At 60.2% G+C, this 134059-nt stretch overlaps 10 protein-coding genes across 16 annotated transcripts; 6 read left to right on the top strand and 4 right to left on the bottom strand.

Annotated features, from left to right (window-relative positions):
- Nucleotides 1-2413: 2413 nt before the first annotated feature.
- Nucleotides 2414-5069, top strand: TRIM35 (tripartite motif containing 35). 2 transcript variants are annotated; one of them, XM_088528557.1, is made up of 6 exons: nt 2414-2878; nt 3256-3387; nt 3456-3686; nt 3776-3798; nt 4256-4377; nt 4504-5069. In XM_088528557.1, the coding sequence occupies exons 1-6, from the start codon at nt 2435-2437 to the stop codon at nt 5067-5069; spliced, it is 1518 nt and encodes a 505-aa protein (XP_088384683.1). In that variant the 5' UTR covers nt 2414-2434. The 2 variants fall into 2 exon arrangements, with proteins under 2 accessions (XP_088384683.1, XP_088384684.1); XM_088528558.1 differs by having other exon boundaries at nt 3292-3387.
- Nucleotides 5070-9385: 4316 nt separating this feature from the next.
- Nucleotides 9386-11474, top strand: STMN4 (stathmin 4). The gene is made up of 5 exons (XM_088528571.1): nt 9386-9467; nt 9842-9937; nt 10014-10219; nt 10402-10593; nt 11341-11474. Exons 1-5 carry the CDS (start codon nt 9386-9388, stop codon nt 11398-11400), a joined length of 636 nt encoding a protein of 211 aa, XP_088384697.1. The 3' UTR covers nt 11401-11474.
- Nucleotides 11475-14009: 2535 nt separating this feature from the next.
- LOC148594006 (angiopoietin-4-like) lies at nt 14010-25177 on the bottom strand. Its single transcript, XM_088528573.1, has 6 exons — nt 24770-25177; nt 20484-20706; nt 17510-17647; nt 15999-16215; nt 14618-14813; nt 14010-14194 (listed from the first exon to the last, which is right to left on the bottom strand). Exons 1-6 carry the CDS (start codon nt 25160-25162, stop codon nt 14048-14050), a joined length of 1314 nt encoding a protein of 437 aa, XP_088384699.1. The 5' UTR covers nt 25163-25177; the 3' UTR covers nt 14010-14047.
- Nucleotides 25178-38461: 13284 nt separating this feature from the next.
- POMC (proopiomelanocortin) lies at nt 38462-39928 on the top strand. Its single transcript, XM_088528569.1, has 2 exons — nt 38462-38587; nt 39350-39928. The coding sequence occupies exons 1-2, from the start codon at nt 38462-38464 to the stop codon at nt 39926-39928; spliced, it is 705 nt and encodes a 234-aa protein (XP_088384695.1).
- A 641-nt stretch (nt 39929-40569) lies between these two features.
- Nucleotides 40570-51541, bottom strand: EFR3B (EFR3 homolog B). Of its 3 annotated transcripts, none has more exons than XM_088528562.1 (23): nt 51477-51541; nt 48906-48982; nt 48565-48692; nt 47936-48086; nt 46849-46970; nt 46180-46329; nt 45951-46085; nt 45677-45755; nt 44968-45103; nt 44651-44812; nt 44282-44393; nt 43911-43962; nt 43611-43783; nt 43172-43247; nt 42696-42857; nt 42231-42362; nt 42078-42145; nt 41863-41990; nt 41688-41779; nt 41211-41259; nt 40967-41070; nt 40829-40878; nt 40570-40699 (listed from the first exon to the last, which is right to left on the bottom strand). In XM_088528562.1, the coding sequence occupies exons 1-23, from the start codon at nt 51481-51483 to the stop codon at nt 40594-40596; spliced, it is 2451 nt and encodes an 816-aa protein (XP_088384688.1). In that variant the 5' UTR covers nt 51484-51541; the 3' UTR covers nt 40570-40593. The 3 variants fall into 3 exon arrangements, with proteins under 3 accessions (XP_088384688.1, XP_088384687.1, XP_088384689.1); XM_088528561.1 differs by having other exon boundaries at nt 40967-41073; XM_088528563.1 differs by lacking the exon at nt 51477-51541 and adding an exon at nt 50605-50676 and having other exon boundaries at nt 40967-41073.
- A 1030-nt stretch (nt 51542-52571) lies between these two features.
- DNAJC27 (DnaJ heat shock protein family (Hsp40) member C27) lies at nt 52572-57483 on the top strand. 2 transcript variants are annotated; one of them, XM_088528574.1, is made up of 7 exons: nt 52572-52704; nt 53618-53700; nt 53809-53878; nt 55066-55230; nt 55560-55682; nt 56225-56385; nt 57304-57483. In XM_088528574.1, exons 1-7 carry the CDS (start codon nt 52618-52620, stop codon nt 57434-57436), a joined length of 822 nt encoding a protein of 273 aa, XP_088384700.1. In that variant the 5' UTR covers nt 52572-52617; the 3' UTR covers nt 57437-57483. The 2 variants fall into 2 exon arrangements, with proteins under 2 accessions (XP_088384700.1, XP_088384701.1); XM_088528575.1 differs by having other exon boundaries at nt 52599-52695.
- A 2950-nt stretch (nt 57484-60433) lies between these two features.
- Nucleotides 60434-70209, top strand: ADCY3 (adenylate cyclase 3). The gene is made up of 19 exons (XM_088528564.1): nt 60434-61120; nt 63257-63406; nt 64878-65008; nt 65092-65203; nt 65404-65531; nt 66052-66210; nt 66281-66614; nt 66703-66845; nt 66938-67099; nt 67186-67273; nt 67465-67581; nt 67813-68066; nt 68144-68225; nt 68376-68534; nt 68884-69030; nt 69216-69329; nt 69400-69526; nt 69813-69937; nt 70027-70209. The coding sequence occupies exons 1-19, from the start codon at nt 60446-60448 to the stop codon at nt 70207-70209; spliced, it is 3390 nt and encodes a 1129-aa protein (XP_088384690.1). The 5' UTR covers nt 60434-60445.
- A 3651-nt stretch (nt 70210-73860) lies between these two features.
- On the bottom strand, nt 73861-76397 carry CENPO (centromere protein O). Its single transcript, XM_088528576.1, has 6 exons — nt 76349-76397; nt 75975-76144; nt 75560-75677; nt 74789-75048; nt 74461-74632; nt 73861-73985 (listed from the first exon to the last, which is right to left on the bottom strand). Exons 1-6 carry the CDS (start codon nt 76377-76379, stop codon nt 73861-73863), a joined length of 876 nt encoding a protein of 291 aa, XP_088384702.1. The 5' UTR covers nt 76380-76397.
- Nucleotides 76398-77000: 603 nt separating this feature from the next.
- PTRHD1 (peptidyl-tRNA hydrolase domain containing 1) lies at nt 77001-78038 on the top strand. Its single transcript, XM_088528577.1, has 2 exons — nt 77001-77216; nt 77868-78038. The coding sequence occupies exons 1-2, from the start codon at nt 77013-77015 to the stop codon at nt 78036-78038; spliced, it is 375 nt and encodes a 124-aa protein (XP_088384703.1). The 5' UTR covers nt 77001-77012.
- Nucleotides 78039-79630: 1592 nt separating this feature from the next.
- Nucleotides 79631-118742, bottom strand: NCOA1 (nuclear receptor coactivator 1). Of its 3 annotated transcripts, XM_088528566.1 has the most exons (20): nt 118635-118742; nt 114445-114611; nt 103058-103152; nt 99342-99519; nt 97296-97475; nt 96409-96504; nt 95892-96032; nt 95169-95316; nt 92978-94301; nt 90934-91105; nt 89279-89405; nt 87589-87757; nt 86612-86938; nt 84026-84127; nt 83127-83526; nt 82826-83000; nt 80887-81070; nt 80690-80779; nt 79907-79968; nt 79673-79804 (listed from the first exon to the last, which is right to left on the bottom strand). In XM_088528566.1, exons 1-19 carry the CDS (start codon nt 118721-118723, stop codon nt 79924-79926), a joined length of 4209 nt encoding a protein of 1402 aa, XP_088384692.1. In that variant the 5' UTR covers nt 118724-118742; the 3' UTR covers nt 79673-79804; nt 79907-79923. The 3 variants fall into 3 exon arrangements, with proteins under 3 accessions (XP_088384691.1, XP_088384692.1, XP_088384693.1); XM_088528565.1 differs by lacking the exon at nt 79907-79968 and having other exon boundaries at nt 79631-79804; XM_088528567.1 differs by having other exon boundaries at nt 79791-79968.
- Between the last annotated feature and the right edge of the window lie 15317 nt (nt 118743-134059).

Below are 134059 nucleotides of genomic sequence, written 5' to 3' on the forward strand. Positions count from 1 at the left end.
CATCCCCCTCCCGCTTCCCACCAGGGCCAGCCTGGAGTCCCCGTGGGAGCTCCTGCTCTCCAGTCACTCCCCGCGCTCAGACTCCTAAGCCCAAAGGCCTTTTAAGGATGGATATGGATTTGGCTCCTTCTCCTGCCCTGCTCTATCCCAGCTTTTCCTCTCCTCCACTTTTCCAGTAACATTTCTGTCATCCGAGCAACTAAAACGCCCGTGGGCAAAGCGTCTCCCGCTTCTTCCCTGATCACGCCATAAACTTGCAAGAATTTCCAAATCGCTCCTATAGGGACAAATTTCTGCACCCTCACAGCTCTCTTCTAGAGGGCACAGGGCATTTTTGGTCCCAATTGTGTTATTTAGATGGTCACCTAGATGAGGGGCCCCTGGCATGATCCACATTCTGCTGCTTCAGTTAAGATTGGTGGCGCTTTGTGTTTTTTAGGCTTTCTATTTGGAATTATCTCACTTCGGCCTTGACTCCTCTCAAAACACTGGTTGTTTCTCACTCCGTGTGCAGCTGCCCGCAGAGCAGAGCAGAAAACACCTTTAATGTGGCTCCGTGCCCTTGAATCCCTGCCATTCCCCTCCTGCTTCCCAGCAGGACCGGCCTGGAGCGGGATTGTTTCCTCCCTGGGTTCCCCCCGGCCTTGGCTGCTCTGCACCCGCTCCCTGCTGGATTCCCATTGGAAAGTGTCCCCTGGAAGCGTGTTCTGAGGGATGTGAGACCCCTTCCCAATGGCCCAGGGTTTGGAGCTGTCCCCACACCCCATTTCTGTGTGATTAAAGCTGGGAAAGTCCCCAGAGGAGAAATGCAAACAAGGAGCAACATGGAGGAGATGGGAAAGGGCAGGTGGGAGACAGAGACAGGGCCCCAGCCTGGAGCAGGTACCACCGGGAGCCAAAAATCCCCAGGGACGAGCAGGGCCCCGGTGCTGACCCGCATCCCACCAGCTCCTCCGGGACCGCTGCACTCCAGGGGCTGGAGATGCCCCTGGATCCCCATTCCCGCCGCAGCACAGATCCAGGGAAAGGGGGCTCTCCTCGTGCAGAGGCAGGTGAGAAGGGGGGACTCGAGCAGCCCCCAGCCTGGGAGGGCATCCGCAGAGACCCCAACCCACCGGCTCCGGCCTGGGGGGTCCCGGCGGGGCCGCAGCCGCGGAAGGGCCGGGGGGTCCCGGGGCAGCGGGTCCCGCTGTCCCCACGTCCCCCGGAGCGGGGGGCGGCCCCGGCTCGGGGCCCTCCCCGTCCGCCCCGCCCCGCTCCGCCCCGCCGGAGCCGCCGCCGGCCCCGCTCGCGCCGCGATGCTGCGGGCGCCCGCGCGAGCCCCGCCGCGGCCGCCGCGCCGGAGGGGCCGCTGCAGGCGCTGCCACCCGCCCGCGTCGCCCCCCGCCGGGTAGGAGACCCCCCGGGGACGGGGGAGCGGGGATGAGCCGGGATCCGGAGCAAGGAGCTGCTCCCGGGTCGGGATCCGGGGAAAAGGGGCTGCCCCGGGATGGGGACACCCGGATCCGGGCCAGGGAGCGCCTCTGGGGTGGGGACACCGGGATCCGGGCCAGGGAGCTGCTCTGGGATGGGGATCCAGGGGAAAAGAGCTGCTCCGGGATCGGGATCGAGGGTAAAGGAGCTGCCCCGGGATGGGGACACCGGCACGCGCGGTAGGGAGCTGCTCCCGGATCGGGATCCGGGGCAGGGAGCTGCTCCGGGATTAGGACACCGGGATCCGGAGCAAGGAGCTGCTCCCGGATCGGGATCCGGGGGGAAGGAGCTGCCCCGGGATTAGGACACCGGGATCCGGAGCAAGGAGCTGCTCCCGGATCGGGATCCGGGGGGAAGGAGCTGCTCCGGGATCGGGATCCGGGGGAAAGGAGCTGCTCCGCGATCGGGACACCGGGACTATGCGGGAGTTCAGGAAATGGGGACTTCGTCGGACTCCGGGACTGCGCCGGGATCCAGGGCTGTTCGGGATCAAGGAAATGGGATTGTACCGAGATCTGGGGAAAGGAGTTGCTCCGAGCACCGAAGCTGTTCCGACACCCAGGAAAGGGGGCTGCACCGGGATCCGGGAGTTGTACCGGGATCCGGGAAAAGGGGATTGCAACAACGTCCGGGAAGAGGGAGCTGCCCCGGGATTGCGACACTGGGGCTGCCCCGATCCCGACACGGGGCTGAGCGGGGACCCGGGCAAAGGGGCTGCCCCGGGACCGGGGGCTGTGCCGGGATCCGGACCTTGGGCCGCGCGGGGGTCCGGGCCGGTGCCGCCGCCGGCCCCGCGCGGCTCCCAGTGGCCAGAGCCGGTGTCACTCAGGGCGCAGCGCGGCCGGGGCGGGAGCCGCGGTGAGTCAGAGCCGCAGGAAGCCGATTGCATCAGGGCAGGGCTGTTTTTCCAGTCGGGGCTCTCCGAAAGCGGCTTCCCTCCCCTCTCCCCAGCAGCAGCGCCATGGAGAAGGGAAGCAGCCCCCCGCCCGGCGGCTCCGCGGCGCTCGCCCCGTCCTCCACGGCCACCTTCAAGGAGGAGCTGCTGTGCCCCATCTGCTACGAGCCCTTCCGCGAGGCCGTCACGCTGGGCTGCGGCCACAACTTCTGCAAGGGCTGCGTGAGCCGCTCCTGGGAGCACCGGCCGCACGTGTGCCCCGTGTGCAAGGAGGCCTCGTCGCTCGACGAGCTCCGCGTCAACCACACGCTCAACAACCTGGTGGAGATGATCCTCAAGGAGGAAGGGCAGCGGCGCGGCCGGGCGGCCGCGCTCTGCGCCCTGCACCGCGAGGAGGCCAAGCTCTTCTGCCTGGACGACAAGGAGCTCGCCTGCTTCGCCTGCCAGAGCGCCAAGCAGCACCAGGGACACAAGATGCGGCCCGTGCCGGAGGCGGCCGCCGATTTCCGGGTGAGCAAGGGATGCCCCGGCCGGAGCGGGAGGCGGACGGGCCGCTCCGAGGCGCCGGGGAGGGCTTTGGAGCGAATCCCGCTTCCCGCCGGAATGCGGCCGCACCGCTGCTGGCAGCAGCGCCGGTTTGGGGGTTGGAAGCAGGCGGGCGGGCACCAAGCCAGGTGCCGCTGCCGTGACTCAGCCTGCGAGACGCGGCCGATTTCAAATGTCGCAAGGGGAGGCCGTCGCGCGGGCCAGGGCTTGACGGTGCCTTGAAAGGACGGGCTGGAATCCAGAGGGGCGGCTCCGGCGCGCGGTGCACGGAGGATCCCGGTTAACCCCGTGCTGCGGGGCTGGGGCTTCTTGTCTTTCCGCATGGGCACCGCCGGGCTCAGGCGCGCGAGGGTCCTGAGGGCGTCTCGTCCCCGCAGGCCAAGCTGAAGAACATGGAGACGTCGCTGCGGGACAAGGTGAAGGACTTCGGCGCCGTGCATCGCTCCTACGAGTTCATCTCCAAGCACAACGAGGTGCGTGGCCGCGGCGCCGGGCGGGCGGGCGGCCGAGGCCCCCGCGGTGACGTCCCCGCGCGGCGCAGGTGGCGGCGGCGCAGCTCGAGGAGCGGGTGCGGAGCGAGTTCGAGAAGCTGCACGAGTTCCTGCGCGCCGAGGAGCAGGCGCTGCTGGCCCGGCTGCAGGAGGAGACGCGCCGCAAGCGGGAGCTCGTGGAGGGCAGCATGAAGCGGCTGGCGGAGGAGAGCCGCGCGCTGCTCGGGGAAGCGCGCCAGCTCCACGCCGACCTGCAGGAGGACGACTACACCTTCCTCATGGTGAGGCCCTCGCCGCGGTCCCGGGCACCGCCACGCGCGAGCCCTGCCCAGCGCCGGGGTTTCACGTGTGGCGTCTCCTTCTCTTTCAGGCCCACAAGAACCGCAAGCGCAGGTAGGTCCCGGCGTCTCCTGGTGGGCCAGGGCACCGAGCCCTGGTGTCCTCTCCTTGGGGATGGACTTGGCTCTTCTACACGGAGCAGCCTGGACTAGGACGCTGGGGTCCCCGGCTCCCTTCCCGTTTGGCCAAGTGGCATCTCTGCCCCAAACGAGGCCCGAGACCCCCACGCATCCCCTCCTGATCCGCCTGCTTGGGTGCTGCTGCTCCTGCAGAACGAGGTGCTGGAGGTGCCCCAGGCTGGTGCTGCACCCATGGGTGGTCCTGGGCACCCCGTCCTGCAAGCTGGAGCTGGCCGGATGCCAGAGCATCCATGGGCTCATGTCACCCTGCTGGGACAAGCCCATTCCAGGGCCCCAGGGGGGGAAGCTGTGATGCCCCTGCCAAAACCTAGTGCCCCGAGGTGCCCCAGATCCCTTCCACGCTCCCTCCATCCGCTGCGGTGCTGCCCTAGGATCGCCTGCACGGCCGAGGAGCCGGAGGCCGTGCCCACGGGGATGCTCATCGACGTCGCCAAGTACCTGGGCTCGCTGCAGTACGACGTCTGGAAGAAGATGCTGGACACCATCACCGTAGGTGAGGAACCGGGCGCCGGTCCCTCGCGGCCGGAGGGCAGAGGGGACGAGCTCCCCTCCGTGCCAGCGGGTGCAACGGGTGCCCCGCGCACGCTCGTCCCCTCTCACGCGCCCGTCCCCACCGCAGTGCCCTTCAGCTTCGACCCCAACTCGGCGGCGGGCTGGCTCTCGGTCTCGGAGGACCTCACCAGCGTCACCAACGGCGGGTACAAGCTGCTGGTGGAGAACCCCGAGCGCTTCACGTCGGCGCCCTGCATCCTGGGCTCGCGCGGCTTCTCCGCCGGCTTCCACACGTGGGAGGTGGAGCTGGGCGGCGTGGCCAACTGGCGCGTGGGGGTGGCCCGCCCGCGCGGCGGCACCCCCTGGACCTTCCACCACGACGCCCGCTCCGGCTTCTGGTACATCTACCGGCTGCCCGGCGCCGACGGCGACATGTGCCGGGCGTCCAACTCGGTGCGCTTGGAGGCGGCGCCGGGCGCGCTGGCGCGCGTGCGCGTGGAGCTGGACTGCGACGAGGGCGAGCTCTCCTTCTACGACGCCGAGCGCCGCAGCCACATCTACACCTTCCACGAGAAGTTCGGCGGCACCGTCTACCCCTACTTCTACGTCGGGGGGGCGCCCGTGGAGGCGCCCGCGGCCGCGCTGCGCATCTGCCCGCTGCGCGTGCGCGTGCACGAGGACGGGCCCGTGTAGCCGCCGCGGGGCACGGGGGGGTCCCAAAATGGGGGGGAAAAAAGAGCTTTTTGTGTGTATTGCTTCGTTTTCTATGGTTAATAAATACTGTGTTGTGCTGAGGGGGTTGTGCGGGTGTGCGTGTGTCCCTGCTCCTCTGCAACACGGAGTAGAGCCCAGGAAGGGCCGGGAGCAGGGATCGCTCTGCAAAGAGGGGGCGTGGATCCCGGGATTTCCCTCCAAGAATGTGCATGGATCCCGGGAGCTGGGATTTTCTTGCGAGGATTTCCATGAATACCAATGGCTGGGATTTCTCTCCAAGGGTATGCATGCATCCTAGGAGCTGGGATTTCCTTGCCAGGGTGTGTATGGATCCCAGGAGTTGGGATTTCCCTCCAAGGGTGTGCATGGATCCTGGGAGCTGGGATTCTCCTCCAACAATGTGCATGGATCCTGGGAGCTGGGATTTCCTTGCAAGGATTTGCATGCATCCCGGGAGCTGGGGTTTCCCAGCCAGGGTGTGCGCTGCCCACTTGGGCACATCCGCAATGCCAGAGCTTCCCTGACGGAGCTCCTTTCTGCTGGAAAAAAAAAAAAAAAAAGGCAGCTTTTCCATGGAAAAAAAAAAAGCAGCTTTGCAGCAAATCCCGGCGCTGTACGAGCCCAGGGCTGCGCGCGAGGCGGAGCGGGGTTGGGCGTTGAGCTCCGCTTCCTCCCCGCATCCCACAGGAAGCGGATCCGGCCATCCCGGCTCCCTGCGGCGCGAGCGGAGCCGGGGGAACCCCCAGGGGTTTTTCCCAGGATGATCCATGGAGCGGATGAGCCCCCGGCAGGATCCGCGGTGCCGGGGATATTTGGGGAGCGCAGGCGGCTCTCCCATTGGGCGCCTGCGGGGTGGTGATGTCATCGGCGGCCAATCCGGGCAGCCGAGCATCCTTCCTGGTGGCTTCTTCCCTCCTTCCTTCCCTTTATCCGGAGCTCAGTTTAATGGCTCTGGCTTTAACCCTGCTGGAGCCGTCCAGGGGGTCCGTGAAGAGACAGAGACTGGATCCTAGGGGAAACTGAGCTGGGATCCTGGGAAAGCAAGGCAGGATCCTAGGGAACCAAGGCAGGATCCTAGGGGAAAACAAGGCAGGATCCTAGGAAACTAAGGCAGGATCCTTGGGGAAAACAAGGCAGGATCCTAGGAAACTAAGGCAGGATCCTTGGGGAAAACAAGGTGGGATCTGGGGGAATCAAGGCAGGATCCTATGGGAAACCAAGCCTTGAGCCCACCCTGAGCCTCCTGGCACCCAGAACAGCTCCAGCAAAGGGGCCTCCAGCATTCCCATCCTCCGGCAGAGCCGCCACTTTGGGAATGGCAGGAGCGGGAGGCAGGCTGGGAAAGGAGGCCCAAGAGGCAAAGCCGAGGCCTCCGGGAGGGCCAAGGCCGCGTGATCCCGGCGCGGCTCCTCCCGGCTCCGCGTCCCCGGCGGCTCCACGCGGTGCCAAGCGCCGCCGCGCACAAGGGCGCCTTGTGCCGCCTCGAGCCGCCCGCGCCCGGCGCATCCCTGCCCGGAGACACCCTCCGGAGCACGGCCGGGATGCAAGGGGCCCTTCCGCGGCGCTGCGGAAAAATCCCGCATCCGACACGCGCTTCCCAGGCGCTGATGCCGCCCCCCAGCCCGTTGCATAACGGAGGACGCCGGCACCTGGATAGACCCATGCGGTCCCCAGAGGGGACGGCTGCAAATAGGACAGGGGGGACAGGAGCCAGGGGAGGCTGGGGACAAGGACAGGGCCAAAATAGACTCTGGATCTGGGACTCGGCCCCGTTCACGGTAGCAGCATGAGGAGGAGGAGGATGGTGAGGGGGCAGCGCTCCGGGCCCCCTGCGTGGGCTGTGCAGCCCCTTCCCGCTACCGGGGCAGCATCGGCCCCCGGGGGGCTCCCTGTCCCACTGCATCAAGGGGTGCTTCCACCTGGGTTGCAAAAACTGGAAAAAAAAAAGGAAAAAAAAAAGGGAAAAAATGGGGGGAAAAAAACACTTTTAAAAAAATAATTGTCCCGTTTTTTCCCCCCATTTTTTCTCCCCAAAATAGCGGTCCCGGCGTGACGTCAGCGGCCCGGTGCCGGTGCCGGCCCGGGCGGGCCCCGCCGCCGCCGCCGCCCGCGCGCGGGCCAATGAGCGTCGCGCCGGGGCTGGGCCAATCAGCGGCCGCGCCGGTGATGTCATGGGGGCCGGGGCGGGGGGCGCCGCTCGCGCGAGCCCCCCGCGTTAAAGCGGCCGGGGCGGGCGGCGGGCGGCAGCGGGCGCCGGGCGGGTGAGTGCGGCGGCCGCGCGGTTACTGGGGCTGATGCTTTGGATTGGGGTGGAGGGGGGTGTTTTTTGGCATTGCAAAAGTTAAGGGTGGGGGCGCCTGTTTTTTTCTTTTTTTTTTTTTTTTTTTGTGCATCGCCGCCGTGCCGGGCGGTGCCCCCCGTCCTGGGGTCTCCGTGCATCCCTTTTCCCCCACCCCGCGTATCCCCCTCCGGTACCGCCTGGCTGCAGGAATCGCCCCCTTCGGACCCCCCCCCTCGGTCCCGCACGTGGAGGGGGGATCGCTCTGACCCTCCTTGCGCCCCCCGCCCCGTCTGGGATCCTCCCCGGCTCCTCTGGAGCTTCCAGCCGGGAGCCCGCCCTGTGCTAGGGCAGGGGTTTGAGCGAGGCGGCAGTTTGGGGACGACAGCGGGGGCCAAGGGGCCCACAGCCACATACGAGACACTGGAGAATCCCAGTCCTGCTCTCCGGGCGGTTGCACCTCGCGGCTCATCCCGGCGTGATGCGGGGGATAACGCCCGTCATGGACTGGCCACGCACAGCCACCCCGGCAGCTTAAACCCCGCTTTTCAAAGGGATTTTCAAAGGGATTTTCCCCCCTTTCCATGGAAACAAGCCCTTTCCACGAGGCCGTCCCCAAAATCCAATTTATCTTTCTGGCAAAACCAGCAGGGGCGTTTCCAGCAGGAACCCCCCACACCGGTGATCCCGGGATGCCCCCATCGGCATCGGAGAGGGTCCCGTGCACAGCCGGGTGCCCCCTCCCCACTCCGGCCAGGGGCCAGCTGAGCACTGGGGCTCTCTAGACACGTGTGAGGGGCCCTGGGCTGCCGCAAAGGGTGTGCGGAGGGTGTGCGAGGGGCGCTCCGCCTGTAGGGGTGTATGCACCGCCTGTAGGGGTGTATGCACCACCGGGGTGTGTGGGGGTGCGCGGGCACAGGCGGCTGCCGAGCGCGGGGGTGCGCAGCCCCCGTGCAGAGAAGGTCGGTGGGAGCCGCGTCTGCCTGTCCTGGTGGGGTGTGTCCGTCACACGGCGCTGGTGGCAGGTCCCTCATCCGCATGTTCATCATCCGCGTGTCCATCCTATTGTGTCCCTCATTCGCGTGTCCCTTGTTCGCGTGTCCATCCTGCATGTACCTCACCTGTGTGTCCATCATCCGCATTTCCATCCTGTGAGTCCCTCATCCGCGTGTCCATCATCTGCTTGTCCATCCTGTTGTGTCCCTCGTCCTCATGTCCATCCTGTGAGTCCCTCATCCACATGTCCATCATCCGCCTGCCCATCCTGTGTGTCCCTCATCCACGTGTCCTCCTCTATCCCACGGCACCGCCCCGCTGTGTTCTCATCACCGGGATGTGCCCGGGCCACCATGGTGTTCTGTGCCCATCGCACCGCACTGCTGGGTGCCCATCACATCCCACCACGTGCCCATCACACCACCTCAGTGCGTGTCCCTCACACCAGTAGGTGCCCATCACACCAGGACATGCCCATCACACCCCACCAATGTGTACCCATGCCATCTCATTGTGTTACTGCATGCCCATCACACCAGGACATGCCCATCACACCCCACCAGTGTGTACCCATGCCATCTCACCGTGTTACTGCATGCCCATCACATCAGGACATGCCCATCACACCCCACCAGTGTGTACCCTTGCCATCTCACCGTGTTACTGCATGCCCATCACACCAGGGCATGCCCATCCCAGCACCCCGGTGTATGTCCATCATGGCAGTAGATACCCATCACACCACGCCACTGCATATGCATCGCACCAAGAGGTGCCCTTTTCACCAGGAGATGCCCATCACACCAGGACGTGCCTATCAGATCACACCAGTGTGTGCCCGTGTCTGCAATGGGTGCCAATCACCCCACTCCGTGCCCATCACATCGCACCATGCGTGTCCATGACACCAGTAGGTGCCCATTGCCCCACACTGGTGCCCGTGCGTTGCTCACAAGAGGGTGGCCCCGGTGGGAGGGCTGGACCAGGCGATGCCCGCGAGCCTCGGCCGCCCCGTGCGCTGATGCCCAATCTCCTTCCTCTCCAGGCCTCCAGGAGCTTAGTGGCTGCAGACGCCCCACAAGGCGACACCATGACTCTGGCTGGTACGGACACCGGCGCGCGGAGGGGACATGGGGACAGTTCGACCGGGTCCTTCCCATCCGCCCATCAGGTCCCATCCAAACTCCCCAGGATGGCCCTTCCCATCCGCCCATCAGGTCCCATCCAAACCCCCCAGGATGGCCCTGACCCATGTCCACTTTGCACCCCTGTGTGTGCACTGGCTCATGCACATGGCTCCAGCTCATTGCATGCCTCAGTTTCCCCCTTTGGAGAGGGCCATTGCCAGCATGGCTCTGCCAGCTGCAACGAGCCCAGATGCAATATTTAGAAGCCCCATCCCACCCATATCCCTGCTCCGAGGTGGCCGCACGTCCCCGACGCCAGCCCACCCGCCCGCCATGTTCTCTCTCTCCAGCTTACAAGGAGAAGATGAAGGAGCTGCCCCTCGTCTCCCTCTTCTGCTCCTGCTTCCTCTCGGACCCCTTGAACAAGCCAGCCTACACGTACGAAGGTAGGAGCGCAGCCACAGAAGGTCTCGGGGTGTCCCCTGTGGCCAAGCCAGCCCTCACCGTCCCCTCTCCTGACAGACACGGTGGACCTCACCTGGTGCGTCATCTCCGACATGGAGGTCATCGAGCTCAACAAGCGCACATCGGGGCAGTCCTTCGAGGTGATCCTCAAGCCCCCCTCCTTCGACGGCATCCCTGAGTTCAACGCGTCCCTGCCGCGGCGCCGCGACCCTTCCCTCGAGGAGATCCAGAAGAAGCTGGAGGCGGCTGAGGAGCGGAGGAAGGTAGATACCATGGTCACCTCCCCACCTGGCCCAGCATATCCAATGGCACAAGCCATGGTGTGGAGAGGGGCCCATTTCTTCATGGCCAGCATCCCCCATGGTGGTTGCATGGGGACAACCCCGCTCCATGGGGTTGGATGCAGGGTGGTGGGTGCCTCATCCCTCCCCGTCTCTGCTCGCAGTACCAGGAGGCCGAGCTCCTGAAGCACCTGGCGGAGAAGCGGGAGCACGAGCGGGAGGTCATGCAGAAGGCCATCGAGGAGAACAATAACTTCATCAAGATGGCCAAGGAGAAGCTGGCGCAGAAGATGGAGTCCAACAAGGAGAACCGCGAGGCCCACCTAGCTGCCATGCTGGAGCGCTTGCAGGAGAAGGTGAGAGCCGATGCATGGAGGGGAGGACAAGCAGCGGGGACAGCGCCCCAGGGGGTCTTGCATGGCTTTGGAGTGGACCTACCCCTTGGGTCGCGTCTCCCTCTCCGGTTGCCCAGCCCCGGGAAGCCTTGATGAGCCTGGCACGTAGCCCCAGTGCTGCATGGTGGCCAACGGTACCTCCCCTGCTCTCCACAGAGAGCCGGGCCCCGTCTCGCGGCCCCACGCGTGCACAGGCGCCGCTGTGAAGCACCTCGCGGCCCTCCTCGCCTCGGTGGAGGCCGGGCTCCGCGGCGGCCGCGCGGGGAGGCGGCGGCGCTCCCCGCCGGCGCGCGCAGACCTCTTCTTTCTCCCCGAGGCAGGTCTGTTCCCAAGCTGCGCACGGAAGGTCCCACCCTCAGCACCTGCAGCTCCCTCCAAAGCATTCCTGCTGCGCGGAGCCCGTCCCGGGCCCTCCGGCGGGCGCCGCCGCCGGCCTCGCCGCGCAGGCCGGGAGCACCAGATAATGACGGAGCGCGCGGGCCGGCCCCGGCTCCCGGGGGGCTCCGGTTGACGTCTACCTCCTAGCATGGGCGAGCACCGTCCGTGCGTCCGTCCCCGAGGGCCCCGGCGCTCCTTCTGCCACCCCAGCGGGCAGAGAGGACGCTCTAGACCCGTCGTCGCGTCCCTCCCGGCGAAGGCTCCCGTCCCGGCGGACCCCTGCGGCCTAACGCGCCCCCCTTCCCCTTCTGCCTCCCCCCCTTCCCGCAGGACAAGCACGCGGAAGAGGTGAGGAAAAACAAGGAGCTCAAGGAAGAGGCCTCGAGGTAAAGAGCCTCCCGCGGGCCACGGCGGATGGGACTGACGGCTCCGGCGAGGCCGCGCGGGCGGCGCGCGCGACGACCAGACCGCTGGAAGGGGGGACGTTCCTCCGCTCGCTGTGTTTGTGGATGTGACGAGTTGCGCTGTGAAGCCATTCGGGGCCGGGGCGGGGAGGGAGGACGAGGAGGATGAGGAAGGGGGGGCCTGCCTCCCCGCGGCCTCCGCAGCCTCCTTGCGCGCGCTCGTCCGGGCGGCCAAGCGCAGGGGGACAGGGATGGGGACGGGGCACGCGGGGAGGGCACAGGGATGGGGGGGACGTGCGTCGTGTGTGTGATTTAATTTGGCGGCCCGTGTCGGGCGGGCGAGCGCGCGCCCGCGGTGTTCGGAAGCGCTCGCTCTAACGGCTGCATCCCGCGAGGGGCCGGTCCGGTCGTGGCGCGAGCTGTCCTTTATTTTTATTTTATTTTATTTTATTTTATTTTTTTGTATACAACGTTGTAAATAAACTGCCTTGGCATTTCTCCTCCGTTTTTCGTGCGTGGCTTCGTGTGGGGGCACCGCAGGCTGCCGGGGCTTGGGGAGATGGAGTCGGGGGAATAGGGGTCTAAGCAAGAAGCTGGGGGCGGGTTTTGGTGGCAGCCTGGAGACAGCTCCCACGAAGGGCCTGTATCACAGGGGTGATATAAATATATAAACAAAATGTAATATATAGACAGATAATATATTTTAAAAGTATAAATAAGCCCCCAGCATGAGTTGGGGCTGAGGGAGGCAGCCAGAGCTGGCAGGGGGAGGCTGAGCAGCCACATCATTCCACCCCAAACAAAATACTTATGTTTCCATATATTTTATTGGCCTAAACACACCCCAAGGGGAATCGATGCATTTGGGACCCCCAGGGTATCTACAGACCCAGCCCTCTGGCCATGTGCAGCTCATGGAGGGTTTCTCGGGAATGGTCATTCCCCAGGAGCCCTTCCCTGATTTTCTCCCAGTTTCCGTTCAGATTACTTTTCCAGTTGCGGGACTGGAGATACATGGAGCATGGTGATGGATGAAGCAGGACTGGAAGCAAGGGGAAAATCTAGTTAGGGTTAGGTAATTCATTTGGAATTTGAGAGAGAGAGGTACAAGTGGAGGAAATGGGTGGATCCAGAAACAGAAAATGGAGAATTGTAATTCGGCGGTAGCTATGAGCAATTCAAGCAATTTAAGAGTGATGCCTTTATTGTGGCATTTAGCAATGTGAAAATCAAAATTGTAGAGTAATAACTATGACGTGATTATTAGTTATTTGGGTTATTGATTATTCAAGTGATTTATTAGTTTCTTAGCAGCACATTGCTTAGCTGATGAACACCAGAGTTTTTCGGATCAGCTGTGTTTCAAGCCTGCAATGTAATGGCAGAGGGTCAAAGTCTGGAGTAGCAGTGTTGTTGCAGACACAGAGCAAGGACCTTCTCCATCCCTCCTCCATCCCACCACCAGCAACGTGGACGTGTCCCGATATACGTTGTAAGCCGTGGGATCGCATCACTGTAGACCAGCCTGTTGCAACACCAGGTCATCATCAAACGCATGTGGGACAGATCCAGGAGGACTGCTGAGGCAAGCCTAGCAAAGGGAAGGATGAATTTTGTTGTTTTATAGCTTGAGATAACAGTTTTTAGGATGTATAGGTGACTTTTCTGCTCGATTTGCCAGTGAAAAATGAAGATACAGGAGAAAGAACATAGTCCAGACCAGAATGAAAGCTACAGAAACCACCAGGGAGCTAACCCAGCACCAAGCGAGAGACAATTAGTTGAGAGGAGCAGTGTTGTGTCTCTAATGCGCCTGCCATTCTTGTTCTCTGAACCTGCTTTGAACTCATCTGCTCCCATGAAACAGGAAAGAGGAAATCTAATCAAATATTCATCACCGAACACGAAAAGGGATGAATCTAAGTCACAGTCTCCATCTCTAGATCCTGCAAGGAGGCAACGCCAGGAGAAAAAGGAGGGGATCTTGCTGCAACTTCAAATGAAAACAAAGAATAAAAGACCACCACCACAAGTCTTGCATCTTCTTTACCCAGAGTAAGGCAGCAAAAACAGACGACTTTTAAAATCATTCATCCATCCATCCCTGCAGACCACTTTTAAGGTAGTTAGAAAATTCATCAGAAATTCTTTGCTCAAGGAGGGATGAAGACATGAAATGGGAATGCAAAGTGGCCGCTTCCAGCATTCTGACTTTTAAATCCTTTTACTTGGAACACAATTATTGCAGGTAGCTAAGGTCCATGGGTGAAACACAAGATCCCAGTGAGAGATGGCGATGGCCACTGCATGGTGTGTCCCGGCTCTCCCTGCCTTCCCCAGGGACCATCTCAACACCTTAGAGCCCTCCTCGCACATCCCTGTGCTTGATTTTGCAAAGGCATCACCTTCCCTAGATGGTCTAGGAGAGCTCTTGCCACCCAACACATGTCAAAGGCCTTGGCGCTCCTGCTGTTTGTCCTTGACACTGATCCAAAAGCAAACGGGCAGCAAGAGGGATGGTGGCTCCATCTCTCAGCGCTCTCCAGCAACAGTTTCTTCTTAAAGAAAACTACTTCCAGCCCTCTGATTCCAGGGTTTGCCACTAGAAGAAACAAAGACCACCCCAGGCTCCTTCACGGAGAGATATGGGGCCGGAAAGTACGTGGTCGAATCATCATGACGACCTTCTTCAGCGAGTAGTAGTCTGTGTCCTTCCACGAGTACCACACGACACCATCCGGCCCCAGGATCTTGCGGTTTTTAATGGAGTATCGGCCACCCTGTGAGGCAGGGAAAGGACAGTCAGGTATGGGAAATGCAAGAAAGTGTCACCCAGATGGGAACTCCTAAAAAATGGGTGCTCCAAAGCATGGGAGCAAAGAGCTTGGAGATGATACAGCAAAAGGAGCACATAAAGCATTTTCTGAATGCTCCCAAGGGAGGTGATGTCCCTCAGTCTCAGGCCACGTGAGTCACCCAAACAAGGAGCTGCCATTGCACAATCCCAAAGCCATTTTTTTGCAAGGGTGTCTCAACACTCATACTTGGCCCACAACACAGAGAAGCTGGGCTGAATTGGTGCCCAGCCTTGGTGTCATTCCCTCCCTGGTCAAGCCAAGGATTGCTGTGACGTGATGACTAATGGTCCCTCCTAGCCTTGGACCTGCCATGGTGACACCTGCGTCCTCCCCCTTCCACCTTACCTTGTAGTACACGCCATTGAGGTTGGAGAAGAAGCACTGATGGTACCACCAGCCTCCATGGGAAATCTCAGCACAGATGTTCCCCGAGTCAGGAGTGCTGAAGCTCCTCTTGTTGTGGTACCAGGCAAAGGAGTCCTCCACCGTCCCGCTGAACCCATCCACGTGCAGGCGGTAATAGTTTGCCTCGTCCTCGATGCTGCAAGCAATAGGAACAGCTCAGACTACTTAGCAACAGCATCTCCGTCTCCTTTCCAGGCTGGATGTTGCATTCTTAGTGTGGACACCCTACAATTACCAAGCTGCTCCAGCCAAGCTCCTTGTAATTATTCATCATCTTTAAATGCAGAAGATGCTGCGTTTCGCCCTTCTGTGGGATGCATGTGCTTTAGTCATGACTCAGGGTACTTGTTGGGAGCCTGGGGTGGGCCGACCGTGGCTCTCAAACCACAATGAAAGACGGCAGCAGCTTTGGCGAGACGGCTCCTCTAATTACACGGTGCTGCCTCCTCTCCACCAAAGAAGCTTCTTGCTCTTCACATGAACTGAGCTAATCAGTAGTTTGCTCCCGGGCCAGGAAAAGCTGAAGGTCACTGCCATTGAGCACGATATCTGATGACAAAAGCCAGGGTAGCTGTTCAGGGCAACCCTCTGCTAGTGCAGAACGCTCCTGGGCACATTCAGTCAACGAGGATTTTGCCCAGCAGCTGCAGCAATCTTTGGGTCTACTCTAAACCCGCCAGCTCCAGATGTCATTAAAGTCGTTAAAGTGCAGTGCTTAAGGACATGTACTCCCTTGCGCATCCTCCCATGACTGGGAATCTTGTAACTACCCACAAGGAGTTTCTGGTGGAGAGAGGGAAGAGGTTCATCTGGGACAGTCTAGGCAGAGCTGGTCACCCCGTTCATAAAAGAATGTGACAGATGCTGAGAAATACCAACACCAGGCAATGTGCAGAGCTGTAGACACTAAAGGATGCTGGCTCAGGAACAGCAGGCAAGAGCCATGAGCACAGAGTAAAAAACAAAATGTGATTCTCAGCCGTCACAGCAGGGAGGTGCTGAAGGACCTGCCCAGCAAGAACAGGGGTGCAGAACTCTGCTTTGGGCATGGAGCTAAGGAAGTTCAGGAGAAACAACAGTCCTAAGCTGTAAGGGATGGTTCCTTGTGGATGTTGGCCATGGCTGAGTAGTTCTGGGCATTCTCTAGCTCACCCTCAGGCTCCAATGTGGGGCCAGAGTTTTCACGGTCAAAGCAGGTGAGGAAGAGAAGACCCAGTCCAAAAAGCTCTCTAAGGAGAGTCACTTTGACTACAACGGGGTCCTCCAGCACTGAACCCAGCTGTGTGTGCCAAGAACCAGGGGGTGTCATCCCACTTTCTACCTGAAGATCTGGTAGAAGGCGTGTTTGTGCTTGTTGTTCCAGTCCTCCAGGTCGATGCGCAGGGAGTAGTCCCCTTGGCTTGTCACCTTGTGGATGTTCTCGTTGCCCAGCCAGAACTCACCGTTGAGATCCCCAAAGCCCTCTTTATAGTCGTTCCAGGTGCGGTTGAAGTCAACTGAGCCGTCCTGACGCTTCTGGATGACTGTCCAGCCCCCACCTGCCAGGAGGGAGATAACATAACACGGGAAACACCAAGGCATGTCCGGGGTCCCAATGCGCACACGTGGGTCAGAGTCCTCACCAGCATCACCAGCTGCAGCTCAGAGGTGTCTTCTTGTCACACCCCCCTCCCACCAACCAGCAAAATACAGTGTTGGTTGCTGCATGGGGACCATCCATGATGAACAGCCTGAGCTCCAAGAAAGGGGCTCTGCTTCTCCCATGTTGGCTCCAAGATGCTATTACCCTGTTGCCTACAAGAGGGTCGTACCAGCTCTAAGGTGGTTTTAAATGAGAAAAAGCTGATTATTTTAGAGGGGAATGTTTTGGGGCTGGAAGGAACTGGAGAGCCTGGAGTTTTGAGATTGCTATGTACTGTTCCTGCAGAACAGCAGAGGTACACGAGCGCTCTCCCAGTATTGTCTCACTGTCTCCATCTGCTCTCCCATCTGTCCAAATCCCTCTCTCCTTTTTTTCCAATACTGTAAGCTTTGAAGGGACAGGGACCGTCTATTTATTTGATGTTTTGACAGACACATTCCCATGTCCAAGATCATGGACATGGTCATACAAATAATAGTAATGATATAATAGCCACCACACTGCATCAACAGCCTATTTTTTAATGATGACTTCTATCCAAAAGCAGCAAGGACCTGTAGGTCCTTCAGACTGGTTTCCTCCAACTGGGAAGGAACTGGTCTGTCCAGCTCCTTTTTTTTTTATCAAAGTGCTAGGCTCAGAAAGAACTAGGAGCTCTGTTCAGATATTTAATCAGCGGCATCTACTGTCCTTTGAGATGTGCTTGGTCTCTGAGACATCTGCACGGGCTAGTAGACAGGCACAAGGTCAATGGTGGTATGGGACACCATCAGCTACAGTTAAGGGTTGCCCACTCATAGCCCTACAGTAGCCAGAGATGCCCCAAGCGCCCACCTGGTGACCTGCCACTATTCCAGAGGGGCTTCTGCTTCCCTGTCTCCCACATCATACGCACTAGCACTTTGCAAGTATCTTGCATGCATAAGGACATCTCAAAGGGCACTCAACACCTGTATTTAGGCATCTGAGCACCAACCAAAGTGCCTGGCTTGAACTATTCAGCTGAAGTCCCTCTTTAGCCAGTGGTCAAGTCCTCTGTCCTTGGAGCATCCCTTGAGGAGATGCTGTTCTCACTGACTGTAATGTTATCTAGAAGCAGCTCAGACAAGACACGACTGTCAAGGAGGACAAATCCCACCCAGAGTGTCCCCAGCTTTGCTGGGAGATGTTGAAGATGCCTCTACCAGTACCTTCAGTGTCCATTTCACACAGCACCTCGATGGGCATCCCTCCAACCGAGGGCATGATGCTGTAGATCCCTGTTCTCCGGAGCCCGTTGTAGTAAACAGAGGCGCAGTCAATGGGGCAGTTCCTTGCATGCTTGACTTCTAAGAAAAAAATAAATACGTAAAGCAGAGAAACACAGTGTTTACATAGTGTTTAGTATTCAGTATGGAGAAGGAGGTCTGCAACCAAGCCCAGCATCATTTTCATGCAATCATAATGTGCAGCCTGACAAAAAGCTATGGAATTCTTCTTCTGGGCAGCAGCAAAAGCTGAAATCTTTGCAGCCATGGGCTGATCCATGACTGCCATGGACTAGCAGTAATAAGGTTCGTTTGTGCATATCTGCACTTAGGTTGCTGGGGCTGAGGGACGGTCCTTATTTCAAGCGGGCTTGTGACAGAGCCTTGCAGCAGCACAGATATGTCGTGCATTTTGCTAGGCTCAAGGTCTGTTAGATTATATTTCACACCAAAAAGGTCCTACACATTGATAGAGATTGCCTGCTTAGCCAGCAGTTGTCAGTGACGCTAACGGTGAAAGGATTTTCTCCTCTTAAACGGCTGCTCTAAAGGTGTTTTCCCTGGCCAGATGTATAAGGAAAAGGATCAGAAGTCTAAAGAGAATCTAAAGATGCTTTTCACTGGGTCATATCAGATGGGATTTACCCTGTCAGGTACCAGCCACCCAATCTTTAGGCAGCTGCTCCCAGGTAGTCTCCTAAAAACGACTTCTGCAGAGGGCAACCTTCCTAGCGTCGCCCAGGAGAGCAGAGCGGAGCTGCTCTCCGTCTCCCTCCATCGGCTCAGTCGAGCTGTCTGCACAGATGTGCACAGTGATTTTTGCAATGCCCTGGGGTACTCGGGCTGCCTTTCAGCTGCGCCTCTCCGGGAGGTCCCGTCCTGCATCTGCCAGGCTCGCGGGGATGTCTCGGATGCAGGAGTGTTGCAGGCAGCACTAGGCGCCCGTATGCAGGTAGCCGAGCTGAACTGCTCTCCTGAGCCCCTTTCCCAGTGTTTGCATGGATATCTCAAGTTCCCAGCTCATGTGGGGACGCACATGTGCAGACACACAAGATTAGACATCGTCTTTTGTGAGCTGAGCCTTGCTGTCGATGGCGACGCTCCAGCGAGATGGAAGGAAAGGCACAAGAGCAGCTCACACAGAAGGCTCCCCTTTCTTTTATTGACACAGTTAGACCAGTTTGGAGCACAGTGCGGCCGTGATGCCTGGCTGGAAGCATGGTGTGGTCTGGGACCCAAGGATGGAAGAGCAAAGAGCACGCACAGGTCATTGCCTTTCCATGAGGCAAGGACCATGGATGAGGCCATGGATCTGGCAAGCAAGGAAAACTCCCTGGGCAGGGTGAAATAAATCTGGGGAGGTCATGGCAGCACCCCAACCCACTGAGGGAGCAATCAGTGTCTGGGAGACTGGTGGCAGGTTGGTGACATCCCTTAGGGGTGGCATAGGCCAGGCCAAGCAGCAGAAACCAATTGTGTGCGACAAGGAGCGGCCAGGGAGAGATCCATGCTCTAGACCCAGCGAGCACCTAGAGTGTCAGGAAGAGCCCAACGCACCCAGCGTTAATCAGCTACAAGAGCCGCTTTCCTTGGCTGCACCCTGGCCGGGGTTTTCCTGGCCTGCACACGGGAGTCGCATCCCGGTTACATAAGGTGACAGGGATTAGCCCCAGCTCTGCCTTGCAGGTGGCCGTCCCGCTGTGCGGGCGCTCCGTCGCGTGCCCATTCACACCTTGCATCTGCTCCAGGTGCTGCTTGATCAGGGCAGTGGAACCAGGTATCAGCAGAGCTATTTATACTCCCTTCACCATGTCATCGATGGCCCAAAGAGCTTTAAGCCCGCGCAATGGAAAAGACTTAGGCTAGTTGGCTCAAGGGAGAAGTGACACGACTTCTCCACCTGACGTCACCCGCTCAAACGAGATCAAGGTTGGTAGGTGAAAGCCGTTAGCGGCTCCGTCGCGTTGAGCTGTGCACGCCGTGTGAGTCATCGGACACAGCCTGCTTCTTGCTGGAGTAAGACACTGTCTCTACGTGTCCCCGAGCCACCGTTCGTGGCAGGTTGGGGGATTATTCCGGAAAAGCATCGCTTCTTCCTTGCCCCTTGCTAAAACTCTTCCTGGGGGTCTGTGGTGGAAGAGACAGGATCTGTGGTCCGCCCTGGCACCCGTTGTCTCCTCAAACACCATCACTCCCTTACTAAACACTCAGAAAATCAAACAGATTGAAAGACCAGCACACTTTCCTTCCCAGCTCCTCAAGGTTGAGTTTTCCAGATCCCGGTTATAGTAGGCTGCGGTCAAAATATTTTCACGGCAATGGATTTTTTTTTTTTTTTTTAGCAGAAAATGGAGTTTTGGTCAAGCTGAATCTTGCACTTTTTTACCTAAAATTGTCATGCTTGCCACTAGAAAAAGGATGACATTCCAGGAATTAACAACCAAACACCAAAATCAGGCGTAAGTTTAAATGTATTCCTTTAAAAAGGGAGTAAGAAATACCAAAAGAAAATATTGGATTTCAAATTTGTTGTGCTTTCTCAAAGCCCTAATATTTGGCCATGAATTTTGGAAACAAAAATGATGTCTTATTCCTTTCCTTTAAGAGAAAAATAGACTTCCTGGTGATGGAAGGCAGGTTCACACAGCCAACTGCAGGTGGAGTAATGGTGGGAGCGTTGCCGTGTGGTGCTCCAGGCTGAAGCTGGTCACCTTGAGGTCACCTGGACCACAAGGAAAGCACCCCAGGATGTGTCTATTCCTCCAAGAAGCTCTCCTGACTCCCTCGGGAATGCCATCTGGGAGAGATGAGACCCCTGGCTAATGCAAAGTGGGATTGAAGTGGTTTTCCCATGTGCTTTTCATACAAGAGTCCTCAAGAGAGGCCTTACGAAGCCACCCCGACCCGTCCCCGTCACCTGGATGGTGCATCTCCTCCTGCAGCCTCATCTCGGCGGGGCCGAGGCAGCCGGGGACGCGCCGGCTCCAGTCGGCCAGCACGGAGATGTTGTTGATCTGCGCCTGCATGTCGTAGAGCAGCGTGGCCTGGATGTGCTGCAGGGTGCTGGCCTCGCTGTAGCGCTGCTCCAGCTCCTGCACGCGCTGCTCCACGGTGCGGTTGTGGCTCGCCGCCTCCTCGTGCTGCAAAACGCAGAGGACATGGGGATCACCAGGTGCTGGTGGCAATGGGACCTTTGCAGGGTGCCCAAGCTGATCCCCATCTATCCAGCAACCCCCTAGCATTGGGTTCTCCTTCCACAAGCCACCCCTTCAAGCCTACAAGCTTCTGACACCCAGTGGCAACTACAAGTTTCTAACACTCACGCATACTGCATGGAGAACCAGCTCCTGCTTTTGAGGTAGACTAGTGTCCTGCAAGCAGAACCACGTCCACTGTGTGTCTCACATGGATGTGATATGGACCCTTCATGGTCCTTCTGTGCCTTGTTTTTGGGATCGTTGGTCTCATACACATGCCCCAGCTCCCTGGAGGTGCCCACAGGTCATGCCAGGGGATGGTTTCAAACCCTACCAACGTGGGCAAAACGCGCTCTAGGTGCAACCTCACTTCAGACTTGCTCACCTCACTTGCTCAGTGTTCCCTGTCCGTTAGATGGCAGGGCAGGCCTTAGACAGCATCTCCGGAAACCCACGGCAGCACCGAACCATCCTCTCCCCTGGCTCAGGCAGCACCTCCACAGAAGGCAACTGCCTTCTGCTCAAGGGAGCCAGGTCTGCTTGGGGGAGCCAGGTCTTCACCCGTGCAGCTCTGTCCTCCTCACCTGTGGTGTCCCCACAACACCGAGTGACCATGTGCATGGCCCTGGGGGTGAAGATGGCCCCGTACTGCAGTTATCGGTGGAGCTCAGGGCACAAGCACCTGCAGCCACCAGTGTCACCAGCACGGTGCCCACCATGCTCCATAACCACGCATGGCTGCCCAGCCTGGGGGCCAGGATGGGACCTGCTGACACCTCCACCGATGGTTTCCAGCCTGCAGCACATCGAATGCCCATGGGGACACAGAGAGCTTGCGCTTCACAGCATCACGTCCTGCAGCACCGCAGCGATGCTGCCGATGCCTGCAACGCTGCAGCTAGAAGTGCTCTGCGCATCCAGCATCCATCTCCTTCCCTTCCAGCCGCTCCACGGGCCTGACTCACACTTAGGTCCCTGCCATGAGACATCTCGGCTTGTTTTTCCCAGGAGGTGCCATATTCGCTGCTGGATTATTCCACCAATAACAAGCAGAAAGGCTGCTTATATCCCCTAAATGCAGAGCAGCTAAATGGGGCAGCAAAGTGGGAATCACGGCGTGCAACAACTCCTTCTCAGGGCTAAGCCATCCCTGGCTGTGCTGTAAATCACCCAACCACCCCACACCTGCTTTGCGAGCCGTGACAGCCACCAGGCGCCTGCTTGCAGCCCCGCTCGCCCACGCAGCAGCTCTCCGAGCAAACCCTGTCGCGCTTGCTCCAGACACTCCCCTCCTCCACGGTTGTTGCTTTCTCTCCTGGCTGCTTGTAAAAAATAACAACCTAAGGCTGCAGGCAAAGCACCGTGTCTGGGCCCGGGTGCTGCCTGGTTCCTTCTCCCTCCTGGGGACATCCCACTGCTGCCCACGCCGGTTGCATCTCTCTGCACAGCACCAACCCCAACAAGGTCCTGGTCTGCTGCAAACAGGGTCTGATAGTGCAACCTGGACTGTGCTGCAAGAATGCAAAGGTGCAGCTCATTGCTCAGCCCAAGGGGTTTCCCTTTGCTCATGGCACTGGGCTGGAAGGAGAGAGGGAGATCCTTCAAACCTGTTGCATTGGCTACTAAGGGGAATCTCAGGATACCTCTGAGGTATCTTTAACCACATCTCAGCAGTTGGAAATGCCCCCAAGAAATGGAAGAGCTCGGTTGTTGCATTCCTTTAACCAGGGGAACTCAGACCCTTAGTAGAGTGAGACCAGGGACCAGCCTTCTACTATGAAGGTGAAGCAAAGCAGAGGAAACGTGGGGACAGGATTTTTCTGGCCCATTCTGTGTCCCTGTTAGTCTGAGAGGAGTCATGACCTGGAAGGACCCGTCAGTCTCAGACAACTCTGAAATGCTCCCGGGATGCTGAGCTCACATAGACATCGCCGCTCGGACAGACAAACCCACGCAGAGCTCCCAGGAAAATATCCATGACAAATCCAAGGGAGACAAACTAGCAGCAGCAAGAGGCTGATTTATGAGAATGGATTAAGGGAGCAACAGCTTCTTAGTGGGAGGAAAGGAGATGGAATTGATGCACAGATGCTGGGAGCTGACACGACAGGGAATTCAGCCGGGTGACTCGCAGGGATGCCGGGAGGTACATGGGATGCAGGGGAAAACCAGCCTCAGGCTGGCACAGGTATTGGGAACTGGCTGGACCAACATAGCTGAAAAACTCCTTATGGGAGCATCCCTAAGAAGACTGCAGGGAGCTGAGGCAACCAACTTAGAAATCAAGGATTTCTGTCCCTGCTTTTACTTATTTGAATACAAAGATCCTGCCCCCATCGGCTGCCAGCTCCCCTCTCCACAGTCAGCTTTGCTTCTTGCTCTTTGCCCACTCCAGGGCTTGGAGGATGGCAGGACACATTCCCTGCTGCCCTCTAAGCTCTCCAGACGTTGTTGTTCTCCTGCTTGTTCTCAGGTCAGCTCTCCCATTCCTTTATCTTTTAGACATTTTGAAAAAATCTGAGGTTGGAAGAAACTGCTGGAGGTCCCTAGTCCAAACCCTTGCAGAAAGCAGAGCTAGGTCAGGCTGCTTGAGGCCTTTTCTACTCAAGTTATGAAACTCCCTATGCTATTAAGGGAGTCCCAGGACCAGCTCTGATAGAGGCTTCTGCATGGCAGGTACTAGAGGTGGATAACAGCGTTCCTTGAAGAAGTAACAAATAGAAAGGAGAGCAATAATAAGCGACACGGAGAAGCACAAAGATTGACATGGCCACAGAGATGATAACAAAGACCAGGGCTCTTTCGCCATTGAAACATGGTCCATTCAAGGAGTCTCTCGGGAACAGCCCTGAAGAGGGTCAGCCTGAGCTTTGCGACAGATCCAAAGGGTGAAACATGATTAGTGTATTAGGAGGTAGGTGCGTGACTGCAAATGTTATTGTGGGCTATCAGAAGGGGCTTCTAGGGTTGTGCAAGACGTGCTGACCTGCCAAGGGGAACAGCAGCAGCCACAGCTGCCAGAGGGGATGGAAGGACCTCAGAGCTCCGAGACCAGCACCCAGGAAGGAGGAACTGCCGTGTTCCCAGCCCATGGGATTCGGCAGTTTTTGTAGCATCCTTAACAAGGAGATGCCCAGGGGTCGCCATGGCCCTGTTAAATGGAGCACAGGGCCAAACCACTACTGCCAAGGAGGGTTCCTTATGCTTCTTGATTTACCACAGCTTAAATATGGGGAAGGAGGGACTGCTCCAATCTAACGCCTTCCACCTGGGCATCAAGCAGCCCTGCAGAGGCAGCCGGCTCAACTCCCTCTGCGTTCAACACCCAGCAACCAGCATCTCCCAAGGGAGATTTGTTTATCTCTGTCCTTCCTCTGACTGTAAAGAGACCCAACAGAACTGCCAGGGAGCAAAAAAACTGCAATTAGATGAGTCATGTCCAAGCCTGCAATGAAGAACAGAAGAAGAGCAACAACACTAAGGGGAAAGTCTTTAGTGCAGTCTCCCCGGCTCTGCACAGGAGAGTTACGTTCCATGCAAGAGCCATAGCTCCAGGTGGAGCAGAAGAATCATTTGGAGTCAAAACAGGGAGCTAGGATGGTGAAGAATAGATAATGATAGCCCTAAGGGACTAGGTGTCACCAGGGGAAGGTGATACAGCAAAAGGTCACCTGTGTAAATCTTTGGGGTCTAGTTTAGGATCCTGCTAGGAGCAATGGGACAGATCAGCCACCCCGGCCCATGTTAGGTGGGTTCAAAGCAGGAGGAGATGCTCTTTCTCCCCTGATAGCGGGTGCCCACATGAATACACAGACAACACACCAAAGTCTAATGCTAGGATGAGCACTGGAAGGCTCCTGAGCCAACCCAACGTGAGCAGCAGGTGTTTTAATGGGTACCTTGGTCCTCAGCCAGAACACCCAATGTTCTCCCAGGCATCCTTCCCCAAGCAGAGCCACAGAAGGGACCAGATGCCCCCACTCACACAAGAAGGGAAAACCTTTACCTGGAGCTCCAGGACCTTGATGCGGTGGCGGTGGTTCCTCAGCTCCTCCTGCAGCTCCGAGATCAGCTCCCGCAGCTCGAGGATCTGCTGCTTGCGCTCCTCATTCTCGTGGAGCCAGTAGGAGACCTCATCGGTGCAGCGAAACATGTCCGGGCACCGCTGCTCATCCAGCTGCGGCAACGTCGCTACGATCTTACAGCGGCCGTCAGGCAGTACCTGGTTGCTGTACTCGCCGCACTGGATGAGGCCGGTGCCCTCCTGGAGCCCCTCATCGTAGCTGTAGCTTTCGGCTGCAGCCAGAGGCTTCTGCAGCGAGGGGCTGTTCAGGAAGGCTGTGAGGAACAGGGACACCAAGGCCAGGCGGGCACAGATGGTGCAAGGACAGGCATCCATGTGGCGGGAGAAGATGGTCCCCAAGGACAACCCTGTGCATCTCATCCTCAAAGGCGGTCCTTTGGAAAGACCCATGTCAGTAGTACTGGCTGTCACCCAAGAGCTACTCGTTGCAGCCACAGCCAGCACGTAGCACAAGGAGGAAAGCTCTATATGGGAGGGAGACGTCAATATGGACCCTGGAGCTCTTGCCAAGAGGGTCACTGCAGGCAAGCGACCTGCCTGCCCCCATAAAGCTTCCTCCCTGCTCCTACTCCGTGACCACCAAGCTGGAACCAGCTCCAGAAGGAGAGTCCCCACTGGCCAAGGAGCTTCTGATCCCGTTGGAGGGCACCGAGGGCTGCCAGGGCTTCAGGCAGGGCTTTCTGCCCATGCAGGACTGCAGGCTTCCCTGGACAGGGCTGGCTGGTGCCGTCAGCACCGGGAGGCATCTGCAAGGGCAGGCAGCATCATGCCCTGTCCGCAGGTGGTTTCATGGGATGAGCCCTTCCTCCTTAAGCCTGGAAACAGAGGGAAAAGAGAAATGGGCTCCTTGTCCACGTCCATCTATTGAAGCAGCTGGGATAGGCAGCTGTTCTATCACTGAACTAGGAACCAGAGCTGTGGTTAGAGGAACCATGGTTTGGTGCAGACGAGGGATGAGCAATCAGCTCACCCCTCGAAGGTCCTGCACGCTGTCTTGTGCACTGCCCTCTCATCTTCACCCCCCCACAAATGAAAAAGTGCCCCCCATTTCCCTGCCCCAAGCATCCCGCTGCTCCCTTGGGCAAGGAGGAGAAGGGACCACCACAACAAGCCACAAAACTCCCCTTCCACCCTGCTCACCCACAGCCAAGCCCACACGCTTAAGCTTCAGGTTTTCATTCACCATCGGCTAGATTCCTGCTTGGGAAATGCTTCTTCAGCCTGTGCTTGCAAGGAGAGAGCAAAGAGGCAATCTGAGGATTCCAGACTCTGTCTGCCTGCACATGAAGTTTTCTTGGAAGATGCAGCTGTAAATGGAGTTGCCGGGTGAATGGTGCCCATCTACATGGGGACACATCCTGACAGGCCGGGCATGGGAAACCTAAACCAAACTATCCCAAGCAGGGGATGGCCCAAGACAGGGCATCACCGGTGCAATTTGGATGAGCCCCAGTCGGGAGGGGAGATCTTTTGCCTGCCCGTGGGTCCAAGTGGATTTAGGTCCGAGTGGGGATGGTGGGGAAGGAGCGTGCAGGAGCGAGGGCTGGAGAAGACCCCAGACACCTAATGCAATCTCCCAGCTGCAGCCTCCCATGATCTCCCCATGAGCTGCGTGTCCCTGGCAGCAGTGCTGAGCTCCCAAGCGACCCTCAGCCCCACATTTGGCTCCAGTATTTGCTGTGTGGTACCCCCAGATTCCCCTTCCTTGCAGTGTCATGGTTCTCCTTGCCATGAGAGCTGCATACCCAACAGCCGGGCTCAGCACCGCGCCATCACAGGGGTCTCTTGCAGAGGTTCGGCCCCACGTACCTCCAAAAAAACTGGCCACACGCTCCCGGTCAGGCTGGTCCCAGCGGAGCGAGGAGACGGCAGCGAGCTCGGAGCGGCCATGGGAAGCAGAGTGTGTTTCAGGGAACACTAAGTGCTTATTCCCCCTGATCCTATCATGGCACTATAAATAGGGCCAAGAGAGCCGCAAGTCTCGGGCAGTTTGTGGAAGGAGGAATCCAGGTCCCAGCGTGACCTTCTTAGCGCGCGGGAGATTAAGGCGGCATCTTGGCATGACTTCTCCTCTCCGAGAAGATCCCCTGGCCCATCCTAAGGCCACAATGCAATAATTCATTCATTGGGGTGCCAGTGGTGAGACCCCCCACCCTTCCCAGCACCTCGGATGGGTCTTGGTTGGGAGGGGAGAGTTTCCCAGCCCAGACATGGCCAGTGTGCCCAGGAGTCTGGGGAGGGAACGACCATAATTTGCCTAATTCACTAGCCCAGAGCTTGCTCTTCTCCTCTACAGTGGATGCTAGAGTAGAAGAGGGTTTCCTGAGCAGTGCCCCTATCCCACTTCCCAGGCTTTCTCCCCAAATTATGCATGAGGCAGCAGTGTGCCCTCGTTGCCAAGAAGGCCAATGGGATCCTGGGGTGCATTAAGAAGAGCGTCTCCAGCAGATCAAGGGATCCTGCCCCTCTACTCAGCCCTGGTGAGGCCACATCTGGAGTATTGTGTCCAGTTCTGGGCTCCACAGGACAAGAGGGATGTGGAGCTGCTGGAGAGAGTCCAGCGCAGGGCTACAAGGATGATCAGGGGCCTGGAACATCTGCCCTATGAGGAGAGGCTGAGGGAGCTGGGCCTGTTCAGCTGGAGAAGAGAAGGCTGAGAGGGGACCTGAGCAGTGTCTAGAAGTACCTCAAGGGAGGCAGTGAGGAGGATGGGGCTGGCCTCTTTTCAGTGGTGGCCACCAACAGAACTAGAGGTAATGGCCGGAAACTGAAGCATCAAAAGTTCCACAGGAACTTAAGGAAAAATTTCTTGCCAGTGAGGGTGCCAGAGCCCTGGAACAGGCTGCCCAGAGAGGTTGTGGAGTCTCCTTCTCTGGAGATCTTCAAACCCGCTTGGATGCAGTCCTGTGCCACGTGCTCTAGGTGACCCTGCGTGTGCAGGGGTTGGACTAGATGATCTCTAGAGGTCCCTTCCAACCCTAAGCATTCTATGATTCTATGATTCGGCATGCAGCAGTGCCGGGAGCATGGATGTATTCCCAAACATATCTTTGGGGGGTAGTGAGTAATTTTGATCTTTCTTCCTCTCATGCTGTCCGTTTCTTGGGAGAATGAAGAGTAATTATCTATCTGGCTATAAATGTTAGCAGGCTTGTTTAATTAAATATGCTCATCATTGCACTGTAGGAATGTGAGCTGAAACAAGGGATTTCCGTATTGGACAAAAGAGCCCTTTTGAGTTTTTTTTTTCACTTTATGAAAAGTTTCCAGACAAAGACCCTGGATTGACATTCAAAATGAAGATGGACATTCAGACAAGCTCAGATGGTCCCCAGAAGATGGGGAACTGCCTGGAGAAGGGTAGATTCATTAAAAAGACTTCTGCTCCAGCAGGTTGGAGAGGTCCAAATTGCGCAGGGCACAGATTGACTAGTCCATCAACAGATATCCCAAGGCCAAGTGACCAGCCATTGGGGGACCTGCCATTCTCCAGAGGATACTTCCAGCCCTGCAGCCAACGCTGCCGAGCCACAGAGGCTGGGAAAATGAGCTGAAAAAGACCAGAAAAATATCAATGAGAGAAAGGGGGTTCCTGAAAGGGAGGTGGAGCTGAACTTAGACTCCTGGGCAACGTGGTCTTATCATAGAGAGGAAGGGAAGCGCGGAGGGAGGCAGCAAAGCAAATAAATCTCTACCACTGGGCCTGGAGAGCAGGTCATATGTGTTCTCCATCCCCATTTCTCCTGTTTGGTTGCTCACGGGTTGGGTACCCAAGGGCCAACCTGAGTTTAGGAGATGGGCTTCGCTGCTGCTCACGCAGCACTGCAGACATGGGGACACCTGTGACCCCTGCTGTCATGGCCATGAAGATGTCTTAGGGCTGGCACTCAACCTCCTTGGCCTTGTATCATCCATTGCATCAGTGAACTCCATGCAGCTACCAAGGAGAGCTCCCTCTGACCCAGCATAACTGTTTCTGCTCCAGGTTCATGAGAGAGCATCTCCATAATCAGATATGATGATGATAGACACCATCATGGGGACAGGAACTGCACCCCATGGCTGGCCACCCGTCGTGGTGGGGAGTCATAGGGAGAAGAGGGCCAAGGAACATGTCTCATCCTCCAATACCAGCCAACAGCTACTCCAGCATGACGAGCTAAAGGCCCTTATTGCGTACGAGTGGATAGGCATTTAACGTTCTTGTCTACAATGAAATCCATTATCCTCATCGCTCGCTGAGGCCCTGCCGCTCTGGTTTCCTTTTCAGGGCCGGAGGTGGCGGGGGAGAAGAGGTGGAGGAGGGATGGAGCTGGAGACAGCCAGGTCCTTTGTGTGGCCACTCAGGAGGCACTTTCTCGATTAATGTTTGGGCTCCTAAATGGATGCGACCTCCCTTCCCCCAGCCCCTTTCCCTTTCATTTCTCGTCCCCATTATGCTCAGAAAACCTCGTCCGTATCATTAGCGTCAGAAGCAGAGACGGGCACTGAGTGCCACGGGGAAGCGGCGAACGTACATTTCGTTCAATGTGCCCTCGAGTGCCTCAAGGCTGCTCCTTCACAAAGCGAGATGTGAAAATGGGCCCCGGGGCGGCAGCGCCATCGGGGCGGCCGGCCGCGCGGGGCCGATTCAGACGGCAGCGTCACCCCTTGAAGGTTAAAAACCGCCGCGTCTCCCACGGAGCCACGTCTGAGCCATCCGGCGAAGAGTGGGCAGAGAAGGGAAGGGGGATGCGTCCAATGAGAGCACTGGGGCTCAGCGTCTCCCAAGGGATGACGGATGCAATGGACCCCGGGTTGAGAACCCCTTCTCCTTCGCCAAGTCCAGGGTGGGCTGGAGGTCCCGTCCTGTCCTCCTCATGATGCAGAGAGTCCTCCGGGCTCTCTTCTTGTAATGCCCCTGGTGCCCTTCCAGTTCGGCCCTTGCCCGGGTGTCCTCCCAGGCTGTGGGGTGACATCCCCAGGCTCCCCGCTGGGGCAGCACAGGACACCCATTCCCCACATGTGTCTTCCACTCTCCCCATTGCATGGAGCGTTCTCCACTTGCCTCCCCTACATGGAGCCTCCTTCCAGGCTGGACACATTGCCTCTCACCGAGCAATCCAGGACTAGTTAAAAACAACACCCAGAATCCCAAGAACTCCTTGGCCAGCTCCTTCCAAGGATGCAGGCTGTGCCATCCTGCTGATGTCCCAGTGCCCAAGTGCGTAGCTGCTGTGCAGCAAGCATCTCCCCAGCTTGCCTTGAGGAAGACAGCCACAAAGCATCATAGTCATCCTCCGTTGGGAACCCACCTTCTGTTTTGCCCCAGTGCAGAGGCAAAACCAGCCCTGATGCATTTCTGCAGGCTCCATGGTCCTCAGTCAGCATCACTCCTAATTTTCCCATGTATCAAACAGGGGTCGTGTCTGTCTGTTTCACAGCTTGGACATATGCTCAGTGTGCAAACAACCCACCAGCTCTCATCTGGGTCATTCTTTGAGGGAGAACAGCTAAAAAGCACAGTATTTCTCCATTCTTAATTCCTACCCATTTGGTATTTGCCCAAAGGAACGAAGAGACCACCCAAGTATCCCCAGATAATTTACCCTCTGATTTAGCATCCCCTGATGCTGCCTTAGCCTCCTGGAGGAAAGGAGAAGTTGATCCAAATCTACACACCCTACGCCTGCCATTTTAGGATTTCGGTGACCCTAATTAGCTGCTGCCATTAATCAGTTTTAAAAGACGTACATCTTTCACAATAAAAATAACCAGCAGCAAAAGATAGTTCAGAGGCTTCTCAAGACCACCAGGGAAACCCTTAAATCAGAGTAAATGTTAATGCTCCTGCATGGCCACCACGCCGGGATTGATGGGCAGGCAGCAGGATTCCCGCCTGCCCGTTGCAATGCTCCACAAATATCAGGGAAAGTCAGAGGCTTCTCCGTAGGGAGGCATGGGCAGATAGGGGCACCTCAAGGTTCCCAAGCCTCAGCTTCTCCATCAGCCTCCAGGTCCTGAGTGCAAACACTCCATGCCTGATCGGAACCACTCCAGGGATGCTGGGTTGGTCCATGCTCCGTTCCTGGAATGTGTTAGGGCCCAGTGCATCAGTTTGGAGCATCCAGCTGGAGCCAGGGCGCTGCTTGCTCTCAGGAAGGGGAAGGAGGAGATGTTGGAAGAGCAGGTCTCGGAGAGCCTGCAGGGATGCGGCTCTGCCCAAGCGCTTTGCTAAGCTCCTTCGCCTTTAATCCCCCACCACCCCGGGGCACATCTCAGTGGGCTGAGCGAGGCCGTTCACTGGCCTGTGTCTCTCTGCAGCCTCCCAAACCCCCTGGACCTGCCATTCCTGTGAATTTCTGCTCCCCACCTTCGTGGTGCAAATTGAGGAGAGCAGGAAAAGAGGGGGTGTCCTGGCCATGCCGGGCTGCTTCCCGTCCACCCGGTGCCATGGGCCCCAGGGCTCTCCTAGCGTGTTGCATCCATCCCCCGTGTCCTCGGATCTGCGGCCAGGTGGGTACGACAGCGGGTACCACCTCTCCATTGTCCCCATGCTGTCCCCTCGCCTATGGCAGTGTCACGGCACTGCTTTCTTAACGCTGGTGCAGAGGAGCATGGTGGCACCCAGCCAAGACCCAAGGGCACATCCGAATATCCCCAAGGCCGGGATCAGGAAAAGCCTTGCAGCCTCCTGTGCTGCCCAGCAAGAGGCTTGGAGCGGGCCAGCATGGCCTGTCCCTGCTGAGCTAAGCCGTGTCCCCTGTGGCATTAAAATCCCCGTGGTCATCAGCTTTGCTGTCAAGCTTGGCACCAGCTTCCACCAGCTGCATCGGGCAACTTCCCAGTGCTCATTCCCACATTCCGGATAGCACCACGCAGGACGGCCTTGGGGAAGGGGCTGGGTGCAGCCCTCCCTCGTCCTAAATGCACAAAGAGCTCGGGGTTGCAGGAGCCCATCCGAAGGCAAGCGCCTCCTCCGAGAGGCTCTAATCCCTCTTAGGGCACGGGCAGTAATCGGGGATTTGGCTCGGGGGGTGTGAGCACGTGTTGCGGGCGGCCCTTGCTCAAGGGTAGCGCCACGCGCGCGTGCGACCGTGCTCATCCACACGCGCATCCCCGCGCTGCAGCCCATCAGCCAGAGGAAAAAGAAAAGGAAAATTGCATGAAAGAGGAAAGAAAATGTTAAATAGGACCAGGGGTAGCCTTGGCCTGCGCTCAGCTCTGCCCAGGGACGGGCTGCACATGCCCGTGGGTACGTCCGTGCGCGGGTGGAGGGGATGATCTGATCTCAGACTTCTTTACAGCCTCCATCACATATAGACAATAGTTACCTCCCCCTTTACCGTCTCCTCCTCCCACTAGACAACCTCAGCTCCCCTTTGCAATTCATGTGTTTTGGCTCTATGACCATCTTGGTGGACATGATCCAGTACACCAGTGTCTTTCTTGGGGTGCCAAAGGGGTGCATTTTTTAGATCCTCTGCTCTTCCAAGAAAAAAATAATCCTTTATATTTCCTCCTCCAGGCACACTTAATAACGGGTGTATAAACAGCAGTGGCAGGGAGGAGATCTGGAGTTTCTGTTTTTTCACCATAGGAAAAATAGAATGGGACACAGAGCGAGTTGCTCGCCCCGGTGAAGGAGATGCCTTGATTGTAGCATCCTGCAGAGGGAATGTTGGCACACACGAGAAGATCAGGTGCCACAAAGGTCACCGTGCTATTTGTCCCTTCACTGGTAACCAAGCAAATTGCAATGAATTGCAAAAACAAAATTTAAAAGAACCAAGAGAATTAAAAAAAAAAAACTCATCTGCCAGAAGAAATGGAGCAGAAAGTGGCTCTGAGCAAGTGTTGGGGATCTCATCAGGTGTTAGTCCTGAGGCTGAGCCTCCTCTGAGCCGGCGCGGGGCCTGCTGGAGAAGGTCATCTCCTCGATCCCTTGCAGGGATCCTAGGAGCAAAGCTTAAACCCCTTGGACAACTCAAGTCAGCTCAGCTGAGACAGCCAAAATGAAGCAGAATCCAACTTTCCAAAGTCATGGAAAAATAGAGCTGCATCCTTGTCATAACGTCAAAAGGCATTGAGACAGAACTGCCCAGGGCTGCCCAGAAAGGATTTGGCCAGGTGCAATAAATTTGCTGCCTGGAAAAAAAACCTGAAGCAAAAGAGATGGGGGAATTCTGGGGATATCAGAACATTTTGACACTTTCAAGTCCAAAATGCTTATTGCAGAAGACCTCATGGCCTACTGGAGGCTGTCCTGAGTTGCTCTTGCTGTGGAATTCAGGAGTCTTAAAATGGGTTGCAAGCGAGTGATGGGCCAAGGAATCAGTGGTGGATACCCAGTCCTTAATGTCAGGCTCACTCTTGCTCCTACACTAAGACCATAGTTGAGTAAAACCCAGCATTTTGCACCCAGAGCCACTTGCATTTCACCACAGGGACCAGTGGCTGTCCCCTCAAGACACAACGCAGACATGGAGGTTTTCAGGGAGCGGGGAACCCTTTCATCAAAGCTGCCTGGAAACCACTGCTCCAGGTGGGCACAGTTGTCATCAGCTCCAGTTCTGCACTGGAAGGGCCTTGATCCCCCCAGTAGCTTCCCAGAATGGTTGAGGTTGGCAGGACCTCAGGAGATCGCCTCATCCAAAGCCCTGCTCAAGCAGAGTCACCTCATGTAGGTTATTCAGTACCCCTATCCAGATCGGGATCCTCCTTGGGATATCTCCAAGATGGAGATTTGCTGCTCCCTGATTCCACGGCTCACATTTACCACCAGCAAGTCTCTCTTCTGGCTATAAAACACAGAAGCAGTGAAACTGCAGAGGTATTTTTGCACTGATGGCCCCATTTTCACTTCACCTGGGTATCTAAGGAGGCTTCCTGTGCCTTAAACTCCGGGCAAACCCTTGGGGCAGCTACTCTGGGGATTCATCCCCGTCCCACATCTCCAAATATGAGATGAAGATGATGTAGACAGCTAAAAGCCCTCAGGTTGTCCGGCTCTGAAACAGTGTCCTTGGGTCACCCAGGTCCTGGAGTTGATTTCCAAATGATGATTTTCCAGCCAGGGATGATTTCCAAAGCAGAAGCTGTTTTGGTGCTGGAAAGCCAGGAGACAAGGCAGCTGCCCCATCTCACCTGGAGGATTTTGCACGAATCTCACAACTTCATGCACAAGTTTTCCGACGTTTTTTTTCTTTTCTCCCTTTCTAACCTCCCTTCTTCTCCAAATATTTTCTACCAGCTCGGCTCCCGAGCTGGGAATCACATCGGCCTGTGCAGAGCGCGCATGGCCTTGGTGCAAGGGCTGCTTTTGTGCCTCGTACAATCGATGGCCCCGGAGACGTCGCACAAAAGGCAGCTTTTAGCACGCATTAGGGAGCCCGCTCACCCAGCCGCTGGAGCTGCTTCCGCCCGGCCCTACGGCTGCATCGGAGCTGGGATCAGAAACAGGGATCCGAAATTGGCCCTCGGTTGCAGCTGCAAAAGGGACAATCGTTTTTAACTGCATTGATTAAAGAAAATAATAATAAAAAAGAAACTATCTGTGAAAAATAGTGCAAACTGGGGGCAGCTGCCACCAGGCAGATGGGAACAAGCGAGAGGCTCCGTTCGCTCGGGAAGGAGCCGTTCTCACCACCCTGGTGCGAAAGGGCAGCGCTGGCCCCCGTGACGCGGCGGGTGACAGCCCCGCTCCCCGGGGACGGCTGCGTCACCGCGGCCTCCGCGTGGGCAGGATTTGAGCACGGCCGCCAGATTCACACCTGGGCCCGGGCTCATTCGCACGGACGTGAGAGATGTTCCCCGGATTAAAGCGGAAAGGCCAAAAATCACATGGCACGTTCGTCCAAAAACAGCTCACCCGCTGCCACGTGCCACTGGGATGGGGCTGCGTGCCCCGAGCGTGTTGCTCTTTGGGGGACGAAGTCATGAGGCTCCTGAGTGTGCTCCATCCCATGGTGCTTTCCCTGGCATCTTGGCTTTATCCGGCTCCCGTTTGCTTGGCACAGGCTGCATCTGGGAAGAGAAAACGGAGAGAGGAGAGGAGAGGAGAGGAGAGGAGAGGAGAGGAGAGGAGAGGAGAGGAGAGGAGAGGAGAGGGGAGGAGAGGGGAGGAGAGGAGAGGAGAGGAGAGGAGAGGAGAGGAGAGGAGAGGAGAGGAGAGGAGAGGAGAGGAGAGGAGAGGAGAGGAGAGGAGAGGAGAGGAGAGGAGAGGAGAGGAGAGGAGAGGAGAGGAGAGAGAGGAGAGGAGAGGATCACCCTCTGTAATAACGTGTGTATCCTGCTGGCATGCCAAGCCACAGGAGCACAGGCCCGTGATGGGCAGGGAAAGTTTATCACGGGGAGCAGTAAGGGGAAGTGGGAGCAGCAGGAACCGCGCCGGGTGGGCTGGTTGTGTCACAGGAAAAGCAGGACACGGCCATCGTGACAGCCAGCCTGGCCACGCAACGGATACATCCCTCTCACGCGGGTGTAGGCAGCAAAATAGGAGCTGAGATCCAACGTGGTCCTTCCAGCTTGATGAAAAGTCAGAGAAACAAAGGAGCGTTGGCACCACGCGCTTATTCCATCCCTGTTGCTGCAGCGGGATCCACCTCCGGAGCGTGGGCTTCCAGCAGGGCAGCGTGGACAGCAGGTCTCCCTCCATCTACCAGGCAAAAACCTTCATGGGAAGCAGATGTCAAATCCGTGGTGGATCAGGCTGATGGTCTATGTGGCAGGAAGAGCAAACCCCATGCATGGGCTGCGAGTTGGTGGCAAAGGCAGCTCCAAGGCTGGAAAACACAGCGGTATCCGGTGCTGCTGGAGCCAGGAATCCTTCATCTGAGCCCTTCACTTGCAAGCCTCTGCTCAATGAGGTTTCAGGCTTTTCATAAATAGATTTCAGGTCTTACTTATAAAAATAAACCGCCCAGATTGGCCTAATGAAGATGAAAGAGCCTTTAAAGCGGGAATCATCGCTCCGTTTGGATCATAAAGCATCTCAGAATAGCTCTCTGTCATGGCAAAGTATTGCAGGGCAGGGGATCCATCAAGGAGAACGGAGGAGCTAACGCTGTTATGGGCACTGCAGTGGGACACGCGCTGCTCGTGGCGCAGGGGGTCCGAGACGTTCTGAGTTGAACCTCCAGCTCTGCAATGCCATGAACGTTCCCTGCCTTCCCTCACTGGGTCTCCTTCCCAATGGCATTTGGGTTGGAAGTGACGTCCAGGCGATTTTGTCTCCAGCAACAGCATTAAGCAGATTCCCGAGGAAGAGGAGAACAGAGAAGTTCACATGATACCTCCACCACCTTAACACACAACTATCTCCAGGTCAGGATATTTGTTGAGCCCCTTGTGCTTTGCCAGCTTGGAATGGGCCCTCTATGGAGCTCTGTGTCCAGGAAACTTGGGTAAATTGGTTTTGCCCTCGGTATCACTCAGCAAGGAGATGCTCTCATCTGCAGCCTGCAGGAAGACAATTCTCCTTTTTGTGTATTTTGAGCCTCCCCAGGCTTCTTCTCCAGCCTCTTGGGAGTGGGAAGGGGATGATTCATCCATCCTAAGAGAGACACCCAAAGAGGCGGATCGGTCACGCTCCGGACGTGTTGCTCTCCCGTTCCGTCACTCATGGGCACACGGCCCTGGTCCTGCCCTCACCCTGGTCCCGTTGGGATCCCTCCTTCCCTTGCACAAGGCCACATCAAGCAAAACATGAGCAGATCTCCAGCCCACCCAGGACACGACCACATGGGTTCCCTCCTGGTGAGATCACAGGCAAAACCTCCCTGGGTGGCTTTGCCATATCCTGCCCTTGGCTTCCGTGTAAACATCGGCTCTGCTCCATGCGGACACACGGGAGCGGCGTGCCCGGCCCTTTGCTACCTCTTGACCGACCAAAGTCAAGACCAACCCAGAGCAGATGAAAATCAAGACCAGACAAAAGCCATTCTGAGGTCCCCAGGGGATGCAGCTCTCCACCCCACCAAGGACCACCCCGGCATTACATCCTGGGAAAGCAAAATCCCAGCTCGGATGTGTTTCTCCAGCTGGAGAAGCCCGAAACAGCAAGGAAAAACAGTGCTTCTGCAGGAGCAGGAGCCCGGAGTCCCCATTCCCGATGTGCGGCCCTCTCATCCCGGGCCGGCAGTGGGAAGCGGCATTGGGAGCAGCGAGCACAAGCCGGGGCCGTCATTGGGGCGCTTGGCACCAGCTCCCCACTTTTGGGGTTGAAAATTCCTCCAGGCACAAGCTAGGCCGGGCCAGCTGGCCCGAGGGCTGGAAAACTGGCCCTGGGCCACCCAACCGGCTTGTGGTGACCAAGTTTCCGCATCCCTACGATCCCCTCCACCCCTAGGCCTGTTTTGGGGCTTGCCCAGCAATTCCACACGTCTCCCAACTCGGCCCCTGGCAGGGGAGGCGGCTCTGGAAAAGCCATCCGTGAGGATGCTCCGCTGCTCCATGACGTGGCGGCCCCGGCCACGCTGCCCCGGTCCCTCTTAGGAGGGCTAGGAAGCAGGTCCGGGCTGCCTCCCTCATCCCAAGGGATCCACTTTGATCCCACTCAGGACCCGGAGCAGGACGTGTCTCCGCCACCGCCGCCAGCTTAATCCTCCCAACAGGATTTGGGATTTGCACCCGGGTGGCAGGCAGCAATTAGCAGGAAAGCGGGACCGGGCTCGCGGGGCGACGTTAATCCCCTCCCGCGCTCCACAGCGCCAGACCCGCTTCCCAGCTTTTGTTCCCTACCTGCAACCAACCCCTTCCGTGCAACCCCCCCCTCGCTGCTTCCCAGCCCCTTTCCAGCTTTTCCAGCGCCGCGTCCGATGCTCAGCCCGGAGAGCCGGAACGCCCCGCGCGCCGTATAAAAAGCACCGGGGCTGCGGCCGAGGCGCAGACGACGCCGGCGGCGGGGAGGCGCGCGAGGAAGAGGAGGGGGCGGAGGAAGGCCGGCAGCCCCAGGTAAGCACCGCTCACAGCGCTTCGGGCAGCCGCTTCGGGCCAAAACGAGCTCTGCTTTTATTTTATTTTTTTTGCATGCAGAATGTTTTTTCCACTACCCTCCTCTTGCAGCGAGTTCAATGCAACTGGTTGGGAAAGCATTATTCTTATTTTATTTTATTTTATTTTATTTTATTTTATTTTTATTTTCATTTTATTTTATTTTATTTCAAATCACAGAATATTCACACAGCCACTTGCATCACTGGCGTTGCCCCTAGAGGAGAATCCAGAGGATTCCCCTTCCCGGCGGGAGCTCGCGCCAAGGGAGCCGCTCAGGCTGCCCAGGACTTGATGCCTCCGGATCTGCCGGTCGCTGCACAAGTTTTTGCAGCCGACCGGGAAGTCATTCGGGGCCTTGAATTTAAAACACTAACCTCTGCCTTTGGGTTCGATTTCAATTTAATTTTAATTAAACCATTTAGTGCTGTTTGCATCCTCCCTTCACCCAATGGGGCAGCGCCAGAGATGCAACCAGAGGCTCTTCAATGGGAGGAGGAGAAGCCGGAGCGGGAGGAGGCGGTGCTGGGGGGGAAAAACTTTGGGAAAAGCGGATGGAAGGAAGCCCGGGTGGGGGAGGGAATGACCAAAACGGGGTTTTTTGCGCGGGTTGTTTGCAGGCCCCGCGCTGCCCCGCGCAGGATGGCGAGCGCGCTCTGGAGCCTGCCCGTGCTGCTGGGGCTGCTGCTGGGCGCCCCCGGCGCCGCCCGCGGGCCCTGCTGGCCCCGCAGCGAGTGCCAGGACGTGGCCGGCGAGGCGGGCGCTCCGGTAAGTGCCATGGGGGCGCAGGGACCCCGCGCGCTGCAGACGTGCGACGGGGCTGTCGCTCGTGGGGTCCCCCCTCTGCAGAGGCTGCGTTTGCAACAGGGGCCTTGTGAACCGGGGGGTTGCTGCAGGGATGCGACTCCCCCAGTGATCCCCAGTGCCCCTGCGATGTCCCCTGGGTGTCACTGCAGCCCCCCGTGGTGCTGCCTCTCTGCAAAGCCACCCAAAGCCCCCCAGGGCGCTGGGGCTGCATCGTGCTGCTGCCCAGGGAGGGTTGGGGCTGGGGGCCTTTGCGACACACGCAATTGAGTTGCAGCTTCTTGGTGCAGGTGCAGCTGGGTTGCGGGACCCGGGTACGCATGCAGTTGGGTTGCAACTCCTGGGCACACATGCAGTTGAGTTGCAACACCTGTGTGCACGTGCAATGGAGTTGCAACTCCCAGGCACGTGTGCAAGGGAGTTGCAAAATCCAGGCGCATATAGGATTGAATTGCAACCTCTTGGTGCATGTGGGATTAAATTGCAACCCGTTGGTGCATGTGCAATTGAACTGCAACCCTCAGGCACACACGCAATTGAATTGCAACCTCCTGGAGCACATGCGATTAAATTGCAACCCATGGGTGCAGATGCAATTGAATTGCAACCTCTGGGCACGTGTGCAATTGACTTGCAACCTCCTGGTGTGCGTGTGATTAAATTGCAACCCCTGAGCGCGTGTGCAATCGTGCTCGGTCCCACGCAGCGTCCCCCCGTGTCACCTAGGTGTGCGCGTCGGCGTGCCGCGCGGCGCTGTCGGCCGAGGCGCCCGTGTACCCGGGCAACGGGCACCTGCAGCCGCTCTCCGAGAGCGTCCGCAAATACGTCATGAGCCACTTCCGCTGGAACAAGTTCGGACGCGGCAGCAGCAACAGCAGCGGCGGCGGCGGGCGCAAGCGGCACGAGCTCCCGGCCGGCGTCCCCGCGTCCCCGGCGCCGCGCGGCGCCGCCGCGGAGGGCGCCGGGATGGAGCGGGAGGCCGCCAAGCGCTCCTACTCCATGGAGCATTTCCGCTGGGGGAAGCCCGTGGGGCGCAAGCGGCGGCCGGTCAAGGTCTACCCCAACGGCGTGGACGAGGAGGCGGCGGGCGAGGGCTTCCCGCTGGAGGTGCGGCGGGAGCTGCGGGCGCACGGCGCCGAGGAGGCGGCGGCGGGCGGCCCGTCCCGCGCGCGGCGCCTCCGCGGGCGGGCGCCGCTCAAGGACAAGCGCTACGGCGGCTTCATGGGCGCCGAGCGCGGCCGCGCCGCGCTGCTCACGCTCTTCAAGAACGCCATGGCCAAGAGCGCCTACAAGAAGGGCCACTAACGGGGCGGCCCCGGCGCCCCGGGACGCTGCGTGACACCGGCGAGGACGGCGGCATGAGAAATACCCCCAAACGCCTTCTTTTGCGGGGGTTTCTTCGCTCCGCTCGCAGCCCCCAAGCCGAAACCCGCGCCGGGGCCGGGCAAGGGGCGTCTGTGGGGCTGGCCGGGACGGGACACGGCTCCACGCGGGAATGACGACGGCGGCGCGCGTGGCCACAGCACTGTTTATTCGCCAAGGGCGCGACGATGGTGCACGATGGGGAGACGCGGCGCGGCGCCGCCGTGCCCGGCCCCCCCGGCTCCGCACCAGCTTCATAGAAATATACCTTAGCCTATGTTATATACACCCACGCATACGTGTATATATATATATATACCCGGGGGGTGGGCACAGCGGGGCACGGGGCCCCGGCCTCGAAACAGCCACGATGGGGGCAAAAGCCCAGGGGACCCCCAGGACATGGGGGAGATGGGGGCGAAGCAGCGAGCGGGTCTCCAGCTGGAACCTCCTTTGCCGGCACCGTCCCGGTCCGAACCCCCCTTGCAACAGGACCGTCCGTGGCCCCTCGAAGGGCCGGAAAGGGGGCTTGGAGGAGGGGGACGGGAGCTGGGCCCTCCTCCCGCGGGGTCCCCTGCGTCCCCGCGCGTCCTCCGGCGCTGCCGTCCTCAGTACACGCAGAGGTCTGGGAACTTCATCTCGTACACGGGGATGGAGTGGTTCTGCGGCTGCCCGTACGCGGCCGTGATGGTGCCGGAGGGGCTCGGCGGCGGCCTGGAGGGGGACGGGAGGACGGGGCGGCTTGCAGGGACGCGGAGCCCAACGCTGGCGCGTGCCATGCACACACAGGGGGAAGACCCATGCCAGGCACCCCGGGGTGGCCCCGTGGGACCCCCCGCTCACCGTATGGTGATCTCGAAGATCTGGTTGAGTTTGCTCTGCAGCAGCGTCGCCTGCAAGGGAGGGAGGGAGGGAGGGCATTGGTGGAGGCGGCCAGCGCAGCGCAGCGGAGCCGGGGGCTGCGCGGGGCGCCCCACTCACCCGGGCGCCGCAGTGCGCCGCGATCTCCTCGAACGGAGCCTTCTGGAACTTCTCCACCACCTGGCGCCGCCGCTCCCGCTCCTGCTCCTCCACGGCCACGCTGTCTGCTGGAGCGCACGGCGGAGGGATGGCGTCCCCGAGGCGCCCCGGCGGCGCCGCGGGCCCCCGCGCGCAAACGGGCGCAGGGCCACCGCGGGCACGGGGACACGCGCCAGCCCCCGGCCCGGCCGCGTGCCTCCCTCACCTATGGCCTTCTTGAGCGTCTCGTAGGTGATCTCCTCCGCTGGCGCTCGCTGGTGGAAGGGGACAAAGCAGCCAAGGTTGGAGGCACAAGCGGGGACGGCAGAGCGGGGTCCCCCGTGGTCGTGGGGGCCGCGGATCGCCCCGGGCCAGCGGCCAGCGCTGCAATCCTGCCCGTCCTTGAGGAGCAGGGATGCCTCTCCTGGCACGCTGGTTTCTGCCCATGTGGTTTTCCAGGCTGGATTACCCTGCTTTCCTCCCCAGACGCTCCCATTGCTGCAAAGCTATTGCTACACACACGGGGAAAATACGGATTTGCCACACGAGTGGCAACGGGAAACCTTCCTCCCGCACTGGGGATGATGATGGGACCAGTCCAGACATGCATGGGGGTATTGGGTCCGTGCAGTCAAGGGGAAAGTTTGAGAAACTGTGAGGGTTTATTCCTGCCAAACGGGGGGCTGCCGCGTCCCCACGGTACCTCCTCACGCTCGGGGCTGTTCCTCGACTCCACCTCGACCTGCAGGGAGATGGTCTCGCCGATGCTCTTCCTCTTGGAGAGGCGATCCTCGTCTGCGGAGGGAGGCGCGGGAGCTGAGCGCGGCCGCCCTGGGACGGCCACCTTGTCCCCACGGCGGCCCCGGGGGGACACGTACCCGTCAGCTGGGGGATGTAGGGCGTGCTGAGGCGGTCCGAGTTGTAGCCACTGCCTCCCAGCACTTCGCTGATCTTGCTCTGCCGGAAAAACACCTCGGGGCCCAGGCGGTCCAGGCTCCGGCTCAGCCTGCGCGCGGAGAAACCCAGCGGAAAATCCCGAATCCGCCCCGAGGCATCGCGACGGAGCCGGGTGGAGCCCGTTGCAGCCTCTCACCTGGGTCTCTCCACAAACACGTCCTCGGGGAGCAGGTACGGAGCCTCCTTCTGCCGCATCTGGATGACCTGGGAGAAGGAAGCGGGGAGCCGAGCTGGTGGCGCGGGCGAGCGGCCGCGTCCGCGGCGCCGGGGCCTGGCGCGGCCCGCGCACCTCGTGGATGTGCTGGCAGAAGGTGGGCACGGTGGTGAGCTGGCTGATGAGGTTCAGGTAGGCGGCGCCGAGCGCGTACAGTGCGCAGCGGTTGTAGGCCGGCAGGTTGTCCTCGTTGATCTGGGCGATCTCCTGCAGTGGTGACACAAGGCCCGTAGGGTGGGCATGGCCAAGGCACCAGGTGGGTTCCCACTGCGGCCTTTCAGAGGCCCCTGAGGTTCACATGGATTCCCAGACTCCAAAACTGGTGTAAAATCCCCACCATGGCTCCAGAACTGGTGCAAAACCTCCCCAAACTGGCCCAGTCCTTGCTGCACGTTGCTGGCCAGGATCACCAGCACGAGGCCACCACAAGGCAAAGCTCTAAGCCCATTTTGCTCACACCCTCCACGAGTCCCTGCAGGACACCCCGGCCATGCCACAGGGCCACCGTGGGGCACGGGCACCCCAGGGCGCTCAGCCTACCTGCACAGCGAGCACAAGGCGGATGAGGTCCACCACGACCTCCTCGTTGGCCAGCTCGATGCTGATGAGCACCAGCATGCTGTAGAGCGCCTCGTAGTGCGCCTGCCCGTTGCTCTCCTCCTTGCACGTCAGGTAGATGTGGCGGTAGAGCTGCTGGGAGTGCTGCGGGGACGGGGACAGGGCGGTCACCCCGCGAGCAGCCGCTCCGAGCACTGCCAGCCTCGCCAGTGTGCCAAGCAGTAGGGAAAGCGGCTGGGCCACGCGACAGGAATGCCCGGGAAAGGAGAATCCCCGTGGAAAAGCTGCTGAGAAGCTGCAGCTCGGAGCGCAGCAGGGAAATGAGCTCCAAGTGTCAGGCACTGATGGAGACGAAATCCCACCGACTTCTCCTATGGATATCCCCAATTTTGGAAGCACCATGAGACTCCTCCCATCCCTCGTCACGAGGACAGCTGGACCCCAGGCCCCAGCCCTACCTTCTTCATGAAGACGGTGTCCTGGCGCGAGCACTTGTCCACCTTCAGCTTCAGCACGGAGATGTCGCTGATGGTGCTGCAAGGAAAGGCCAAGGGAAGCGCGGGCAGCACGGACGCGGGCTCCCCGCCGCTTCCAGAGCTGCCACCCGGGAAGGAGCTGTCCAGGAGGGAGCGAGGCGGGAAGCAAGTGGTGGCTTTTGAAACCTGGCTGAGCGTTTTGGACATCCAGGAGTCCTGAGCCACGTCACCGCAGGGTTTACACACGGAAATGCAAAAAAAACACACAAAATGGACTGGCGAGACCACAGCAAACCCCACGGAGATACCTTCATCTGGGATTACAGTGGCCTTAGGGTGCAGCTTCCTTCTTCTCCAGGACATAAAGTAAAGGCAGCGCGGGCAGCGCCTCTGGGGACGCGACCAACGAAGCCTCCAGTACCTGATGGTGGAGAACTTGTGGCGGTTCCCGTGGCGGTCGATGAAGCTGATGAGGATCTCGAGGACGAAGAGGCGGATCTCGGCATCCTCCATGAGGGCAGCAGAGAGCAGCCTGTCCAGGAAGGAGCTGGGAAGCGCCGTGAGCATGTTGCTGCACTGGAAGCCCAAGGAGACCTGCAGCGTCAGGGAGGAAGGGGGACAAGGTGACACCACCACTTGCGGGGGTTAAAACACACAGGAGAAATGTAGGTGGAGAAGACCAAGTGGTTCAGGCTCCCTGGATGCAGGGATGGTGACGTACCTGGAGGAGGGACTTCAGGAGCATGATCTGCGTCAGGCGATTCCGGTTCTCACTGCGGGGGAGAGAAGAAATGAGTGGTAAAACCCAGGGGAAAAAGAGTGGAAAGAGTGGGAAAGAAGCACCCAAAGAGTGGAAAGGCATTGGAAAGGGCAGGAACAGCCCAAAAATCCTCGTGGCACGTCCTGCCTGGCACACAGCTGGGAGTGGATCCAGGGAATCACCCCATGGCAGAGTGGGATCGCTGCCGGCTCATGGTGCGGCTGCTCCCACGGTTCTCCCACAGATCCGGTGTTTGGGTGGGAGCCTCCGGCTCCCGCTCGGCGCCGACAAAAGCGCCCAAAGGAAGGGAGGGAAAAAGCCTCCGTCCTCACCCGGCTTTGCCGGCCTCGATGGCCTGGTGCAGCGAGGGCAGCGGCACCTTGCTCATGATGAAGAGCATCACCTCGGAGCGCTGGTAGGTGGGCAGCGTGCTGGCGAAGGAGCCTGCGGGGCGAGAGCGCGCGGGCAGCGGCCGGAGCTGCTCCTCTCTCCCCGCTGCCCTTTCCTTCGGATGCTTCAAAGCCCTGGGAAAACCCAGCCAAAAGCAGCCCTGCAAAACGCCTCTTCCTCCTCCCAAATCCACCTGGCTCAGCTCCCACCTGCCCTCTCCTTCCTCCTCCTCCTCCTCCTCTCCCATTTCCCAGGCAAGCAGAGCTGCCGCATGAGGAGGAATCGCAGCGTTTCCCGCGGGAATGCCCCACCTATGGTCTTGATGACGGCCTCCTGGAACATCCTCTCCTCGTGCTCCTTGATGATCTTGGCGCTGACGGCGGCGGCGCCGTCGTAGCTGCCGGTGAGCGCGTAGTCGATGCTGAGGCGCAGCTGGCGCAGCAGCGTGTTGAACACCTCCAGCACCGTGGGGCCTGCGCCGGAGGGAAGCGAGCGCGCCGCGAGCTCAACCCCAGCGGCTCCGCGCGCCGGGAGAGGCGGAAAAGGGGGCTCCGAGGCTCCCCCGGCCGCAGCCGCGTGCGTGGAACAGCACCGGATCGGGGTCGTATCCCCCGCCGGCGCCGCTTACCCACGGAGCCGGAGGCGGCGATGACGGCCGCCTCGGAGAGCACCTCCACGATGCCGGCGCGCACCGTGGCCGCGCTCTTGCTGTTGGCATCCAGGTGTCCCAGGAGCTGCTGGATCACGAGGTGCGAGTGCTGCGGCTGCAGAAGGAGTGACGGCGTCGGGGCCGGGCCGCTGCGGGGCACGGAGCAGCCCGCGGCTGCCTAGCTCCTCCACTGACAAAGTCGGTTTGACACCAAGGAGCAAAGAGCACTTTGTCCTGGAGAAACCATCCTAAGGGGCTGTGTGGATCTACGGATGCAGCAGGTAATCCGGGGGATGCCAGGGTGAAGGGATTTGGGTTTTTCCCAGGTTTCCCCAACGTGTCTCTGCTTCACAAGGGCCCCTGCCGCGCTGCCGCGACCCCCCGCGCGGAAGATGCGTTAACGGGATTTTGCAAAATCCCATCGTGCCGTAAAGGGCTTTAGGCAGTTTACGGGATTAGAAAGACAACGCGAGAGCCGGGGAGGGGGGCAATGCGCCGTTGCTTGGAAGCAGCCCCCGAGCAGATACGCTGGGAAAAGGAGAAGGATCCGTGCGGGAAAAGGGGAAACGGAGCAGGTCGAGGGCTGCTGGCAAGGGGGGAGCACCCCATCTTGGGCATCCCGAACCTGCTGAGGGTCTGGGGGCTTTGGGGACAGGCTGGGGGGCCCATTAACCTGCCGGCCGCCCACCTGGATCGAGTACATGATGATCTTGAAGCAGCGGATGGCGAAGACCTTGGGCTCCCACAGCGTGTGGTTATCCAGGTGGCTGCAGAGAGACGGCATCAGAGAGGGACAGAGCAGGGGACTGGAGGGGCCTCGAACCCCCAGGGGTGGCCCGGAGTGGCAGGGACCAACGGGCTGCCCTGTCCTCCGTGCCTCAGTTTCCCAAAACGAGGGGTGCGGAACTTGCACGGGGATGGTTCTCACACAGGGACAGGACTCCTGTGAGGATGGCACTCACATGAGGACGGGCTTGATGGCGTTCTTGATGTTGCCATAGGCCGCCCGGCCCAGCAGCTCCCGCAGGCAGCGCTCGGCCAGCTCCGTGGGACTCTCCTTCTCCTTCTCGGAGGCTTGCAGCGGCGAGGGCGAGCGGCTGCGGGGCGCGAGGGCAGGGGGTAACGTCCCCATGGGGCCGTCACGGGGTCACCCCGTGCAAGAAGCAGGCGGGTAACGGGGCTCTCTCTCACCTCTCGGCCTCCTCGGCGTGCTGCAGGTTGAAGAGCAGCGAGGGAACGATCTTGTCCATGTGCTGCGGGTCCCAGATGTTGGCTTGGAGCTCGTCGTTCACCGTCTTCCTCACCACCCCTTGCAGGCCTTTGATGCCAGACATCCGGATCCTGTGGGACAGATTGACACAATGATGTTACACATAGATATATATAGCGATAGATATATAAAAAATACATGTTTTATATTTATATACATATGCATATCATGGGTGCAAGTTGAAACATATGAAGTTCCATGTCCATGTGAGGAAGAACTTCCTTGGTGTGAGGGTGCCAGAGCCCTGGCACAGGCTGCCCAGAGAGGCTGTGGAGGCTCCTTCTCTGGAGATGTCCAACCCGCCTGGATGCCCCCTGTGCCCCGTGCTCTGGGTGTCCCTGTTGGAGCAGGGGTTGCACTGGGTGATCCCTAGAGGTCCCTTCCAGCCTCAACCATTCTGGATTCTGTGATGCACACAGAGGCAAGGCTGAAGCTGTGCAAGCAGCCAAGGAAACCTCGATGCCTTTTGCCACCCGGGTCATTTTGGGCTTCGAACGTGCCCAGTCATTGGTAAAGACCTCCCCGTGCAGCGAGAGGTCCCGAGCCCGGCCCCGGACACCCCGCCGGGAGCCGGGCTGTCCCGCGCTCACTTGGTGCGGACGTCCGGGTCGTCGTGGCTGGAGTGGCACATCTCGCTGAAGCGGGACACGAAGAAGTCGTAGCTGCGGTGGTAGGACGGCGTGTCCTCCTCGATGTTGGCAAACTTCACAAACTGGGAAGGAAGGAGAAAGGGAGGGGGTCAGGCCTGCACTGGTTTGTCCCCCACCGCAGCAAGCAAAGAGCCGGGGGGAGATTCCCGTGTCGGCTCCGAGCGGCAGCGCGAGCAGCAACGCGGTGGCTGCGGAGGGAAAACGCGGCCGGCTATAAATACACCAGACACCAACACGTCAGACGGAGGGGGAAGAGCTGCTTAAATTAAAGCCCGGCGTCGATCCGAGGGGAAAATAAAAATAAACCGGGAGAGGCACGGAGCTGGGAAGCCCAAGGAGGGAGGCGCTGCCCAGGCTTTGCATTCCCCAAATTCCCACCTGGGCTTCCCCGGGAGGCGCCGTGCCGAGGCCCCGGCAGGCTGCCAGCTCCGAGCGAGCGGTCGATGCTGCGGATTAATAGCTTTGCCGATGGGCAAAGGGGAGGGAAGCGGGGAGCGAGGCCGGTGCTCCGTGTTGGGTGGCCCGCGGGCTGCGACCACGAGTGTCCCCGAGACCCCGAATCTGAAGGCTGAAATGGCGTTTCCCTGCATTTCCCTGCATTTCCCCCCATTTCCCGGGGTCTCCAGCCACTCCATCCTGCCCAAAGAGGCTCTCAATCCTCGCCGAGTGCCAGGGAGGGATGCTCGGGATGCCCGGCAGCACCCGGCCCGCTTCCAAGTGCATCGAGCCGGCCCATCCAGCATCCCCAGTGCTCCCAGCAAAAAGCCTGGGATCCCCCCGGCTGCAGGACCCCGGCAGGTCGGTGCTCCCCAAACCGCAGGCGCTTTCCCTGCTGCTGCCGAGTGGAAGCCGCCCCTTTCCAGAGCAGCTCCCAAAATTCCCAGGGATCACTTCCTAAATGGCCCTGTTGTCCCCAAAGCGCTGACGGCCCCGAGCTCCTTTGGGACAGGAAAGCCGGAGCAGGAGGAGGAGGCTGCAAAGCCGGGGGGTCCCTGCGCCGCGCGCGCCGGCTCCGCGGGCCGCTCACCGAGTTGGTTCCCAGGATCTGCAGGTTGGGCTTCTCGGACTCGAGCAGCTTGGCCACCATCTTGAGGAAACTCTCCACGAAGAGGTTGATGCTCTGGCAGTGGCAGGCCATGAGGAGCTGGTCCAGCGCCTCCATGGCGATGCAGACATACCTGCGGGATCCGCCGCTGTCACCGGCCCCGGCACCGCGCAAGGCCGCGTTCCCGGCGCTGGGATCCTCTGGGAAGACCCCCCAGCTTCACCCCCCTCCCAAGAAAAGGCTGGTGAAAGGTGGGATGTCAGGGGATTCTCTGGTGTCTCGGAGTATGGTTGAGCTTAGGACCTTGCAGCTCCTTCCGGTACGGCAAAAATAAGCCGGGTTTCTGCATCTCCGAGTCTCCTACCCGCCTGTGAAACTGGGTTAAAACTGGCGCAGAGTGGAGAAAAATGGGGAAAGAGGGTATTGAGAGGTGAATAACAGTCCGCACGGAACATCCCGCTGCTTTTCCTTGGGAAGAAGGCTGGAAGTGGCGCCCATGGCCGTCGTGGCAGCACCGCTTGTCCCTGGGGTGCCTCTGAATGCCGGGAGCAACCGGGTGCCTCTGGAGGAGCCGGCAAAGCCGTGGGGAGCGGGGCGGGAGGCGGCCTTACCCGTAGCGGTGCCGGCTCACGTCCCGGATGAGGCGCTCCGAGAGGTAGGCGCCGATGCGATCCAGCTTCTCCGGGGCGGACAGGGCATAGAAGGTCAGCTTCTCCATGTTGGTCTTCACCAGGCCATCCTGCGAGAGAGCAGGGCATCTGGAGCATCCCGGCGGAGCGGCCAAGCTCCAGGAGCAACGGCAAGGAACGGGGCATTCCGAACATCCCAACGGAGCGGCCAGGCTCCAGGAGCAACGGCAGGGAATGGGGCATCCCGAGCATCCCGGCAGAGCAGCCGGGCTCCGGGAGCAACGGCAGGGAACGGGACATCCCAGCGGAGCGGCCGCGCTCACCTCCGGGTCCTCGGGGAAGATGTTGTCCACGAGCCTCTTGTAGCGGGGCCGCAGGGCGCCACAGCAGCCGCAAACGCCTGCGGGACGAGCGGGATGAGCAGGACGAGCGGGATGAGCGGGATGAGCGGCCCTGCCGCAGCCCCATGGCCCACCTCCCAGCCCTCCAAACTCAACATCCCATTTGGGATTTTGGGGAGTTTTAGGGATGCGGAAGGGATGCTCAGATCACCACGCCCTTCCCAGCACCTTGGCCAGGCCCTGTGGAATGGCATTCCTGGCTCTTGGACCAGGAGAAAGCGGCGCTGCCGGGCCCCGCGCCAGCCCCGCATGAGGAATTGCACAAAAAAAAAGGGGGAATAAGCAAAGGGAGCGACACAAAGGGGCTCCCACGCTCGGCACGGCGGGAGCAGCCGCTTAAATAAACGGGGGGAGTTTTTGGTGGCGGCTGCTGAGTCACGGAGCGGCCGGCGGCGATGCCAACACACCGGCCGCTTCGCTCCCTGCTCCCGCAATCCCGAAACACGGAGCGGGTCGGAGCATCGCCTGGAAACAGGGCATCCCGGGCGGGAAACCGGCCCGGAAGGGCCCCATCCACTGCGCCGGGAACTGGCCGCAACCCAAGCGGGTGCTGCTGGCATCCGCATCCATGCGCATTCCTCATTAATCCCAAATTTAGGTTGCAAATCTTCATTACACAGCGCTCCAAACTCTCGTTTAACCTCCCAGATCCGTCCTTCCCGCTGCCTGCTCCGATGGCAGCCGGATTAATTAATGTTTCACAGCGGTGATTAGACTTGGGCGTAAAACCCGTGCGGACGTGGAGCGGCCCCGTCGGGAAGGATTCGGATGGGGAATGGGGGGATAAATCACAGTGCTGCAGTGCCCAGAGCAGGGCAAAACCCTGCGCTCCCGCGGGGACGGATGGGGCAACGGGAGCTCCCTCCGGGCAGAGGGAAGTTCAGAGGTTTGTTTTGAACCTGAATTGTCACCACCGGAAAAAAGGGGGGGAAAAAAAGGGGAAAAGAATGAAGAGAGTGCACGGGAGCATCCCCACGAGCGCCACTTCTTGCACAATCCCCCATTGCACAAGTGACTGCTGGGCTTGACGGGCTCCGGATGGAGCAGACGCAGCGGGTGACGGGCGACTCCGGATCCGCCGCGGAAGGAGAGCAGCGGAGGCGCGACGCCTCCAAGGACACCGCGTTATTTTGGAAAAAATATGAGAGAAAGGGGAACAAAAGCCCCAAACTGCATCTCCCGCCAATGCAGCGCCCGGGTAATCTGGCCCACGGGCCGGGAGACGGTTCAAAGGAGAGATTAAAAAGATACCGATAATCCCGGCCCTGCCTAATGCACCGCTCATCCCGAGGAGCCCCCGGAGCTCGGCGGCTCCGGGACGTTTTGCAGGCGCCGGCGCAGGAAGGGCCCCGATGCCGGTCCCGGGAAGGGCCCGGTGGTGACCAGGGACATCAAGGGCGTCCTGGTGTCCCCAGGTCCCTGTCACCCCCTGCGCCAGCCCCAGCGCACGGAGGGGCCGGATCCCCCTGCGGATGCAGGTGCCGAGGAGCGTTCCGCGCTCCGGGGGCTGGATACCGCTGGCAGCTCCCCGCAAATTCCCGCTTTGCGGGCGGCCCAAATGGCCCGAGGAAAGCAAATAAATAAATAAAATAGGCGGAGAAATAAATAAACGGGAGCCAACCTGGACGTGACTCGGACTCGCAGCGCCGGCTCCGGACGCGCGCGCGGACGGGCTCCGGGAACGGGGCGAGGACGCGCCGGTGCCGGCGGCTCCCCCTTCCCGGCGTCCGGATGCCCCCCGCGAAGGGCGCTGCGCGTCGTCGCTGTCCCCCCTCCCTGCCCTCCCCGTTGCGTTTTGCGGGTGGAAAAATACCAGCCGGGAGACCTGGATGACTCAACAGCGGGAGGAAGAGGAGAGCGGAGGAAGCCGGTGCCCTGCAGCCCCCCGCGCCGAAGCCGCCGTCGCCCCGCGCTCACCTGGATCCCGGTGCTCGCGGCACCGGCGCGGGGACCCCCGGCCGGGCTGGGGGGCATCCGCAGGGAAGGATGCTGGGGCGGCGGGGATTTATTACCGTCCCCCCGCCTTTCGGTACCCGGATCCTTCCGGGAATAATGAAAAATAAGCTCGGAGCGGCTTAGCGCGACCCGCTGCCCCGCGCCGGGGGGGCCGGGGGCCCAGCTGTGCCCGCCAGATGTTGCCCATTAGGCGCAGGGTGCCCGCACCCATGGGGGGGGCACGATGCCACCGGGGTGTCCCTTATCCCGGGGGACAAGGTGACACCCCCAAAGCCATGGGGCGGGGGGGGCACGGTGACATCCAGGACCTGGATGAGGGGGGGGAAATGGAAAACGCGAGGGGGGGCAATGGGCAGAGCGAGGGGGCCGGGAGAGGCGCAAGGGTCCAGCGGGCTGGGGGGGCCATACAGGGCCCCCCACCCCGGGGGGATGCTCGGCCGCGGTGCGGGGGGTCCCGTCCGGGCCGGCCCGGGTTGCGCCGGTACCCGCCTGGCTCCCGGTGCCCTGCGGGTGCCCGCTCCGGCCGCGGCCACTCACCGTACATGGCCCCGCTTCGGCCCGGCCCCGCTCCGGCCCCGGTTCGGCCCGGCCCGGCTCTGCCCCCCGCGCCGGCCGGGGGCGGCTCCGCAGCGGCGGCTCCTCCCGGCCCGCAGCGCCCGCCCCGCCCCGGCGCGACGCGACGCGGAGCCGCCCCGCGGCCACCGGCACCGGGAGCCTCCCCCGCTCCGGGACCGCGAACGGGGCGAGCGGGGCCGGCGCCGACACCGGCCACGCGGGGCGGGGACGCGGAGGTGGCTCCGCGTGACCCGGGCACGACATGGCGCGACGCGTGGGTGGCGCCAGGGGCCCCCTGCCCATCCCCGGGGCGCTCCGTGCCCCGCCGTTTCCGTGGGAGCCGCGGGAAGACCCACGGGCTCCCACGCAAGGGGGGACACGACGGAGGGTTAACGGCCCCGGTTTGGGCGGGCGAGCGGACAACGGGGCGGCGGAGAGCGGGGAACAAAGCGACGCGGGGAAGGACGGGGCTGGAGGTGGGAAACACCCCGCTGGGGAAGGGGAACACGCGGAGACGTGGGAATTCCGCGCAGGTTTGTGGCACGCGGGGACACGACGTCCCCGCTCCGGGTTGTGACTCTGCCGTGGAGGAAGGAGCCTCGAGGCGCCTTTCCCTGGAAGGGCTCCGGCATTCCCGGCTCCGCATGGGGCTTCCTGTCACCGGCCGCCCGCATCCCGGCTGGAAAGCGAGTGTCCAGGGAAGGGCTCCGAGCACGTGCGAGCGGAGCGGGACACCGCAATGCGTTTGGTGGCCCTTGTGGCCACCACCGAGGGGACGACGGGGCCCCGGGCTCGAGGAGGCGCCTCCCGGGCAGAGGGGACAGGACAGGGCCCTTCCAGCCGCCACGGGGAACCTCATGGCGCCCGGGGGGCCCCGGCGTCCGGGCCTCGGCTCTACCGCCCCGCCCCCGCGTAACCGTTAGCGCCGTTGGCCCCGCCCCCCTCCGCCGCGCAACCGTTAGCGCCGCTGGCCCCGCCCCCCGCGCTGGCCCCGCCCCTCCCGTCAGGGGGAGGCGGGCGCGGGCGGCGGGCGAGGTCTCGCGAGGCTGCGGGGCCCTCGCGCGGGCGGCGCGGCGGCGGCACCGGGCGGGCCGCGGCGGCGGCACCGGGCGGCGGGGCCGCCATGGAGGCGAGCGCGGCCAAGCGCAAGGAGCCGCGCAAGTCGCTGCGCATCAAAGTCATCTCCATGGGCAACGCGGAGGTGGGCAAGGTGAGCCGCGCGGGGATTGGCGGGCGGGCGGTGACGGGCAGCGCCGCGGAGCAATGGCGGGGCGCGGCAGCCAGTGGCCCGCGGCAGCGGGCGCGCCCATTGGCCGCGGCGCACGGGACTGCGGCGGCGCGGCAGCCAATGGGCTTCGCGCGCGGGGCTCGGGAGCCGTGAGGCGAAGAGGGAGGGAGGGCGGTGGCGTGATTGACAGCGCGGGGGGCGGGGCTCGCCCCCGGCAGCGCGCTCTGATTGGACGGCAGGCGGGGAGGGGGCGGGGCGCCGCGGCCTGTGTCATGGCGGGCGGCAGCGGCTCCGTTTTGTCCCCCCGGCAACCAGGAGACGGGAGACGAGGCGGGACGGGCTGGGGCGGCCTCGCGGGCGCCCTCCGGGCCGCCAGGACGGTCCTAGAGCTCGCCCAGGTGCCGCCGAGACCCAGGGCTCTCGGCGCCGGTGATGGCCCGGGACGAGCTTTAAAACCTGGTGTCTCCCGTGTGGGAGCGCGTGAGGTGAGAAACGCCCGGGCCTCGCCCGAGGGCCTGTGAGGTGTCTGTGCCGTGCCCGTGGCGCTGCGTGTGGCCTCATTCCTCATTCCGCTTGTCCTCGTCCCAGCCCCGGTGTCCCCCCATGGCGGGTACTTGAGCACAGTCCTCAGCCCTTCACCAGGGTTTGCCCCGCGGCCCAGGCCCCAAGCACAGGGGAGCAACAAACACTCAGGCAGGGCCTGGGATCCTGATTTTTCTCTGTCGGGAGAGAAACTTCCCAGTAGAGCTGGACAGGTTGATTGGTTGGCTTAAGGAACAAGGGCATAGTTAGTATTTCTGTAGCTTTCCAGCCAGCTAGGGGCTGGTGGCAGATTGACGTGCAGCCCAGCCCCACGCTGCAGTACCCTCCTGTCCAAACTCTCCGTCTCTTCCAGAGCTGCATTATAAAGCGCTACTGTGAGAAGAGGTTCGTTCCCAAATACCTGGCGACCATCGGCATCGACTACGGCGTCACGAAGTGAGTCCCGCTGTGGCAGGGAGCCATGTGGCCGCAGGAACAGGACGGCCCCGCGGGGTGGAGGGCGGACGTGCAGCACCCTGGAGCCTTTCCCACTTCTCCTTTCAGGGTGCAGATCAGGGACCGGGAGATCAAAGTGAACATCTTCGACATGGCCGGGCACCCGTTCTTCTACGAGGTGAGGCAGACTCGGCCCTTGGCAGCCTCTGGGGAGGATGAAGGTGCTTTAGTGGGAAATATGTATGTAAAAACAGTGCAGATCCCTTCAGTAGTTGGGCTTGAGGTTAGGAATCCCAGGAGCTGGCCTGGGATCCTTGATCCCAGAGCTGCTGGCACCTGGACACATGAGCCCTGAGGTTGGCAGCCAACTCCAGCTGCTGTCCCGTAAACACCCTGCGCACGCACGGACAGACACGCTGCGGATCCCTGCAGGTACAAAGAGATACACAAGGAGACAGGGCAGGCTGTGCCTGGCTGGACAAGTGTGTGACCTGCCCCTTTTCTCCCCTTATCCTGCTGTTTTCTCACGCTTGAAAACGCCTTGGTTCCACCCTTCCCTGCCTTTATTGCCTCTCCTTAGTGTCTCAGGAGTCTTGTACAGTGCCAAAGCGTGATCCCCTGCATCCCATAACGAATCCCATAGCGAATGAGGAAAGAGTGAGCGAGTGGGGCCTGTTGAGCCTGGAGAGGAGAAGGCTGAGAGGGATCTGAGCAACATGGACAAGTACCTGAGGGGAGAATGTAGGGAGGATGGGGCCAGGCTCTGCTCGGTGGTGGCCAGTGACAGGACAAGGGGTAACGGGGACAAGCTGAACCCCAGGCAGCTCCATGTCCATGTGAGGAAGAACTTCCTTGGTGTGAGGGTGCCCGAGCCCTGGCACAGGCTGCCCAGAGAGGCTGTGGAGGCTCCTTCTCTGGAGATGTCCAACCCGCCTGGGTGCCCCCCTGTGCCCTGTGCCCTGGGTGTCCCTGCTGGAGCAGGGGTTGCTCTGGATGATCCCTAGAGGTCCCATCCGACCTCAACCGTTCTGGGATTCTGTGAATCCCATAGCCCTGGCAGCCACCCCCTTCAGCCTGTGAGTGGATCAGGGAGAGACCTTTTCCCCTAGTGGGTGTCAGGGTGTCACTGCTGGCCATTGGGATGGCCCTGGGGGGACCAGGCTGGGAGCTCTTTCTGTGCGCTCTTGGGCTTTCCTGTGTTGTTTTGTGTGGTGGGAGACTGTTTTTTATCACAGATGCCATGTAATAAGGATCACCCACCTCTGTGCCTCATCCGTTACGTGCCAGTGTCCGGGCTCTCGTGCTAGGCTCCCTGCTCTCAGCCTGTCTCTCACTGGTGCCACCACCCTCCGTTTGTCCTGGCAGGTGAGGAACGAGTTCTACAAGGACACGCAGGGGGTCATCCTGGTCTACGACGTGGGACAGAAGGATTCCTTCGACGCGCTGGATGCGTGGCTGGCCGAGATGAAGCAGGAGCTGGGGCCCCACGGGAACATGGAGAACGTCGTCTTCGTCGTCTGTGCCAACAAGGTGGGCCGTGCCCAGGAGCTTGGCTCTCAGTAACCCCCTATGCTCATGCTGTGCCCAAGCTATTGAGCTGCAATGAAAGAAGGTGGCAAGGGAGGTTCCTAAGAGCCACATCTGTGTTTGAGGAGGCCTTGGAGACCACATCTCAGCAGGATTTTGAGAACACTGTAGTCATGCAGGAATGGGAACAGGAATCCAAGAGATCCACCAAAGCTACCCCTGGACTAGAGGGGCTTTCCAAGGGCTTTTTGCCTGTATCTTCTGTGCTTTCACTCCATGCTCCTGGCCCTGCAGCCCTGGCTGTGCTCTCACCTCTGTTTTATTCCGTCCAGATCGACTGCACCAAGCACCGCAGCGTGGACGAGAGCGAGGGGCGGCTCTGGGCGGAAAGCCGGGGCTTTCTGTACTTTGAGACTTCGGCACAGACGGGAGAAGGGATCAACGAGATGTTCCAGGTAACTAGGAATTAAGGGGATGAGGGAACAGACATGGTGCTGAGCATGGGTTTGATGGTAGAACATCCTCTGAACTAACTGCATCCCACAAATTGGTCTCAAAGGTGCCTTCGCAATGAAACAGCACCCTGAGACAGCGCAATTTTTTAGCTCAAGGTTAGTGCTAGTCCCCCCAGTCGCGAGGTGGCCCTGGTATCATGTGATTCCTGATGATCCCTCCCGCTCCGCTGGGAATGCAGTGCAGAGATGCCCACCCCACCCCTTCAGGTCCAGCCCTGAGCTGGAGGGGATGTGAGACGAGCACAGAGCCGCTTGGGGCTGGTCTGGCTTCTTCCTCAGCCTGTCCTGTGGTCCCAGCATGGACCAGAGCTCCCCTTTCCCTGGGTGTCCCACACCCCATGGCCCCACGTGCCAGGGAACGGCCGTGCAGCACTTGTGCAAACGCTCCCTCTTGTGTCCCACGAGGAGCCAGCAGTCAGGGCCTCGGGGCACCCTCTCTGCTTTTGTGCTGCCTCCTCCTCCATCCTCCCCTGCATCCACAGACCTTCTACTCGGCCATCGTGGACCTGTGCGACAACGGCGGGAAGCGGCCGCCGTCCAGCGTCGGCGTTGGCTTCACCAAGGAGCAGGCGGACGCCATCCGCAGGATCCGCAACAGCAAGGACAGCTGGGACATGCTGGGCGTCAAACCCGGAGCCACAAGGTGAGGGGGTCTGCAGCGTTCGCCCCGGTATCCAGAAACTCTCTGCTCCTGCAGCCGCGGGCCGGTTGCAGCTGGGATTTTTCAGCACGCTGAGAAAGACGCCTTGGTTTATCCCTCAGCCAGGCACAAGCTGTTTGTACCTAACCACAAAGCTGAGGCAATTCGAAAGAAACCCTCTGTCCAGAGCACCATGTTTCCCCTTTTAGCAGAGCTGCCAGATTTAGGGCAAGGGGGAAGTGAGGAGCTTGAGATTTTCCGCCTTGCCAGCTGCCCAGCTTCGTGCCTCTCCTCCAGGCTGAGCCACCCCTGCTCCCTCTCTGCCAGATGTGCTGAGAGCAGCTCTGTCCTCCTTGTCTCGCATCTGGAGAAGCTTTTAGGCTGCTGCCCACGATGCCCAGAATGGATTGGCATTACAGTTCTTCCACTTGGAAACAGTATTCCCACAAGAGGAGCTTTCCCTTGGCTTCCTCAGAGGGCCGTTAGCCAGGTGGAATTGGTCATTGCCTGGGTAAGAGGTTGGGATCTCCCAGTTCTGCTGCGTGACTTGGGCAGCTGAAACAACCCCCCAAAGTTTTACCCCTCTTTGGAGCCTCTGAAACACGAGGACCAGATCTTTGGGTAAGCCACATGGTTCAGGATTCGCGCATCCGTCCTTGCAGGCGGAGCAGTCGGGGTGCGGGTGCCCCCCCTGCCACCACCTTCCTCCTCTGCCAGCGCCGGGGACGCTGCACGCAGAGCAAGTGTCACCAGCACGTGACACCCTCGGTGCCTCCCCGTGCGCGGCGCTTCCGCTCTTTCTCCAAAAGCCCCAGCGAGGGAATGGCTCAAAAGCACCAGCACGAGTTCCTGGCCCCGCTCTGCTCTCGCAGGCAGGACGAGCCTGGCCTGCGTGGGTGTCACTGTCCCCTTGTCTCCTAGGGACGAAGTGAACAAAGCCTACAGGAAGCTGGCCGTGCTGCTGCACCCCGACAAGTGCGTGGCGCCGGGCAGCGAGGACGCCTTCAAAGCGGTGGTGAACGCCCGCACCGCGCTCCTCAAGAACATCAAGTAGGGGATTGGAGCTGCCTGGAGCCCGACGCCTTCCCCTCCTCCCCACCAGCTCCCTCCTCCTCCGCGCTCCTGCTGCCACGGACGTGGCTGCTCCGAGCGCCGGCCCTGCCGCGTGAGCCGCATCCGAGCCCAGGGCGCTTGGGATGTGGCCAGAGAGCATGAGGAGGGGAGAGGGAGCTCGGGTCGCGCTTAGCGGAAGCAGCGCTGGACGCAGCGGGTTTCCTGCCTTCCCGGCCACCTTTTCCTTCCTGGGATCCGCATGGCTGGAGCGAGAGCCACCTGCAACGGCAAGGAAGGGCAGAGCCGGTCTGGTTGCGTGCGTTGGGGATGAATGAGGGGACATGGGCCAAACCTCAGCCCAGGGCTGAGCGTCCCATTCCTCTCTGGCCTGTCCCCTTTCTCCTTGGGCTGTCGTGCTGAGAACGGTCCCTTCGGCCCAGCTTTGGCCACAGCCACCTCCCGATCCCAGCATGGAGCCTCTTCCCAACGCTCCCTCCTGTCTCCATGTCAAGCTCGGCACGGCGGGTGCTGGAGGCTGCTCTCCCTCTCCCCTGGGTATCACCCTGCCCCGCAGGGAGGATCCGTTTCTGCCTCGTGAATCAGTGTTTCCTCCTGTGCTCAGTGCGATTTTCTTTCACTTCCAGGCAGCTTTTCTGTGTGGCCTTTTCCAAACTTATTAGGAATCAATACTCCATCCCCCCTTTTTGGCAGCAAGTGCCAAACAACAACTTGGAAGGTGGCATCATTTGCTCTGTCCCAGGTGCCAGGTTCCTGGGAGGCAGGAATAAGCTGTCCAGCTGGGAAGCGCTTCTTGCCCCTCCACCAGAGAAATATCCAAGGGGAGACGTTGCTCCAAAAGGTTAATGTTTAAAATAGCTTTATTTATTATGTTTTAAAAGCTGGGCCGGGGGACGTGAGCAGACATGGGAGCTGCAGGGTGTTGCGCTGACGGGGGACCTGCAGCGCTCCAGCGTTCGCTCGTCCAGCGAAGGAAACCACTCGCTCCTGGCTCCAAAGCCCTTTTTCTGCACTTTGTTTTTCCGCTGAGGAGGGTAAATAATCCCGCTGCTGAATGGTGCACTTTACTTGGAGGGAGAGGCCTCCGTTTTAAGGCCTCCTCGGTTCCTGTTGGCTCTCCAGGACGCCTGGGCCCCGCCTGGCCTCTCCTTGCAGAAAAGCTGTTTGCTCCTCAGGTGGCTCCGCATGTCGGACCTTTCTCCTTTCCCTTTACAGAGCTGCCCGGATGCGCGGAGTGGCCGCACACGCATGTCCCATCCAGCAGTTGTGTTATTTTTATAAATTAAACCCCCTTCGGAACAGAGGGAGCCCTGCGAGCCGGCCTCCCGCTGTTAATGTTTAATTGCCCTTTGACTCATTTCTCCTCCCCAGCTGGGGCTGGTTGAGGCTGGTGGGGAAGAGCCGCCCTCGAGGTGACGGTGGCGGCGGATGAGCGAGGATGAGGGGAGGAAGCAGCTGGGGAGGTGATGGAGGCAGCGGGGATCGTGGGTCGGGTGCTTCCTCCGTCCTCCCCGCATCCCGGCCCTGGAATGCGGCTCCCTGCTCTTCCCGGCTGGAGCTGCTGTCACCCACCGAGGGTCTTTGCGTGAAGAGCGAGTCCTGCTGCTGCCGTGTGCGTCCTGCCACGGGGGCTCCGGGATGCAGATCCCAAGCAGGTTGCAGATCCCAACCGGAGCGGCAGTTTGCATCCCGAGCCGCAGTTCGGAGCCACCTCCGAAGGTCTCCAGGATGGGAAGGCCTTGGAGTCCACATGGAGACACTAGACGCATCACGTGCCTGTCCCAGCACTCGTTGGAGCTGCCAGGGGACGTGTGGTGGGACGAGTTGTCCAAGCTGCGTGTGACCATGCCCACGCTGCCACCCGAGGCTGCTACCTGCAGGGCACCAGGCCCTGCCCGAGGAGCCAACCCACCTCCAAGGTGAGCGGGCACAACCATAGGTCACCAACCGGACCCATCTTGTGCCACCAAAGTGCCCTGGGGCTGGTAAAGCCCCGGTCTGCAGCTGGGCACAGTGTCTGGGCCACCTCAGTGGGTGTCCCAGGTGTCACCTCCTGGGTGCTGGTGCTGGTGGGGTCAGCATGGACATGGGCAGGGTAGACGTGGAGCTTCATGGCCCGTGCGCCGCAGCCCAGCTCACTCACTGGGGTATTAATTACTGCACTCGAGCAATTACCTCCCTGCGGAAGCAGCTGAGGTTGCCCTGGGCCTCCCAGACAACGGTGCCGGGGACATCGGAGCAGCTGGCCCGGGACAAAGCGTTTTGGGCGACTCCATGCGCCCTCCGCTCCAAGGGCTGAACCCAGCGGGTCCCGGCACCCAAGCGGGCTTTGGCATCACGGGACCCCCGGAGCACCCGTGTCCCTACGGCTCCCGCGGGGACACGTGCGGGGACAGCAGACACGTCCTCCCTCCCCGCGTGCCCCGAGGTGGCCCGGGACCCCCTCGAGCGGGACCGGCGCCTCCCGCAGCAGCGCGGCCCGTCCCCGTCCCCGCGCGCGCGCCCCGGCGCCGCAAGGGTTACGCGCGCGCGGGAGGCGGGGACGCACCGGGGCGCAGCGGCCCCGCGGCAGCGGCGGCGGCGCCGGGGGTCCCGCAGCCGCCTCGCCCGGCCGGGGGCTCCCCCGCGCCGCGCCGGCCTTGGCTTTTTTATATCTTCCCCCCCGCATTATTTTTCCCGTTTTTATCGTTCTTGCGGAGCGGAGGGCACCGCGCAGGAGGGCGCAGCGGCGGCACCGGGGAGGGGACGCGGCCCCCCGGGTCCCGCCGAGCAGGAGTGACGAGGCGGCGGCACCGGCTCGGCTTTCGCCTTCCCCTCGGTGCGGTGGCAGCGCGCGGGGACCGGGGCGGGCGCCGCGCGGGAGCGCTGGGCACCGCGGCGCTCCATCCGCCGCCCGCGCCGCCGGCTCCGCGCGCTCCTGCGTCCCTGATGCTCCGCTGAGCCTCCGCGCGCGCCGGCCTCGCTCCCGCATCCTCCCGGAGAGGCCGCCGAGATGCCGCGCGCCAGGGATTTCGCCGAGCCCGAGTACTCGGCCGACTACTCGGCCGACTACTCGGTGAGCCTGCCGTCGGACGCGGAGCGCGCCGTGGGCCGCACGCACGAGGTGACGGTGCGCAGCTCGGGGCCCTGCCTCTGCCTGCCCCGCTTCATGCGCCTCACCTTCGCGCCCGACTCCCTGGAGACCCTCTACCAGACCTACTTCCGCCGGCAACGCCACGAAACGCTGCTGGTGCTCGTGGTCTTCGCTGCCCTCTTCGACGTCTACGTGCTGGCCACATGCGCGGCGGTGGCGGCGGCCGAGCGGCTGGCCCCGGCGCTGGCCGCCGCCACCGGGCTGGCCGCCCAGGCGCTGCTCTTCGGCCTCTGCAAGTCCGGGCTGCTGCCCGAGCACGCGGCGCGCCGCTTCCTGCCCTACGTGCTGTGGGCGCTCATCCTGGCGCAGATCTTCTGCTACCTGGGCCTCGACTTCGGGCGCCGCCACGAGGCCAGCGACACGGTGGGCTGGCAGGCCTTCTTCGTCTTCTCCTTCTTCCTCACGCTGCCGCTGCGCCTGGCGCCCATCGTGCTCCTCACCGCCGTCTCCTGCGGCGTCCACACGCTCGTGCTCGGCGTCGCCGTGGCCCAGCAGCACCAGGACGCCCTGGACCAGGGCGCCCTGCTGCGACAGGTACGGGGGCGCGTGGGGCGCTGCGGGCGGATGGTCTTGGCGGGCACCTGCTTCTGTGCTGCACCCTGGGGTGCATCCTGGGCCAGGAGTGGTCCTTCCTCCCAGGGCCTTCTCCCATGGTCTTCCTTGGGGTCCATCCTGCATCAGGAATGGTCCTTCTCCCCTTGCCCTTCTCCTGTGCTCCTCTGTGGGGTCCATCCTAAACGAGGGTTGGTCCTTTTCCCCATGGATTTCTCCTCCATGGGGTCCAGTCTAAACCAGGGTGGTCCTTCTCCCTTTGGTCCTTGGCCTTTAGTCCTCCATGGGGTCCGTTCTACACCAGGAATGGTCCTTCTCCCCTTGGCCTTCTCCCATGGCTCATCCTACATCAGGACTGGTCCTTCTCCCCATGGACTTCTTCTCCATGGGGTCCGCCCTGAACCAGGGCTGGTCCTTCCCCCCTTTGTCCTTCTCCTGTGGTCCTCCATGGGTCCATCCCAAAGCAGGAACTGTCCTTTTCCCCATGTCCTTCTCCCATGGTCTTCCTTGGGGCCCACCCTAAACCAGGGCTGGTCCCTCAGCCCGTAACCTTCTCCCGTGCTGCCCCGTGGGGTCCATCCCCATCTCCTAAGCCCTTGCACACGTTGCACGGGTGAGTAGCAGGGGCTGCTCTCTGGGGACACCCCGCCAGGTGCGTCCTTAGTGCTGGTGTCCCCCCACATTCCCTGAACGTCCCTATTCAGCAGCAGGAGCCTGGATCAGACCTTCTTTTGGCCTCACAAAGAGGCCTTTCCTGGGAGGAAAGGAGCAACTGGGACGCAGAGTCCTCGCACGGGGCAGGAGGCTAGTGCAGTTTGGGGCAGTTTGAGTGTTTTTTTGCTTTGTTTTTTTTTGCGAAAACGGGCAGCAAACAACCCAAAAAGAGGGGGTCTGGGGAGATTCTGGCATGCCAGGCATCCAACATTGCTTTTCCCTTGGGAACTTGGTGATGTTCCAGTCCAGATCCCGGCTGCAAGGGAGAAGCAGCCGCATCCCCGGCTTTGCTCCCGAGCCAGGATGCAAACGTTGCCCCCGTCCATCCGGCAGACATGGGAAAAGCTCCGGGATGCCAGCGGCATCGGAGCTCCTCTGGGCTCCGGGGAGCTGTGGCGGATGCGGCGGGCAGAGCCGAGGCCGCGTCAAGCGTTTTTCCGCGGCACGGCGAGCGCGGAGCCGGGAAAAACCTTGGCAACGCGGCGCCTCCGTCGCCGCCTGCGCCCGGGAGGAACATGACGTCCCGAAATAAACCCCGGGCGCTCCGGGCGCGCAGGCGGCCGATCGGGAACGGCTATTAATAGGTCGAGCGGGTCCGGGCCGCTCCTCGTTAGGGAGAAATGCCAATATCCGGCATCCTGCCTGTTGCCGTGACAACCCGGCGGCTGTTGGGCTACAGCGAGCGGCCGGTTGTTGTTGGGGGGGAGTCACTGCCATGTCCTCCTCGTCACCCTGCTGGGGAGCAGCTCTGGGCTCCCCAGGACAAGAGGGACGTGGAGCTGCTAGAGAGGGGCCAGCGCAGGGCCACGAAGGTGATGGAGGGACTGGAGCAGCCGTCGTGTGAGGAAAGAGTGAGCGAGCGGGGCCTGTTGAGCCTGGAGAAGAGAAGGCTGAGAGGGATGTGAGCAACATGGACAAGTAGCTGAGGGGAGAATGTAGGGAGGATGGGGCCAGGCTCTGCTCGGTGGTGGCCGGTGACAGGACAAGGGGTAACGGGGACAAGCTGAACCCCAGGCAGCTCCATGTCCATGTGAGGAAGAACTTCCTTGGTGTGAGGGTGCCCGAGCCCTGGCACAGGCTGCCCAGAGAGGCTGTGGAGGCTCCTTCTCTGGAGATGTCCAACCCACCTGGATGCCCCCCTGTGCCCCGTGCTCTGGGTGTCCCTGCTGGAGCAGGGGTTGCACTGGGTGATCCCTAGAGGTCCCTTCCAACCTCAGCCCTTCTGGGATTCTGGGATCCTTGCCCAAGGCTGGGTCATACAGTGTGTCCCAAGGGCGTTCCCAGACGTTGCAACCAGTGTCGGGAGACATGGAGGGACAAACTCACATTTTTGGCTTTGGGCAGGGCCGGTCTTGCTGCTTTTCTCTGTCTTTTCCCCCACCCTCAGCGCTCTTCCCCCCGCAGCTCCTGTCCAACGTTGCCATCTACCTGTGCGCCATCACCGTGGGCACCATGTCCTACTACATGGCGGACCGCAAGCACCGCAAGGCCTTCCTGGAGGCGCGCCAGTCGCTCGAGGTCAAGCTCAACCTGGAGGAGCAGAGCCAGCAGCAGGTAGGGCCGGCAGCGCCGCGGGGGGCTGCAGATCCCCCCGGGAGCCCCGCTGGAAACCGCGTTCGCCGCTTCGCCCCCACATCCCGCTGCCGTCCCGATGCACATGCCGTGAATTCAATGCAAAAGGGCGTTTAGAATCTCACTCGTTTGCACCTGGGTTATGAGGCCCGGGTTAATTTTAGTGCCTTATCTGGGGCCTCTCGGCCTGGCTCTTATCTGTTCGCCCGCTCCGTTGCCGCCGGGCAATTTGCTCCCAGTGGCAACGGGGCCACGTGCCCGGCCAGGCTCGTGCGGCTGCCGCCTTCCCGCAGCCCTCGCTGCATCGGGGGGGTTTGCTGCAGCTGGATGGTAAAAAAAAACAGGCACTCAAAGGGGGAAAGAGTTGGGATTATTGTTTTTTTTTTTTTCCCAGTGATTTGGATTTATAAATATCGCTGTCCCACAGGCAGGGCGAGGGGGAGCTCCGGGCGGGAGCTGCTCTGCAGAAGGGAATTTGGCAGCGCTTCTGCCGCCCCACGGGCACCTCCAATGGGGGGCGATCCCCCCCGCTCCTGCTTGCAAAAAAATAAACCCGGGAATCGCCTGGGAAAAGAGGGGAAAGCGGCGCCGGAGGCAGTGCCGGCCGCGAGCATCACCGGCAGGGCCCCGGGTTGCCATGGCAGCCCCAGCCGACATCCCGCGCCGCCGCCGGGAGACGGATGCCGGCGACTTTTCCAAGCGTTTCCTGCCGAGGCCGGGGGCAGGATGGGGCTGGTGGTGCCGGCCTGCACCCGCTGCAGCCCTCGGGCACCCCGTGATGCGTCCGGCTGTGCCCGAGCGGGTGCATTTGCTGCAATGAAAACATTCGGCTCCTGCTGGAAAATGCAGCAAAGACCCGGCGCATTCGTGACGCGAGTGCCCATGGCAGCAGATCGGGCTCGGTCTGCGCTCCCTGTTGTGGTTACAAGTGATGCCCGAGGGGCAGCCGAGCGCCGCTGGGACCCACGTGTGTGAGCGATGCCCGTCGAGACGCGCTCCCGTCCCGCTGCTCCTTCGCCGCATCCTGAACCTCTGCCCGCACCCTGGGATCCTGGCAGCGAGGATCTGGGAGCTTGGGAATGTCGTTCGGCCTCTCCCCTTCCTCAAGGAGAGGGAAGCACCATCTGCACCGTGCACCTACACCGTGCATTTACACCTGTGTTTGCACCGTGCACTTGCACCTTGCATTAACATCAGGCGTTTGCACCACGCATTTACACCGTGAATTTGCTCCACGTGTTTGCACCATGCACTAACACCCTGCGTTTACACCCTGTGTTTTTGTGCCACACGCTGGCCCCACGCACTTACTCTGGACACTCACCCCCACGGCCCTGCACCGCTCCTGCTTCCTCTCTGCTTGCAGTGGGTGGTGCAGAATGGCGCAAAACACCCCAAAAAGGGGCTCCGGGAAGGCGGCGGTGCAGACAGTGGCACCAAGTTGTCCCCGCAGGAGCGCCTGATGCTCTCCATCCTGCCCAAGCACGTGGCCGACGAGATGCTCAAGGACATGAAGAAGGACCCCAGCCAGAAGGAGCTGCAGCAGTTCAACACCATGTACATGTATCGGCACGAGAACGTCAGGTAGGGACGTGGCGGGATGGAGGGGACCACAGGGTGACGCGGGGGCCCGGGCGGCGGCGGGCGCTGACGGCGGCTCCCCGCAGCATCCTCTTCGCCGACATCGTGGGCTTCACGCAGCTCTCGTCGTCCTGCAGCGCCCAGGAGCTGGTGAAGCTGCTCAACGAGCTCTTCGCCCGCTTCGACAAGCTGGCGGCGGTGAGTGCCACGAGCGGCGCAGGGCTCAGCCCCGGCCTCGAGCCGGGGGGGACGCGGGACGGGGTTGAACTATTTGGCGAGCCGAGGATGCTCCGGCTTCTCCTGCTTGCAAAGCGCCGCGTGGAAAGGGGTGATGCTGGAAAGCTGCAGTCGTGAGAGGGGAATGGAGAAACGAGGTTGGTTGTGTCCGCCCGTTGCAGAAGCACCACCAGCTGCGCATCAAGATCCTCGGCGACTGCTACTACTGCATCTGCGGGCTGCCCGACTACCGGGAGGACCACGCCGTGTGCTCCATCATGATGGGGCTGGCCATGGTGGAGGCCATCTCGTAAGGGCACCTCGCTGGGGTCCCCCAGGCCGTGCGGCGCCAGTGGGTTCGGTGGGATGCCGGAACGCGGCTCTCCCGTTCTGGGGGGACGCGGGGCCTCACAGCGGGAACTTTGAGGGAGCTGGGCCTGTTCAGCCTGGAGAAGAGAAGGCTGAGAGGGGACCTAATCAGTGTATATAAGAAGTACCTCAAGGGAGGCAGTGAGGAGGATGGTGCTGGTCTCTTTTCACTGGTGGCCACCGACAGAACTAGAGGAAATGGCCGGAAACTGAAGCACCAAAAGTTCCACAGGAACTTAAGGAAAAATTTCTTAACAATGAGGGTGCCAGAGCACTGGAACAGGCTGCCCAGAGAGGTTGTGGAGTCTCCTTCTCTGGAGATCTTCAAACCCCCTTGGACGCAGTCCTGTGCCACGTGCTCTAGGTGACCCTGCGTGTGCAGGGGGTTGGACTAGATGATCTCTAGAGGTCCCTTCCATCCTTCAGCATTCTGTGATTCTATGATTCTATGAACCCCGCAGCTCGGTGCGGGAGAAGACGCGCACGGCGGTGGACATGCGCGTGGGCGTGCACAGCGGCACCGTGCTGGGCGGCGTGCTGGGCCAGAAGCGCTGGCAGTACGACGTGTGGTCCACCGACGTCACCGTGGCCAACAAGATGGAGGCGGGCGGCATCCCGGGGTGAGCGGCCGCTCGGAGGGGCCGCGGCGGCGGCGCGGAGCGGCCCGGCGCTCAGCGCCGCGTCCCGCAGGCGCGTGCACATCTCCCAGAGCACCATGGACTGCCTGCGGGGCGAGTTCGAGGTGGAGCCGGGCGAGGGCGGCTCGCGCTGCGACTACCTCAAGGAGAAGGGCATCGCCACCTACCTCGTGGTGGTGCCCAAGGCGCCGCTGCGCAACGGCATCAACGGCGTGGTGAGTGCGGGGCGCCGCGCGGGGCCCGCCGGCCGCCCCCGCGGCCCCACCGCCCCCTCGGCCTCCCCGCAGAAGCTGTCGCTGCCGCCGTCGCGCGGCGCCTCCCCGACGCTGCCCGACGCCGCCGACGAGCCCGACGGCGCCCCGGAGGGCGCCGAGGAGGACGGCGAGGTGAGGACGGCGGGCGGCTTCGCGCGTGTTCCTCCCCTTCGCCACCGCGCCAATGCTCTTCCTCCTCCTCCTCCTCCCGCGCGGGCAGGCGGCGAAGCCCTCCTTCCCCAACCCGCGGCGGCGGCTGCGCCTGCGCGACCTGGCCGAGCGCGTCATCGACGCGTCGCAGAACGAGCAGGAGCTCAACAAGCTGCTCAACGAGGCGCTGCTGGAGCGCGAGTCCCTCCAGGCGTGAGTGCTCCCCTCCCGGCGCCGCGCGCGCCCCTCCGTGCGTCCCTCCGTGCGTCCCCGCGGGCGGTGGGCGCTGACGGAGCGGGCGGCAGGTTGAAGGGGAAGAGCACCTTCCGCCTCTCCATGCGCTTCATGGACCCCGAGATGGAGACGCGCTACTCGGTGGAGAAGGAGAAGCAGAGCGGCGCGGCCTTCAGCTGCTCCTGCGTCGTCCTCTTCTTCACGGCGCTGGTGGAGATCTGCATCGACCCCTGGTAAGGCGGGCAGGGCGAGGGGGTCCGGCCGGGTCCCCTCGGGGCCTTGGTGCATGTCCCCACCTCTCCTCGTGCGCTCTCCACAGGCTGGTGGCCAACTACGTGACCTTCGTGGTGGGGGAGATCCTGCTGCTCATCCTGACCGTCTGCTCCCTGGCTGCCGTTTTCCCCAGGGTAAGAGGCCACCGGGATGCATCCCGGACGGCACCGTCCCCTTCCCCTTCATGGCTCCATGCTGGAGATCGTGGGTGCTGTCTCCATTGTCCGCAAGAGGACACTGCAGTTTTCTGCATGGCCGGGCATCCACATGCCTTGAATCAGTCCATATCCTACTCAGATAAAGGTTCTCTCTCCTCTCCCTGTAGGTCTTTCCCAAGAAGCTCGTGGCCTTTTCCACGTGGATCGACCGGACCCGCTGGGCGCGCAACACCTGGGCCATGGCGGCCATCGTCATCGTCACCATGGCTGACATCGTGGACATGGTGAGGCGCGGAGGGGCCTCCATCCTCATCCTGCAGCAAGGGGGCACAGAATCGTTAAGGTTGGAAGGGACCTCTAGGGATCATCTAGTCCGACCCCCAAACATGGCACCTCCTCGGGTTCCACCACACGCCCTGGTGCCTGACGCCTGCGGGGAGACCCGTGACCGTGTCCAGCTGCATGCGTGGCCCATGACGCGGTGCCCCCCGCTCACCCTGCCATCGTATCCCCAGCTCAGCTGCCGGCAGGACTACGTGGGGCTCGGCAACGGCACGGCGCCGCGCGCGGGCGGCTGCGGCGAGCACCCCAAGTACTACAGCTACATCGCCCTGCTGGCCCTGGTGGCCACCATCATGCTGGTGCAGGTCAGCCACATGGTCAAGCTGACCCTCATGGTGCTCATCACCGGGGCGGCCGGCGCCGTCAACATCTACGCCTGGGAGCACCTCTTCGACCAGTACGACCGGCGGCGGGGCCAGCACAGCGCGTAAGGGCACGGGGAGGACGCACCATGGGGCCGGGCGCCGGGCAGAGCTGGTGGCCCACGTGTCCCTCGCCTCGCAGGGCCACGCTGGTGCCCTCCAAGTACTCCATGACGGCCATGATCTTCGTGGTCATGCTCAGCTTCTACTACTTCTCCCGTCACGTGAGTGCTGCATCGGGATTGCCCCGTCCCGCGGGAGCCTTCCCGACCGCGGTCCCGGCATGAGCCACCCGCCCTGCAGCGCCTGTCTGCACCGGTGCCGCACGGGATGCTCCCGGTGCGCCGCGGCACCCCTGTCCCTCCCGCCCGCAGGTGGAGAAGTTGGCCAGGACCCTCTTCCTCTGGAAGATCGATGTCCATGACCAGAAGGAGCGGGTCTATGAGATGAGGCGCTGGAACGAGGCGCTCGTCACCAACATGCTGCCCGAGCACGTGGCCCGGCACTTCCTGGGCTCCAAGAAGCGGGACGAGGTGAGCGGAGCGGGTGGGAGTGGACACCGGCTGCTCCCGTAGCCGCAGGTACCCAGGGTGATGCAGCCTGGTCCCACGAGCTGGGGACAGCTCTGGTGTCCCTCTGTGTCATGGTAGAACTTGGTGATCTGGCCTCATTCTTGGTGAGTGACCTCCAGATCCGGCCAGGTCTGCTGGATTTATGTAGCGGTCTAAGCGGGCGTCGCTGGTGGGAGGAAGGTGACGTCTTTGCCAGGGCTCCTTCAGGGCCTCCTCATTTTTTCCGTGAGCCGGTGGCCAGGGCTGACGCTGGCGGATTGGGGTTGCTGGCGGTGCCGGTTTCACGCCCCCGGCCGCGTGCCGCCCGCAGGAGCTGTACAGCCAGTCCTACGACGAGATCGGCGTCATGTTCGCCTCCTTGCCCAACTTCGCCGACTTCTACACGGAGGAGAGCATCAACAACGGGGGCATCGAGTGTCTGCGCTTCCTCAACGAGATCATCTCCGACTTCGACGCGGTGAGTCCGGCTGGAGCCGCGCGGCTGTCGTGAGCCAACAACCTCTACCGGGTGTTTCTGGGCATCTCCTACCACCCTGTCCCGCTTGTCCCGTCCTCCATTCCGGGGCAGGGGAACCCGCTGCTCCCACCCCATGGTCCCCGGCCCTCCATGTGGGTGCCTGAGGGTTGGTCTCCGTGGCCCAGCTCCTGGACGAGCCCCAGTTCAGGTGCATCACCAAGATCAAAACCATCGGCAGCACCTACATGGCGGCTTCCGGAGTGACGCCTGATGTCAACGCCAATGGCTACAACACCAAGGTAGGGGGGGGTCCAGGGGGGCCGGCAGGGATGAGGAGGGAGGGCATGGCTGAGCCCACCGCCCTTGCAGAAGGAGACCCTCTCGGATAAGGAGCGCTGGCAGCACTTAGCCGATCTGGCCGACTTTGCCTTAGCCATGAAGGTGACGCTGATGAACATCAACTACCAGTCCTTCAACAACTTCATGCTCCGCATAGGCAAGTCCGCCCATGGGGAAGGCTTGGGAGGTTCCAGGTAGCTCCTCGGGAGGGCAGGACCTTCCTCTGCATCCCCATCCCTCCATCCTTGGTCTTCCTCCAAGCAGAGGGACGTGTGGCAGCAGGTGTAACGTAGAGACTTGGTTGTACCTGTAGGCATTAGGCTGACACTTCTGTCTGAATCCATCCCAGGCAGGGCGGGTGTAACAGACCCTGCTGGGGCTTCCTGGCTCACGCAGGGACATCCCATCCATGCATGGGGTGACATCCAGCTGTCCCCACGCAGGCATGAACAAGGGGGCCGTGCTGGCGGGGGTGATCGGCGCCCGCAAACCGCACTACGACATCTGGGGCAACACGGTCAACGTGGCCAGCAGGATGGAGTCCACGGGCGTCATGGGGAACATACAGGTGGGTGAGAAACCCTGCGCCGCAGCCCGGGTCGAGGCGGGCTGGGTTCGGATGCCCTCCTCCCCGGTGGCGTCCGCTCGTCCCCGCAGGTGGTGGAGGAGACCCACCTCATCCTCAAGGAGTACGGCTTCCGCTTCGTGCGCCGCGGGGCCATCTACGTCAAGGGCAAAGGGGAGCTGCTCACCTTCTTCCTCAAGGGCCGCGAGAAGCAGGGCTCCTTCCTCAACGGCTCCTCGGTCACCCTGCCCCACCAGGTGGTGGACAGCTCGTGAGGGCCCCTGCGTGGGGAGCACGGCCAGTGCCCGCCCGGCGCCGGGGACAGGGCCCCGCGCGCCCGCCGCGCGCCGCCCGCGTTGGAAACCCGGCTCGAGAAACCGCCCCCGCCTCCCCGCCATCCTTTCCCATCCCGAGTTTCCGGGAAGGGCATTGGCTCCGTTCCACGCGCGAGCAGGAAGGGGAGGCGGTGGCCGCAGCGTCGCAGAGCGCCCGGCACGAGGAGAGCCAAACTCAGGGCCCGCGGGGGAGCCAGCGCGTGTCCGCGGCGGGCCGGGGGCCATAGTCGCCAAGCGGGAGCGTTCGGGGTTCGCTGTTAGTTCACGCAAAGTTCATCCTCGCCACAAGCCGCTGCAGCTAGGAGGGCAGGGAGCGCGTTGCCTCCGAGGAGGAGGAAACAATATTGTGTATTTCAGACATAGAAATATATATATTATATATATAAAAGAATAGATTGGCACTTATATTTTTAACCCCCGCGGCGGGGCTCTCTCGCGCACGCGCTGCTGTCACGTTGCTGTTGCTTGCTGGAAGGGAGGCCGGGGCCCGGCCTCAACGAGGCCCGTTGTGTTGACGAGCGCCTTCGCTCCCACCGCGGTCAGGGCCGCAGCGGGACGGGGGACGCACAGAGTGTAATTACGCCACTCGGTTCTTGAATAGAAGCGGTTGAATTTCAAAGCCCGACTCCGCGTGTGCTTCGTTGCGGGGTGAGGATATGGGGAAAAGTGTTTGCCAGCGGTTGGAGGGGATGGCAGAGGAGGACCAGAAGGGGGTAGGTCGATACTCATCTCAATATGGCTGCCCTGTCACTGCTGCTTTTGGCAGGTGCCAGGGTCGCATCCTGCTCCACAGCTGGAGATTTTTACGGCTCTTTGGGGCCAGGAGTGCCCCTACTCCAGCCCACACGATAGCCCTCTGCCATGGGATGACTGGCAGGATGGACGATGGGATGTTGTCCACCTTGACAACAAGCAAGGCTTTCAGCACCATCTCGTATAACATCCTCATGGGGAAGCTCAGGAAGTGTGCGTTAGCAGAGTGGACAGTGGGGTGGATTGAGAACTGGCTGGATGGCAGAGCTCAGAGGGTTGTGATAAATGGGACCGAGTCTAGTTATAGAATCACAGAACCATTAACAGTTGGAAGGACCGTGTAGAGGCCCTCTAGTCCAAAACCCCTGCACACACATGGTCACCTAGAGCACGTGGCACAGGACTGCGTCCAAGCGGGTTTGAAGATCTCCAGAGAAGGAGACTCCACAACCTCTCTGGGCAGCCTGTTCCAGTGCTCTGGCACTCTCACTGCTAAGAAATTTTTCCTTAAGTTCCTGTGGAACTTTTGGTGCTTCAGTTTCCGGCCATTACCTCTAGTTGTGTCGGTGGCCACCACTGAAAAGAGGCCAGCACCATCCTCCTCACTGCCTCCCTTGAGGTACTTCTAGACACTGCTCAGGTCCCCTCTCAGCCTTCTCTTCTCCAGGCTGAACAGGCCCAGCTCCCTCAGCCTCTCCTCATAGGGCAGATGTTCCAGGCCCCTGATCATCCTCGTAGCCCTGCGCTGGACTCTCTCCAGCAGCTCCACATCCCTCTTGTCCTGTGGAGCCCAGAACTGGACACAATACTCCAGATGTGGCCTCAGCAGGGCTGAGTAGAGGGGCAGGATCCCCTCCCTCGACCTGCTGGAGACGCTCTTCTTAATGCAGCCCAGGATCCCATTGGCCTTCTTGGCCACAAGGACACACTGCTGCCTCATGGTCAACTTGTCGTCCACCATGACACCCAGGTCTTTCTCCACAGAGCTGCTCTCCAGAAGGTCGGCCCCCAGCCTGTACTGGTGTCTGGGGTTATTCCTGCCCAGGTGCAGGACCTTGCACTTGGCCTTGTTGAATTGCATGAGGTTTTTCACCGCCCAGTTGTCCAGTCTGTCCAGGTCCCTCTGGATGGCAGCGCAGCCCTCAGGGGTATCAGGAGGGCCTGATAGTTGGAGGCCTGTGGCCAGTGGTGTCCCCCAGCAATTAGTACTGGGCCCGGTGCTCTTCAACTCATTCATCGATGACTTGGAGGGCACAGAGGGCACCCTCAGCAAGCTGACCTGCTGGAAAGCAGCTCCATGGAGAGGGATTTGGGAGTCCTGGGTGTCACCAAGTTGCCCATGAGGCAGCAACGTGCCCTGGTGGCCAAGAAGGCCAATGGGCTCCTGGCTGCAGCAGGAGGAGCGTTGGCAGCAGGGCCAGGGAGGGGATCCTGCCCCTCTGCTCAGCCCTGGGGAGGCACCTGGAGCCCTGGGGGCAGCTCTGGGCTCCCCAGGACAAGAGGGACGTGGAGCTGCTAGAGAGGGGCCAGCGCAGGGCCACGAAGGTGATGGAGGGACTGGAGCAGCCACCGTGTGAGGAAAGAGTGAGCGAGCGGGGCCTGTTGAGCCTGGAGAAGAGAAGGCTGAGAGGGACCTGAGCAACATGGACAAGTAGCTGAGGGGAGAATGTAGGGAGGATGAGGCCAGGCTCTGCTCGGTGGTGGCCAGTGACAGGACAAGGGGTAACGGGGACAAGCTGAACCCCAGGCAGCTCCATGTCCATGTGAGGAAGAACTTCCTTGGTGTGAGGGTGCCCGAGCCCTGGCACAGGCTGCCCAGAGAGGCTGTGGAGGCTCCTTCTCTGGAGATGTCCAACCCGCCTGGATGCCCCCTGTGCCCCGTGCTCTGGGTGTCCCTGCTGGAGCAGGGGTTGCACTGGGTGATCCCTAGAGGTCCCTTCCAACCTCAACAGCAGGATGAGGCTCAGGGCACATTTAAATAAAAAAATCATAATCCACTTGGTGTCACACACCATAGCACATAGGGGACTGGCTTAAAAATGAGACAGGAGAAGAAACTACCGTCTAAACCACACATTAAAAGGTTAAAAGAAATGAACAAAATGAGATTTTTTAAAGATTATGGTTTCCGTAACACAAGTTAAAAAAGCTAAAAAGGGATTTGTGTACTGCAGTTTCCATAACAGTATTTTTATTAACAAGCTAAAACAAATACAAAACATGTCCTGTTACAAAACAGCAAGTTTTTAAAGATCCTGCTCCAAATTTGGACGAGAAATGAAGCCAAGACACTGGGAAAGTGGCCCTGTGCCCAGGGAGAAGGAAACAGCACATCCCAAGCCGCTGCGGAAGCGCGTGCAGAGGTCCCTGTTGTGCTCCGGGGTTTGGCTCTGGCTCCGCAGGGTGCACAGGGTGCTGCTGGCAGCCCCCCAACCTCATGGGTGCCCCAAACCAGCCCTGTGGCCTCCGCGTTGTCCCCTGAGCTCGGGTCTGACACGATGCCCCTTCCTGGCCAACGTAAGCAGGGGGCAGATCAGCCGCCTGCTGTGAGGATAAGCGGTCACCGTGTTGCCCCCGAAGCCCTACGAAATCAGCATTTTAATATAATTTCGCATTGCGACAGCGAGATCTTTGCTGTGGCCACCGAGTCCCGCGGGGCTACGGGCCCAACCGCAGGGAAGCTCCGCGAGCGGCTCTGGAACAGCAGGGAGGAAGCTCTGAGGCCGGGTGACCTGCAGGAGCCCCTGGCAGCGCCCAGGGAACGTCGCTCTCGGCGCTCAGCCGTCTCCATCCGCGCCGCGGCCGCCCCAGGAAACGCTCTCCGGTGGGAGCCGGCGCTCACGGTGCTTCCTGCAGGCTTTCCTGGGGGCTGCTGAGCGCCTCGAGGGCTCTGTGCAGCGGCAGGCGGCGAAAGGCGTCCGAGTGAGCGGCCGTCCTCTCCGCCAGCGACGCGGCGGCGCCCGCTGCGGGAGAAGCCACCGCGTCGGCGGGGAACGGGGCGCACAACCAGCCCAGCTCTTTGGGTCTGGTTCTTTTTTCTACTCCGCCATCAAATTGTTCTTTTCTCATAACCCTTCTCCGCTTCCCAGCACTCCGCGTCCGCCCGCGGGGATCCAAAGCGCGCGTGGAAACCCCCGCTGCCCGAGAGGATTTTGTGAGAGGATGGAAATGCGGGAATGCTGCGGCTTGGAGCGTCGTCGCACATGGGCCCCATCATCCCTCCCATTGCATCGGAGGAGGGAAATCCCTGGAAACGGCATCCCCATCCTGCTGGGACTCTTCCAGCACCTGAAGTGCACTCGGGCCCTCCCAAAACCCTTTCCCACGCAGGGATGAGAGGGTTTGTTCCTCCTTGCTCGCTGGACAGAAACCCCGTCCACCCGCAGAGCGACTGGGCAACGAGCTGCCCGTCCAACCAAGGCCGGCGCCGCCACTTACACGCGCACGAAACGACGGCCTCGGTGGGGAGGCTGCGGCAGGGATCTCCGTAGAGCAGCCTCGCGCTGAACGGGAAGGTCTCCTCCTGCCCTGACGTGTTGTACCTGAAGACCAGCACGTTGCACAGGGAGTTTCTCTGCAGGGCTCCTTCCAGGTGGCCTGAGAAACGCTCCTGGAGGGATGAGAAGGGCCTCTAGCACCGAGGGGAGGTGCCACGGGGTGGCTGCACCCTGAGCAAGGCTGCTATAACCGTGACAAGGGAAAAGGAGAGGGGACCTATAGGGAAAAAGACTATAGGGAAAAGGAGAGGGGACGGCACTGCCGGTACCTGCAGCTGGTCGGCCTGGTACCTCCTGCCCACGTAGGCGTTGAGGTGGTCGGAGAGCGCGGAGAGGAAGCGCCTGATGTCCGTCTGCAGGTGCTTCCTGGCCAGCTGCTCCAGCGGGATGAAGACGGGCACGGAGTGGCGCCGGATCTGCACCCGCGGCTTGGTGGCCAGGTCCAGGTGGAAGGAGTCCAGGTAGGTGCCCTCGAAGGCGGTGCTGATGCAGAAGCACACGCCGTGCTTGGTCCGCTTCCCGCTGAGCCCTTGGGCCCGGAGAGAGGGGTTCTTAGGGGCACTGCAGCTCCCTGCCCCACGGGAGCTCTGCTGGGGCCCCACGAGTGAAACACGTCTCAGCTGAGAGCTCAGGGAGGTCTCCAGGAGGATTAAAGACTCGGAAGAGTTTAGGGAGATAAAGGCAACTTTCTGATGAGGGGCTCCTAACAAATTAGGGACTGGCAGCTTCGATTCCCAGTAAGCGAGTTACGCTGCCCTGGTGCTGTAGGACTAAAGCAGTTTTACACTTTGCAGAATCCAGATCGTAGAGTGAAGGCGACAGCTCAGGAAAATGGAGTCTCTGCAGCAGCCTGGAGGCCGTTTGTGCAGGACAGGGTGTCACACACAGCGCGATCCCTCTGCCAGCACCTTCAGCACTAAAGGCTTCAAGCACAGCAGGAGCAAACTGAGGGGAAAATCACATTTCACCCCAAGTTCTTCCTTTGGAATCAGCCAAAACGGCGGCCGCTGGCCGGGTGCGAGCGGCTCTTGGGCCGGTACCTGTGAGGTAGAAGAGCTGCAGCAGGTCCTGGACACTTCTCATCTTCCGCTCCAGAACGGCCTGATCACCGGGCTGGGCTGCATCACCGCTTGTTGCCACCTCTTCGTTCCCAAGGAGCTGGAAATGCCGGGAAACGGGAAGCGCAGCTCAGGATGACGGACACAACACATGTGTCCCTAGGGACTGCGGTCAGGCTTTGGGGACACAATCAGGCTCCGAGACAAACAGAGGGCGTTTTGAGAACAGGGGGGGAAATAGTTTGGAAATAGGCGCACAACCTCTAAGCCAAGGGATCCTGGACACCGGCGGGAAAGCCGGGGCAGCAGGACTTGCTTAAAAAGGGAAAATAAAAACAGTAGCCGGGTATATTGCACAAACAGCCTCGCTGCAGGAACGGGAGGCGCCCGAGCTCACCCTGCGCTGCTGCAGCTCCACCCTGGCGCGCAGCTCGTCCCGCCGCAGCCGCAGCTCCCGCGCTCGGGCCCGCAGCGCCGCCAGCCGCTCCGCTCGCTGCTCCGCCGCCTGCTCCCGCAGCGCCCGCGCGCGGGCTCGCGCCTCCAGCAGCTCCAGGTGGGACAGCACCCCTGCGAGGACGCGGCCGCACGCTCGGGGACGCGGCCTCCAGCCCCAGGCCCCGCAGCCGGGACACGGAGCGGCTAGGAGAGCGCTCGGAAGGCCCCTAAGACCAGCTGGCATCACCTGGCAAGCCAGGAGCCCGCTGGTTTTATGGGAATGCCGTGCAGGAGGCCGCGGCTCTGGGACACCGAACGCCTTAGAGGGCGGCTCACCATCTTGTGCAGGCGCTCTCCCTGCTTCCATGCTCCGTCGCCGCTTCCCAGCGAGCAGGACACGGGATCAGGCGGGTTCCCAGGAGCGAGAGCGTCGTCCCGCAGGATCTCCCCTCTCCCGGTGCTGCGTGGGGAAAGGCCTGGGGGACGACAGCCAAAGCAGCTCATTAGAAACCTCCGTTTTACCATGCGTCCTTTCAGCCTGCCCCCCAAGACACTATAAGGGAACGGGGGCTGAAGGGCAGCGCGGACACCCGGGGCTCCTCTCAAATAGGATGTTGGGGGGTGGGATACGTCAGCCGGACGCCTGGGTCCCTCCGGTTGTGGGGCGGGAATAGCCTGGACGACCCCCCGGCCCCACCGCGAGAGACCAGGACCTAGTGGGGAGAATAGGGCGACCCAAACGGGGACACAGGGAGACCCAAAGGGGGAAGGGACCCACCCGGACGCCTGGACCCCGCCGCAAGCCCCGCGCTTACCGGGCCAACGGCCGTTCAAACGGCGCGCGCCGGAAACGCCGCCGCCGCGCGCGTCACTTCCCCCTTCCACTCCGTACAGCAAGATGGCGGCGCCCACAGCGCTCGGCCTCCCCGCAGGCCCCGCGCGGGGCGGGGCCAGCGCCGGGCGCTCCCGGCAGGCCCCGCGCGCCGTACGGCAGGGCGCGATGGCGGCGCCCGGCGAGGCGGCGCTCGTGCAGTACGTGGTGCTGCGCGGGGACCTGCGGCGCGCGCCGCTCTCGTGGCCGCTGGGCGCGCTCGTGGCGCAGGGCTGCCACGCGGCGCTCGCCGCCGCGCACGCGCACCGCGACCACCCGGACACGCGCGCCTACCTGGAGGAGGGCGGGGCCATGCGCACCGTGGTGCTCGAGGTGGGCGGGGCCTGGGGCGGGGGTGGTGCTGAGGGGGCGGGGCGTGGAGGGGGCGGGGCCGAGAGGGCGGGGCTAGGGGCGGGGCCTGGTGCGGGGGCGGGGCCGAGTGGGATAGGGCTTGGTGGGTGGTGCCGAGGGGCGGGGCCTGGCGGAGGCGAGAGGGCGGGGTCTGGTGGGTGGGCGGTGACGGCGGGCGGGGCCTGGCGGGGGAGCTGCCGAGGGGGCGCGGCCTGGTGCGGAGGCGGGGCCTGGTGCGGAGGCGGGGCCGAGTGGGATCGGGCTTGGTGAGCGGTGCCGAGGGGCGGGGCCTGGCGGGGGCGAGAGGGCGGGGTCTGGTGGGTGGGCGGTGACGGCAGGCGGGGCTTGGGGGCGGGGCCCGGCGGGGGGCGGTGACGGGTGGGCGGGGCCTGGCGGCGGGGCGGTGACGGGGAGAGCCTGGCAGGTGGGCGGGGCCGAGGGGGGCGGGGCCTGGATGGGGCGGAGCGACGGCGGGGAGGGGCGGGGCCTTGTGTGAGGTGAGCGGGGGAGGAGCGAGGCGTGAGGTAAATGGGGGAGGGGCTCCCGCCTCCCCCCTGCCATGTCCCCCTTCCGTGTCCCACCCGTGTCCCACCCGTGTCCCCCTCGTGTCCCCCTCGTGTCCCCCGGCACCAGGCGGAGGACGAGGCGGCGCTGCGGGCGCTGTCGGAGACGCTGCGGGCGCGCGGGCTGGACCACGCGCTGTGGACGGAGCAGCCCGAGGCGCAGGCCACGTGCCTGGCGCTGCGGCCCTACCCGCGCCACGAGGTGCGCCCGCTGCTGCGCGCCCTCCCGCTGCTGCGCTGAGCGCGACGACGACGATGACATCCCACGACAACGTCAACGACAGCCCGCGGCGCCACCGCCATCCCGCGTCCCGCAGCGCCGCCGCGGGCAAAAAACACGTGAGGAAAAACCCGCCGGCTCCGCTCGCCTCCACCCGCAGCACAAAGCCGCCCGCGCTCCTTCCTCCCATCTTTAGTTTTCCATTTAGTTTTCCGTTTTTTCCCAGTCTCTCAGCAAGGTCTGCTCACAAAATCCACGTGTTTTCCACACCCCGTCGCGATTTCGAAGCAGGAGGGAAAAACACCCTCTGCCATCTCCCTCCCCGCCACTAAAAACACCAAAGCAAGCATGAAAAGCGGCCCAAAAAGAGGAGAAAACGCCTCAATCCCACGATCAGAGCTGCGGGCAATGCGCGGGCTGGAGCGGGAAACACAAAAATCAATAAAATAAAATGAAAAAGCTATCTCCCAGTAGAGGATTCAATTATTATTATTATTTTATTATCATTGTTATCTTAAATAGTTTAGGCTACCTCAGCTGTTAAACACGATCGAAGCAGAAAGAACCAACTGCTTAATTTTATTTAATATTTAATCAGAAAATTTTATCTACAGGAATTGACAGGACCCCTCCCCCCCGTCCTTCCCCCCCTAAAAATTATTGCAGTTTTTTTTCCCAAAAAAACTGTTCCTCTTTTCTGTTGTCTTGTTGTTTGCTTTATCCCCTCCGTTTGCCATATACACGTTGCTGCCTCCGTTTTCACCCGGAGGCTTTAAACCAGCATAAAACATGGAGAAAAAAAAAAGTGGGTCAAAATACTCTTTTTTGTCTTTTTTTTTTTTTTGCATTTTTTTACTTTAAAACCGACAAAACTCACGATTGCTAAAAAAGCTGATTGTACGCACAAGCAGGGCGGAAGGGGGGAGAAGCTGATGGTTTTTTGTCGCTGTTGTTTCATTTAAGCGTGAATTCATCTTTTTTTCTCTTAAAAAAAAAAAGGCTTTTCGCGCAGAAATCCGGCGGCGTCGGACCCTCCCCGTGTCCCCCTGCGCCGAGCCGGGATCAGTGCCAGATCCAGCTGAAACTGAGGTCGATCTTCCTCCTCCTCCTCCTCCTCGTCGTCGTCTTCCTCCCGACGCGGCCCTTCTCCCCGCACCGTATTTTATTCCCCCCTTGCCCCGAGAAACCTTCGTCCACGTTAAGAAGCCAGCGGCTGATTTACAAAAATAAGGATCATCTGTAATTTTGGCTCCAGAAAACCTTCCCCCGTCGCTTCGCCGGCATCCGACGCTTTTATTAAAAAAAAAAAAAAAAAATGGGGAGGGGGGGAAAAAAGCGAAAAAAAAGAAGAAAAAACAAAAATTACCCCCCAAACAAAACTGCCCCCCCGCCCCTTTTTCTTTTTTTTTTTTTCTTTTCCGCTCCAAAACGCTATGGCCTGAAGAAGAATCCGCTGCGAGGGTCTTGAGATATCAAAAATCTCAGAAAAATATATAATATATATATATATTTATATAATCTCTGTACGTCTCATTATTTAAATTTCACATTCCTCTTGAAAAACAAAACAAAAAAAAATCAGGGGGGAAAAAAATCCGCCGGGAGCAGCGGGGTCATTCGGTCAGTAGCTGCTGCAGGAGGCTCTTCTGCTGCGCGGGCGGCGCGGGCGGCCCCGGGGCGGCCTTGGCGGCGCCGAGCGGCGGCGGCGGCGGCGGCGCGTTCAGGTACGGGTCGCCCACCAGGTTGACCGTGCACTGGACGTCGGCGAAGACCTGGACCTGCTGCACCTGGCGGGACACAAGGGGAGAGCAGAGGGGGAGAGCGGTGAGCGGCGCGGGGGGCACGGGCGGGCGGCGGAGCGGGACGCGCGCGCGCGGTGGGAAACTCACTAGAGAGTTCAACTCCTCTAGTCGGGAGCCACCCCAGAGAAGAACTCTTCGGTCTTCTTGTCCTACAAAAAGAAAACCGCTTGCACTCAGTCGGCTCCCGGCTCCGGCGCCCGCGGGGAGGAAGAAAAGAAATTAGAAGGGGTCGGGGAGGGGGGGTGGAAAAATAATAGTTTGCAGCAGGGGCGAAGGGGGGGGTGAATAAAGCGGCCGCCGAGGAGGAGGAGCGGCCCGCGAGGAAGGCCCTGGCGAGGCAACGTGGCGGCGGCAGGTCCGAAGCGGCGTTTGGAGGCGCTGGGGCGGTTGGGATGCAGAGGGAAGAAAAACAACCCCGAGGGCGTCAGCGCCGGACAATGAATTTTTTCCTTGTTTATTTTTATTTTTATTTTTCTCCTTTCCCGGGCTTTTCCACCGATCGGCTCTGAGCGGCACCAGGTGTCCGTCCGTCCGTGCGCCCGTCCGCGGGTGGCGCTGCAGGCAGGACACGGAGCGCGGCCGCGCGAGGAGCTGCCCTCGCTCCGCTCGGCGTTCCCGCGGGACCGCCGCGAGCCCTCCGGGGAGACACCGGCTTAGGAAGGAAATCCCGCTCGCTCGCTGCCGGACCGGAGCTTTTAGCACCTCGTCCATCCACGATTTTATCGCCCCGGTCCCAGCGCGTTAGCGCTCCGTGGGCGCCGGAGGGCCGGACGAGCCCGCAGCGATGCCGCGAGCGGCGCTCGCATCCCGCCGGGCGCCGAGCGGAGCCCGCTCGGATCCCGGAGCCGCGCTTGGAGCGTTCCTACTGACCTGCGCCCCGTCCGCTTCCGTCTTCAGCAGGTCCGAGGAGGAAAGCTGGTTGCAGTAAAGGCCCGCGGGTCTCAGCGCCGGGTCGCTGACCTGGGGGGAAGCAGGAGCGCGGCTCAGCCGGCGGGACCGGCTCTCATCCCGCCGCCGGGCCGCTGCGGGGAGGAGGCGGCGAGCGCGGCGCGGCCGGGAGCACTGACCTGCTCCGAGCACATGGAGTTCATCGCGGGCATCTGCAGCGAGTTCATCTGCATCTGCGCCGTCATGGGGTTCATGCTCTGCACGCCGCCGCTGCCGCCCGCCATGGACACGGTGATGCTCATGTTGTTGTACATGCCCTGCTGCGCCGGCGCCGCCTGGCTCTGCCCAGCCTGGCCGAACACGCTGCCGGGCGGGAGGGAAAGCCGGGATTACGCGCGGCAAAGCGGGAGGAAACGCACGTCCCGCGGCCAGGGACGGTGGCCGGCGGCCTCGCTGCCCGCGGGACGGGCCGTGTCCCCCCCGCCAAAGCGCCCAGCGTGTGCAAGGGAGACGCTTTCCACCAAGGATTTACCCCACCGGGTGGAAATTCATTCCCAGGGGACAAACGGACCCTTATTGCGGCATCCGTGTGGTCCTACAACGCCCTGCTCCGGCTCCGCGGCCAGCAGGGGCACACGGAGATCACGGGCACGGGGCCACGCTGGACGCGACGCGGCCTCCTGCTCCCAAGGTCTCCTCCACGCTGCCTTCCCGAGCATCCTCCTGACCTTCCCGTGTCCGTTGGGAGCGGGTGCCCCTGCTCCCACACATCCCGCCCGGCACGCGAGCTCGTGGTGGTGCGACAACAGGGAGGCCTTGGGGGCCTCCTCCCGTTTCAGGCTCTAACGTGAGCCCACGTGGCCAGGGCAAGGTGACTCTGCCCATTTGCTTGTCCCTGCTCAAGGGACCTACTCGGGCCACCGGTCTGAGAACCAGAGCTCAGCACAGCTTCACCCCGTCCACCCGACGTGCGGGAGCTTCGGGATGTCACCAATGGGAAGAGGGTTGGGGACCAGCACAGGACCTAACATGGGACCCCACCAAAAACCCAGGAGGTGACGAGCGCCATGGGTCACCTTCGCTCTCTCAGCTCTCTGCACATGCGTGAGCGTGTGTGGAACTGCATGGCCATGCGTGGTCCTGCATGAGTGTGCGGGTCCTGCACCACTGAGCGGTCCTACACAGGCGTGCACGCTCCTGCGTGAGTGTGTGTGCTCCTATATGACCATGCATATTCCTGCATGAATGTGTAGGATCCTGCATGCCCATGCGTGGTCCTGCATGACCATGCATGGTTCTACACAACTGTGCATGTTCCTGCACGAGCGTGCGTGGTCCTACATTAGTGTGTCTGATCCTGCATGACCATGCGTGGTCCTGCATAAGTATACATGGTTGTGCATGGCCCTGCATGACGGCGCGTGGTCCTGCAAGAGCATGTGTGATCCTGCATGATGATGTATGGTCTTCCACGAGCATGCATGGTCCTACATGAGTGTGTGTGATCCTGCATGACCACGCGTGGTCCTGCACAAGTATGTGTGGTCTTGCATGACTGTGCGTGGTCTGATGTGTGTGCTCCTACATGCATGTGCGTGGATCTGCAGGACCGTGTGTGCTCCTGCACGCGTGTGCATGGATCTGCATGACTGTGTGTGCTCCTGCACAAGTGTGCATGGATCTGCATAACCGTGTCTGCTCCTGCACGCATGTGCATGGATCTGCATAGCTGTGTGTGCTCCTACACGGGTCTGCATGGATGTGTATAACTGTGTGTGCTCCTTACACGTGTGCATGGATCTGCATAATCTGCGTGCTCCTGCACATGTGTGCATGGATCTGCACCACATGTGCTCCTTACACGTGTGCACGGATCTGCATGACCGTGTGTGCTCCTGCACGCGTGTGCATGGATCTGCACCATGTGTGCTCCTTACATGTGTGCATGGATCTGCATGACCGTGTGTGCTCCTGCATGCGTGTGCATGGATCTGCACCATGTGTGCTCCTGCACGCGTGTGCATGGATGTGCACGACTGTCTGTGCTGCCGCATGATCGGACGCGGTCCTGCACGAGTGCCTGAGCCCCCGCTCCCCGCACGGCTCGCGCCATCTCACCTGTTGTTGCCCATGGCTCCTTGCTGCCAGCTCTTCATGTCGGGCGACTGGTAGCCCGGGGCGGGCGCGGGCGGCTGCAGCATGGGGCTCTGCGACGGGGGAAGCTGCGGCGACATCAGGGGGCTGCTGGGGCTGAGCGACGGCGCGAAGGCGGCTTCGCTTTGCTGGCCCATGCCTGGGGAGGAGGCACCGCGTCAGCGGGCGACCGAAGGGGCTGAGCGCCCGCTGCCATCCCTCCTCCTCCTCCTCCTCCTCTCAGCATCGCCCGTGCCCGCGCACCGCCCGCTCCGCCGGCACCCACCTGATCCCGAGTACTGGAAGAGGTTCTGCTGCATCGGCGGGGTGATGCCGGCGCCGAACTGCCCGCCCACGGCGCCCATCATGCCGCGGTTGACCATGGCGCCGCGCGTGGCCAGCGCCGCCTCGGGGCCGGCCGCCAGCTGCGAGAAGGGGCTGGTGGAGGCGGGCGGGTTGCCGGCGCTCGTACCGTAGCCGGGCGGGTAGGGGAACTGCTGCGGGGGCGCCTGGGCCAGGCGGGCGGCCCCCATCTGCACGGGCAGCGCCGGCGCCGCGGGCAGGCTGCCGCCGAAGCTCTGCTGCCGCATGAGGAGGGCCCGTTGCTGCATGAGCTGCCGCTGCCGGTGCTGCTGGCTGTAGAGCTCCCGCTGGCGCTGCGCCAGCATCTGGGCGTTGAGCGGCGGCTGCGGGGAAGCAGGTCCGTGTGGCCGGGGCCGCCGCGGGGCTGCCCGCCCTCTCCGTGCCCCGCGCCCGCCCGGATCGGGGTGCCGAGCCGCGCTCGGGCAAGGGAACCCGCGGGACCGCGCGGCGCTCGGCAAAGGCTTCATGGAGGAACGGGATGAGGCCGGCAGCGCTCAGCTCTGCTCTCCAGCCTGCTGCCGAGCAGAGGGTTTCTCAGCAAAGCAGATCTCTAGGGCCGGGGGATCGGTGGGATCATCGGAATATCCACCACAGACACCAACACCAGGAGGGTGGCATCTGTTTTCCAAAGAGGCCTCTCAGAGAACCCCCTTGGCGCCTTCACCTCCCCACAAGAACGTCGCATTTGCACCTTCTCGAGGTGGAGATGCTGGGATAACCCGGCAGCTTTGGAGGAGCCTGCGGCTCCCGGCGCAGGGCGACGCTCCGCTCTGTTACGGAGAGGTCGGAGCTTCCCGGCTGCGCGGCGCGCAGGGCCCTTACCTGGGGCGTCATCTGCTGCTGCATCCCGGCCCGCATGTTGATGCCCACCGGCGAGTTGGCCGCAAACTGGTTGAGGATGGCCTGCCGGTTCTGGTGGATCAGCTGACGCGCAGGAACGGGAGGAAAAAATCGGGAAGAAGTTACCACACGTTGGCTCCGTGCAGCTCGGGCGCCGCAGGGGGGTTCTCCCTTGCTTGTCTGAGGGTTTCCCAACCACAAGTGATCCCAATGCTGCAACCGCGCAGCGCGGCACCGGGCCACGGCAGGGTGGCGGATCCCTCCATGCCCACGTTCTAGGATCAGCTGGGACGGCTCAGCCCTCCATGCCCACATCCTAGGAACACCCAGGATCCCTCATCCCTCCATGCCCACATCCTAGGAACACCCAGGATCCCTCATCGCTCCATGCCCACGTCCTAGGAACATGCAGGACGGCTCATCCCTCCATGCCCACATCACAGGGCTATACAGGAAGGTTCATCTCTCCATGCCCACATCCTAGAACCATTCAGGATGGCTCATTCCTCTGGGCCAACATCTCAGATCCAGCTGAGATGGCTCGTCCCTCCATCTCCATATCCTAGAACCATCCGGGATGGCTCATTCCTCCATGCCCACATCCTAGGGCTACACAGGACATCTAACCCCTCTATGCCCATCTCCCAAGACCATTCAGAACGCATGACCCCTCCGTGCCCATATCCCAGGAGCATCCTGGACATCTAATCTCTCCATGGCCTCATCCCAGGATATCTAATCCCTCCATGCCCATGACCCAGGACCACCCAGGACACCTAACTCCTCCATGCCCACATCCCAGGAGCATCCAGGACATCTAATCCCTCCATGTCCACATCCCAGGACCATTCAGGACACCTAATCCCTCCATTCCCATGTCCCGCGACCATCTGGGACACCTAATTCCTCCATGTCCAGGTCCCAGGAGCATCCTAGACATCTAATCCCTTCATGCCCTCATCCCAGGACATCTAATCCCTCCATGACCATGTCCCAGGACCACCCGAGACACACAACCCCTCCGTGCCCCTGTCCCAGGAGCATCCTGGACATCTAATCCCTCCATGCCCTCATCCTAGGACATCTAATCCCTCCATGCCCACATCCCAGGACCACCCGGGACACCTAACCCCTCCGTGCCCAGGTCCCAGAAGCATCCTGGACATCTAATCTCTCCATGCCCTCATCCTAGGACATCTAATCCCTCCATGCCCAATCTCAGGACCACCCAGGACACCTAACCCCTCTGTGCCCACGTCCCAGGAGCATCCTGGACATCTAATCCCTCCATGCCCTCATCTCAGGACATCTAATCCCTCCATGTCCACATCCCAGGACCACCTGGGACACCTAACCCCTCTGTGCCCACGTCCCAGGAGCATCCTGGACATCTAATCCCTCCATGCCCATGTTCCAGGACCATTCAGGACACCTAACCCCTCTATGCCCACGTCCCAGAAGCATCCTGGATATCTAATCCCTCCATGCCCTCATCTCAGGACATCTAATCCCTCCATGTCCACATCCCAGGACCATTCGGGACACCTAACCCCTCCGTGCCCAGGTCCCAGAGGCATCCTGGACATCTGATCCCTCCATGCCCATGTTCCAGGACCATTCAGGACACCTAACCCCTCTATGCCCACGTCCCAGGAGCATCCTGGACATCTAATCCCTCCATGCCCTCATCCCAGGCCATCTAATCCCTCCATGCCCACGTCCCAGGACCACCTAGGACACCTAATCCCTCCATGCCCATGTCCCAGGAGCATCCTGGACATCTAATCCCTCCATGCCCTCATCCCAGGCCATCTAATCCCTCCATGCCCACGTCCCAGGACCACCTAGGACACCTAATCCCTCCATGCCCATGTCCCAGGAGCATCCTGGACATCTAATCCCTCCATGTCCACATCCCAGGACCGTTCGAGACACCTAACCCCTCCATGCCCAGGTCCCAGAGGCATCCTGGACATCTAATCCCTCCATGCCCATGTTCCAGGACCATTCAGGACACCTAACCCCTCTATGCCCACGTCCCAGGAGCATCCTGGATATCTAATGCCTCCATGCCCCCATCCCAGGACCTCTAATCCCTCTATGCCCATGTCCTAGGACCACCCGGGACACCTAACCCTCCCCCGTGCCCACCTCCCAGGAGCATCCTGGACATCTAATCCCTCCATGCCCTCATCTCAGGACCGTCTGGGACACCTAATTCCTCCATGTCCATGTCCCAGGAGCATCCTGGACATCTAATCCCTCCATGCCCTCATCACAGGCCATCTAATCCCTCCATGCCCATGTCCCAGGACCATTCAGGACACCTAACCCCTCCGTGCCCACCTCCCAGGAGCATCCTGGACATCTAATCCCTCCATGCCCTCATCACAGGCCATCTAATCCCTCCATGCCCATGTTCCAGGACCATTCAGGACACCTAACCCCTCCGTGCCCACCTCCCAGGAGCATCCTGGACATCTAATCCCTCCATGCCCACGCCCCAGGACCACCCGGGACACCCAACCCGTCGGTGCCCTCGCGCCAGGCCCGCGCGGGCCGCGTTACCTGCTGCTGCCCCTGGAGCCGCTGCTGCAGCTGCAGGCGCAGCTGGTTGGGCGCCGTCGGGGGCCGGCTCAGCGGCTGCCGCGGCTGCATGGCCATGCTGGTGGGGAAGGCGCCGCGCGGCGGCGGCGGCGGCCCCTGCGCGCCCGCGGGCCCGAACGCCGCCTTCTGGCGCGCCATGGCGGGGAAGGCGCCGGGCAGGCCGCCCGCGGGCGCCGCCGCCGCCGCGTAGGGCTGCGGGTACGCGCCGGCCTTGGGCTCCAGCAGCAGCGGCGCGGCCGCCGCCGCCGGCGCCGGGAACCTCTCGGTGAGCGCCTCCAGCCCGCCGCCCTGCGCGGACACAGAGGGAGAGGAGGCTCCAGGAGGGCTCCCTGCGCCCGGCGATGCCCCCCGACGCTGCCCGGTGGCGCGCCGAGCGCCGGGCCCCTCCGAGGCATCCGCACGGGGGGCCGCACCGGAGCCCGGGGGAAAATTCCGGCCCGTTGCCCACGCGAGGGCCACAGGGATGTGAAAGCATCGTTTTGCTAAGGTTGCAGGAGACACAGGTCTCTCCTGGCAGAGAGCCAGGGCCGAGGGCTTTCACCCCACCAGGTGTATGACCAGCTGTGGTGGCAAAGGTCCCTGCGAGGACCACCCGGCCAGCCACCTCTTAGAATGGCAGAATCATCATGGTTGGAGAAGACCTTCAAGATCATCGAGTCCAACCATAAGCCCTCCAGACCCAGGTCCCCACGCGCCCCCTTGGCATGTTTTTGAGCACTGCCAGGGACGGGGACTCCACCACCTCCCCAGGCAGCCTTGTCCAAGGCTGGACTACTCTTTCCATGCAGGAATTCTCCTAAGATCTAACCTGAACCTCCCCTGGCGCCACTTGAGGCCATTTCCTCTGGTTCCATCTGTAATTATTCTACCTGTAATTATTACCCCCACCTCACTGCAACCTCGTTTCAGGTGGCTGCGCAGAGCGGAGCGGGAGGTACCTGCACGAGCTTGTCGATGCCGAGCGCCCGGTCGAGCTCGGCCAGCTCCGTCTCGTCCTTGCCGCTGAGGAAGGACACGAGCTGCTCCAGCAGGGCCTTCTCGTCGTTGCGGCCCTCCGGGGTGGTCGGCGGGCACAGCAGCTCGTCCAGCTGCGACGTGATGCACTGGCTGCGGGGGCAAGGGGACAACGTGAGCGCCGGCGCGGGGAGCGACGGGCCCGGCCTTTTGGGGCAGGACGGTGGCAGGAGGCAGAGGGGGGCTGGACGGTGCTGGAGGGCACAGAGGGACGGACGTGTCAGCAGTTCCCCCATCCTCCTCACTTCCAATGAGGAGCGGATGGAGGGCAGGGAGCCCAAGGCAACCTGAGCGGCGAGGTGGCCACCAACACGTGCTGGGATTGCTGAGGTCACAGGACAAGGGTAACGGGTACAGGCTGAACCCCAGGAAGCTCCATGTCCATGTGAGGAAGAACTTCCTTGGTGTGAGGGTGCCCGAGCCCTGGCACAGGCTGCCCAGAGAGGCTGTGGAGGCTCCTTCTCTGGAGATGTCCAACCCGCCTGGATGCCCCCTGTGCCCCGTGCTCTGGGTGTCCCTGCTGGAGCAGGGGTTGCACTGGGTGATCCCTAGAGGTCCCTTCCAGCCTCAGCCATCCTGAGTCTGTGATTCTGTGTCACAGAGAGGAGGAGACAGGAGGAGACCCGGGGCTGCTCTTGGGCTGCGCTCGCAGCCTGGCCTTGTCACTTGTGAACGGAGCTTTTCGGTGTCAAGGCCAAAGAAGGGAGTTTGCTGCAGCCACACATCGCCCTGGTGACGGGAAGGTGGAAAAACTCCCCGTTCAGGCGCAGAATAAAAATCCGCCCTGCATTAAGGTGCAGCAAGAGGATAAATTTGGGTTGATGTCACCCTCTGTGCTGAAGACAGCAAAGGGACTGGGGACAACGTGAGTCTCATGGAGCAAAGAAACTTGCGGCGGGTCCTTCGCCGCTGTCCCCTCCTGCGGGACCACGCAGAGCGCGGCGGGTGCTGGAGCAGATGTCCTGGCAACCCGGGGCATCTGGGGGGCTCCGGGCAACTGCATCGCCCCGGGGTGGCACGTTTGACCTGGGCGTCTCGGAGCAAAGGAGCGACGGGAGCGACGCAGCACGTGGGCTTCCCCGAGCTCCGAGGGGGCCACCAAGGAGAGAAGGGGCAAGAGGCGACGCCGGTGCCATCCCAGCCTCGCTGGGGGGTCTCGGTGGGTTTTGCAGCGTGGGGACCGCTGGGACCAGGGCAGCTTCCCTGGCTCAGCGCTTGCAGCATGAGGGAAGGTCGTTTTCCCCCCTCCAGCAGCATTTGGGGAGCACTTGCAGCTCAAAAGGGCCATTGGCTTTTCTCCCGTTGCCGCGTGTGACCCACGGAGCTGATCCCAGCTTTGTGCTCATCCTGTGGGAGCAGCCCGGGCCCAGGAGGACGTCCCCTCCTCGCGAGGAAGCGGGAGGGCTCCACAGGATCCCTGCAATCCCACTGCAGCCGGAACCCCAGGCCAGCGGGAGCCACCACCTTTTGGAATCTCCACCCGGAAAACGGCCGGGAAGCCGCTTGCTGCTTCCTACTAGCCCGTCACATCCAAGCGACGACGGTGCCCATCGGATGGGCGTCAGGGCTGCTCTGGGGACAGGCAGCCGGGGTGACGGCGCCGGCTGTACTTACTCCTCGGGCTTGCTCAGGGCGCCGCGGCTCATGGAGGCCACGCTGTTATCCGACCACGGCATCTGCTCCCCCATTCCCGGCTGTCCGTACTGGTGCTCCGGCACCCCCATCTCCAGCTCGGCCATTCCTGATGGAAAAAGGGCGGGAGAGAAAGCGTCAGCGCGGCGGGGAAACCACGGCAGGTACCGGACACCCTTGGGAAAACCAACACATTCCTGGGAATAGCCCCTCCAATCAGCGGACCCCCCGGCCGGCCGCCTTCCCGGGGATAAACCATGGGAAGGGGAAAAGAGCACTTGAAGATTTAAAATAACAAAAAATCATGAGTTTTTGGAGAACAAGCTCACCCAGCTTGCACGAGGCAGCAAAACTACAGGCAGGAGTTTCTGGGAGAAAACACACGCGGAAACCCCACGGATGCAGGGGCGATCGGAACGCCGATCCCATCGCTGCTGCTCTTTTCTTCCTAACTTTTCTAGCAGCGTTTTCAAAATCCAGCCAAGTTTGGGGGTTTGTTCTGAACGGCCGGTTGTGACTACTGGAGATTTTGGCTTAAAAACCAGCCCGCGCCCACCGGTCTCTTCTGACTCCATCCCGGAGAAAAGTTAATTTGTGCGGGGAGAAGAGCCAATGCAATTAAATTAAGTTCAGCAGAACTCGGAGCCCGAGCCCAGGACAGGGAGCCAGGGACTTTACATCATCCAAGTTGGAAAAGGACTTGGGATTTAGGATCCAATGGCATTTTGGCTCCAGCAAGCCCCGGAGATGCCCATGGATGGAGACCTGCGGGCCGAGCTCCTGCACGGGGCTTAGCAGGACAGCTGAAAATTCCAATTTTTTCTCTTCCGAGCTTCCTCCATGGGAGCGGGTGGGTTTAGACCTGGCATTACGGTGCCAGCTGCTGGCATTTCCTTTGGATGCCCTCGCCTTGGAGGCTGTTTTACACAGAGTCACGCTCTGCTGCAGAGCAACCATGTGCCTACGGGGCCCGTATCCCCCTCCTATAGGTTTTGCAATCACTATAGGGGCCTGCAGGACCTATAGGGTCTGCATCACCCTCCTATGGGATTCATCCTAAAGGGTCTGTATCCCTGTCCTATAGGAGGTGCATCCCTGTCCTGCAGGTCTGCATCCCTGTCCTACAGAGTCCATATTCCTCTTCTACGGGTTCAGTATCCCTGTCCTATAGGGTCTGTATCCTTCTCTCATAGGGTCTACATCCCTATCCTACAGGACAGGTATCCTACACGGACTGTATCCCTGTCCTATGGGGTCTGCATCTCTGCCCTATAGTGCCCGCATCCCTCTCCCATCAGGTCTGCATCCCTATCCCACAGGGATGTCCAACAGGGTCCCTATTCCTGTCCCATGGGGCACATATCCCTGTCCTCCCTCATGTCCCGGCTCTTTGCAATGCCAGCGTGGGGGACATGGAAAATCCCGGTGCCCGAAGCATCGCCGTGGGCCACAGCCAGGCCTGGGAATGGAGAGAGGGACCCTGCGGGCACCGGCATGGGGACAGACAGAGGGACCCCATGGGCACCAGCACGGGGACGGATAGGGGGACCCTGTGGGCACCCGCATGGGGACAGACAGAGGGACCCCGTGGGCACCGGCACGGGTGGCAGCGCGGGCGGGCGGCGACGGGCACCTACGGTTGAGTCCGGCGGGGGCCCTGTTGGCGGCGGCGGGCGGCAGCGGCGCCGCCAGCATCTCGGGCTTGACGGCGACGGCGTCGGCGCGCTCGGGCCCGCAGAGCCCGCCCAGCGGCGCCGCCTTCTCCAGCGCCGGCAGCAGCTGGTCCAGCTGCTCCAGCTCGGCGGCGAACTGCGGAAGGAGACGGAGACGGAGGGTCGGGCACCGGCCGCGGCGGCGCCGGTGCCCCCCGGGCTCTGCTACCGATGGGGGTTTTGCTCCAGGAAAGCCCCATTCCTTTGCCAGGGTTTGCTCCGGATTGGAGAGGGAAAGGGAGAGCCGTGCAGAACGCCTGGATTTTTGCAAAATGAAAGGAGGGCGAGCGGCTGCCTCCATCCCAGCAAGGGAAAGCTGCTAGCGCGGATAGCGCGGTTGGGTTTCCGCACGGATCCAAGGACTCCGGGCAGGATCCGAGCAGGAACGTGCTGGGGCGGATCCCGCATGTCGAACGCCGCGACGCTATCGTGGGCGTCGCGGGATCCGCGTGTGCGGCAGAGCCCCAGCGGTTCCCATGAAGATCTCGCACTTCCATCGCTCCCTGCTTTCCCTCCCGAGGGAAGGGCTCTGTCCTGCTGCCGAAAGCGGAAGCGTAAAGATACCGAAAACCCCCAAACCCGGGATCTTACGAGGCAACGTGGCCTGCAGGGAGGTTTCCTCCTGCTCTAGCTGGGCTTCAGCTCGGCCTTGAAGCAGAAGGACCAAGAGCCCTTCCACAACCCTCCTTCACGTTCATATATGTATTCTTAACTCTCGCAAATCCTATTCGCAAAATCCAGCTCTTTTCCAAGTCCTATCCGAGCATTTCTTGAGGGACAGGAGCCTCCGGGAGGCTCCGGGTTCCGAGCGAGCTCGAGGCATCGCCGCAAGATGGACCCGGTGGGGCGACGATGCCGCGGCTGAGCCGTGACGCTGCTCCCGCTCCGCGATCCCACGACTGGCAACTGCCCTGGATCTCACTGGGAAGGGCAGCCCTCCCAACAGAAACCACGTGGATGCGGAGCAGGAGCTCACTCCGAGCGTGCCTGATGGATGCTCCAAGCTGCTTCCAGCCTCTGGTAACTCTTTGGAAGCGCTCCGGACCGGGAGCGATGCTCGGAAAAGCGGAGCTCCCGATGAGCCGAAAGCGGCTCCTGAAGGGGCGAGGGGCTTATGAACAGCCCCGGGCTCCGAGGCTGGCTCGCTTCCCTGCCGGACAATGCGGCCAGTCGATGTTGGGATAACGGCATTTTTGGAGCCTTCTTGGAAAAATAACAAATAAAGGGGGAAGGGGGACTGCGAGCTCCAACGCTCCTCCCCAGACAGCCCCGGCTTGGCCAGTGTCCTCCTCATCCGGTGGCAATTCCCAACATCCCAGACAGCAGATCTCCAATGGGGATGATGCTGGGGAAAGGACTCCCCAACGCATCTAGCGAGCAGATCCCGCTGGGAAAGCAGAGCCCATTGTGGAAAAAGGGAGCGGGTTGGACTCCCGCTCTCCCACAGGACCGGCCGGGATGTGCAGGGAATGGAGCCCTTATTCCCACCCTCCCTGTGCATCCGCCGTGCGAGCGCTCCGCTGTTATCCCGTATCTCAGCCCGGCAGCAGCGGCTCCACACGGGCTATCGGGCCCGCTCCCGTGTCAGCCCCGCTGGCCTGTTTGCTTAGGAGGGATTAGGCTGCCTTATTCCCGCTGCCATCGCGTCCGGCTTTCAAAAAGAAGGAATCTCTCCCGTCGGGGCCGCGCGGCATGCATATTTATACGCCCCAATCTCCCCGGCAGAGATCTGTTGCTGGATTATTCCGTTTAATAACACCGCTGGGACGACTAAAAGCCTCGTACGACTGCTAAGCTCGGCTGATGGGAGGGCAACGGCGTGAAAATACCCGAGGCCGCGAGCCCCCGAGGTGGCCAAATTAAGGGCTTGCAAGGGGCAAGGCGCTCTCCTCCGGCTTCCTCCACCTCCTACCTCTGCACGTGGAGCGGAGGGAGCAGCGGGAGCCACCTCGGCACCGGGGCCGCTCACCTGGCCCTGCGACTCCAGCTTGACGTCCTCGGCGGCGGGCGGCTTGGCCAGCGGCGCCGGGGCCGTGTTGCACGCGTCCATCTGCTCCGTCTTCTCCACCTTCACCTTGACGTCGTCCAGGCTGAGGGCCGGCGCCGCGGCCAGCTCCTTCTCGTCCTTGTCCAGCAGGTAGCGCAGGAGCTGGTGATCCTTGACGTCCTTCTTCTTCAAGGCGTCGGGCTCCAGCTTGACGTCCGGCGCGGCGGGCGGCGGGGCGGCGGCGGCGGCGGCGCTGGGGGCCGCGTCCTTCTTGTCGTGCTCCATGGCCAACGTGGTGATGTCCGAGGGGCTGCCCTCCTGCAGGAGCCGGTGCAGGATCTTGTGGCGCTCGGTGAGCGAGCTGTGCGACGAGGGGCAGGTGCCGCTCGGGGCGCTGGCGCCGGTGCCGGCGCACACCAGCGAGTCCTTGCAGCTGGTGTCGGCGTCGGCGTGCCGCAGCTGCTGCTCCGCCGTGCTGGCCAGCAGCTGCACCAGCTTGTGGCTGGGGCCCTGCGCGCACTTGCCCTCGCCCTCGGCGAGCCGCTCGCCGCCGTGCAGCAGCCCCGAGTCCAGCGCTTTGCCGTCGCCCGACGCGCCGCCGCCGCCGCCGTCCGCCTGGATCATCTCGCTGAGGATGGAGGCGATCTCCTTGCTGTCCTTGGCCTCGGCCTTGGGCGGCTGCGCGCCCAGGCGGCCCGGCGAGCCCTGCGCGCTGAGCTGCCGCAGCGGCGGCGGCGGCGGCGTCGCGTAGCCCACGGGCGCCCCGGGGCCCTCGCCCAGCCCCGCCATGGCGGCGAGCGGCGCGCCGGAGAAGGGCCGCCCGCCGCAGCCGCCGCCGCCGCCGGCCATCCCCACCGGGGAGTGCATGGCGGGCACGCCGGGGGAGAAGGGGTTGTTGCCGGGTCCTCGCGGCCTCGCTGCCAGGCCCGGGCTCACGCGGTGCCTCGGGGACATGAACTGCGGCGGGGTGATGCCCGGGCTGCTCATGGGGGAGCTGTTGAGGTTCAACGTGTGGTTACTGTTCTGGGGACCGGCTTGTCCCTGGCTTAAGGCAACGTTGGCTCCCATCTGGTTCCCGGGCGAGCAGCCGAAGGGCGTCTGGCCGGCGCCGGAGCTGCTGCCGTGGAGGCCGGGGGCCGGCGGCTGCGCGACGTTGCTCGCCATCATGCTGCCGTTGGACGGCGGGAGGGAGGGCGGCAGGGCCAGGCCCTGGCCCGGGGAGACGCTGGCGTTCAGCGAGGGGCTCACGCGCGGCAGCGGCAGCCCCGAGTTGCTGTTCTCCTGCGGGGACAGCATGCCGTGATCCCTGCGGGAAACAGCGGCGAAGGAGAGGTCACGCGGAGCCTTGTCCAAGCCCTCGGCTGCTCCTGCCCTCTCTGCATCTCCATGAAGCCTGGAGAGCAGGAGCTTGCAGGCACTGCTGCAGTCAGATATCCCCCTTCCAGCCCTTCTTTCGGAGGCTGCTCCTGCCCTCTCTGCATCTCTTTTCAGTGGTGGCCACTGATAGGACTAGAGGAAATGGCCGGAAACTGAAACACCAAAAATTCCATAGGAACTTAAGGCAAATTTTCTTAACAGTGGGGGTGACAGAGCCCTGGAACAGGCTGCCCAGAGAGGTTGTGGAGTCTCCTTCTCTGGAGATCTTCAAACCCGCTTGGACGCAGTCCTGTGCCACGTGCTCTAGGTGACCCTGCGTGTGCAGGGGGGTTGGACTAGACGATCTCTAGAGGTCCCTTCCAACCCTAAGCATTCTATGATTCTATGATTCTATGATCTCCATGAAGCCTGGAGGGCAGGAGCTTGCAGGCACCGCTGCGGTCAGACATCCCCCTTCCAGCCCTTCTTTCTGATCCAATTCTGGAGCTTGGAGGGGAGAGGCAGCCCCAAAGCCTCCCCAGAACCATAACCCAACTCAGGAGCACGGCAGCTCACCGGCTGCATCCCGGCAACGTCACCGACGCTCCAGCAGGAAGACCATGCCGCGAGCGCTCCCCTCCAACCCAGCCTCCCCAACGCAGTCCAGCTCCACGGACTCGGCTCGCCCGGTTCTACCTGTTCTCCAGAGCCTCTCCCTCCTGAAATATTTTGAGGAGGTTCTCCAGGGCAAGGCACGCGGCCGCAGCACGCCGTGCCAAGGGGGGCCTGCCTTGGCCTGCCGCCGCCCGGGGCTCACCTGTCGATGACGTGGATGCCCATGATGAAGGGCTGCATCTCCGGGCTGGACGGGTAGCAGAGCTTGCACTTGGTGTGGGCGCTGAGGACCGTTCCGTCGCTCAGGGTGAAGCGGTACGAGGGGCTGAAGGCCGTGCCACGCGTCATCACTGGGGGACAAAAGCAGAAATCCGCCCCCGTTAGCGATTCGGAGGGAGGCTGTGACGGCCCGCAAGCGTCGGGAGGAGGATGGAAAGGGCAAAACGGGCCCCAAAGGCAGAAGAGACCCTGAGCTCTGCTTGGAGCAGCACTGGGGCAAGACAGCAGCACCCTGACAGGCACAGCTGTATCCTGGGCATGTTGACCAACCCCTTGGATTCAGCCTTGGATATTTTGCAGCTCTGCAGGGTTCACACTCCAGGGATGGAGTTTGGATAAGACAAGGGAAGGAAAAAAAAATAAACAGTGCGTTCAGCTCAGTGCAATGCCCAAGCTTGGCCTGCAGGAGTTTGTCTTGGTCCTGCCTTCCCCGGAGGGCGCAGAGAAACCTCTCGGCTGGCACGAGGGCAGCGGCAGATCCGCAGGCTCCTCTCCAGCCCGAGCAGCTCTTTCCGTGTTACCCGGCCATTTCACTCCTGCCTCTGGCACTTTGCCATGATTATTGTGGCCTTTGGGGTGTTTTGTCCTCCCGGGAAGCGCTCGGGCAGGGGTGAGGACGGCATTCCCGAGCGGAGGAGCCCGTTACCTTCTTGGAAGAGCTGCTTGGCGTAGGACGGCTCCCTGCCCTGCGGCTGGAAGAAGGCGTAGATGCACTTGCGCACCAGGTCTTCCCAGCCCGTCCTGCCGGCCGCTCGCAGGGAGCTGGTGTCGATGGAGATGATTTTACCTGGATGAGGAGAGAGGAGCCGCGTTAGCCCCGCGCGAGGAGGCCACACGGCACAACCAGGCCTGCAAAAACGGGCACGGGAAGAGCTGGAGCTCGGGGGACCAGGGTGCAATCCTCGTGGGTAACGCTGTTGTTTCCAGGGGACAGACAGCCCTCGCATCCATACACAGCTCCAAGCCTGACACAAACCACCCGCCACCCCCGTTGACAGCGGCCACGGCAGGGGATGGACGGACGCACGGCCCGCGAGCGGCCGGCGCGCGCTGGCGCTCTTCCAGCTCGCCGAACCCAGCATTCCGCAGCCCCCGGGATCCGCGATGCCGACGGGAGCGCGATGCGGCCGGGACCCTCGGGCTGAGCCCCGCCACCACCTTACCTGTGGTGTCCTGCTTGGTCACGAAGGACTCGGAGGGGGCGACGGCGGCGGGCCGAGGCAACCTCCTCGCGATGCAGATCAGGCAGGACTGGAAATCTGCCAAAAGCAAGCGAGGAGGAACAGCAGAGTTAGATGTTACAGCTACCGCTCGCAGGTCAAAATTTTAATTAAAATAACGCCGCCGTGCTCGAGTGCCACGTCCCGCCCTGGAAGGGTTTACCCCGAGCAACCGCCCGGGCCTTCAAAGCAAGCAGGCTGGCTCGAAACCCGGGGTTTGCTGCAAGAGAGACGTTTCCAGCGCCGGGAGAAATTAATTGCAAAGGCTTTTCGGCTCTGGCAGCGTCGCACAATAAAAGTCAGCGCTAAAAGCCAGCGACTGTCAGCTTCAGGCAAAGAATTTGGTCGTAAAATACCGTAATTTATTCCTTCCAGTCATGATCTCTCGTGTAAACCGCAGTGGATTAATTCAGCTAATGCACTGGAAAATAATAGCTGGTATCCAGAGCTGGGAGCAAGGGCGCTTGTGGGAGAGCGTCCGCGCTCTCCTGTGCGGAGGTCCCACGTGCTGAGGAAGCCCTGCCTATCCCAAGCCCCCAATTTGAGCACCAAGGAGAAGTTTCCATATGGAATGACATTTGGGGATGCTCAAATGGAGAGCAGGCACAGGCGCCTGGAGCAGGATCGTGCTCGGTGGCAAAGCCGTGGCCAGCGCCAGCCTTTTGGTGACGGCAAAATCCCCATCCCGCTCCCCACGGTGGCTTTTCCCATCTCGGAGCCCATCCCAGCATTTTGCTTTGAGCGAGGCCGTGGGGAAGCCGGCGGGATCGCGGCGGGATCGCGGCCGGACGCCGCGCGCGCCGGGCGGGACGCGGCGGCGGCCGCCCTACCTTCGCCTTCCTCCTTGAAGGACTTGGGCTGGGACACGGTGAAGCACTGCATGACCTCGTAGCGCTGCCGAGCCTCCTGGTTCTCCGCGCCCGCCTCGTCCGGCGGCCGGATCAGCATCCGGCAGCTGAACGTGTGGCTGTTGCGTCTCGTCGCTTCCTGGGGCCACGGCACTCCGTTCACTGCGCGGGAATGCGGAAAGGAGGGTTAGGGGCTGCCACCGAGCGCGCGCGGACGGATTTCCCGGAGACCCGGGGACGCCTCTGGGAAAGGGATGGGGGAAAAGAAGGAAGGAGCCCCGAGCACGTTGCCTCCTCTCATTTCCGCAGCCGAGGGGAAGGTCCCTGCGGAGCAGCAAGACCTCGAGGTGCCCGTGCGAGCACCCACGTCACGTGTGGGGAGGGCAACGTGGCCCTAAAACAGCGCTCGACTTTCAGACCCGGCGTTGGAGCTCACACCCCAGAGCGAGGGGAAAAACAGCGGCAACCGAAACAATCTGCGGAGTTTGTCTGGCTGCTCCGGAATTGCAGAACTCTGGAATTCAAACCACTTTTTTTTTTTTTGGCGAGGCTTGCAGAATTGGCTTTGATTTTTCCATATAACTTTGTCTTCTCCATAATTTCCCTTGCACCAATTTAAAGGCAGATCGTGCTGACGCTCTAGCAAATCTCTTCGGGGATGTCTGTATTCACACCCAGTGATTTTGCCACCAGCAGGCTATGAAGCTTTCAAATAAACTGACCTACCAGAAGAGCTGAGGGACTCAAGACATCCAAGTGAAGGCAAAAACCAGCTGTTCACAACCTCAGCCTGGGTAACCACAGGGCTCAGACCAAACCAGGCTCAACGTAACGAGCGCCTGTGAATCTGGGGGCTGAGGCTCAAGACATCCTCATCTTCTGCAACTCGTTCTTCTGCATGAATTTGTTTTCTGCACTGCAGGATCCTCTTTTGAGTCCACCAAGGATCCCCACATCGAGTCCAGGAGGAAAAGCTTGGGCTTTGGTGGCCTCCAGCACCACAGATGTGCCTCCACCTCGGTGTACATCCCGCATCACTGCTCTCCGTGTCTTGTGGTCACACTGATTGGTGTCTTCTGCTGGCAGGGCCACCATGTGGGCTCGATGTCACCCACAGGTCCTGCTGTCACCCTGTTGACTCTAACCTACCTGGGGAAGAAGCTGCTCTGTCCTGCTGACACCTCCACCAGTGCTGCAGCTGGAGCTCCCCTGCGTGAGCTGGGACCTGCATTGAACCCTGATCCAAGCCAACGCCTCAAAACCCTCCTTAGGAAAAGCCCGAGGACTCCGAGGAGTTTTTCCCGGAGCAGACGGGCAGCTCTGCGGCTCCAAGGTCGGTGCTCTGGGAAATCCGCAGCGTCTTGGCTCACGAAGCCTGGAGGACGTCGCGCCGGAGTCGAGGCTCCGGAACACGCGTGTTTCCCAAAACGCCCGGGTTTTGGGGCTGCGGAGCCAGGGCAGCTTCCTGTCGGGAGCTGAACCCCGGTGCCGTGGAGCAAGGACGGGGATGTGAGAAAGGAGCGCGAACGCTCACGAAGCGACAGGCAAACGCTCCCTTGGGGTGAACGATGACGCCGAGTCCTCCAGTGCTGTCCACTGGCTTCCCAGCTACTGCAGCCGCTATTTCCTCACAAACTAGTATCAGTTTTCTCCTTAGGGGCTGTTTCTAACTTGGGAAAGGTTTATGGATCATCCTCTGGGTTGTACTTGCAGCCATCGCAAACCATGCAAACCCGCCCATCGCTGCAACGCTGCCCTCGCTGGGGCAGGAACAGCCTCCAGAAATCCATCGAGCAACAAATTCCCGACTCCCGCCTGCTGCTCCCAGGACACCATCCCCAGACCAACGCGCACGGGCCCTCGAACCCTACGAACGCGCCGGAGCTTCCCAGTGCCGGAGCCGAGCGCTTCCAAGAGCCAACCCCCCGGGAGCTCAACCTTCAGCACACTGGGAAAACCCAAAGGCGCAAGCGGAGCCAAAGCATCTCCCCCGGATGGGGACAGGAGGATGCGGGAGCGTGTCCTTACCGAGGGACTTGGGCAGCAGGTTCTTGACGAACTCGGCGTGGTCGCCCACGTGCAGGATGCTGTAGACGCTGGTGTTCATGAGCTCCTCCTGGTTGTAGCCCAGGTAGCCGGTGACGTTCTCGGAGACGAAGACGATGCGGCCCTCGCGGTTCACCACGAAGAAGAAGCCGTCCAGGGCCTGCAAGAAGGGGGCAGAGCGGTGAGGGCGCCGGGGCCCTGCTCCCGAGCGGGATCCCGCACCCGCTCCGGCCGGAGGAACCTGCAAAGCGCAAGGGGGGAAACCACCAAACTTCTAAAAAATGGGATTTTGCTGCAGAGCGACATGAAGTGCGAGAAACAGGAAGCGTTTGAAAAATAAATAAAAGGGGGTGAAAAAGAGGAGAAATCCTTTGTGGAAACGGTTCTGGCAGATCCGCTGCAATTTGCCGTGTTCGCCGCTGTTGCCAAGACGACGGCGCGTGGCGCTCCGGGCGCCCGGAACGGAGCCGGGCTCCTGCGGCGCCGCTGCCGCTTCCCCCGTTCCCCCCACGGCCCCCCAGGCCCCTCTCAGCAAAGGTGACCCCGTGAATTGGAGTATTTCAGCGAGGAAAAAGAGCTCAGGTGCAAATCCTTGTGCCAGGGTGCAAACCCCTGTGGTGCCAGGGTGCAAACCCTTGTGCCAGGGTGCAAATCCTTGTGTCAGGGTGCAAACCCTTGTGCTTGAGTGCAAACCCTTTTGCCAAGGTGCAAACCCATGCAGTGCTCAGGTGCAAACCCTCCTGTGTGGGTGCAAACCTCTGTGGTGCCAGGGTGCAAACCCTTGTGCTTGGGTGCAAACCCTTTTGCCAAGGTGCAAACCCATGCAGTGCTCAGGTGCAAATGCTTGTGCCAGGGTGCAAATCCTTGTGCCAGGGTGCAAACTCCTGGGGTGCCAGGGTGCAAACCCTTCTGCTTAGGTGCAAACCCTTGTGTCAGGGTGCAAACCCCTTGCAATGCTCAGGTGCAAACCCTCACGTGTGGGTGCAAACCCTGGTAGTGCCAGGGTGCAAACCCATGCAGTGCTCAGGTGCAAATCCTTGTGCCAGGGTGCAAATCCCTGTGGTGCCAGGGTGCAAACCCTTGTGCCAAGGTGCAAACCCCTGTGGTGCCAGGGTGCAAACCCTTGTGCCAGGGTGCAAATCCTTGTGTCAGGGTGCAAACTCCTGTGGTGCCAGGGTGCAAACCCTTCTGCTTAGGTGCAAACCCTTGTGGTGCCAGGGTGCAAACCCCTTGCAATGCTCAGGTGCAAACCCTCACGTGTGGGTGCAAACCCTTGTGGTGCCAGGGTGCAAACCCCTTGCAATGCTCAGGTGCAAACCCTTGCGCTTGGGTGCAAACCCTTGTGCCAAGGTGCAAACCCCTGTGGTGCCAGGGTGCAAATCCTTGTGCTTTGGGTGCAAACCCTCGTGTCAGGGTGCAAATCCTGTGTCAGGGTGCAAACTCTTGTGTCAGGGTGCAAACCCCTTGCAATGCTCAGGTGCAAACCCTGACATGTGGGTGCAAACCCTTGTGTCAGGGTGCACACCCCTTGAAATGCTCAGGTACAAACCCTTGTGCCCAGGTGCAAACCTCTGTGGTACCTGGGTGCAAATCCTTGTGCCTGGGTGAAAACCCTTGTGACCGGGTGGAAACCACTGTGGTACCTGGGTGGAAATCCTTGTGCTCAGGTGCAAATCCTGTGTCAGGGTGCAAACCCCTTGCAGTGCTCAGGTACAAACCCTTGTGCCCAGGTGCAAACCCCTGTGGTACCTGGGTGCAAATCCTTGTGCCCAGGTGCAAATCCTGTGTCAGGGTGCAAACCCCTTGCAGTGCTCAGGGGCAAACCCTCATGTGTGGGTGCAAACCCTTGTGGTGCCAGGGTGCAAATCCTTGTTGCTTGGGTGCAAACCCTTGTGCCAGGGTGCAAACCCTTACAGTGCTTGGGTGCAAACCCGTCCAGGGCTCAGCTGCAAACCCTCGTGCCTGGGTACAAACTCCTGTGGTACCAGGGTGCAAACCCTCGTGCCCAGGTGCAAACTCCTGTGGTGCCAGGGCGTAAATCCTTGTGCCCAGGGTGCAAACTCTTGCACTGCTCAGGTGCAAATCCTCATTCTGAGGTGCAAACCCCTGTGGTAGCAGGGTGTAAACCCTTGTGCCCGGGTGCAAACCCTTGCAGTGCTCAGGTGCCAGCTCTTGGGTGCAAACCCTCAGGGTGCCTGCGTACAACAGCTCATGCGTGGGTGCAAACCCTCGTGGCTGGATGCAAATCCTCGCTGCGCCCGGGTGCAACATCCTCTGAGCAACCCTCACCTGCAGCTCGGTTTGGGGAGGACGGATGGGGCAATGGGAAGGGGGTGTTCGGAGGCAAATCCAAGCAGGAATAGGGTGAATTTGCAAGCATGACTCTGTGCACGTAATGCCCCGAGCTGCCTGGGGACGGGCTCTGCCCCAGCACCCGGGCAGGAAAATGCCACACCAGCAGCAACGTTGCTCTGCATTAAGCGCCCCTCTGCAGTTTAAAACACTTAAAATTACTTTCTTTGTGCTGTTCATGGATGTCCCAACCAAGACGAAAGGTCAAGAGGCAGAAAACTTCCCTGAAAATAAACGCTGGGCTCTTCAGAGAACCAGGGCTTCACCGGCGCCTTCCCAAGATTCCGCCCCAACTCCAACACCTTGCTCCATGCTGCAGCTGCTCTTTAGATAGATATGCAAAATGATGCATCTATATAATGCAGGAAACTTCTCCCAAATGGGGAAAATATTCCTGCAGAGAAGGCCGAAGTTTCCTTGTGGGTCAAACCAAGTTGGAGCAAGGTGGTTTTGGCACAACCGGCACCTCCGGCGCCGCCTCCTGCACTGCTGCCAGGAGGAGGCCCATTACCAGATCAGCCCTTGGTGGGTATAAATAACAGCTTTTCAGGATGATTTATAGGTGTAAATAATAATTGGGATCTAAAGGCGTATTTCAATCAGCTGGAGTGCTTATTTGCAAAGCAGCCTTTGCAGAACAGCAGCGCCCTTGTGCTCTTCCCTGCCGAGCCGACGCGCCGGCACCCGGCAATCCAGCCCCGGCGCTTGCTTATTCCACCCGTTTCCTCCTCTCCGTAACGACCACAAGGTTTTTGGGTGCCGTTTGCCATCGCCGGGTCGGCCCGGGTGCTCTCCGAAGCATCCAGCCCCTGCTCTGCGCCTTGGCCAAAGGCTCCAGCAGCGCCGTCGCATCCGGATCCTGCATCTTCCCACGTTGCGCCGCACGCTGCGGATCGGGCACCTTTGAGGACACGACTCTGGCTGGGTGTTTGGGCCCTGCTCCTCAGCCCTGCTGCTTCCAGGCCTCGCTCCCGGGACAATTTTGGCTGTTTGGCATCACCAAACGCAGCCTCCGACTCCTTCTCCCAAAAAACCCCACGCTGCTTTTCACCTCCCGGTTATTTACTGGGCTCCGAGTGGAAATGGCAGGGTAAATCTATGGGCTGTTATATGCCAGCAATTATGCTATTAGAGGTAATTACGTGAAACGGATTATTAGCCCGTGCTCTTTTGGTCTCCAAACCTGCAATTTTATAAAGCGCTCGAAAGCAAGCGAGGTCCCGCTGGGAAGGTCCCGCCGAACGCTGCCGGATTTATCAAGCCCCTTTGCAGCTTGGTGCAAATAATATATATAAAATATGATAGAAAAATGAAATAATCTGCTTAAGCAGCGGCCAAGCACCTACCTCCAGCAGCAGCGGCCCCAGCGACTCCTTCTCGATCACTCCTTGGCTGCTGGATGAGATGTCCGACTTCTGCACCTCGTCGTCGGCCGCTTTCTCTGCAGCAAAGGAAAAGGCAGGTTTGAGGCCGGGGAACCGGCTCTTCCCATGGGATCGCCACTGGGAGCTGGCAAAAATATTGGGACCAAACTGGCTTTTCCCAATGTCGAGTTGCTCCGAGGACACGAGTCCGAGAGGCTTCTGCGGTTTCCTTTAATCCCCTGGCCTAGGGAGGGGGAAAGAAGCTGGGAGAAAGAGTTAATGTCATTTTTAATCACAGAAAAATGTAGGTTTTGGTGATTCAATGAGCTGGGGCCACCATGAAGGCAGTCAGACACCGAAGCTGCAAAAATCATGGCAAAAGGGTGCCCTGGTTTTCCAACACCCAGCAGGATTTACAGGTGCCTCCAAAGTCTAAGGCAGTTGTGGTCCCTGGCAGGCCGAAAAATCACATCACTGATGTGAAAAATGCCCAGAAAATTAAGTTTCTTATCAAATAGTCCCCAAATCAGGACTGTTATTTGCATTTCCTCACTGCAAAGGTTGTTAAGGTATTTCATCGTGCAGCGACCTTAGACCACTGCCAAAGGCTGTTTTAATCCCCAATTCTAGGAGAAATGTTTGCTTTTCATGTCAGAAGACTGAAAATCCCTTGAGTTTTCCAAGAAAAAAAAAAAAGGAGGAAAAAAGAGAAGAGAAATGAACAACCTGAAGGAAACAGTGTCCCCGCAGCAGGACCTTGCCTGGATCTGAGCTGGGCGCTGGGACACTGAGTTAATTGAAAGGGGAGGTGATTTTGTGAAGACCCAGGTCATCAACCGTCCCTGTAGCTGTGTCACCTGCAGGAGCCATGCAGGGAATTTAAAGAAAAAAAAAACATGGAAAAAAGCAATCTGGAAAAGAAAATGGAAAAAAAAGCACCCGCAAAGAGTTGCTTGCTGTCGCGCGGAGCCTCCCTGGAAGCTGCGGATTTAATCACGGCCCAAAGCACCGCGCTCAGAAACACGGAATCCGCCCGGCCGAGAACACGCAAAGCCGTGTTCATCCATCAACGCGATTCCCAGGTGGAACACCGGGCACGCATCAAGGTTAAAATTGTGATTTCAAGGTACCTTTCAACCGTACCAGCTAAAGATACAAGAGACCAGCGTTTGTGTTAACAGAATCGGGTTGATTTTTCCCTTCCGCTTCCCCGGAAAGGCCTTCCAAGCGAATATTCCCAAACCAGGACAACGTCCCACCGTGTTTCAGTGCAATCCACCAAGCGGAGGTGACGGCAGCAAGACGGTTCCTACCAGCACGAGGGCTGGAGCCTCCGACCCCGACAAGCCAACGCTTGGGAACGGCCATGTCGGGCTGGTAACGACCTGGCTCTGCGGTAGGTCCTCAATCTGGCGATGGAAACCACCTCTGGCAACACCACCCAAGTGTCTACATTGACAACAGCGTTGTATCAACAGTTATATCAACAGTTATCAACAGACAACAGTCATAGCTCCTAACAGTTCTCCAGGGTGGGACGGTCCAGCGAGGACTTCTTGTTTTCTAGTGGTTACTGTTCTCCGGAGCTGCTCTCCTCAATCTGCAGGAGGATCCCGTGAGGTTATCAGAGCGACCCGTGACTCAACCTCATGTCCCAAGTCCCTGGAAATCACCCTGCTCCGATGATGTTTGCCTGGGTGGAAACAGCCTCATAAATGTGAGCTTGGATCATATCCATCATTTTAGCTTGCCTTTGTCAAGAACTTGTGCCTTTCTACCTCTCTGGAGAAAAATGAACTTGGGAAAGGAACTAATCGATGAAGAGCAGAGCTAACCAGGTCTGGGTGTCTTCTAGACTACGTGTTTCATCTCCTGCTCTCTGCCCATTACCTTGCTGAAGACTTTCTCCATGCACTGACCAGCCACAGACCTCCTGGCAAACACAACATATGACCAAACAGTCATTAATTCTTTAAGAATAGGTCATCAGCAAACACAAAATGCCCAGAGATGGTGCAGATTTCCTCCTGCACGCCGCTGCACCATCATGTTTTGGTTGCTCTCCTTCTCCATGGAGAGAATACGACTCTTACAGGCAATAAGTCCATTATTTTTGTCGTGTACCTACACATTAACGGGCACAACCACTTCGTTCCTTCGGCCTACACAATGCAACTGCATGGAGACAGACCAGTTTAATGCATCTGACTCTTTCTGCAAACAACACAAAACCAACACGTTGGAGCCCTGCGTTCCCCCTAACCGACGGCTACGCGCTCGAGTAAGTGGCCATCTATGACCTCCTTCCAGCCGAGGAGCTCGGGGAGGCCGCCCCGTCGCTTCCCTGGAAAAAGCCGGAGGCAGAAATCACCATTAAAGCTGCTATTTGACAGCTGCAGAGCGGAGGCGGAACCTGCTCGGCTTTTCCAGGCCTTGCTGGAGCACGTGAGTTCGTTACCAGCCTCTCGGTAATGAGAAGCTCTAACACCTACAGCTTGGGCCCAAGGCAGCAACCTCTGCTCCGACCCATTCCTTGGCCAGCTCCGTGTGGAAAAACCTGGATTTTTACTTGCCCAACACGCCAGCAGCAAAGGAGAGCCCGCTGCCCTCAAAACAGACGGAAAAGGTGCTTCTTTCTGCCTTCACACCTCTCGGAGTTAAACATTAATGGAGGGTAGATGTCTTAAGCGAAAAAGGCTGCTTGTCTGAACAATGTCAGGAAAAATTATACGGTGCCGACCGAATGCAAAATTAATGAGCGCTGAACGCTGACAGGAGGACAGGACGGAGGAGCTCCGAGATCCAGCGGGTGGAAGGGAATAAAGGAATAAAGGGAGGAGAAAAACTTTCATCTCCAGCTGCAGGATTTAATGAGTTCCCCCCAAAACGGTGTCAGGGCGGATCTGCGGAGAGGAGAGCGCAGGCGGCTCCCCCTCGGCGCTGGCGTAGCCTCCGTTCTCCTCCTGCAGGCACAAACTGCGTTACAACACGGCTTTAATGAGCCGATTTAATTAATTTTGCAAAGAATTAGACCGACTGTCTGTTCCCGGATCCCGAAGCTGCATCCCGCACGCTGGAGCCCACCAGAAGTTGCTATGAAAAATGCAGCGGTGCCAAGCGCCGGGCGCGTCGCGGGGAGCCGGTGCTTCCCGGTGGCTCCCGAAGCGCCGGCTCCTCTCCCCAGGCACTATCCCTGTGCCTCCCGTCTGTCCCTGCTCGCTTGCAAATGGAAAAACTGGCAACCTGGAAGCACGGAGGGGATGGGGCGCCGCACGGAGAGCAGCGCTCGCTCGGTCCGTGGATGCAACCGCGGCTCCAGGCAATGGGATGGCCCTGCGGGGCCAGGGACAACCTGGGGACCGGGATGATGCTGCTTTTTTTGGTAGATCTGCCCAGATCCTGCTCAGTTTCAGCCTCTCAAAGGAGCTTTGAATCTTTGTGTGCAACCCCTACGCCAACCTCAACCCCCTGGAGCTTCCCAGCTCTCAGGGCCCGGGGGGCAAAGGGCTAAGAGGCCACTTGGCTCAAACCTCAATCATCTTGAGGGTCTTTTCCAACCATAATGACCCTAAGATCCGTTTTGGTGCCCATCCCCAGGAAAGGGCCCGGGGACGCGCGATGCCGGGGGACGCGCGGCGGGCGAGCTCCGCTCCCGGCGTTCCCCTTCCAGCGCCGCTCTCCGTAGCGCGGACTCCGTGATTTAGAAGGCAGTTAGCCGAGGCTGGCAGCTCAATTAATTACGGCACGCACGTCCTGGGATGCAGGCGGGAAGCTGCCCAAACTGCAAGGGCAGAAAGAGGAGCTCCAACATCACCTCCAGGCTCCCGGCGGCGCCCGCGGCTTGGCCGCGCTCCAGGCCCAGCGCTCCGTCCTCCGGCTCCGGCTCCTCTCTCAGCGCTGCAAAACGCCCCGGGATGAAACGGGGCCGCCCGGAGGTGCCCGCGCTCCAGCTCTGCTGCTTCCAGGGATTCATCCAGCCCCTCCGAGGGCGAGGGGGAAGCGCTTCCCTATGGATGAGCCTCGCTCCTTGGGAACACTTAGATCATTGCCATTGCCTAGGGCAGGCAAACCTGCAAACATCCCTCTCCAGAAAGGACAAGGTGGCCCAGGAAAAAGGACATTCCGGGAAGGGGGTTTTTCCCCCTCATTTTCTGCCCTTCTTAAAAACGAGGCAGAATCAAGCAAAAAAAGAGGAGCTAATGCACCACAGCAGAAGGCAGGAGGAGGAGTCTTTTCTACAGGTGGTTTATGAGTCTCTGCATGATCCACACGCCTGTTACGTCCTATCAGATCCTTTTCTTACAGCTAGGTGCTAAAGGATTTATTAGTTCTTGACAGTGTGAGATGCTTAAAAGCTTGAGGATATAATAGCCAAATGTTCACTCGTTAAAATAAAGGCAACGTTTGGAGAGGCCTGTGCAATTCTTAGCAGCCTCCCCCTTCCCTTTGTGCTATATTTAACCTGCCAACTCGATTAAAACTGTCAGGAGAGGAATGAGAATTTTATTGACAGGCTTCGTAGGTGGCAGGGCTCTCTAAAATAAACATATCCAGAGGATGCTCCCTGGCGTCGCCGTGCAGGCAGCGATGTTTGCAGCGCTGACCTGGGGGAGTTTGTATCCGAAATCAATCCCTGATAGCGAGCGGATTCCCGGGGATCTAGGGAGACGGGCTTCCCGACGGGATACGCAGCCTTCTGTGCCTTTCCCATCGAAACGCCTGGAGGAGAAGAGAGGCAGGGCGTGAAACTCCCGGATTCGGCTCCGAGGGGCTCTTCACGTGCCCCATCCGCGCTGGAATTGGGGCTGGGAGAGCATCACCTAAACCCACGCAACAATTCCCGCCTCCGCTTGCCGCTCCGCGTGGATCCGACGCGTTCCCCGCGCGCAGGACGCGGGAAGCAGGATCTCCACGGTGAAGATTCACCAGGTTGGAGGCCAGGGGAGCTCCTCGGAGGAGCCCATCTAACTTCCTTTTGGACACGCTGCAGAGCTCTCCAGCTTTCCAAACCACGAGACGTTTTCTCCAGCCCTTGAATGACGTTTGTGGCTCTCCTCTCCACCTTCTCTACACTCTCCCATCTCCTTTTTCTCCAGCACAGCCACCAGATCTTCCTTGTGCATTCCAGTTTTGTCCCCCCAACATCACACACGGGGTAACGATACCCAAGGGACCATTTCAGACCTCTTGGTCTTGGTCATCAGTCACGAGGACTTTCTGCTCTCCTAGGATCTCCAGATGGCTTCCAAGAGCACCATTTACCAGGGAATGGCCCATCCAGCCTTCCGGTCTATAGATGTATAACCCTGTTTGTGGCCAAACTGTGCTCTTGCGTTTCACTCATCAACCAAGAAGATCAACTTTTGGCAAAACTCGGGGACGCTTCACCTAGAGGTGACAGAGGCGATGACAACGCTCAGCCACAACCTTGGGCCACAGCGAAGACCGGCTGGGGCGTCTGGCACAACCTAGAAGACCTCGTAAGACCTCATTTGAGGAATAGTGACAGTCTGGGCCACTAAACACCAGAAAAACGGACTTAAATTGGAAGAAGGAGAGAAAAGAGGAGGAATCGCTTGAGTCTGAACCCAAGGCTGATGTGGCCAACAGTTTGGGGGTCAAGACGGAGCTCTTCTCCCAACCAACGTGGGTCATGCCGACCCCGGGGCAGAGCAACGCGGTGGCCACGGAGGAGCCCTGGGAAGACAAAGCCCAACTCCCCTTTCTGACCTCCCTTCAAGCACACAAAAGCAGGACGGCTCCAATAAAGTCGATGCGTTTGCAGCGGAGACCGCCGAGCCCGGCTGACAGCTGTAGCCTGAAGAGATTGCCATCTAATTTTAGAGTTGACACCAACCTTAATGTGGTTTTAATTAATTAATTAAAAATCCTTTAATTAATGTAAACCCCTTAAAGCGGTTTTAATTTACTCCACATCCAGGAGACATTTCCCCTTGCTCTGCTCCTCGGATGCCATTTGGCTGCTTGCTTTTGTTCTTCAACGAAACCCCAGATGTTAGACCTCAACTTCGGTTGTGCTAGACCTCAACCTTGGTTGTGTTAGACCTCAGCTTTGGTTGTGTTAGACCTCAACCTTGGTTGTGTTAGACCTCAGCTTTGGTTGTGCTAGACCTCAACCTTGGTTGTGTTAGACCTCAACCTTGGTTGTGTTAGACCTCAGCTTTGGTTAAGGTTAGACCTCAGCTTTTGTTTGTAGTGCAGGTACCGAGCAGTCTCGAGGACATAAAATCCCTTTTTTTTGGAGATCTTCCATCTTCTGACTTTGGCTTCTGCCCCCTTATGCTTCCTACCGGCCTCACGAATCTTAGTTTCTCCTGCATCCAGCCACACTTTGCACTTAAACTTCACATCCCAACTTCTCCTTCTATCCTTTGGCCCATTCCCTTTTGCACTCCTCATCTCCAGCTGAGCTTCCACTTGAGGGTCACTTCTAAGGTCCTGGGAGATTCGTTGAACTACCAAAAGTTGCACTCAAATGCCTCGAATTGAGCATCTCCCACTTACCTCCAAATTCCTTTGGAAGTGGAGGGAGAAGAGCTGTCACCTGCAGGCACCCGCCCTGGGCAGGCTTTGAAGGAAGGGGCTGAGGGGGGACACGTGAGAGCAGCAGCACCGTCCCCAGTGTCACGTCCTCCTGGGATCACTCTTCACCATTGGCCCTTCTGGACAACCCATGTCCTGTAGAGTGGCCGTCGGCTCCTGTCTTCAACCTGCTCCGCTCATCCGACCGGCTCTTACGTTCCGCCTCCAGAGCTGGGTCACCCTCATGCAACCTCTTAATAAAGGAAGGTGAGAACTTATTTCCCCAGCGAAAAATTGGGAAATATCCCCCTGTTTGGGGTTAAAGCAGCAGCGAGGATCCCGATCCGCGCTCTCCCGTGCCCCCCGCCGCGCTCCTGACCGCGGCCCAGCTCCGAGGAACGCGGCGCTGACAGGCTTCATCCGCAGCCACAGAGTTCCTAACCCAGCTGGAATCCCCTAATCTCTCCAATTTGCAGGAACCGAGGCGAGGCGGGAGGGAAAGCAGCTGATCCCGCGGGTTTCGCCGCTCCTGCCCATTTCCTGGTCCCGGCGCTGCCTCCTCTAGGACACGGCACCAGATGGGACAACCCTTATGGATCACGGATGCCTCCCAAGCGACACAGGGATCCTCAGCAACGGGGGAAAACGCTGCCCTTGGTCCCGAGACTCGCGTTTGGCCCAACGTTTTCACCAGTGATCTTTGAACAAAATCTATGAATGCTTTAAAATAAACCTCCTGCTGACGCAAAGTCAAAGGAGGAGGGTGGGATTACGCCACGGGGAGAGAGAAGAGCTGGAGTGAAGACGAGTTCAAAATAGAAAATGCAAGAACGTGCAGTTAGAGAGAGGGGGATGTTCTGACGGGAGCTGGGAACTCAACGGTGGGAATTAGCAATGGGGACCAGGAGCCGGGGAGCAGGAACCCGGGAAGTCGGACACCAGGGTCACCACCGGCGACCAGGAGCTTCTCACGGAACCACAGCAAGAAGGGATCAAGTGCAGGGCCTTTCTGGTAGCTACGGGGACGTGGCCCTGCCTTTGCTCGAGGGACCTGAGAAGGTTAATCAGAACCTGGAAATATTCCTTAAAACCCACGCACCGTGCAGGAACGTGAATTCATACAGCATCTTTCTTCACGTCACTGCGGCTTCGCCTTCACAAACCCAAGACGAAACTCAGGGCCCTACAGAAGAGGCTTCTGGCTGTCCCACCAAGGAGCTCTGAGCGCTAGAAGCTGCACAAGTTTATAATAAAATAATTCCAGGGCCAAATCCAACCATATGACAAGACAGCAGGGAAACATAATTAAAGGAAAGCCACTGACAGCCCAATGATCGCATGCAACAGAGCAGCCAAAGTCAATAATGACTTCATATACTACACTTAATTAACCTCCTATATTTACCCAAAAGGAAAATTATTTCCTCAAGTAGGTTAAAATACAAATCGGGGTAGGAGTGAATTAAGGGCTCGCTGCAACGGGGGTTGAAGCAGGGACAGGTGACAGAGAGCCCTGGTGTGCCCAAGGTCACCCGTGTTTGAGCAAGACCCCAGGTTCTGCAGAGGTGAAACCTCTGAAGAACCCCCGCGTTTATCCGAAAGGAAAAGGAGCTTCCTGCCCTCCCGCGGCAGCGTTGACGACCGGGTGTCGTCTTCTTTGCAGGTTAATGCAGTCATGTCTAGAAGCGAAGAAAAAAGCTAATTCGTCATCTACTGCCCTTCGGAAACGTCCTCTAATCAGGTCAACCCTCCGTAACGTCGCTACACGACTCAGCTGCATTGTCTGAAGATCTGGACTCTGCTTTTCCAGGTACCTGTGGGATAAATCCAGCAGCGTCACCGCTGGAAGGGGCCGTCTGGCGCTCGCGATTCCCGGCGTTGCCGTGAAAACCCTTCCACGGAGGCGACACGCGGCCCAGCAGCCCCCGAGCCCATCCTTGCTTTTGGCAGCTCCGGAGCGGATCTCCTGGGGCTTTTGGACCTGAGAGGGACAGAAACTAATAACCCGCACGCCGAGGGTCCTGGCCGGGACGAGCGATGCGCCGGCTTCCAGCTCCCTCGCGGCTCTCGGCCCCGAGTTCCCGCGGAAAAGCAACATCCTGCAGCACAGCGGGAGCAGCCGGCGGCAGCGGGCGGACACGGGAAGGACGGGGGGAAGCGGGTCCCGCCGCGGCCCGCGCTCGCTTGCAGCACGCGACGAGGTGTTTCAAGGACAACCCTCCGCGGCGGCGTGAGCTCGCGGGCAGCGTCACGAGCAGCTCGATGCTATTTGATTTATTCTATGAAGATGCTGCGTTTGCCCTCCTGCTTCGGGAGGAAATTAAGCGCCCTCTGAGCCGGGAGGGCTTTGGAGAGGAGACGGAGGGACCTCCCAAGGTTGGCGGGTCCACAGGAAGATGAGGTGTCCCCCGGCAAAGGCGGATTATGGAGGGTCTCCTTGTGCTGAAGGCACTTCCAACGCCAGGATGCTGGTGCAGCACACACCGTGCGGAGGTGCTGAAGATCAGTGCGGGTCTGATACCCACCAGAGAGCGTCGGGGGTCCCGCAAGGGGCTGGGAGCTTGGAGAGCAGCGGCACAAAGAGCAGGGTACAAAGTTCAGGCTGCAGCCCGGTCATGCTGCCTCCGCCTCTCCGATCTCCACCTGTTCTGTTTCCAGCACCCTCCAATCTCCATCTGATCCATCTCCATCATCCTCCAATCTCCATCTCCACCATTTCTCCAACCTCCATCAACATCATTCTCCAATCTCCATCTACCCCACCTCTACCATTTCTCCAGTCTCCATCTCCACCATCTCCACGATCTCCACCATCTCCACGATCTCCACCATCTCCATCTATTCTATCTCCATCACTCTCCAACCTCCATCTACCCCACCTCTACCACCTCTCCAATCTCCATCTATTCTATCATCTCCATCACTCTCCAGACTCCATCTACTCCGTCTCCACCATCTCTCCAACTTCCATCTATCCCATCTCCATCACTCTCCAACCTCCATCTGCCTCAGCTCCACCATCTCTCCAGTCTCCATCTCCATCACCTCCACGATCTCTCCAATCTCCATCTATCCCATCTCCATCACTCTCCAGACTCCATCTACCCCAGCTCCACCATCTCTCCAGTCTCCATCTCCACGATCTCTCCAATCTCCATCTATCCCATCTCCATCACTCTCCAGACTCCACCTGCTCCATCTCCACCATCTCTCCAACCTCCACCTCCACCATCTCCACAGTCTCCATCATCCTCCAGCTCCTCCTGCATCTCCAAAGCACCCCAGCCTGGGTTTGGGAGCTCCATGAGAACCAACCTGGGTCCCGCAGAAGCAGCCAGCCCGCTCCAAGGCTGTTATTTAGCAGCACATTTGGAGCTCTCTTCCCTTTGCCGAGCACCCCAGGCCCAGCTGCTTCAGCCGCCCTTTCTCCTCCTTTCCCCCGTAGGGACCGGGCTGCGACGCGGCCCGGAAAGCGGCGCGGCCCAAACCACGCGCCTCTAAATCTCCCAACTTTTGCGGGACAGATGAACGCTGAAAAATTAACTGCCTGGCCCCTTCCTCTGCTGCATTTATTGCTGTCTTGGCAGATGAATTTCAGGTTGCTGCCACAGCCGCAAACTGCTTGTTCTGCCAACTGTACATTACTAACATTGGAAGGTGGCCAAACCTAGGAATCTTTTCTAAAAGCATTTGCTTCATACTTTAAATAGCAGCCCGGCGCGCAGGGGGAGGGCTCCGCTGCTGCATGCGAGCCGTTCCCGAGCCTGCTGCTCTCCTCCGGCCTCCTCCAGCTGAAATCCAAGGGAGCTTTTGTAGGGAAAGGTGGAAAGGGAGGTGTGGAGGGGCAGCCGGGCCCCTCGAGGGAGGCGGGGGGCTGTTGTGCAGCCGGGAAACGGAGAGGATGAGGAGGAGAAGCAGAAGGACGCGGGGAGGGCAGCGCTTCTCTGCATAGTAACTGATGTAAGAGCTAACACAGAAAATTGTCTCTGCCCGCAGGACAAATGTTCCCGTGTTCAGACACATTTCTCCGACCTCCTCATGTAAAATCTGCTGCGGGAACACTGGGAAGAACTGCTGTAGGTGCAGCTCCTTCTCCGATAATTTGGTGCAGCGCCCGATCCGCCTGCGCTACGGAGCAGAGCTCTGGGAACAGCATTTTTAAGCAGTGCTCATCCCTGTTAATGTTCAGCCCCACTGTGCAGCGTCAAGAAAACGAATGAATCCCCAAACTAACGAATCCCCAAAGCGTCGCCCCGACCTGCAGGACGGCCGGGCTGAACCGGCCTCCGCTCGGGTATCCGTGTCCCGGCTCCATGGGGCTTACGGATCCTCCGGCATCCGCTCGCGCTGGATGCTCCGGCAAAGGCAACACGTGGCTGTTCGCGCTGGCCCCCGCGCCGTGCACGCGCCAGCCTCCGAGACGATGCTCAGGGGATGTTCTAACCTTCACGGGGCTCCTCGAGCATCCTTCTCGCTCACACAACTCCAGGGACCCGAACCTGAAGGTTTCAAAGGCATTTCCCTGCGTTGTCACCTACGGAACAACTTTGGGAGGAACGAGGAGCACCGAGCCCGGTGACGTGCCCTCCGGCACGCGTTTGTGCTGCTGGATGGGTGGCCCCAGGAACACGGGTGCCCTTTCCAAGCGCAAGCACAAAGTCACCTTTTTACATCGGCGCTTTAGCAGAAGCAGGGACAGAAAAGTGGAACAAACGGAGCTGTCCCCAAGCCATGTTTTTCATCGCAATTCAGTGCCCGAAACCACCAGGAGGGGATTTGCACTCTAAAGCTTCCAGACAATGAAAGTCGGGAGGCTGCAGCTTTACCTTGTTCCAACCTCTTCATCTGCTGGATCTGATCAACCGTCTTCTTCAGGATCTTGCATTTGTCGGGTTTGACACTCAGGGTGTCGATGTCCCCGATGTTTGCAGACAGCAGCTCCGCCAGCTCCTCTAAATATTTGTTCTCCTGTTCCCGTCGCCGCTTTTCATTGCTGTTAGAGACAAAAAAAAGGAGAATTAAAAGGCATGGTAATGATTTTTCCTTTGCTCAGCTCAACCTCACCTCTGCACAGGTCCTGGCTAGAGCCACCACCATGCTGTCACCTGAACACCTTTGAATCACTGGGGAATTACTCCAAGCTTTTCTCTATATTCATACATATGAAAATAAAGAAAATAATGCCAAGGAAGATGCACACGACAAGCCAAGCGCTCCCATATTCCCTTAACAAAACCAGACCTGGATGCCTCTGTCTTCCTCTCAAAAACAGTTAGAAAGCTGCACATCTTTCCCAAAGACTTCAGCCATCACGGAATTATAGCCCAAGTTGGTGTAACGAGGCTCAAAAATGTGCTAGAATCCACCAAAGTGACTCAGAATCAACAGCGACAGGGCTAAGAGGGAAAACATCCACGGGCTCAGCTTCTTCCCACCAAAAAGAGCTTTTGCTTTAGCTCCAAGTCAATTCCAGAAGGCCTAACTCCATCCCACCAACTATTCCAAAATTCTGGGAATTGAAATACAATTATTTAGGTGTTATAACACGGCTATCATGAAGGCCACTCTGGACACTGGAACATGCACTTCTGCCAAAGGTAAAGCACCAGACCCCCTCCAAAAACCTTGCCTGTCACATGAGAGAAACAAATACAATTTCCCTAACGTGCCTCCCACTAGAGCAACTACAGGATGAGATGAGAAGGGCTCAAAATGTCCACAGATGTCCACGTCACTGAATGGACTATACGTTTTCATCGTTGATAACTCACATCATTTTTCTTGCAGCCCCTGCAGCTCACTATTTTATAAAGGCCTAAAAATGCCTAAAATTTACCAGGCACCAAGAAGCTAATGAGACGCGTGTGATACGATGATGGCCTGGAAGATGTGCATCATTTCCTGGGCGTTTTATAGCATGCAAATATCTAGCAAGCATGGGGATTCCTCAAAGGACACCCAACTCATGGTGGATGATAAGTTGCCCATGAGGCAGCAGTGTGTCCTCGTGGCCAAGAAGGCCAACGGGATCCTGGGGTGCGTTAAGAAGAGCGTCTCCAGCAGGTCGAGGGATCCTGCCCTTCTACTCAGCCCTGGTGAGGCCACATCTGGAGTATTGTGTCCAGTTCTGGGCTCCACAGGACAAGAGGGATGTGGAGCTGCTGGAGAGAGTCCAGCGCAGGGCCACAAGGATGATCAGGGGCCTGGAACATCTGCCCTATGAGAGGCTGAGGGAGCTGGGCCTGTTCAGCTGGAGAAGAGAAGGCTGAGAGGGGACCTGAGCAGTGTCTAGAAGTACCTCAAGGGAGGCAGTGAGGAGGATGGTGCTGGCCTCTTTTCACTGGGGGCCACTGACAGAACTAGAGGAAACGGCCACAAACTGAAGCACCAAAAGTTCCCCAGGAACTTAAGGAAAAATTTCTTGCCAGTGAGGGTGCCAGAGCCCTGGAACAGGCTGCCCAGAGAGGTTGTGGAGTCTCCTTCTCTGGAGATCTTCAAACCCGCTTGGACGCAGTCCTGTGCCACGTGCTCTAGGTGACCCTGCGTGTGCAGGGGGCTGGACTAGATGATCTCTAGAGGTCCCTTCCAACCCTGAGCATTCTGTGATTCTGTGATTCTATGAACTCCATACCCGTGTTGAGTGTTTCGTTGTCTGGCTCATACAGGCTTCATTAAAGCAAATTCCACCCTGCTCCTCCACCTCGATTCTCCTCTTTCATGGTTTCTGCATGCAGAAACACCACGAAAACTCTACCTTGTACCCAAATACACTGCCCCGAGGGACCTACTGCACTCGGCAGGGACTGGATTATACACAAAAGAGGGAAATCTACCCCAAAAAGTGCCACCTTCCTCCCTCCCACCGTCATGTCGGGTGACGTGTTCCCATTAACACCCTGCAGCCACTCAAATGAACAAGCTGTCAGGAGACCAGCGATTTATATTTTGGATGGATTACCCCAACGAGAAGGGAGGCGAGGTGCCAAAGAACTAGGAATTCATAAGCTAAAGTGCTAGAAGTGAATTAAAAAGAACCGCAAGGAAAGTGACTGCCCAACAGTCCCCGAATCAAAGAGTGCTCAAGGTTGGGAGGGACCTCTGGGGATGATCTAATGCCACCTCCTTGCTCAAGCAGGGTCACCTAGAGCTCCTCGCACAGGAGCACGGCCAGGTTGGGAATATCTCTGCTCCGGCAAAGAGGTCCCAGCCAGGGAAGTCCAAGGGGCAGCCAAGTGCTCATCCGAGGACCGTTCTGGTTAAGGTCAAGCCCGTTCGTAGCTCCCTTTGTGAAGCAGAAAGAGCATGGAAAGAAAAAAAAAAAAGACTCTGTTGTGGGTGAGCTCATTTTATGAAGAAAAACTTAATGTCGCTGTTGCTGTGGCAACTTTCAAATTGTAGGAGGGAGAATTGGCCAATTTTCCTTACATAAAAGCATCATGAGAATATTACGGCAGTGGGCTGTTCTTCATGACTCCAAAGTAGCATCAAAAGCTCTACCTAAACCTTCCCGTTTTTAACAAAGGAGTTTGGAAATTCGTTTCGCTCCGGCCGACGTCGGAGCGGACGCTCGAGGAGGAGGAAGAGGTCCCTTCCCAGCGCTGGGAAGGCAGGAGAGCTCAGGTGCCCAGGAAAAGGGAATGCAGCACGGGAAGGAGCTGGCCACCGCCGTGGCTCCGTGGCACCGTTCCGCGTTGAGTGGCCACCCCTGCCTGCATCAGCACTCCTAAAAACACTTTTTTGGGGCTTTGCATGTGTTAAAATGTAGCTGCGTGTGGGTGAGTGATGACACTTCCCTCATCCAGAAGCTTTAGGGGGTCTGCGACCAGCTTGTCCCTTACTGTGCCACCAAGCAGAGCTCCTACATGTGCAGCCCTAAGCTTTATCGGGCCGGGAAACGAAGCGGGGGAAATTTTCCCTTCCAAAGGCAGAGAGGACACGAGGCCTCTGTCTGCACCAGGGGTGACTCGAGGGGTCCCTAATTCACCTGAGCACGGAAGGATTTGCTGGAGAGCGTCTGCAAGGAGCCCCGTGAGCCCTGCAGCTAATTCACTGCGCTCAGGAGAGAGGCGACCACCGAGAACGGCAATAAATAGAAAATCTTAAGCAAGCACTTAATGCCTCTCCCCTTACGCTCTTAGCACGCTGTAGCCTTTATACTGACGGTCGGGAATGTCGGATACAGGCTATAATTAACAAAAAGCACAAGTGGAGCTTGCTTAATGCATCGATATTCTGCAGCCACAAGCCGAACAGCTTCCCATGGAGGAGATGCACAGAGTCAGCAGCGCTGCTGCAAAAAAGCCTTCGTGCTAACAGGCTGCAGCGCAAGGGAAAAAAAGACCCAGCTGATTCACAGGGTGCCAGGAGAAGCCTGTGAACAGCAGATCACAGTCGTCCGTATCTAGGACTTCTGATTCTAAATCTGCTGGCACCGCAGCCAGGCCTTGCAGGTTGGGGCGTCAGCGAGCGCTGCGTTTCTGCAGCGAGCGGAGCTTCAAAAGCCTCTGGAATCAAAGGGTTTCGGGCACACGGCGTTTCGCCGCGGCGCCCCGGAGCAAGAGGGGCTCCGCAGGGGGTTCGGAGCGCTACAGAAGTGTTTTTTGCCCAGAAAACCGGCACGAGGAGGCAGAAGGCCCGGGAGGCGCCGCACACCTCGCCCTGCTGCCCTTCACAGAAGTGCCTGTCCCAGATTTACTCGGAGAAAACTTTCCTAACGCTCGGCTGCGTGACGAAGCGCTCTCCATTTCCAAAATCAATACATTAGCTTCGATAACGAGCCTCTAATCATCGTTTGCCACCTCCAAACAAGCGGAGCAGATGGGGAGCTGCATTTCCATCGCGTTCCATCTTCCACCGCAGCCACCGATAAAAGCAAAGCGAAGTTCTGGTGGGAAGTGTGAACGTTTCTGAGCGGCTGCAACCCTGCTCCATCTGCTCGAGCAGACGGGCCGGAGCGATGCCGTCGGAATGCCAAAGCGGCCGCGGCGGGGGAGCGGCCTCGGCGCCGCACACGTACCTCTGGGCCAGCGTGTCGCACGGCGAGCCCTTCCTCTTCCTCGAGTCGGGGTTGCCGGGGTCCGTGGAGCTGTCCCCGAGGCCGCTCATGGTGACCTACTTTGCACCTGCAAAGAGAGCCAGAGTTGAGCGGGGGCTCCCGAGCGCCGGGAGCCGCAGCGCGGAGGAGGCGGCCGACCCGGCGCGGTCACCCCCGTCCCTTGAGAGCTTCCTCCAGGTCTCAGCCGAACGCGGGCGCTTGGGCTGCAGCAGTTTAGGAAGGACAAGGTGCAAGGAGAAGACAGCAAGTCATCGTGTCACCCTCCCAGGGGAGCTGGGGGACACCCGCAAGCCCCCGGCACCCTCAATTGGGCTTAGCCCAACGGCACCACCAGTGCCAGCCCTAGCCCCCCGCTGGCCCCACAGCCCGAGCGGGGCCAACCCCCTTAGACAGGGGGCCAAGGGAGCCCCCAGTGCGTGGAGCTGGAAGCGGCGCTCGCGTTGCTAAAGCCACGTGGTGACCAGTGGGGACCGTGACGCCGCCGTCGTGCAAACGCCACCTCCGAAGCCCGTATCTGCTTCAGGCTCTTCGGCAGGAGCTGGGACACCAAGGCAGGGGACAGGGCCCAGCTCCCCTCCCGCTCGCCCCCCGGCCCATCCGCCGGCCCCAGCGGGAGCGGGAAGGAGGAGACGGGAAGGGGAGAAGCCGCCGGCGCCGCTGCGGGCGCCCGTGTCCGGCCAAAAACAGGAGGGGAGGCGGCGGCGCGGCCTGGGAGCCGGCATGGGGCCATTCCGGCCACCAGCCGCGCGTCCGGGATCCTCAGCTCCAGCCCCGTCTCCAAACACCAAAACACCAAAACACCAAAATTTCCATAGGAACTTAAGGAAAAATTTCTTGCCAGTGAGGGTGCCAGAGCACTGGAACAGGCTGCCCAGAGAGGTTGTGGAGTCTCCTTCTCTGGAGATCTTCAAACCCGCTTGGACGCAGTCCTGTGCCACGTGCTCTAGGTGACCCTGCGTGTGCAGGGGGGTTGGACTAGATGATCTCTAGAGGTCCCTTCCAACCCTAAGCATTCTATGATTCTATGATTCTATGATTCTTTGGAAGGCTATGGAAGGTGACACCCCCAGGTGGGTTCCTTAGGGAGGAGAGCGTGGGATAACTCCGTGTTGGCTCAAGCCACGCTCAGCAAGTCCCTGTTAGGTGCCGGGTTGCTAGAAAATGCCAAAAGGGAAGGAAAGAGCCCCCGGGTCATCGTCCTGCAGGCTGGCACCATCCCTCAAGCTGCAACGGTCCAAAGACCTTGGGGACACCCGACCTTGAACACATCAAGCCCCTGTATGGAGCTCCAGCCTGGGGATAATTCCAGCAGCCCCTTGGCTTTACGGATAACGGGGAAAACGTGGGAAAGGCTCTGCCTCCGGAATAACGGGAATAACCCAGCTGTGGGAAATCCCGAGCTGATGCCCAAGGAGCCTGCTGCAACTCGCAGCACCCTCCGTGCTGCTCCCCAAGGATGGATCCCTCCAAGGATGCCACCTCCAAACCCAAGGTGCCAATCCGCTCCGGAGCACACGGAGAACGCCACGGATTTCCAGGCCACCGGTCCTCGCAACGCGCTTCCTGCAGCGTCGCGTTCCATTTTTTGGCCCTCAAAAACTTTCAGTTTTCGTCCTTTCAGTTTTTGAGGGCCAAAAACTTAGGCAGGACGAATCTAATGACTAATCTTGTAGCCACGCTTTGAAGAAAGCTCAAAGAGGGCTACTACCCGACCGAGGCTCCAGCCAGGCTTTTGCCTTCTTCCCCTTCCCCTTTTCTTCTGCTCTTGCTTCATTCGTTTCCTCCCGTTTCCCCGAGTTTCAGCCCAACGCCCTGGAGCACTTCTCCTTTCTCCGCAGGTTCCCAGGATTCAAGGCCAAGGAGCCCCATGCAATGGGTCGAGCAGCCTTCTCCTACCACCACCCGAGACCCCATTTCCCTTCTCCATCTCCCATCTCATCCAACGGCAAGAACGTGAGTCCTAACAAGAGGCAGCAGCAAGTTCCTGAAGAAGAGTTGCAATGGGCACTCAGATGTCTCAAATGCCATTTTCCAATGGGGTTCAACGCAAAGAAATTCACCTATTTGATGCTAAATTTGATTTGATGCTCAATTCTTCACCGATACCTCCAGTTCGAAAGACGTAGGCTGAGCCCGTCGTCCCAAAAAGAGGCTGGTGGCTCCAGCTGGGACAGCGGCGGTGCCACAAAGCCAAACGAGGTCCAAAAGCGCTTGCGCACACACACATAATGTAAAGGAATATATTTATTATTTATTGTTCAACCTCCTCATCACTGCCCTTTTGAGGAACTGCAACTCGAGGGCCGGAGCTCTCGTTATCTGCGGACACACACGAGCAGGGATATTATCTTCCCCTGCCTTAACCACTTGTGGTTAGTGGTGGCCATCACTAGGATTTCTTAAAAGCAGAAGAAACCCTTGGTTTCTTTCTTCCTTTAAAGCACAGATTTTCTATTTTGGAGCTCTGGGTCTTCCCTCCAAGGAGGGGCTGGAAAAACGGCTGGAAAAGCTAGTGGAGGCAACAGCATCGGGCTCCAACGCCACCACCAACAGGTCTACCCCACGCAGGGGCACCACGAGGATTTGCTCCTTGGTGTTTTATGCCCAAGCATTAATTTAATTCATTTATTTTTATTTTGAAAGGAGGCAGAAGGAAATATATAAAAAAAAAAACCCACACACACAGAGACACAGCTCGAAGAACAGAACCTTTCCAAAAGGAAGTCCAGCTCTTAGGAAATTCAGAGAAGATGTGGGCATAGCAATGCCTCGACGACCGAATTATTGGTGTTAGGGAAACATTCCCGAGACGCCGACAGCTCCGTTCTCACTATCATATCCCCAAGCACAAGCGACGCAGTGCAGGTGATTTTCCCAGATTTTCAAGCTCCCGAAGAGCATTCCCGACCAGGCGCCTTCCCTACCCAAGCCGGAGGACTCCAGCGGCCCGGGAAGCGCCGCTCCCGCCGGAGCCGGAGCGCAGCGTTCCCGCTGACCGCGCGCCCAGCTATTTTTAGACGGCGGGATGACACGTGCCATCCTTCTCCCAGCAAGGAGGAAGGAAGCCTCTGCTCCGGATAACGCAGCGCCTCGGATCTAACAGCCTAACCGGGGCTCCGCGCGCTAACGGGGATGTGCGGCCAAGCCCAGATCCGAAGGACGGGATGCGACCGCCGCTGAGAACAAAATCCCGGTTAGGAAGCACCCCGGGGATTTCAAAAATTCGGGAAATTGGAACTCAGTTCAGCACCAGCCTAATAGAAAGCCACGGCAGCGGGGGAATAAGGATGCATGGAGAAATGGTGCAGTTTAGCGGTGCGGGGTGTTATTTTATATATATATCTTTAACAGCAGTCAGAACCAGTTGTGATATCGAGCGAGATGCTGGACGTGAGCGAATGCAAAAGAGTGTCCTGAGACAGCAGCGTTCATGGCTGCTTGAACAGGGGCAGCAGAGCGTGCGGAATGAAGGGCTCAGGTTGGAGCCGGCATCAGTAGCTCTCCACGCGTAATTAGCAATCCAAACAGGGAATTAGGCACAGCCGAGCTCACCTGCTCCGCGCGCGGACGGCAACACGTGGCCGCGGACGCGCGCCCACGCGGCGGGAGGGATCTGCAAGGGAAGGATTAGCGCAACGGGAGCGGCGGGATCTGCCGAGCAGGAGAAGCAGCTCGAGCGCAACAGGCTGGGGAATGTGCAGAGAGGGGCGGGTTTTGCAGCCCGTCCCGGGAATCGGGAGCGGAGCGGATGGGCAAGGAGATTCCCGGGGAGCCCGGAGAAGGGGCGCGCGGATCGGTGAGGCCCAATGAGCTCCCGCTTTGCCAGGAGGGATGAAGGAGATGGGCAAAAGGCTGGTTTTCCTCTGCGCCAGCACCTGCCATCAGCCGGCGGCAGGATCCACGGGCCGCTCGGAAGGCTCCGCGCTGCTCCGGCACGTCCAACCCCGCCGCGCCGCGTGTGCCGTGTCGGGACAAGCCGGGACCCGGGGGGACCTTCGAGGAGAGGCGCCGCGTTCCGGCTCAGGCTGCTGCTGTCCTCCAAGGACGAGGCGCTGCGTCCCCGGGGAGCCCCCACGCACCGGCTGCGCCCTGGAGCAGCGGCCTCTTCTCCGCAGAGCCATCCCGGGTGTTTTCCCGCTCTGCGTCTGGAAGCTGGAAGTTTTGGAGGGGAAGAGCTACCCCAAGGGCCAGGAACGATGGGCCCGGGTCGGGCAGGAGCAGAGGGCAGAGCGAGGAGCGGTGGGACACGGGATGGGAGACCTGATCCAGGAGGAGCAGAAGTCGCTTCTGGAGTGAGCGCTGCTCTGGAAACGGCTTCTCTGTCCCATCTCCTCCTTTGGAGGTTCTCCGTATCCGTAGCGGCCGGAGGGAAGGGCAGGAAGACACAACTAAGTTGCCACTTTTGCAAATCCCACAGCCGCCGCGCTCGGAATCACAACCGACGCAGCCCAAGCTGGGCAAAACCACAGCCTGGAGGCCCCGCGAGCCGCAGATTTCGGGACACTTGGACCATCTCCGCAAGTTGTCGTCCCCCCGTTGCACCTCCCGGACCAAGCGGGCAGCTCCAAGGCACAGAATCCTTCCCGCTGCTCCGTCTCACCTGCCCGGCTCCCAGGGTTCTGGTGCAGAAGGATCTTCCCGCTCTGCCCTTTCCAAAGGGTTTGCCCTTTGGCACGGCCTCGCCACCCGCACTCCAGCTGGGAGATATTTCACCCGTTGCAGCAATGGGCACAAGCTGCCAGCGCCGCCTCTACAAGGGCCCCCACAGCCCAGGGATCACCCGGGCCATTTTCCTGTGTCCGGAGCAGCTCCTTCCCGCGGGAATTGCACGCTCGGCTCTGCCCGTGCTGGCACGGGAGCACACGCAGGTTGTCACTGCTTTCACCAACACCATTCACCTGCACAACCCGCTCTGCGTGCAGGACCGGGGTTCCCAACTGGCCTCTTTCCACCATTTTTCCCCCCGTTTTGGCCAGCAAGGAGCTGTCCGTCTCCCGCAGTAACTCCTCTCCCAATCTGCTCCCGTAGCTCCGGCACGGCGCACGGACGCTCCGAAGCGGGGAAGAGTTCCCTCCTTGCGCAAGGCTCCGCCACGGAGACGCCGATCCCCCCCCGGCCGGCGCGGGAAATCATTAACTTCCCCGGCCGCTTTTCCTTCTCCCGGCAATGATTAATGCGCGCGATGCGCCGGGCGCTTTTTCCCCCGCGCCGGGGCGGGCGCTGGCGCGTTCCCGGCTCGCGCCCCGGCTCCCGCGAGCGGCCGCGCCGCTTCCCAAGGTCACCGCCGGCAGAGCGCGCGGAACGGCGCGCGGAGCCGTCCTGGCGATCCCCGCGCCGCTTAACCGCAGCCTGGGAATGACGGCAGGGCTCGGCAACGCTCCCCGCGGCGTCCCGGCGCGTCTCCGTCCGGAACGCGGCCCCTCTCCCCGCCGTGCCGCTCACCTGCGCGCGCTCCGGGCGGGAAGCGGGCGGGAAGGTCCCCGGGCGGACGGGGCGGCAGCAGCGCCGCTCCGGCGCCCGCTCCGATCCGCTCCGGCGCCGCCACCGCCGCGCGCCGGGGAGGGAGGGAAGGGAAAGGGGAGGAGGGGGAAGCGCGGAGGGGATGCTGGAGACGGAGCATTCCCTCGCGTGCGGGAAGGGGAAACGGGAGCTCCCGCTGGGTTCGGAGCCCTCCGCGCTGCCCTGGTGCCCCGGGAGAGCGGGAATGAAGCGCGTGCCGAGGGGCCGGGCTCTGGAATGGCCCCTTTGGATCCAAACGCCCGTGTTGCGCTCTGTCCGTGGAGGAAGGGCGCAGGGTCCCCGTTCTCCCCATGGAATCCCAGCTCCCCCTTCCCACCCCAGGACTCGCCCAGCAGGGCCATGGCCAGCAAGGCGCGGGAGGAAGAGCTCCCAAAGCCCTGCGGGAAGGAGGCGCGGGCGGAAACGCGGCCTCGGCGCGGCCGGAGCGCGCGGAGCTTCCGAAGGGCTGCGCCGGGAGCGGGGGCAATGGGGGAACGCTTGGACCCACCTCGGGCACCACCAAGGAAGGAGGGTCTGGGGACACGTCTTGGAGACTCGTAGACTCAGGACAATGTGGCACCGCACGACCTTCCATTGGAGCAAAGCGGAGCGAAGGAGACCGGGGGCGCCACAAGGGATCGGGGATGTGACAACGTCGGCGCGAGCGACGCGAGCAAGGAGACACGACACGATGGGGAGCTGGGCAACGCGCGTGACCCAACCGAGGTCCTCGTGGGGCTGCAACTGCGGGGAGAGGGCGCCGGGAAGCGGAAAAACGGAGCGAAACTCCCCAAAACCCCAACCTCAACCCGCTGTGCCCTGCACATCTGTGCTCCAAACAGCCTCAGGGACTACACCGGATCCCCTGCTCAACAAACATGTTCCCGACCCAAGGATTCCCAAGGGCGGCTCCTTTCGGAGGGGACGTGCCAGGCTTTTGGTCTGGGAGCCTCTTCGGATGCCGCTCAACTCTCCGGGCTGCGTTTCCCAGAAAATCCCCGTTGCCGCAGAGGGACGGAGAGGGGCACGATGCAGCTCCAAAGCGAGAGGAACGCGCCGAGTTCCAAGAGCCTCCAACAAATCGCAGCCCTTCAGCTGTTCAATCCTTTTTTATGACTTCAGCAGAAAAAAAAAGAAAAGAAAAAAGATCCCCTTGCTGGAATGGCCCGGCTCCAGCACTGAATCTGATTACAGCTGCTGTGCTAAATGCATGATTAATAGCCGGCTTTGTCGCGGCGGCATCTGCGTCGCCGCGACGCTGCCCGAGCATCCCCTTGGTCCCTGCTCAACGCGGTGCCTGGTGGGTCTATTCCAAGGAAGGAATCGGATGGGAAGGAACCAACGGAATATCTCCGCAAAAGGGGGAACGGGCTCCGTAGGGCAGAGTTAACGATGGCAAAAGATGCTGAGGATGAGGAACTTAAGGAAAAATTTCTTCCCAGTGAGGGTGCCAGAGCACTGGAACAGGCTGCCCAGAGAGGTTGTGGAGTCTCCTTCTCTGGAGATCTTCCAAACCCGCTTGGACGCAGCCCTGTGCCACGTGCTCTAGGTGACCCTGCGTGTGCAGGGGGTTGGACTAGATGATCTCTAGAGGTCCCTTCCAACCTTGAGCATTCTGTGATTCTATGATTCTATGATTCTATGAACCCGCGGGAGCCACGGAGGTGTCGCGAGGAGCCCCGGCTTCGCTGCCCTCCCTCGTCCTCCTGAGCATGGGGATTAATGACGAAGCCTGCGGAAAACAGGCGCACGGAGGGGAGCGAATTCCCTGCCGGCAGCCCCAGCACGTCGAGGCGGCAGCTCCGGCTCTAAAACTGGCACCTCCGGCTGGAAAATCCAGCCGGGAACGGCACCGACCTTCAGCCATTCCCACCAGGAGGACTCCGCAAGCGCGGCCTGACCTACTTACAAATATCCGTCTGGTCCTGCAGAAGACTTGCTAATTGACACTGGAAACGAGAACCTTTCTGTGTTGAAAAAATAAAAGTGAAAAGTGAAAATTATCCCCCCAAACTCCAGCGTGCGGGATTCGGGGACGGCTCTCCGGTGACGCGCTCGCACCAACGCCGGCTCCCGAAGCCAGCACAGCCTGGAGCTCCCCACGGGTTATCCAGGGAAATCACCCCCCGCTCACCGCACGTTTTAGCTCTACGGATCTCTGGTTGCCTTTGAGCGAGGGCAGCGCACGCGATGCCAAGAGCCCCAGGGCTGGGTTTCCTGCTCCTCTCACCAGCGATGGAATCTCATCCAGAGGCAGGACAGGGCCCAGCGGGGTCCTCATGGGACCCCCTGGGTCGACGGCACCAGCACAGAGGGGTCTCCCCGAAGCTCTCACAGATCCAACCTTCAAGCAACGGTAGATCTAGACGCCAACGAAGAGGCAGGGGCCTCCAGCGTGATGCTCCCAACCATGTTTGAATCCCATGGGAACACCTCGCTCCTGCACGGCTGTGGGCAGGCGCCAACACATCTGGATGCGCCCCTGGCAGCAGCAGCAACACCCTTGCCCTTCCCTTGGGCAAAACCCACTTGAATCTACTCGTTATTTAGGGAGACAAACAGTTCGCCAAAAGATTCGTCTTCCCTGAGCCTTGGGCAGCGTTCGGGGAGCTCCAGTTTGACGCGCGCTCGTGGGGCCGCCCTGCCAAGGCCACGCGGTGACGGTGACCCCCGCCACCAGCCACCGCCGCTCACTGGGGACGGAGAACGGAGGCAACGCCAAGAACGGGGTCGGCTCCGCGTGCCGCCACCCAAAGTGGGCGAATTACGCAACTTGCCGGCCGGTTTCGTAACCCCAAGTTACCAACTCTTCTGCCCTTGAGGAATACCCTGAATCGGGACCTTTTCCTGCAGCTTCACATTGGGTTTCAGCCAGGACGCTGAGGAGGGAGAGTTTCCATCACTTTCCAGAGGGTTCTCCCAAAGTCTGGAGCGACTCGTCCGAACAGGATTGTCCGCGCGGTGCCGAGCGGCGGGATAAGGGCACGCGGACGCCCCCGTTACATGGGAACGTGCAACCTGCGGGATCTTCCCGGCTGGAAAACGCGCCCCGCGCTGCGAAGCCTTCGCTGGCGCCGGGGAAGGCAAGGGTGAATTTTGCTGTTGAAACTGAAACTCAGCCCGGAATTGCTAAGCGACAAAAACAAAAGATGTTCTCCCGAACGGATGGTGTGTGTTAGGAACTCAGCACTGCTGCAGCCCTGACATTCAGCTGCAAGAAGAAAGAGGCACAAACTCGGGGGGGAGAAAAGAAAAACCCCGAGGCAGGTTTCCACCCTCCAAATCCCTGCAGTGCCCATGGCCGAACTGCGAGCAAGGAATGCAAACACCACCGTGGAAAAAAACAAGGGAAAAAACATGGGAACTGCTTCTCCGGGAGGAAGAGCTCCTGGGGATCCATGCGGGATGGGCAGCACCCCGATGGGATGGGGGACGCGGTATCACTGCGGCCTATGAATAAATGGAGACGTTTATTGAGTTGGTAGCAAGATCTGCCGAAATACAGAAAATGTGTTTATGCATATATATGCAAAAAAAATTTATATATATATATATGCATGTAGAAATATATATATGAAAACAACAGTTCCTGCCCTCGTGCCTCCTCGAGCACCACTCTGTCAACCTGCAACCAGGCCGAGGCCGCCGCTGCGGGGGGAGGAACGACCCGCCGCGGCGCTAATGGGATCCGCGCTCGGATTGCGGTCCCGCATCCCTCGGGAATCAATCAAACGCCCCGTTAACCTCTGCTCGCCCGGCTGCAGCACAGGGCACCGCGGGGAGCGGGATCTGGTCCCAAGGCGTTTCCCAAACCCTCCTGGTGCAAAAAAACGGGGGTCGAGAGCGCCTCGCGCGGCCTCTTCTATCTGCAGCGCCTCGACCGAGGCTCCGCAAGAGGAGCAATTATAAAGTAGCTGTGGAAACAACTCGTCACCCGTGGAGGGGAGACGTCCTGGGGGTTCAATTACGTGACAGGAGCAAACCCCGAGGAGTCGCCCCGGGACGGGGCTTTGCTCTTCGTTAGCCTCCCCTAATTGCGGCGGCTGCGGGGAGCGCGTTTAATTGCCAGCCAGTTGCGCCCGTCAACAAGAGCTCCGGGAATCGCAAAGGGTCCCCGCTGGGGCCGGGACGGACCTCTCGGGCACTCACCTCTTCTCTCCCCTCTCCATCCTGCACGCCGGGATGCCCAATGGAAGAGAGGAAGCCCAAGGGAGGAGGGAGAGGAAGCGCCTTGCCAAGGCTCAGAGGGATGAGCGTGGGGCTGGCACGGGCACAGGGATGGCACTGGGAGGTGCCAAGCGTTTGTGAGCCCCCAAGCCCCGGAGCTGCACGCACGCGGCACATGCAAATCCCACAAAAAGAGACTAAAACCAGAGGCCGGGTGGCACCGAGCTCAAAATCAGATGCCCGGGCACAGCGGTTCTGCAGGAGGGAGGCGCGGGGCCGCGCGCGCTGGCAACGCGTACGGGCCGGGGGGCAAAATCCGCCCCTTCCGACATCGCCGTCCCACAGCGGCCGCCATCTAATTATCTTCTGAAGATTCAAAACAGGCACGTGCGCAAGCCTGAACTCTGCGCACCCCCCCAAAGAAGAGAACAAGGAAGAAATGGAACAAAAAAGAGCAAAAATAGCAGGAAGCCGAGGGCGGCATCTTCACCAAGCAGCAGAAAAGGAGGGCACGGACTGACGCAGCAGGGACGACCCGCACCCGCTCCACGGTGGGGTTGGGAACCTCTGCGTTTTGCTGAGCAGGAGGGTTGCTGCAAAACGCCCGCTCGGAGCCCTGTGCAGCGCTGCGGGACCCTGGAGACGTGGCTTTTTGGAGGCCAGATCTCGCCTGCGTGCCCGGGAGCCGTTCTGCAGACGGGACATGGAGATCCTCTCCTGACCCAGCACCGAGCTCTCTGGTTGCCTCCCATTAAAAATGGATGAAAAGAAACTCTTTGGGAAGTGGGAAATCTCCTCCTCGGCTCTTTCTGCCTGCAGACAGACCTTGGGGGCTGTGCGCTCCCTCCAAACCAAGACCCCGGCGTTACGATGACTGGCACCGTCCATGCCCCCCATGTCAAGACTTGAAGAGATTAGACAAGAAAAACGGCCATCTCCACCCTGTAGAGGCTCCAGCCAGATACGAGGGTCTTGGCAAGGCCTAAAGGAGTCTAGCGAGCACTGGACCTCAAAATTGGGTTAAGGCCCCAGTCAAACACTGAGTTTCTTCTCCATCCCCTTTATCACAGAATCCCAGAATCCCAGAATGGCTGAGGTGGCAGGGACCTCTAGGGATCCCCCAATCCAACCCCTGCTCCAGCAGGGACACCCAGAGCACGGGGCACAGGGGGCATCCAGGCGGGTTGGACATCTCCAGAGAAGGAGCCTCCACAGCCTCTCTGGGCAGCCTGTGCCAGGGCTCGGGCACCCTCACACCAAGGAAGTTCTTCCTCACATGGACATGGAGCTGCCTGGGGTTCAGCTTGGACCGTTACCCCTTGTCCTGTCACCGGCCACCACCGAGCAGAGCCTGGCCCCATCCTCCCTACATTCTCCCCTCAGCTACTTGTCCATGTTGCTCACATCCCTCTCAGCCTTCTCTTCTCCAGGCTCAACAGGCCCCGCTCGCTCACTCTTTCCTCACACAACGGCTGCTCCAGTCCCTCCATCACCTTCGTGGCCCTGCGCTGGCCCCTCTCTAGCAGCTCCACGTCCCTCTTGTCCTGGGGAGCCCAGAGCTGCCCCCAGGGCTCCAGGTGCCTCCCCAGGGCTGAGCAGAGGGGCAGGATCCCCTCCCTGGCCCTGCTGCCAACGCTAGCTCAGGTGAATCGAGCTCTCCTCGTGGCCGTGCTCAGCTCTTCCCTGCCTCTGGGTGGCTTCCATGCACCCGATGCCGCTCAGGAAGGCGGCGCCGCCCTCCTCTCCACAGCGCGGACCCTCCTCGCTTTCCCGCCTGGCAGGGGGACACCCCGGAGCTCCACCACAGCAGCCAAGGTCCCACCACGCTCAGGAACCAAAGCCACCTGCATCCTCGTGCTCCCTGTTTGCACTTGAGCGCCCAGGGCAGCTCCAGGGCGTTTAGTTGAGATCTTTTTGTCCCAGAACAGGAACAGAGGGACTCAGGTGGCAGAAAGCCGCGGCGTAGAGGAGCCACCATCCCTTACGGAAGCCCGTGGAGCCGCAGCTCTGTGGGGGACTCGCAGCTCCCCAGTTCCTGAGTCCTCCCGTCGTCGCAGCGGTTCTGCCGGGTTTGGGCCAGCGCTCGCGTCTCCGGATCAGCGCGGCAAGGAGGAGCGCGGAGGAGCAGGGCCGGCAGCCGTGACCTTGGCCGCATTCCTGCGGGCACGCGGCCTTCCCGGCCCACAAACAGCCAGCCCTGGAAGCGCCCGCGGGATCACGCAGACAAAACAAGCGCCGCTCGCCGGCCGCGCTCCGCAGCCCCCGCGCAGCGCGATAAGGACGGGGACGACGCGGTGACAAACGACTCGTTTCCACCTAACGAGGCTCTTCGTTTCCACCCAGTCCCGCTCGTCGAGGGCCGCAGCTCCATCCCCAGCGCTCCGAGGAGAGGGACCCACCGCCGGCACTTCCGACTGTTGTTCCAAAGGCTCGGAGCGAGGATGAGGGCGCTTGGACTCGGCTGGACCTCCGAGCGTCACTTCTTTCCCATTTCTTGCCATTTCTTGCAGCGGGTGACATGGGACAGTGCTGGGCATGGAGGAACTTGGGTTTCTGTCTAATTCCTTCCAGCTGGGTCCTCTTTGGCAAAGCACCGTCGCGCTGGGTCCTTGTGAACAACACTTAGCACTTAATACCCCTCACGGAAGCAGAGACACAGCCTGGCCGACCCCAGAAGACAACACAGAACACCCCAAAACCTCCTCATCCCCCCAGCCCTACGGCCAAACAAACACTAACACCATCAAGAAGTTCCTTCGCTTTGGTACTGCGATACCGCAGCACCAGTTTTCCTGCGCAAATACGGAGTCTTAAACTTGCTTTTTAAGTTAAGACTCTCCCAAATAGCTTGACTTGGAAGGCTGAAGCTCCAAAGAGTCACAAGTCACCAAGTGTGCAATAAAAGCGTTGCTTTGGGCAGCCCTTGGCAGCTCGGCCACGGCACGAGCTCTCCTCGCTCGCAGGGCAGGAATTTTCTAGCTGTTGCTTTAATGCTAAAGTCCAAAACGGTCACGTTTGGGGGGACCTTCAGGAAACCGAAAGCAAAAGCGAGCGGGTACCTAAACCTTGCTGAAAGTGAAGCGCATTTGCAAGGCCTTTTGTATTTCAAATCCCTTACTCTGCTATAAAAATAATAATTATAAAAAAGGGTGAAGCCTTTCCTAAAATATTTTTAATGGCTCCCAGACTCTCTGTCCTATGCAAGCGTTGCATTTTAACCAAACGTTAGGACGGGGCATGGATTTCCACGCTCGCCAGTGCATCTTTGGTTTCCGGATCAAGAAATCCCTCCTCAGGCCAGATGCAGCAGGAAGTGCAGATTCCCTCCCGCAAGGGCATTTGCAACCCGAGGACGAGATCCCCAAGCCCTGGGTTATTTCAGCGCAGGGCTGTCACCTTTTTCCTGCGTTTCAAGGGACTTTGGTCAGGCGTTGGGATGGGGACACCGGCGCTGTGGCGGGGACACCGGGGCAGGACGGCGGCTCTCGGCGTTCAGCCACAAGAAGTCACTAGCGAGCCCGGTTCCCCCTCCGGACGTGCTGCGTGACAACGCGTCACCTTGTCACCCGCCGCAGGACACGCAGGACCGGTCCGGCTCCACATTCCGGTTGGGCGGCGGAGCCGAGGTGTCCGCTCGGGAGCTGCCCTCGCTCCCCTTGGCGGCTTTCAAAGCGTCCGGGACTAGTTTGCAAACCCCAAGTAGGGCACGGCCGCGCAAGCAGCCGCATCCAAAGCTGCTCCCTGTTTTTTTCATTCAATAAAAGTAAATAAAGAGAGGTTTAACGTGACACGGGGCGCGCGCACCCGCGGCCACTGCGACAGAGACGCGCCACGCGCTCCCACCGCGCACGGCCCCACGCTCCAACGCTGCAAACCAACATAAAGATCCCCAGCAGTTTTTACCCCAACGGTGCCTCTTTAAAAAGCGATCCTTCCCATCTAATCTTTCCAATCTCCTGAATATTCCCCTGGGATCGTATTACTGTGTGCAAGCGCGGCTGCGGGGAGGAGGAGGAGGAGGAGGAGGAGGAGGAGGAGGAGGAGGAGGAGGAGGAGGAGGAGGAGAGGAGGAGGAGGAGGAGGAGGAGGAGGAGAGACCTCTCACTTGCTGCCTCCTTCCCTCTCCCTGGCGCAGCAGGGGGGCAGCCGAGGGTGCAACCCGCCTTGCACAGGGGGAAAATCCTGATCGGAATTTGCACGGCAGAGCGTTCGCTCCAAGGAGCGGCTCCGCAGCGGGGGCGCTCGGGCAGGGACCCACGCGCGGGCGCGTTTTCCTGCAGATGTCACGGCCGGCTCCCAGCTGGCGTTCCCTGACTTCCAACCTGAGAAGAGACCGGGCTCCATGTCCTTGAGAAAGGAAGACTGGGAAGCTAATGAGTAACACTGAGAAACGGAGGTTTCACTGTCTGCTGCTCTTGACTTTTGGAAATGATTCCAGCAGTGACCGCGGTGGATAGGGATGAGGCTCCTGCAAACCGAGAAGGGAGCTTTGGAGAAGCTGAGGCCTCCGTGGTGGCCCTCTTGGGATCCACCGGCATTTTGGCAAACAGAGCCACAGAACCCAGTCTAGATCCCAGAATCCCAGAACGGCTGAGGCTGGAAGGGACCTCTAGGGATCACCCAGTGCAACCCCTGCTCCAGCAGGGACACCCAGGGCACGGGGCACAGGGGGGCATCCGGGCGGGTTGGACATCTCCAGAGAAGGAGCCTCCACAGCCTCTCTGGGCAGCCTGTGCCAGGGCTCGGGCACCCTCACACCAAGGAAGTTCTTCCTCACATGGACATGGAGCTGCCTGGGGTTCAGCTTGTCCCCGTTACCCCTTGTCCTGTCACCGGCCACCACCGAGCAGAGCCTGGCCCCATCCTCCCTACATTCTCCCCTCAGCTCCTTGTCCATGTTGCTCAGATCCCTCTCAGCCTTCTCTTCTCCAGGCTCAACAGGCCCCGCTCGCTCACTCTTTCCTCACACGACGGCTGCTCCAGTCCCTCCATCACCTTCGTGGCCCTGCGCTGGCCCCTCTCTAGCAGCTCCACGTCCCTCTTGTCCTGGGGAGCCCAGAGCTGCCCCAGGGCTCCAGGTGCCTCCCCAGGGCTGAGCAGAGGGGCAGGATCCCCTCCCTGGCCCTGCTGCAACGCTCCTCCTGCTGCAGCCAGGAGCCCATTGGCCTTCTTGGCCACCAGGGCACGTTGCTGCCTCATGGGCAACTTGGTGTCAGGCAGGACTCCCAAATCCCTCTCCATGGAGCTGCTTTCCCAGCATATCAACCCCTATCTGCGCTGGTGTCTGGGTTATTCCTCCCGCTATCGCCCGAGGAGTTTGGGGTGAGAGGGGCAGGCTGGCAATGCTCGAGCCCCAGCAGGCCCCATGGTCGCTCAAGGCCATGGGCAACGTCAGTGCCAGCGGGTCTGAGTCTAGAGGCCCCACGTGGTGTCAGGGTGTCCAGAGAAGCCAACGGCCGCAGAGCAGCCCCACATTCTCAACAACAAGAGTCGCAGAGCAGGACTAACCGTCCCCTCGTCTGGGCAATCAGCTCACGTTACAGAGCCGAGCGTCTCCGAGCCCCATCCTACTCCGTCTTCCCTCCGGAGAGCAGCAACATGAATATTTCAGCTCACCGACAAGCTCGTGTTTTGCCTGCCAGAAGCCACGCTCCGACCAAGGGCTCAAGCCGCCTCCTTTCTCGCTCGTGCTCCTTTGCACAGACCCAGACACAAACCAA

Source organism: Tinamus guttatus, unplaced genomic scaffold, assembly GCF_059628265.1.
Source record: "Tinamus guttatus ecotype Peru unplaced genomic scaffold, ASM5962826v1 Tinamus_guttatus_pri_ptg000312l, whole genome shotgun sequence".
NCBI classification, from domain to species: Eukaryota; Metazoa; Chordata; class Aves; order Tinamiformes; family Tinamidae; genus Tinamus; species Tinamus guttatus.

Excerpts from the sequence above, each read along its gene's own strand:
- TRIM35 (XM_088528557.1), top strand. The coding sequence starts at position 2,435 with ATGGAGAAGGGAAGCAGCCCCCCGCCCGGCGGCTCCGCGGCGCTCGCC. Across the intron at positions 2,879-3,255 it reads AGGCGGCCGCCGATTTCCGG|GCGCGCGAGGGTCCTGAGGG; the intron begins GTGAGCAAGGGA and ends CGCCGGGCTCAG. Across the intron at positions 3,799-4,255 it reads CACAAGAACCGCAAGCGCAG|GATCGCCTGCACGGCCGAGG; the intron begins GTAGGTCCCGGC and ends GTGCTGCCCTAG.
- STMN4 (XM_088528571.1), top strand. The coding sequence starts at position 9,386 with ATGCCCAATCTCCTTCCTCTCCAGGCCTCCAGGAGCTTAGTGGCTGCA. Across the intron at positions 9,938-10,013 it reads GCCAGCCTACACGTACGAAG|ACACGGTGGACCTCACCTGG; the intron begins GTAGGAGCGCAG and ends CTCTCCTGACAG. Across the intron at positions 10,594-11,340 it reads TGGAGCGCTTGCAGGAGAAG|GACAAGCACGCGGAAGAGGT; the intron begins GTGAGAGCCGAT and ends CCCTTCCCGCAG.
- LOC148594006 (XM_088528573.1), bottom strand. The coding sequence starts at position 25,162 with ATGGATGCCTGTCCTTGCACCATCTGTGCCCGCCTGGCCTTGGTGTCC. Across the intron at positions 20,707-24,769 it reads TCAAGGTCCTGGAGCTCCAG|CACGAGGAGGCGGCGAGCCA; the intron begins GTAAAGGTTTTC and ends TGCGTTTTGCAG. Across the intron at positions 17,648-20,483 it reads GGAGGAGATGCACCATCCAG|AAGTCAAGCATGCAAGGAAC; the intron begins GTGACGGGGACG and ends TTTTTTTCTTAG.
- POMC (XM_088528569.1), top strand. The coding sequence starts at position 38,462 with ATGGCGAGCGCGCTCTGGAGCCTGCCCGTGCTGCTGGGGCTGCTGCTG. Across the intron at positions 38,588-39,349 it reads CCGGCGAGGCGGGCGCTCCG|GTGTGCGCGTCGGCGTGCCG; the intron begins GTAAGTGCCATG and ends CGTGTCACCTAG.
- EFR3B (XM_088528561.1), bottom strand. Across the intron at positions 43,784-43,910 it reads TCCTGAAGTCCCTCCTCCAG|GTCTCCTTGGGCTTCCAGTG; the intron begins GTACGTCACCAT and ends CTGACGCTGCAG. Across the intron at positions 41,780-41,862 it reads CTACATCCCCCAGCTGACGG|ACGAGGATCGCCTCTCCAAG; the intron begins GTACGTGTCCCC and ends CTCCCTCCGCAG.
- DNAJC27 (XM_088528574.1), top strand. The coding sequence starts at position 52,618 with ATGGAGGCGAGCGCGGCCAAGCGCAAGGAGCCGCGCAAGTCGCTGCGC. Across the intron at positions 55,683-56,224 it reads GGATCAACGAGATGTTCCAG|ACCTTCTACTCGGCCATCGT; the intron begins GTAACTAGGAAT and ends CTGCATCCACAG. Across the intron at positions 56,386-57,303 it reads GTCAAACCCGGAGCCACAAG|GGACGAAGTGAACAAAGCCT; the intron begins GTGAGGGGGTCT and ends CTTGTCTCCTAG.
- ADCY3 (XM_088528564.1), top strand. The coding sequence starts at position 60,446 with ATGCCGCGCGCCAGGGATTTCGCCGAGCCCGAGTACTCGGCCGACTAC. Across the intron at positions 65,009-65,091 it reads TATCGGCACGAGAACGTCAG|CATCCTCTTCGCCGACATCG; the intron begins GTAGGGACGTGG and ends GGCTCCCCGCAG. Across the intron at positions 67,100-67,185 it reads GAGATCTGCATCGACCCCTG|GCTGGTGGCCAACTACGTGA; the intron begins GTAAGGCGGGCA and ends CGCTCTCCACAG.
- CENPO (XM_088528576.1), bottom strand. The coding sequence starts at position 76,379 with ATGGAAGCAGGGAGAGCGCCTGCACAAGATG. Across the intron at positions 76,145-76,348 it reads GAGAGCGCCTGCACAAGATG|GGGTGCTGTCCCACCTGGAG; the intron begins GTGAGCCGCCCT and ends GCGTCCTCGCAG. Across the intron at positions 74,633-74,788 it reads ACCAGGCCGACCAGCTGCAG|GAGCGTTTCTCAGGCCACCT; the intron begins GTACCGGCAGTG and ends TCATCCCTCCAG.
- PTRHD1 (XM_088528577.1), top strand. The coding sequence starts at position 77,013 with ATGGCGGCGCCCGGCGAGGCGGCGCTCGTGCAGTACGTGGTGCTGCGC. Across the intron at positions 77,217-77,867 it reads TGCGCACCGTGGTGCTCGAG|GCGGAGGACGAGGCGGCGCT; the intron begins GTGGGCGGGGCC and ends CCCCGGCACCAG.
- NCOA1 (XM_088528565.1), bottom strand. The coding sequence starts at position 118,723 with ATGAGCGGCCTCGGGGACAGCTCCACGGACCCCGGCAACCCCGACTCG. Across the intron at positions 99,520-103,057 it reads TGGGGCCGCTGCTGCTGGAG|GCCCTGGACGGCTTCTTCTT; the intron begins GTAGGTGCTTGG and ends CCCTTCTTGCAG. Across the intron at positions 89,406-90,933 it reads GGCCCCCGCCGGACTCAACC|GAATGGCCGAGCTGGAGATG; the intron begins GTAGGTGCCCGT and ends TTTTTCCATCAG.